The sequence below is a fragment of the Vigna radiata genome, chromosome 3, assembly GCF_000741045.1.
Source record: "Vigna radiata var. radiata cultivar VC1973A chromosome 3, Vradiata_ver6, whole genome shotgun sequence".
Taxonomy (NCBI): domain Eukaryota; kingdom Viridiplantae; phylum Streptophyta; class Magnoliopsida; order Fabales; family Fabaceae; genus Vigna; species Vigna radiata.
In genome coordinates, this window is record NC_028353.1 from 5,964,962 (window position 1) to 6,067,592 (window position 102,631).

Consider the following 102,631-nt stretch of genomic DNA (forward strand, 5'->3'; position numbering starts at 1 on the left):
ATTTTTTATAACTTTTTTAAATAGGTTTAAGATAAGTGTATCTTGAAATGTTTTGGTGGACCTAGACTTCTCCTGCTGCATGGTCACTTTAAAATAGAATTGGGAATAGAACAAGTGGTTAGGAAAGATGCATATGCAATAATGATAACTCTACAAAACGACATAGCAGAAAGTAAAGTTAAAAGTAGCAGAAGAAAAAAATACAAGAATATTATTATATTATTTACAAACTTGGAAACCGTGCACTATCAATAATGTCCAAAGAGACATCGTGTTTCTTGTGACCACTTTTGTGTGATCAGCACAAACAATAAGTAGATGATCTGTAAATGGATTTTGTCCGAAAGACAAAAGTCAAAACAGAGTTTGAAGATCCCTTTAATGATGAAAAAGTGAGAGAGAATCATTAGACTGCTAGTTATCATGATCAGCTCATCAAGAAATCCTTAATTAATGTAAGATACGTTTTATGATCCAAAATGTTTTAGGCTTAATAGGGTAAAATGTGTTTTTGATTGTATAGAATAATACATTATTGAAAAAATTAGTGCAGATCATTTTTTAAGTAGGTCAAATCTTATTTTAATCAAAAATAGTTAAATTTATATATATTTTTCAATCCATTGAATAGACACATTCAATTGATAGTATTACATGAACATAAATGTACTGATATAGTAATAACTAATCTCAGGCACATAATTAGTTGAGTTATTTATTTAATTAATTTTTAAAACATGGTTCTTATTATGTTATTATAAAAGAGTTGTTAATTCATTATATGTGAAAAAATATTTTCTTTTGTAAGTCACATTATAGTTTTGGCTTAGTTAGGAAAAATATTATATCCTAAAATGCTAGGTACAAATAAATATTTGTAACATGTTTGTGTTTGAAATAATAATAATTACTAACATGTTTGGCAATAAATTTGTCTAGAAAAAAAAATTATATAACTTTTATAATTAATATTGATATTTATATATATAATTCGATAAGATAGGTTTAAGGATAAATAGTCAAATTAGTATAATAAATATTGATATATTATTTTAGTATAATTAAAAAGGAATTTACAATTTTACATATTTATACATATTGTTATTCTTTAATGAGAATATCAGTCATTAAATATCATAATCTTTTACAACTTTCTATGTATAATTTTATTTTGACAACCCAAATGTTTGAGATATGATTTTATTTTCATAATCCAAATGTTATGTTTTCAATTTATTTCATCGTAACAAATTCAAAATAACTTAGAAAAAATTGTTTAAATATCCACATCGTATATCACATAAGACAAAATTACTTGCTACGAATTTATTTGTTATATAAAAGATATATCAAGATTTAAAAAAGAAAATAGAAATATAACTTATTTTTAATGACATATTTATATTTAAGTGATTGTTGTGAATTTATATAGAAATAAGATGAATAAATTTTCACAAATCAACAATTAATTAAGATAATTCCTGAAACTTAGATATTCAATAGTGTGATTTCATCTTTATTGGTTATAAAATAGGAAATTTACTATTTTAATTCCCTGAAAATAAGAAAAATCATTTAGATATTGGATGCTTTCATATATCAATCCATTTAAGAAATAAGATAAACTAATATAAATTTTGTATAATATAAGATTTTATTTTATCTTAATTGAGTTTTAGAATGATCTATTGAGGAAAACACATCTTCACGAACATTTTACAAGTATATTTTGACTGTCTACACAATTTTGTACCATAAATGTTTATGAATTTTTTTTTCTATAAATGAAGGATCCATTTAGTAATTAAAATATATAATAGAATAATACTGTAATTAGTAGTTTTTTTAGCTAAGATTTAGCGACGGAATTATTTTATTAGTTATAGTATAGTGTAATAAGGTTATTTTAACATTATAACATCCTTTATTCTATTCTATTCCCCCATCTTAATAAGTATGATACACATTCTTTCTCACTTTTTTTTTTATGTATATAAAACTCAAATAAATTTAAATTACAACAATAAATAATATATAAGAGATATTTTTTATTTAAATATTTTCATAAAAAACAATATTTGAATCAATAATATGATATTTATAAAACTTATATAATTTATTTATTTATAGCTATATATAAAAAAATATTCATTTCAACATATTTTTTTTTTTAATTTCACCTTCAAAATTAAAATACTTTTTCTTAATTTTATTTTTTAAGTGATGGTAAATTTAAATGTATTTTTTTATTTTATATTTTTTAAACTTAATCATTTTTTAATTAAAAAATTACCTATAAAATAAATAAAAATAATTTACAACAAAATTATAGAAGTAATTTATATTTAATAAGTAATTGTTTATCAATTTTATATACAATTTTATTTTTTAAATGACCTTTTTTAAAAATTTAATATCTTTTCTAAAATTCAACCTTTTTTAAATTCAATATTTTTTTTAATATTTAATCATTTTTTAATTAAGATAACTATTTATAATAAAATGTTACCTATAAAATAAACAAAACTATCGACAATAAAATTATAAAAAAATATTTATACTTACTTTTATAATTATAATTTTATTATATTTTGTATCATCAAAAAAAAAAAATAACATACATGTGTTTTCATAATTTTAGTAAAACGTCAACTATAAATAAAACTTGTATAACTGTTGATACCAATTTAAATGCTAATATATATCATAATTTTTTATTTAACATATTTTCTTATGTGTATTTATATTTATAATTAATTCGACATATGAATTTCAATTATATGAATATTATAATATTAAAATGAAATAATAATATTATCTATTTTAAGATATTAAATATAATTTTAAAATATAATATAAAAAATAATTAGATAAATAAAATATTTTTTATATTTGATAAAAAATAATTTAAAATTTAAGTTTAGAAAAAAATATACAATTTTAATACAAAATTAACATTTAACATAATTTCTAATGTATTTTTTTTATTGTCGTGAAATATTATAACTTAACATATTATTATTCTATCATATAATATTATCTTAGTAAGAAGTTACTTAGATTCAAATGACAAATAAATTTTATATCCATAGTATATGAATTTAAATTTAATTTTTATTGTTCAAAAAATTTTATAATTAATTTTATATAATATTTTATAATATCAAGATAAAATAAGTGTATAAATAATTTTTTTAATTGTGATAATGTTAATTTATATAATAGTACATTTCGTAATTATATTAAACACACAATTTTGTATTTCTTTATGTTCATAAATATAAGTTTTGATTATATTATCATTTATTAAAATATTATGATTAAATAAATTTTATTTAAATTGAAATGTTATATAAATTTTTTAATATAAAAATTGGTATATAAATAAATGATAGTTTTTGATAATTCAATAAACAAAAAAATTAAATTCAAAATTTAGTAAATCATATTGTAATTTTGACGAAAAAAAATATCATTTAAATATAGGTTATATTTTATTATGTTTAATTCAATTACTTGTGCTAAATTTGAGATAATTTGTAAATATAATTTATTGTATTATATTATATCATCTTATTATGTCATATTATTGTAAATTTATGTATAACATATTATATATTTTATTAAATGATAAATAAAACTTAAAAAAAAATTTATCTTAGTTAATTAATAAAAATAATATATTTTTAATTTAATATATCAAAATTTATAATAATATATTATAAGAGACAATTTAACTAGAAAAATATTTAAAAACTACTGAGAACTAAATATATAAAAGAATATATTATATAAGATCTTTACACTAATTTTAATTTCTTAATAAAAATAGTTAAATTAATTAAAAATTAAAAATTGATGTTCTAAAATTGTGTTTTACTATTTAACATTAAAGTGTTTAAAGTAACTTTTATCTATAAGTATTTTTAGTAGTAGTGTAAAAATGGTTAGAATCTAGTCAATATATTTGAGTTGAGTTGGATTGGAAAAAAAAGATTGAAATTTTAATATGAGTAAATTTTGAGCCCAACTTAATAAGAACTCAATTTATCTCAATTGAATTCATGGTGGGCCGGATTGGTTAGTCAACTCACTTAAATTTTGTTTTCTATATTTATTTTTGGATGGGTGGTGTTTTCTCCACCACCACCACCCATTCTCCTTCCATCTCCCCAATCCTTTACAAAAAATTTTAATTACAAAAGTGGTCTTTTTTTACTTTTAACACTATTTATTTACTTTATTCTGAAACCCTAAATTCTTACCTATTTTTACTCACTCATTTTCACTCGCACAGCCCCACTCCACTTTTCCAAGTCTCACTTTCTCTCTTTCCAAATTCCCATCACCTCCAACTCTCACCAGATCTGTTTCTTCTCATTTCCCAACTCTTACTTTTCTTCTCCATATGAGTTTGATTCTTCTCCATACTCCTGTCTCCATATCCGTTTGGTTTTGTGGTGCGATGACGTGGCTTTTCGTGGTGCGGCGGTGCGGGGTGTTTGGGTGGTCATTCGACTGTGCAACTTCAAACGATAATTAATATTTTATGACTAACAATAATGAATATTTTATGACTAACATCATAAAATAACAATTTTATTGACATTTATAAAAAAATGAAAAATGTATACATGAATTAATTAAAAAAATTTCAAAAGTTCAAAATTCTTACATTTTAATTTTTTTATTTAAACAATTATATAAAATGTTCCAACCTTTTTATAAAATTAACTATCCTTCACAATATTTTTTCTGACACATTAAGACAGATATTTCTTACTCATGTATCAACATTTTCTTATGTGAGATTGCTTAACTTTTTTGTATGATGGTATGGGTAAGATAAATAATTAGAAAGTTCAAAAGACACAACAATGGAAATAATCATAAAAAAAGAGACATAAGAAAATGAAACATAGAAACAAGGCCATCATTCATGTAGAGGATTGGAGAGGGTAGAAGTTAAAAAATATTAATTCTAAAAATAAAATTGTACTGAAAGGTAAAACAAGAATAGAAAGGTGGAAGGAGGGATAAAACAGGAATGGGGAGGTCGAGGGAGAAGGGGGGTGGTGGTGGAGGAAGCAACATCCTTTTTGGATTATATTTAGGATTTAAGATGATTTTAAATTGTATTTGGATTGTATTATGTAATTTTTATTTTGAATTGTCTTTGAAATTTAACATAATTTTAAATTAAAATTTATTTAGATTTGAATTAGAAAAAAATTATTATTATTTTTTAATTAAAAAAACTTGTGATTAAATGAGTTAATGAACCAACCCGTTTAACCAACCAATCTATGAAGAATTGGGTTCAAAATTTTCCAACTTACTAATAAGTGAGTAGGATTATATTGATTTACTAAGTGACTGACCTATAATGAACTGACTCAAATTGAGTGGAGTGATCTATTTTAATATTACTAAACAAAAATTTAATTCATTTATTTTAAATATTTCTAAAACCTTTTGGTTATAAAATTAAATTAATAAAGAATATATAATTGAATTATAAAAGAATCTTTAATATATACTAATAAAACATCTTAAAATTTTGAAAAAAAAAAGTGATATTATTCATCTAAGTTAGATTTATCTAAGTGACACGTACACTTAACACGTGTATAAAAAAACCTTCAACATAACTACAAGAATAACAGCTCATAAATTCTCTCACAGACGATGTCAAACTCCACCGCATGAGATGAAGTTATTTCTTCCTCATTCGACTGCTACTGTCACGCCGATTCTGAAAGGATCTCATCGATATGCTCAAATGTCTATACACTCATATGTAAACCTATCACATTCATCACCATAATACTCTATACTAATCCACTGCTTTAGAATCATGTATTAAATTTGAATGATTATTTAAAACAAAACAAATTCCAAGATTATTATTTTTATAACTAAACATATTTTAGCATCACTTTTCAATTCATTATCTAAAAACAATTTATATTAACTTTATTATTATTCACTTTTTATTAAAACACAAGAGGAAAACATCAAACAATTTATAATATATAATCTTTTAAGAAGATAATTGTATGTTAATAGGAGAAAATAATTGAAAAACATATATATTTTTGTCATAAAATGGTGCAGAAAAACACCAAATTGTGCAGATTAGGTTAATGATATAGTAAATTAAGAAACAAATTACTTTTGTGTTTTTTTAATTCATTATTTTGTGTTTGTTTTTAAGTCATTATTTTGTTTGAATTGATATTGACATTGTGGTTATACTTTGAAACTCGCTTAATTAGGGTAACAATCATGAGGAATACTGAAGGGCCAACTTTTGCAGTGCGGCAAATTGCCTACGTGGTAAAATTTGGGATACGTGGCGAGACAACATAGCTTGTTGCTTATTATCACAGATGTCCACTTGTGAACTGGCATGACACGTGGCAATCATCTACTATCTGTCTTCTTCGTCTCCTAACCAGTGAGTGATGTGATACCCTCTCTCCCTCTGTTCGGTTCCCACTCTCACCGTTACGTTACATTACAAAAACACTCACTCTTCTCTCATATTCTCTCTCATTCTCTTTCTGCCTGTTGCAACAGGCGTGAACATCCTCACCATGGATGCTGAATCGGAGAAGCGGGCATTCACCTCCACTTCTGTTTCTAGGTCCTCTTCCTTTGAAGGTATGGATCGGCTTGTTGACAAGGAGGAGATGGAAGCGGCCGAGACTCTCGCACAGTTGGCAATGCGTGATTCTCACTCTACTGACAAATGGTGCACTAAACTATGTGCCATTCCTGAAGTTCATCCTTCACCGACTCTTCACTCTGATCCCTCTCTTGGGACTGCGGTTCGTTTTTCACTGTTCTTTCCTAATTTAATTATATAATTTGGGTCCAGCCAATTTCAACTTCGTTCTCACAAATAGTATTAGTATTTCTCACTAATACTGTTGAATTATGTTATGTTTTTATGTAAACACACACGGTAGTCTACAGTTAGGCGGGGTAACAGGATTTATATATTTATTTTATTTAGGTGCGGAAGAAGTGATTCAGATAACTATTTTTAACTTTTAAAATTAGAAAAAAGGGGAATGGAATTGTATAAAATAAGTTTCCTGCAATTGACAGAACAGTAAACAAAATGATAACTATTCTTCAGCAATTTAAATTTCAGCCAGAGGTCGATGGATCCATGTTTTTTCTATTTAAGACTCATCCATGGTCTGAGTTGCATTTTGTATTTTTTTTTAGAAATAGAGAAAGAAAGTCCCACACTGTTAGCACCAAGTATAAGAACTCAGAGTCACTACAAACAATTTTTTGTTTATGAAAGAAAATTATATCCCATGGAAAGTAAGTAATACAATGAGAGGTCTACTGATATTATATAAAAACAATCAGTTACTGTTACATGCATTATAAATTATGAGTTGGAATATTAACAATTGATTTTTTTTTACCATGTGTTGGTATTCAGATTACCTGGTTGGTGATTGAGACTTTGTTAATGTGACATCCATGTCTAAGATTTTTTTTTTCACTTTTTTTTTTCGGTTTTCTCACTTAGCATATCACTGATTAACTTTTACTTCATGAAAGAATTTAAACCTAGTCAGCTTCTTTTTTTTTCTTTTTTTAAGATGAATAAGTCAATTAATTACAGATCACATGCAATAACTACGATACCATCACCCAGTTGTAGCATTTGATACAGGAATTTATAAATGGTTTGCTTTATGGCAGGACCAAGCTATTGCAGATCAGCAGCAAGATGAAAAAGTACACGCTACTGCATCTGTAGAAGCAGAGAGGACTCAGCAGAATAACTGTTCCGAACCCATGGAGGTAGAGCAGGATGCCAATTTAATACCTAACTCAAGTCATACGGAGGTGGAACAGGAAGCCAATTTAATACATAACTCAAGTCATACCGAGGTGGAACAGGATGCCAATTTAATACATAACTCCAGTCATACCGAGGTGGAACAGGATGCCAATTTAATACATAACTCGAGTCATACGGAGGTGGAGGTGGAGCAGGCGCAGGATTCCAATGTAGCACATAAACCAAAGGAGCAGGATTCCAATGTAACACATAAATCAAATAACCTTTTAGGTCGTTATAACAGGTCAAGGAAAAATTTAACTGAGGTATGGGAGTGAATTTGTACAGCAATTTCTGGGTATAATAGAACCTTATAATTTACTGGGCTTTCTGTTCAGGAAGAAAAAGAAGCAAGGAGGATGCGCAGGATATTGGCAAATAGAGAGTCAGCCAGACAGACAATTCGACGTAGGCAGGTATATACACAGGCAAATCAATTCACCATTGTTAGATTTGCTTATGTCTTGTTAAAACTAAACCAAACACACCTTATGAAGCAAGATGCAAGAAAAGTTCTACTTTGTGAGCTTTGGGGGCGATTTCTCCCACTAACTTTTAAGTTTTCTTAATATAAGGTACAATGTAATTATAATTAGTCTTCAAAAATTGAAATACAATGTATAAAATCAATCCTTATTACCATGACAACATAATGAAGCAAGATCCAAGAAATGTTCTACTTTGTGAGCTTTGGGGACAATTTCTCCCACTAACTTTTAAGTTTTCTTAATATAAGGTATAGTGTAGTTATAATTAATCTTCATAAATTGAAACGCAATATAAAACCAATTCATATTATGAGTATTGCTCCCTCAGACTTGTGTGTAAATAAGTATTACTACACAACATAAAATTTTTGGATCTGTAACTACAGGATGCAAGCAGTTTTGTACCAGAAGCTAATATGGTTAACCTTTTTTATATAGTGGCATAATAACTATAACAAACCCTTTTTTGATTGCATTAAGAATTAGGTGTCAGAACAAAATGTTAGTTTTAAATAACTTTGCTCTTCTTCAGTGTTCCAAAATACAGAAGTAGACTAGTATCAATAGTGTGCTATTTCGGTTCAGCATGTTTCTTTTAGTGATAACTTTAATATGCTATATTTTGATTGTGTTAATAATTAGACAGCTAGATCCAAAGTTTAGTTTTAAATGACATGATGCCTCCTCCCCTTTTCCAAAATAGAAAAGTTGACAAGGAGTGCTTAGCAACTATAGTTTGAGGGTGGAGAGGGGAGGCTCTAGGCCACTATAGCCACTATAGGATTGAACCAGTGAAATGTTTTCGATAGCAGTCACGTAGCTGCTTTTCATGTGCTATGGTGGCACTGTCATGATATAGACTTCAATTTTTTATTTTTTTTGTATTATTATGTTTAAAATAACAGGTCTCTTTTTCTCTCTGCTATATCATTTTCAAAATTAGCTGGTATATGTTGCTATTCTAGATTGATAACAATGATCTAAAGCCTCAATTCTTCCATTTGTGACCTAAGTATGGATACCATCTGTATTGATGTGAGCCTTCTTTAGATAAATGCCATGAAGATTATTTTTTATTTAATGTTTTCTGTAATTGACTTCCCTAGCTATCGGTGGTATGCTACTCTAATTTTTCTGTCCCGATCAAAGTAACTACATCAAGATGTCAAATCGATCTTTTCTATTCGAGATCTTTTCAGTATATTGTTCTTTATAACATCATATTTTCTATTAGATCAAAAGACTCCCAAATCTATAATTGAGTTGTGAATGTATATGTAATCGTGTTATTGCAAACTTCAATAATATGATTTTTAAATGAACTATCATGAAAGAAAAACTCTGATTTTTTTTAGTTGTATATTTATTTCTTGTTGATTGATTTGTCACTGAAATATTTACAAATTTCTTCTTTATATGTATGTGTATGTAAAAACGTTTCAGGCTCTGTGTGAGGAATTAACAAAAAAAGCTGCCACTTTGGTGGTGGAGAATGAAAGTCTAAAGAAGGTACGTACTATCCCTTATTTTATATTTTTATCGAGGCACTTTTATTGTCTTCCCTTTCTTTATCCTAATCTTTTTACCCTAGTGGATGTTTTATCTGAAAATTCATATTTCTTCCACACTTTCTGACAAAAAGGAGAAAGATTTGGCTTTGAAAGAGTATCAGTCTTTGGAGACTACAAATAAGTACTTAAAGGCACAAGTAAGTTGGTTTGATGTTATAGAAATCTTTAAGCTTTGTGTAACTCTTGTTTGCGTAGGAAGTATATTAATCCAGGAAAATCAATGTCATCTTCCATTTTGCAGATCGCCAAGTCAACAAACACTGAAGAAGAGAAAACTCCCGTTGAGCCCGAGTCATCTGTGGCTGAGGTAACACCATCGTCTGGTAGTGGTCCATGGTTCCTTTATAACCATTTTCCAGTTCAACATGTATTTTGGCCTTCGCCCCTTCAGCCCACTTATCCAGTTCATTTACCAAATGCATCATTTAATTCCATCATCATTCCATCTATTGCTAATGTTCCTTGTTCTTCCGAGTCTGAATTATATCACAAGCAAAATAACCTTATAAATGATAAGCAAACACCAAATCCATATTACATGTTTCCATGCCCTTGGATATTCCCATGTCCGCAGTTTGGAAATGGACAATCATCACCTTCTTGTAGCCTGAAAGATAAACAAGATAATCTTTCTCTAGGCAAACCCTGTAGTTCTAGTTCATCTTTGAATACACTGGCAAATGTGGATTATCGAGCCTGGACAGAAGCCAGACTCGGTAATGACCCTTCAAGATTTTCATTGGATGGAGGTGAGAAGAAAACAGAATGTCACATCATAGAAAATAATCATGGACCCTCTCTTGGTTGTAATGGTCATGCTTGCGCTTTCGAACAAGAAAACGAGCTTCAATTACATTCTGGTCCAAACAATAAAGCATCTTCAACGGCTTATATTGGAGCATCTTCAGTTGAAAAGAAACAAAAACAGTTCATTTGCCAGGGGAAAAGTCTAGCTGATGCAGTTGCTGCGGCAGAAGCAAGAAAGAGGAGAAAGGAACTAACTAAGCAGAAAAGCATCCATAACCGCCAGTCTCGAATGCAGTGTTGACCGTAGAATATGTTCCAAGGGTGCAAGTTCCTCCACACAGGTCAACTATCTATCGGGGAACTTTGGAGGAAAATAACTGAACCACAAATCATGTGAAGAGCTGTCTTTCTTGAAGGTTTAATTTTTTTTCATTAGTCTTGCTTGTTTATTTTTAATTTACTTATTAGGAGTTTTTCCCCCCACTGAGGAGAAAAGGAGACAGAGAGAAGTTGGTTTCTTAAGCGGAAACTGACCAAAATTTTCATTGGTTGTTATACCGGGATCTTCAACTTTCAACTTCTGACTGTAAACATCAAAAATCAGAAATTTGTTACCGCTTTAATGGACAGAACAAAGAGAAATTTAGACTTTGTACTTTTATATCCTTATTTGAGAACTGAGGTAATCTTTCAACTGAAGTAGTGACATTTAATCATGCCGTGCACAACGGCCTCTATTCTTTGTGTGTGTATCAATTAATTTCGGTGCGGGGATATCTGTTTCCTGTTTATTATTAGGTTCAAAATTTGGCTGGTCCCTCGGGTGAATGACATGAATGCAATAGCTTCTATATTTTTATAAGCATATCATAAGTCTGAACACAGTGCTTTTTCCATGTATGTGAACTAGGTAGACTTTCCGTTGTGTATGGATTTCAATTTCATCTACGTAGTCCACTTTCAACTTCATTTAACATTTTCATTTTAAATCTGCATAGTCGAACATGCAATTTGTTATCCTATGTTATTCAAATGTATTTTCAAATCTATCATTAATCTTCTTTTGATTTTATCAAACAGTTTACATCGTTTGTTCAGTGTTCTGATTTAAAAACAATTTTCCAAGCGTCATCCCCTGCTGTCAATGATAAGTGGCGGCAGTGGTTCTGTGAAGTTTCGTGACATCTTCATGGTTCGATATGCCTATGAACTTCAGAACTATGCTGATTTTGATGCAGCAGTTATAAAGGGTGCTTTTCTTTCATAATTTTGTGGCATAACCTTTCCGTAAAATGGGTATTCCTTGCTCAATATATAAAATATTTTTGTTTTATATTTCATATTTCAAATTCTAAAATGGGTACCCCTTTTCCCCCATATGCTCAAACTCGAAAGATAAGGCATTTGGTGACAGAGTTGAGATAATGTTTAATCCTACCACTATATTATGGAGGGAGTGTGAGTTATTAAGAGGAGAAAAACTGAGAGATTATAAGATGCAGGTGATGAATAAAATAGAGATGTATAAAAATGACTACCACTATAAAAATAGAGATGCAGGTGATAATGTTTAATCCTACCACTATATTATGGAGGTCGCTCGTGCAGTCAAATTTCTTTCCATTCAGCTAAACCAAATAACTAAGATGTATAAAAATGAGGGGAAAAAATAGAGAAGTCCTCAAGTATCTTTTTTTGTTAAATAAATTTCTGATTTTCTTTTTCCTCAAATCCAAAAAACTCACGTAGCCAATTTTCTAGATTATGCTACTGTCCACTACGGTTGAATACATTCAATAGAATGACATTGGTTTATAGACAATTATCGGACTTCTGACAGTGTGTTTAGAGTCGTTCCATTCAAGTGATCCAGATTTTAGATAAGTGTCCAAGGACATTGGGGGGCCCTTCACAACAACCTTAAATGACAGTTTTTGGTGCAATTGGATAAAACGCAATGTATCTGGGATGACCTTCACAGAAAGACCTTTAGGGGCTGTAACTTTAGCCTTGTAAGTTGAATTTCCATATCCTACATTAGTAACAGTCCGATAGAAAACTCCAGAAATTCTATCAAGGGGAGTGGCAAGTTGGATATGTATGCTGGGGTAGTTGATTCCGTCCGTTCCTGGCTCAATCTTAATGCTTGAGCAATTGAAATTTTTCATGCCAAGTAGTATGCCAATGTTGGTTTTGTTGAAGCCTTCCTTACAAAGGAAGGAGACATAGGAATGCACTCCAATGTCGTAGACCAGACCAGGATGTAATGCTCTCACAGGATTAATCTGTCCTGACCCAGATCCCAGTACCGTGAAGTTGTCACCGATCTCGATGGGAGTGGCTAAATAGTAGAGACAAAGATGTTAGATTTGAAAGTGAAAATTTTGTTGTGAAGTCACAATTTTAGCACATTGAATATTCTAATTTTCTCACCAGTGGTCATTAGAGCAGATTTAATTGCAGCAGGACTCCAGTCAGGGTGGAAGGATTTGACATAGGCAGCTGTTGCAGTGACATGAGGACACGACATAGATGTTCCTGATAATATATTAAAAACAGCAAAACGATTGTCTTCACGGTACCCTGTTATTGATTCCAGTTTGGAATAAGCAGCTAGTATGTCCACTCCCGGAGCAGTCAAGTCAGGCTTCATATACAACAAATAGAGATTTAGAAGCAAAGCCAAATGGAACAAAAGGGAGAGATAGAGAGATAGAGAGAGCTATCACCTTGAAGATATTTGGGGTGACTGTTTGAGGACCTCTTGATGAAAAAGAAACAACCATTGGAGCAGGGACTTGTTTAGATGTTGTCTTGTAAATAACGGCTACAGGATTCCTAAATTCCAATGCAATCAAGATATTTTCTTTGGGTTATTTAAGTTGAAAGAGTTATTTGAACAGCAGCATGGCGAAAGAAAAAACTTACTTTGTGGAATTGATGTAGAGATCAATGGTTTCGTCCACAGCACTGGCTTCAACAAAGGTAGCTGGAATAACCGTGGAGAAGGAGGCATCTATTACGTCGTCAACGACTACGATAGTTCCTTCTCCCTCTAGATCTTTGATGGTTAAGTCCTGTGTTCCCGTTCCCCCAACACAGTACACTATCCTGCCCTTCACCTTCTCCTTGCTCATAGTTCCATAGTCACAACCCCTAAAACATAATTCTCAAACCGATCATAATCTTTCTAATGAACAAAGTTTTGGAAGCAAATCAGGATCAATTACGAAGAACAATACCTAGGACTGCCAAAGCCATCTTCGGTACCGTTAGAAGCAAGGAGTCCACTGGTCAATGGATACATCTTTTTCTTGGGCGAAAAGGTATTAATCGACATTCCCTACCATGTACAAATCAAATACCAGAACTTTACACTGTTAACTATTTTATATTGGTTATTAAGAATATTAGCACACAAGTTAAGAGAGTTAAATTATGATTACACATGAAACTACCATACTTACTGTGACGTTCTTTCCATCACCGAAAGCAGCAGCTGTAAAGAACTGTCTATCAGTGGAGGAAGCAGCTACCGTCAAAATCCAGGGCGCGACATTCTCGACGGACATGTAGCGAGGGCCACCGTTCCCGGCGGAGCAAGAAGTGAGAATCCCTTTGCTCATAGCATGGAATGCTCCGATGGCAATTGGGTCCCTGAGGAAGTTATGTGCGGGGCCTCCGATGGAAACGGAGATGAAGTTGACGCCGTCCGCAATGGCCTGATCGAAGCCCGCGAGCATGTCCATGTCGCTGCAGCCTGCAGTCCAGCAAACCTTGTACATAGCCAGACGGGCTGATGGGACGCCACCCCTCGCAGTGCCTGTGCCAACGCCGAACAGACTCGCCCTTTTCACCACTGAGCCCCCCACGATCGACGACGTGTGAGTGCCGTGACCCTGGTCGTCCGCCGGACTCACGCTGTCGTAGCTTGAGTTGCTCTGGGCCAGATTGAAGTAGGTGGCTCCGATCACCTTGCTGCGATTCATTCATTCCACACCAAATCTAATCAACCTTGCATGAACATATGTATGAACATGCGTGACTAACTCACATGCGACAATTGTTTACATTTGTTGTAACATACGATGTTAGATTAACATAATATTATGTTTTTCTTGATTGAGGAAATATAAGTGATGCATAGAACAGTACTTGTTACAGCCGGTAAAGTTTGCTCCAGTTACACATTTGCCTTTCCATCTACGTGGGGGAGGTCCATACCCCGTATCGTCGAAACTGGGGCTATCAATCGAAATGCCTGTTTCGATAGAAAACCAATTTATTATATGTTTTCACTGTTAACATCACACAAAGGTTTTCTTCATACCTGTATCCAACACCCCCACAATAATATGACTTTCTATCATGGAATTTCTCTTCACATTTAAGGGCATTCCTAGGAAATCCCACGACCTTGTCGTGTGTGGATGACGAATTTTATTTGGAAACACAGAAACCACACTCTCCTCCTCTGCAAAAAAAATCAAATACCATTGCATGATTCTTAACAGAACATCTGTGTTTTATTTTAATGCATCACTTTACTGTACCAACCTTGGAGTCTCTCTGCTTCATGTGGCAGAAGTCGTGCAACAAATCCGTTGAAGCTCTTTCCATAACTATGTATTTTGGACGTTCTGGCTAACTGCTCGCTGAAGTAAAACATAAAAAGAGTCATTCATCGTAAAAAAAAATGAAAAAAGTGCAATCAAATGCCTTCCTATTTGACAACAGAGATCCTTACTTTCCCATCGCAGTCTCTAACAAGCTGTGGTGGTGGGCTTTCACTGCATAGTTTGTATCCGCTGGTAGATTTCCCATGTATACAATATATGGCTGTTTTGTTTTTTATTTTACCACAAAATTGATGCAATTGAGAAAAGTGTAATAAAAGAAGCATTGAGAAAGATAGTTCCAAATAAGTTGGGCATACCTTTCTTTCATGTTGATTAAATCCTTGAACGGGCAAAGGACAGAAAAAGGGTAATAGTAGCAGTAGTGACAGTAGCAAATTTTGTAACATGTTTATTGCATTATTCATTTTCCAAGGAACTGTCTAATTTGAAAAAGAAAAAGGTATATGTTGGATTGTATGAGGAAGAAAGGAAGAGTTTATATAGTGATAATTTGATATTGCGTGTATAGCGTAAAGGGTGTAGATTATGCAGGAATGCGAAAAAAGTGTCATTATAAGTGCAGAAGAGCAGGGAGCGAAAGAGTGTGAAGGAATCAGTATTTGGTGGCTTGGATTTTGGATCTTAGTCAAGGAATGCTGCCATGAATGAATCAATCAATGTATTCAACCGTAACAGTTTATTACAAATGTAAGAGAGGGCAGTGTGATTGTTCAGTCCAAGACTCCTTTTGGATAAAAAGACTAAATCAAAGCCCAAAACGTAACTATTATTTCCCAACGCTTCACTTAAATGGCGTGACACCACTCCTTCACACGTTCTAGGACAGTTATTGTTGAATCATTTTTTTATGTTCAATAAAAACAAAACAAAATAGACAATAATATTTTATTGCTTTCGATTACGTGAAATACATTATTTAACTTTAGTAATATATTATTTATATAACTATATACAAATATAAATATTTTACTACATATTATTATCAATCCGTTTAACCCACCAACTCGTGATGGATTAGATTAGATTCAAAAAAAATTTAGCTTACTAATAAGTGAGTTGGGTTGGATTATCTCACTGAGTAACTAATCTGTGGTGGATCGAGTCAGGTTGAGCTGCATAACCCGTTTTAACAGCTCTAACCGAAACATAAAAGATATTTTGCTTTAGTTACTAGCAAAACCAAAGCTAAATACTCTTTATGATTTAAAAATATTACTTAATTTTAAGGGTGTTTGGCTTCAGTTATGATGACATACTCTCTAGTCATGACCAAGCATACATTGGACCTTGTATTTGGGCCTCAGATTGTAGTGTAGGGTTTTAGGCCTAAAAGAGATGGGCTTTAAAGAGACATGTGGATATAGAGTAAAGTCCCTAGCTTGGAGAGCAAACCTTTTAGAAACTTGTGAGTTCTTGGCTAGAGTATTCTCCGCTCTCTTTTGGTGAGACATATACTAATGCTATTGCCATATGGCATGCTCTTAAGGGAGATGATTTCTCCTTAGTAGTGGTCACGTGTCATGCTCTTAATAGAAATGATTTCTTCTTAGTAGTGGTCAAGTGTCATCTTCCTAATGGAGAGGATTTTTACTTTGATCTCCAAGTTAGAGTATTAGGGTTTTGCTTCTATAATTTAGAGACACCTTTAGGGTTATCCAAACTTATAAATAGAGGTATATCTTGTCATGGAAATTCACTTTTGAATTGAGTATTTTTATGTTGCCAAATTTTCTCTAGCCACTCTTTTTCTTAAGTTGATCTAACCTTTCTTGAGAGCACATTAAAAACTACCATCAATCTTCCTTAACCACCAACCCATTTAGAACTCTCTATCTTGCTTGAGTCACGTAGCTTGGAGGAACTTATCCCATCAAGTTGTTATGCAAACTAAATTCGAATCCATATTATTTTATTATTTATTTATATTTTAATGATTTGGTTACGAGACTATTGATTTTTATGCTTCAATTCATACTTGAAACAAAACACTCATCTTTTTTTTTTATCTCGTCTATATATACTTTGATTGTAAAATCAAAATTTAATAATTCAAAATAACTGGTGTCAAAATCTTTAAATACATTAGTAATATTATGACATTTTTTATTTTTAGGATTTTTTGAAGTTATTTGAAGGACTTATGAAGTAAACTGAAGTCTATAATTTAATTTCTTAAAAGTTTTTGAAAATGATGATATAAATATGAAAGAAAAATAAATGTTTCTGAATATTGAAATTTTAAGTTTTTCACCTTTTGTATATTATAATGAAATATTAATTAAAATTATTTGATGTGTAAAAGAGGCATAGTTTAATCTCGATATATAGTTTTTTAAATTGGTCTAATGTTGAAATAATGTGTTTATATATGTTATTGAATTAAGTTGGAATAAGTTGATTAGGAAAATTGTAGTATTTCTGAAATTTTCAAACTTTTATTAGCTTTTATATATATATATATATATATATATATATATATATACATTTTTTACTCAAATCAAACAAAGATGATTAACAAGCACTGTTAAGAAGCTCGTAGTTCAAGCAGCTAACTGACTTTAGAGTAATAAATAATGATCAAACGATAAAATAATATTTTGAACGAGAAAAAAATCATAAATATTTTTTTTATTGACTCTAATTGTTCAAACATATATTAAAATACAATTTTAGGTCATTCAAATATAAGTCTTAGATATAAAAATCTTGAAAATATAATATGGTGATTGTGGAATCAAAAGAACAGTATATAATATTTAGGAATACAAAGTTAGATGATGCTGAAGAGGTTTTTAGCATGATTACAATGAGAGTATATGTGCTTGATGAAGGACAAAATATTCAAAGTGAATTAATAACATTACGTACGTCAATAATTATTTGTAATAATAACAACTATTATAATTATTAATACAACAATGCTTCACGTTTACGATTGAAACTTCTCCCGTATCAATATGTTATATATACTTTAAACTAAACTTTAAAATCAATATAAATCATGTGACTTTTAATAATTTTATATTGTTTAAAAATTAAGATTTAAGATGGTTCAAATATATATTTTTTTAAATTTTTTAATGTGTTTTTTTTAATGACAAAATTATAAGGAAGTTTTACTTTTAAAATAGATAACACTTTATATATAGATAGATTTAGGATCGGAACAATATTTTTATATTTTATTTTATTTCTCAAATGTGGAGAAAGGTTTTTGTATTCTTTATATTGATAATGTCTTGTCGGAATGAAGAAGACGATTTTATCTTTATATTTTCAAAGCCATTTTCATGGACTTTTTTCTCTCTCCATTGTATATCCACTTAAGCTTGTCTCCTCCAAATGTGATATCATCATCCACACAGTACAGCTTCGGATTCGTTTTAACAATTTTGATATGCTCACCATTAAAAAGAAACACATAAAATATGAACAATGTGATTACCAAAATCATATCACTATTTTGTTCCATATTTATTCATACTTTATTTAAAATATATCGGATGTTTTACAAATTAAAATAGTCTCATTTTCTTTTTTATGTATGTCACTTTTTTTTTTTTTTAGCTTCAAACTCCCTCACGATTGTTTGATCTATATTAATTTATATATTATTTAAGAAATATATAAATTAATTGTTTGATCTATATTACTACCTTTATATGCAAGGATATATGTATTTTTATATATTTAATTGATTTATTTATTTTTCGTGTTAGATACACTCAGGTCGATTCAATCGTTTTATCGAATAAGTTTCAAAATTTGAAATCATAGGTCACATTGCATGTTACTATCTCTAGTTTTACTATTTTACGTATAGGTTCTTATAAACTATATAATGCTCTCTAAAAAAATAGTTTTTTTTTTATTACTTTATTTGGAAGAATTACTAATGAAATTTTTTGTTGATTAAAAGGAGAAAGAAAGTTAAAAAACAAGAGTTGAAAAAAAGTTCATTTTCTTTTTAATTTCTCTCTCACTTTTATTTCCTTGAAATAAAGAGAAAGTTGAGTTATTTCCGTAATTAAACGTATTTCATTGGCAATATGTATAGCAATCCTGTGTTAGATATTCAAAGGTTAGTAAACTATAATAGAATTTTGAATTTTAAGAAGACTAAAACACATATTTGAATATTATAGAAACTAAAATTGAAGTCTAAATCTTATATTTTATAGGCACTATAATCAAACTTATTTTCTAAGGTAAGAAAACTTTTTATAGATGTGTCATGTAATCCAAAAAGTTGACGTAAAACTTTTTATAGTATTAGAACATAAATAATTTTTCAATTATTCAAAATTATAATATACAATTTAATTTATAAGAGTGAACATAAATTATAAATAATTTTCTGTTTACATTAAATCAAAATATAGTACTCGATTAAATTACATATTAAAAGTACAATTATTTTAATTTTGAAATTATCTTAATTACATTAAATATTATTAGTAGCTTTATTTATATTATTAAACTAATCATATCAAGGACAAGAAAGAATAGATAGAAAGTGTAAAGATTTAAAAATATTTTTGTTAAAACAAAGATAACTAAAAATATATTTAAATCAGTAAAAGTTATCAAAACGTTATAAGTTGTTTCAAACCTTATTTGAACAAGTTTTTAGTTTTATATATTTTGCTGTTTCCACTTTTCAGAAAGTTATTGTGTAAAGTATCTTTAGCTTCAATAATATTACTTTAATTGCCAATAAATCGAATACCAAAACTTTAAAGAGTAATTAAACAATTAAACAATAATAGGTTTATATAATGTCGGCAGAAATTTCACCTTCAATGACGGATTTGTAAAGTATCAGTAAAAAAAAAAAGTTGTAATTATCTATTTTTATTCAATTTTTTAGCTCTTAATATATGGCCATACAATAAATACACTTCCTCAATTGTTACTGTCAGAAAAATCATACCATTTTTATTTAAAAGGTTTAATTGTTTCTTTGGTTTCCAGTTTGATTTAAGTGTGTCAAATTCGTCCCCCTTTTAGAAAGAAAAATGTCAACTTCGTCCTCATATAGAAAAAATTTGTGTCAATCAAGTCATCTCTGTTAAAAATCATTGTTTTCAAAATTGACTTTATCCACTGCAATATCAGGTATCGGACCCATGAAGTGGTTATTATTCAAAATTCACTTTAAGTTTTTAACACCATTAGTTTGTATTTAACATAGATGACTTGATTGACAAAAATATTTTCTATATAGGGACGAAATTGATATTTTTCTAAAAGGGTACGAATTTGACACACTTCAACAAAATTGAGGACAAAAGAAGCAATTAAACCTATTTAAAATAATTGATCCTAATGTTATTTAAAACCATGATGGGTTAGATATAAACCTATATGTTTTTCCCATATATTTTCTTTACCTCCTCTAAGTTCAACTATAGTTAATATCTATATAGGTAAGCTTTTCCATTAATAATTGAAAATAAATATAAAATAAAATGATTCTTTTATAACAAAATTAGTTTATACATAAATTTTGAAAAAAAAAATATAATTTTAAAAAGTTTAATCAAGAGAATTACTATAAATTAATTTATATATAAACTATTTTTAAGTTATACAGAAATTCATTTTCTTCCTACTTTTTGTAAAATAGTTATAAAATAATTATTGAAACATATGTAAAAATTGTAATGTTTTATTCTCTCATAAAAAAGTTAATATTTTTGCATTGACTTGAATGCCATAACAATGTTCAGGTGAAGGGCACCAGGTGGCCAAAATATGTTACTGAAAGTACCACATTTTGTCATTAGTGGTGAGGTAAATTATAATAAAAGGGAAAGTATATGGTTGGATATCATTTAATACATGGGAAATGATATTTTAATAATAAAAATGTACGATAATGAAATATAATTAGGGAGAAAATGTAATATTTAATTTTCAATTAAAAAAGTACATTTGTAAAATAATTTTGAGTGTGAAAAATAAATATAGAAAATATCATATCATTATGGACTGAGAGATGGTGTTTAATAGAAGACAGAGATAGACATGTGAAACTTTTTGAGTTTTTTTATTATACATTTACAAATAAAAATGTCTTCTGAAAATATTTTTTATGTTTGTTATTTTTATTAAAGTATTTAGGTTTAATTGTTTCTTTTGTCCCCAGTTTGGTTTGAAGTGTGTCAAATTCGTCTCTTTTTTTAAAAAAATGTCAATTTCGTTTTCATATAGAAAAAATTTGTGTCAATCAAGTCATCTCTGTTAAAAATCATTGTTTTCAAAACTCACTTTATCCACTGCAATATACCCATGAAGTGGTTATTATTCAAAACTCTTAAAGTTTTAACACCATTAGTTTGTATTTAATGGAGATGACTTAATTGACACAATTTTTTTTTTCTATATGGAGATAAAATTGACATTTTTCTAAAAGGGGACGAATTTGACACACTTCAACCAAATTTGGGATAGCAATTAAACCAAGTATTTAATATGAAAGTCAAATTTTTGGTTTTTCTTTAATAAAAAGCCTCTTTCCAATTTTATACTGTGTAGTATTTCTTAAATTGCTCTGTTTTTAGCAGCCATTTTGGATTACTCAATTTGTTTGATCCTTTGTTTTTCTGTCATTTTCATCTTAAATGAAATTTTGTTTGGAATGAATACGTTGCAATGCATGGATGAAAAGAAATAACATTGTAGTTGCAGATTGCAGCCAGCCATAGTCGAACAACATTGGAATAAACAAAGCACAACCTATGAAACAATTTAGTTAAGAAAAGGACATATGTATTATTTTCACTCAAACAAAACAACTAAACCTAGCCAACAACATTATGGAGGAGCTAGTAAAGAATCCGTTGAAGATCATTCATGGTTCGCAACTTGTTGTATACTGCATGCCATCCAGCTTGTGTAGGGTGCACAAAATCCCAAAAGAAAGCAGATTTGGGATCATCGCATACCCTATATTTCTTAACATTGTTTTCCACACTCCCGCACGAGTAGTTACTGCTCACACCAACACAACATGGCTTCAACCTGTCCCGAATGTTGTGTGTGGAAGGGTGGTTCAACACCGACATGAAGCTGTCGAAGAGGTTAAGAATTCGGAACGTGGAACTCTCCTTGGTTTGTTGGTTTAACATGGTCACTGCTTCGTTCAAGAGTGTATTGTGGAGAAGCACGAGGGCGTTGGGGGTTTCATTGCAACGTTGGAATGAGGTTGAGGCTGTGATCTGGGGAAGACATCCAATGGGTTGCAGAGCACCCACCACCACTTTCTTCACTCCCAGCTCTCTTATGCGAATCAGATTCATCGTTGTTTGATTAATCACTGAAGCCACGAAAGATGCTATACCCTACACACATTCAATAAAATTTCGAATGCAACAATCCTACAATGATATATTAGCTACCAAAACTTCTATTCTTAAACACTATAAACATATACAATGAAAAGTGTGTGAAATCTATACCCTTAACTAGAAGAAATAGAAAAAGTAATAAATGAAATTGTTTACCTCAGAGCCATTTGTTTGCAAGAAATGACTGTAGTCATTTCCAGCGACAGAAACAAGGGCAACTGAGTTGGTGAGATCCAAGGCAGAGTAGACTTTGTCTTTGATGAGCTGTTGCAAGAAATCGATCTGGTTTGTCATGTTTGGAAGTGGAACCAACGTGTTGAACACACCGGTACCTCCAAACGCAAAGTTCATCCCATATTTTACATGTTGTGGCATCAGTTTTCTATATCTGTAGGGAATTGGTGATTTCACTTTCAAATACTTAGCTGCAAGACAACCAGACCTACTTTTGTTATAATATGTTTGGTTTAGGTTTACACAAATGTTTTTTACAAATTCCAATATAAAGTTATAAAGTTCAATACATAAATAAACTGAAAAGAAAAGGTATGTTATGACGATGGAATCTCAATGCAGTGCATGTTGATGCACATCGATTAATTTAATGTTATTATGTTTTTTCTTTGTAAAATGAACGTTTAAAAGGTTGTAAATCTTTTTTATTAAAACTTATGATAATGTATTGACAACACACTTTTAAACTCAAGATTCTTTTCTTACAACTGCTGATAATTAAATAAATGAAAGATTAATCAGTACTTGAGCAGCAAATACAGTGTAATTCTGGTAAAGTAACACAATGCTTTTACTTTTTTCTTGACAAAGCCGCTGAAGTGTAGATCATAACCACTAGTGATGAAAGGCTTTGATATTTGAAAAAGGAAATGATGATGGAATATGCTACTTACATACACAAAGAGTATCAATATTCCGTTTTATTTCTATGCTTCAAACATGAGGAAAAAAATCCATAAATAAATACATACATGAAATTAGGAAGATGAAGGAGAAACTCAATTGAAAAAGCAATTACCATAAGTGACTATTACTTATAGTGGAGCACTGAATGTTTAAAGCAATGATTACTATCGGTAATGATAAGGACAAAAGTGTCTGCATCGAAAGCATGGTGTCACGCGAGAGAGTAAAGAACATGGCACAAATTATTCTGGGATTAAAAAGCGGGATAAAACGCAGTTCCAACGCGACATACAGATGGCAAAGAGAGTAAAAAAAAGGCATTGATATAAAGTGACAAGTTGCACCATAACATAAGCACAATAAAATGCAACATTTTAATGGCAAAAAAGAAGAGGAAAGGTCAGAATCAAGAGATAGACAATTAGCACGACAAAAGGAAAAGAGAGAAGCCAGCAGAGAAATGAACCCCACCAATTCATCTTCTATAAACAATAGTTTGGTCTGGCATATACTAATGTTATATCATACAATAGTATATAATAATTTCATTTGAAACGAAACAAAGTAGGTCCAAAAGCAGAAACTTTTGTAGAAAAAAGATAAAGATAAAGAAAAGGGTATAGGAGTTGATGAGAGTTGAAAGTGTTGAGTTGCACATACCAATGTAATCGGTGAGGACTCTACCGTCGGAAAATCTTCCGGCGGGCTTGCCGGGAAAGGTGATGCCATAAGGGTCTTTCCATGAGTTTGAAACAGCTCTCTGAATGTTGCCCGTGTCAGCATATGAGTCTCCGAAAACGAACAACTTTGTCGGACCATGATGGTGATGGTGATGGTGATGATGGCCAGCCTCTGCTTGCAACACTCTTTCTCCTGAAATAATGAATTTTGAGTTTCTCATCAATCGGTTAAGAAATAGCCATGAAGAAAAAAGGAGGAGCATTTTTGCTGCGGATATTATGTTGTTATACCAGAGAGAAATAGAACTGAGAAAAGATTGAGAAGAAGAAAGAGTTGCTTGTTGAAGTTCATGACGAACAAGTGTGAGAAAATTTGAAGAGAAAAGCTTAGTCTATGGTATCTAATATAACTATGAAATGCGCCAACAAAGTGAAGAGAAAACAAGACATGCGCTTGTATTTTATAGGAGTGAGCCCAGGCGTAATCAAACTTTTTTTTTCTTCTTCTTTGTCTACAATTAATATTATAATTATTGAGTTATAACATTATTCTTACTTACTTTTACTCTCTTCTATCTTAAAAAAATACAAAAATTTACACTTTTATGACTATTTTACCTTTATATTATGTGTCAAATGAATGTAAAAATGTGTCATGATATCATTACTCTAAAATGTTACCGATAATCAAATAATAATGTGCATTATCGGTAAAAGTTTGAACTTACACATTATATTTTCATACGGGTTAAGGAGTGAATTTTTCACAAAATCAAGATAAAGTTTACATTCACTTATATATATATATATATATATATATATATATATATATATTCTAAATTGGTCTGATGTGAAAAATCAGAGTTGATGGTCATTCATGGACAGTTAACAGGTATTAATGGGTCAGATTATCTTATGCTTTACAAATATAAGATATTAATAATCGATTATTGAGTTTGATTGCTTAAAAATATATTACATTAAAGATTAATCAATTTACTTGGATATCACAAATTCTATAAATATCCTAATAAAATATAAACGTTTTTATAAAACACATTTGACTTGAACGTCGACAGAGTATATTGCATACTCAAAAAAAAAATTTGACAATTGACAAAACAAAGAAAAACGATTAACCCTCGATCAATTCAACCAAAACACTATCGAACTAATAATCATTATAACTTAAGAAATTTTTTAATGTGTTTTGACCATGAGAGCAATTCCCAGATTCTGGAAAAAAGAATGATCACTTTCTATTGTGAGTGAGTGACTAACCTGCAGTGGAGGAAATCTGTTTGAACTACAAATTCTAATGCGGATATTTGATAACAGTTCACATTGAATCCAACTTGTGTCTTGGCTTTTAGTTATGATAATACTTCACATTGAGACTAGCATGTGTCTTGTCTCTTGGTTCTGGAAAGTCAAATGATGTGTACAACGATTGAATTCTTGGACTGGGTTATGAAATTGTGTAAATAAGATATTTTAAATGATGACTTTAACCCATAATGCTTCTATGTCCAACACAAAACAAAGTGGGAGACATTTGATAAAATTCAGAATTATTAAAGGTGTTTTTAATGGCTTGTTTGGGTTAATTCAATGACTTGGATAGCATCCAACATAGACCCATCACCAACCAACATCCAATTTTCGAAAAAGAACAACAACGATCAGAGAGAAGAAGGAATGTAGTTTAAGAACAAAGAGAAATGATTTTTTCATACACATAATCTTTTATATTTATTTAATTTTTTTAAAAAAAATTTAAATACAAAAATTTACTTTTTTTTATAACCATTTTATTCTCATGATATATATTAAATATATTAAATGAATGTAAATATATCTTATCCTACACAAAACATAAATAGAAACTTTTCACTTTAATGATGTGTTAGACATGTTTTGCAAACATTCCTTCGTTGATGTAGATCACATTAATAATATCCATAATACGAATGAATTTTAATTTTATACGTAAGTTCTGAATGATGTAGATCTTATTAGTAACATTATTAATACGAATGAATTGTATACGTAAATTGAACAACTAAAAATATATTTGTAAATTAATACATGATCATTTGTAGTTAAATAATGATATATTTGAGTTAAAACCCTTTGGAAATATTATGTAATGCTTGTTTTTGTTTAAGCACTTTCGGAAACAGGAAAAAAAATGTCATTTATGGAATAAACTTTCATGTTTATCTCTCAAATTGTTTAATAACGAGACTTAAATTAGGAACAAATTTAATTTATTTTATTACATATATCATTTAACTTTAATAAATATTGAAATATAAAATTAAATGTAATACATAGTAAAAAACTAATAAGATGTTAAGATAAGAAAATTAAGATTTTAATTTTCTTTCCTTATTTGTGGAGTTAGTAACATCGAAACACAAATTTATTCTTTCTTCTCAATTTATTACTCGTTCTGTGTCATTTAAAAAGAAATATAAAATACATACATATTATTTTTACTCATTTTCCATCTGCTCTATTTCATTTTCAAAAGAAAGACAGTTCTTTTGTTAATCTATTAGAAAATGAAATATTAGTTTTATATTTTTGATATAATTTTTTACTTATTTTCATGCAATTTAATTTTGTATTTTGTAAAAAAAGAAAAATTAAGTTATATTATATATTATATTTCAAATTCTTAAGTATTTTTATATTTTAAAATGTTTATGTATGAATTTAAATATATATATATATAATAAAAAAATTAATTATTATATGTTTTTATTCAATTTTTAATTATATTTAATCGTCATAAAATTTCCTTTTGATTAGTTATTTCTTTCAAAAATTTAGTTATATTTAAATTATTGAGAAGTTAGAAAATACGAAGAAACTAATATCATAATTTGAAATTAATATGTTTTCTCTGCATTTTTAATTAGACGTATATTAAAATGTATACAAGTAAATTCACTTTTGGATGAAATACTTTAGTTCAATTTAATTATAAGTTCAAAAACTAATGCAGTTATCGGCAGTAATTTTTAAATTAACTAAAACTTTAAGGTGAATTCTACTTTTTAATCAGATTAAGAAAGTGTAAAATATACTAACAAACTATTTAGTGGAAATCAAAAATTAATTTAGATGTCTTAACTAAAATCTAAAAAATATTTTCTATAATAACAAAACTTTATTTTTTTAAATGGTGTCGACCCTTAGAATTAGAAATACTGAAAATTAGGTGTAAGAAATAAATATTTGACTGAATTAAATTTAAAATTTAACCAAAAAGTAATCATGTTCGTAATTTTTTTAAAAATTAAAATTGTTTCAATAAAAAAAAAGTTGACAAGTGAAGAATATAATAGTGTCCTCATGGTTTCCAATATTGCTCTCTGAAAATGTGAATATATTAGTAATTTTACTCTATCAATTAAGAAATAATTAAAAGCTAAGTGCATAAACTTCTTTTTTTTTTCCAATAAAGAGAATATATACATAATTAAGTTTATTTACGAAATTCGCTCGTTTGTGGCATATAAAATAAAAGCACACGTGCCGTCTGAACTGGTCCATTTGTAATCATTTATCTTGACTAAAGATAACAAAAATTATTGTACCAGCAGATATTTATGGCAAAGTATATGAATTAAGTTAAATTTAATTTATATTGTATTATATTTTTTAATTATAATTTTATTTATATTTTATTTTAAAATTTTACAAAACATATTTTTTAAAATATTTATAAAGATTTACAAGTAGCTAAATGTTCTTGAAATATTGTTATTACTTTTTATTTTTCATTTAACTTTAAAATACACAGATTAATTGTACTAACAAGTCTTTTGGAAAATATTTAAGACTGGGGGTTTGAAAGGAAATTTCAATATAAAAGCAGTTAAAGTTGGGTTTTAATAATTCAACTCGAGAAAAAAAATTAAAATAATTAACTATTTTAATGTTTAAAAAGTATAATGGTCAAAAGCCATATAAGAAGACAGGTTTTCAAAGATAAACTTAGACTTTAATATACAGGTGAATAATTAATATTCTCATTTATATATAAATATTATTATTAATTTAAACGTAAAAAAAAAATTAAACACAATTCGATTCTGAGGAAAATTCCAAAAATGTCATGCCAAATTAAATAAATACAGATTTAAATCCAATGAATTTAATAGAATTTGGATTGATTTTTTTTTTTTAAAAGATCGGACCCACGTGAGCTCCCTTAACAGTGACATTCGATGTTGGGCTTCGCCATAAAGATTACGAAGTTACTTCTTGCACCCCTGCAGTTTCTACCTGCACATCACAAGATTTGGAATCCGGTTTTCAGAAGTGTCTATGATAGTGCTTATGCAGCAACAGAAAAACAAGAAAAGGAATAGATGAAAAAGAAAGGACAAAAGGAAGACTATTCCAAGAATGGAAAGGAAGAGGAAGAACAAAATAGATAGAGTTTAATTAAAAATTATAAGTACGATTTGAACATTTATTCACCTTATACCAATTAAAAATAAATTTATTTATTTACTCTTTCTATAAAAGTGATTAAATCTTTATAAAAATCACTTATTCCTTTACTTTTTGCACAGGACCAAATAAGTAATTCATCTATTATAATTAACGATATTATGAAAATTAAACTCATTTTATTTATCACTATACATGTAAATTTTAAAAATAAAATAAAGAAAAAACAAACATTCTTTCTTGAGTTTAATAAATATTATTTTACGAACAAGTAAAAATAATCATTTTTATACATATTTTATTCTAGTTTTTTTTTATATATTTTAGTAATATTTTTTGTTTGATAACACTTCTATAAAAAAATTTAATTAGATTAATTATATTTCATTATCATAAAAAAAATTTGACCTACAACGGTACTGCGCATGTTTCATTAGTTATAATTAAAAGAAAATAGCTAGGTTGGTTATAGTATTAAATTATATATTAACATTGCTTCAAGAGACATATTCTTAATATTTTTTAAAATAAATAGTATCAATTATTCCAATTTCACTCGCCATTATTATATTTGTTATTTTTGTTTTTAAAATAAATATAAATAATTGAATTAAAGTTTAAAAAATAAGTTAAATTTTAAAACAGTCTAAATTTTATTATTCTATATATAACTCTGAAAAATAATTTCCAATCAAACATATTTTAAAACAAAACAAAAGATATTTATAAAACAATTGTAATAAGCTGTAAAAGACTCTGTTAGTGTCTTAAACATTATCGATGCACTACCTATCACTTGGGTTCATCGGCGGCCCCCATAAGCCGTGAGGAGATTAGTTAGGGAAGACGGAAAATTAAGAAATTGAAAATCACTAATACTTAAGGTTAACTAACTAACTTGAGGAAAATTTAGGTAAAAGAATTATCTTAAATTGGAATTCTAGGACAGGAAATTTTATATCATCAAACAACTTGTATTCTTCTTTTTCTTTTTGTTTCTTAACGCTGTGTTCCTTTGCACTGATTTTACTGTTTACACCAATTTGCAAGCGAAGAAAGTTTTAAATTTTGCGTTCGTTTGAACTGATTGCAAGCGATGGATTTGCGATGATTCTGAGTTGAATGCACTGTCTTCACCATCTCGCAAAAAGGAGAGGATTTGCGATGATTTAGTGGCAAAAGACTCATCTACCCTCTGTAACTGTGAAAATTCCAAGTGAATAAAACCTGATTTTAACGTAAATTTGGTGCAGGTATCCGGATACACTGTTGTTGTATCCGGATACAGTTTTCTTCACAAATTGGAAAAGAAGAGTATCCGGATAGATGGATTGTTGTATCCGGATACAGTTTTCTTCTGCAACCAACTCTCCCTCCCCTCTGTTCTTAAACAGTAAATATTATTTACATTTAATTAAAAAATAAACATTACTTACATTTAATTAAAAAACATTATTTATATTTGGTAAGAAATTATATTACAAACAAATACTAAATTTTTAAAAATATTTATTTTACTTAAAAATATTTTTTTAATATTTTAAAAATTAATTTGACTTATTATAAATTAATTTCCTTACTTTATTAACAATTATAAATTTAAATATAACATTAAAAAAAACATTTTATATTACTAAAATAACTAAGGGCATTTTGGTAATATTTCATTTCTACCAATTAAACAAATTTTTTAATTCTATTACATCAATCAAATCCTACACTAATTCTCACAAACTTTACTCTCAAATTCACTCTCAATTATCCACAAATCTACTCAAAAAAACAACAAAATTACCCTCAAATCCACTCAAATCATCTCTCCCAAAATCCATTCATAAGAACAGAGGCTAAAAGAGGGATATTCGAATATTTTAGCTTCATAGACAAGCGTAAAATTCGTCAAATTCTAAAGAATCTTGCATAGCCATACGAAAATGATGGTATGCGCATAGCCGAAGTTACATGTTTCGTGTTCTTTTATCAGAATTCAGAACTAAGATAGTAATGAATTACGAAATTTTCTTGCCACACGAGCGAAGTCGTCTTTCGAGCGATATTCAAACCGAAATTCTATAATACCACAGTAAGAAGCAGCACGTGAGTTCAGAAGTAGGAAAAGTAAAGACTGAGTGTTTTCATTCAAACACAAATAAATTCATGCGAAGAGAATTTCATTGGTACATTATGAATGGGTTTAGAATTTATCATCTTGAATGTGGAAATTGGAAACATTATGAATTCTAATATTCAGTCTTGATTGACATAGAATGAAATAAAGAAAATGACCTTGTACATAATTTTTTGCAATTAAGAAGCTATCCTGTTATAAGTTTCCAAAGCTTTGAAAGCTGTGAGATGGGTACTAGTACAAATGCCTATACTTCATGTTTTCATCAGCAGCTCCTTGATATAATCAACAACTCCCTCGACATTCACGGTCCAAGCAACTGAAACAGGAGAATAACCTGTCCATGGGTTGCTCGTATTCCAACTGCATAAATGAATCCAATTACGGTGAGCACAATATTAATATTGGGAAAAGAAAATATTGAAAAATAATAGATTTAAATTCGGACAAACATTTTCAATCCTTGGTCCAGAAGTGTATGCCCAACACAGATGCCTTGTGTCTCTACCCTCACAACCCCTTTCTGGTATGTAAAAAGATCTGGACGCACAAGTGCCACAAAACTGACGGGATCGTGGAGGAAAATTCCTGAAAGAAGCCAAATCATCATTCCCAAGGCAACTTCAATAATTGACTATATATGTAGCGATCATAACTTGCGGCATCGAAGTGGAATGAAAAATTACCATGGACACCATCAGATTTTACATGCCAGTCCCGGTAGAATTTGCATATCTCACTCAAGAAGGGAGCATACTTTCCTTGAGATTCTTTCAGTTGAAGGAGATCAGCATCTGAAATCAGAACACAGCGTTCAACTTATGGTGTATGACCTAGAACAAAAGAAAATGACTCAAGATAGCCCGGAAATTGAAACAATATTGGATTACAATCCCACCTGTGAATTGGACTTGGGTTGTAATGTTTATTCCGACAACAACAATATTTGCACCAGAGGTAAACACAACGTCTGCGGCTTCTGGGTCTCCATAGATCTGCAAGTAGAATAGTCACAATTTATTGAGATGAAATCCATATTCGTATTAGAATAAATTGGAATCCATTTATTGGCTGTTATGTCCATTAATTGCAAGCAATGTTATTTTAATTAGAACAGTGGCAAACTATTTTACTGTGTTATGTTAACTGTAAAGAAAATAATGGAAAATAAGGAAAAGTAGAATTTCAGGAAAAGATTACAAAGAAATTAAGGCTCAGTTTTAAACCGATAACTTGATGATACTATTATTTAGATACATAATTGCATTAATAATGGATTCATAAGATTTCTGCTCCGTAATTTTTCAAACATACGAAGCTTTCAAAATTAAAAATTAAAAAAAAAATGCCCGTAGCAAATTAGTCCTTTTTCTTTCTTATTCGAAGAAGCATAACAAACAGAAATCGCCACTTACATTTGCTTCTGCTGCAGGGTTCACATTGCCCAAGGCAAAGAATGAACCACCGAGTATGACTATTCTCTTCACTTTGCTTGCAAACGATGAATCACTTTTGATTGCCTAATAATGGAAGTGACACTAGCAAATGAACAAATATAGACAACAACAAAATTTGAAATCATTAAAGGACGCAACCATAGAGTACAAGACATTAGTGTAGAACTTACCAAAGCCAAATTTGTTAGTGGTCCAAGTGCTAGCACAGATACTTCGCCGGGATATTCAGAGACTTTCTCTACCAAAAACTCACAAGCGCTCTTCTCAATTTTCTTACCTTTAGGTGAAGGTAGTTGTGTGTTCCCTAGACCGTCTTTACCATGAACAAAATCAGCTACACGAGGCGTTCCACCCTTTTACAGAAAATAAATCATAATTGATACCAGCAAAAGGAGAAGCTCAAAAAAGGGATGTAGCACAAAATAAACCCAAATCAATTAAAACAGAATCTGACCGAATCCACATTAGAAGAGAAGCTCAAAAGTAAATATTAAAATACCTTCAATGGCCCAGAGCTGCCCTCTGCAACTGGAACATCTTCACGGCCAGCGATCTCACACTATCCTTTTTGCATATTAAAACAACAATCAAAAACACCTTTCCACAAACACTAAAGAAATGAAAAGCTTCTACAAACAACTGCATAAACACCTATACAGGAAAAATAAATAAATCAAACGATAAAACAAATTGAGGTTCTCTAACAAGCTAAATCATTGTAAGCATGTAGCATCAATATAAATTATTTTTCATTTATCTTCTCCAAAAATTAAAAGCACAAATTGATTTTAGCTCGGAAATGTTCCCAAAAAGTTGATCCGAACAAGGCAGTAAAAAAACAAAATTGACAATGAACACGTACCAACAGCAAAGCATTGCGTGTGGAAAGCTCCGTAGTTGTATTGCCAAAGACACTTGTCAAACCCAGAACGTCAACCTCGGGACTTTGAAAAGCCATCAAAATGGCCATGCTATCATCTGCAGAATCACAAAAATGCCAGTCCTATTTCAATAAAAAAACAAGTAAATAAAAAAACCACCTTTCAAAAATAAATGAAAATCCACCATCAAGATACCAACACAAGGAATTTTTTTACACCAATTCCCATCAAAACTCTCTCAAATCCAAAACACAACAAATTAAAACTCAAATTTCACACAGCTTTTTACGTGTTACAAGGAAGGAAACAGTGCAGAAACATTAGGCTGGTATTTTCTCCAGCGGTGACAGAGTTTTCTTCAGGGAAGCAAATTAATAAACAAGGAAATTATTAAAAGCAGTGGCAGGTGAAAAGCGAAAAACTAACCGATCCCAGGGTCGGTATCGATAATAAGCTTCTCGGCGTTTCCGAGGGCGCCGTTGACGGCACCGTTTGCGTCGTTATCCTGCGAGGCCATGATCTGATCGGAGAAGAGCTAGGGATTGAGCGAATTACCGGCGACGAAGAGGAATAGGAAAAATGGAGAGACTTAGGAATCTATGTACGTATAGTATGAGAATACACGTATGTATGTATGTATGTGGGTAGTGGAAGGAGCATACACACATACACACGCGGGGAAAATGCAGGAAGAGGATTAGGAAGATGAAGAAGCTGGAGCGAAGTTTTGAAGGATGAAATAAAAGATAGATTCAGGATTATAATATATAATGTCTTGGCTAGCCTCGAGTGCAACCAAACTTTTCACGTCTATGCAATTCTATCCAATCAAATCCTGCCACGTATCGCATCCAAATCGCATTTTTTAGAATCCGCATCCTCAGACACAATTCCCAACGCTTTCAGCTACAAATCATACAAAATTAAATACTCATAATAATATATTTTCCTTAAAAACAAATAAACTTTTTTTTTCTCATTTATTATTACGTTATTTATTTATTTTTTTATTAGAACCTAAAAAAAAACAGACAAGAAAATAAATCTTCCATTCAACAGAGACAAAGTTCAATGAACCTTTTCCTTACAGTTATTTTGCTTCGCATTAATGAGTTATGATTATATTAACAGATTAATCCTTTTTTAATGTTTGTTTATTGGGGAGACTATTGCATTTAAATGGAGTAGCTTATGAATATACCATAATGCATTTATTTATATGATCTTAAAATTGATGTTATGAAAAAAGTTGTGACCTTTACGGGTCCTTTTTGTTCTCTTGATATGTTTATTCTCCTTAGAGTAGAGTGTACTTGGAATAATTCGAAAGGTAGATTTGCATGTGCTGTACTCATAATGAGATGATTCTATTCTCAACCTTTTCTTTAAATAAATAATGTAAATTAATTTATTATTTCCCGAATAATAAATAATATAAGTGCATGATTGTGTAGCAAAGTAACACCTTTTAAACCACTTATACATGTAAAAAAACATGGTATTCAATTAAAATTAAAATTTGTGAATAAATGCTTATATCCAATTTTATTTTAAAAAATCAAATTAATTTTGTGAAAATTTTAGGGTGTTGTTATATAATTAAAGTAGTCGATCATTTTTTTATTTGTAAAATAATATAATTTTAGTGAAAAAATAAAGTAGTTTCTAATTAATAAATGTAATATTAAAATAATGGTTATAAATTTTAAATAATAGTAATGATAACCAATTTGAATTTATAAATTTACGAATTTGAAATAGTTTATAAGTTATTCTTGAGAAATTAAGTGTTAAGATAAGTTAAAAAATTTTTGAAATGATTAAATAAGTGTTAAATTAATTATGAAATAAAATAAAATTTACAACAAGTTTAACAATTTATTTATTAAATATATTGTATTTAATATAAGTTAGATCAGTAACAAATTGTGTAGATATACTTTATTTTTTATTATTAAGCGTGAAATAATTTTCAATTGTTAACTTTTTTTTTCATTGAAAAATGTAAATATATTATGGTAAATGTTAACATTTATAATTAGAGGAATCTTGTTAACTATAATAGTTCATAAATTAATTTTCGAACAGATGATATAAGAATTTGAAGATAAATTTGATGTCGTTGAATTCAAATTTAGAGGTATAAAATTGGAAAAACTAAACCAAATGAAAAGAAATTATTGAATTATTTTATATTTCGATACTTTTGAGAGAGAGAGAAAAAAAAAAAAAAAACAAACTTACGTTTCTTCCAGTCAATGTTCTTTCGTTCCATTTTTTTGACTTAGTGTTTTGTCCGATAGAAGGGCATTATCTTTAATAAATTATCGTATTAATGTAGTTGGGAAGAATAAATAATGTTTAATACAAATATTTACAGTGTTGTGTTTTGTTATATTGAGATAATATTTTATTAACAAATGAAATGAAGCTCTTTAGAGAAAATTGTAACTTAGATTAATTTATATTATTTAAAAAAAAAAAGAGTCATGATCGGCCTGTAAAATTAGGAAAGAAGAATAAGTTTTATTATTGAAATTGACTTTACATTTTATTTAAAAATGTACCGTAATTAATTTTAACATTTTTAAAAAGACACCCAATAAAATAGTTCTTTCTATTGTCCAGATTTAATAAATTTTGTATTTTTTTTATTTAGTTTCTTATTTTTATACTCTAACTTTTTTTGTTTGTGTTTAAAATTTTGGCAATACAAATGAACGACAAGGATTAGAAATTAAATTTCTAAAATATAGAAAATAAAAATAAAAATTAGAACAAATTATGGATGTAAAAAAATGTTGTACTTTATTTTCCTTTAATAGAAATGTCCAAGAAAACCATCATTTATATTATTTTATTATATTTTATTAAGTTGAAGTTTAACTTCTTCCGAAAAAGTTTGTAACAAAATTTGAACTCACCTGTATGAAAATTCCAATATTGAAATTAAAATCTGTTTTGTAACTTTATAAAGACCAATCTCTGTCAGAAAAATCAACTTTTTAGTTTAATGTTTTCGAACACAAATAATTATTTTACTTTACATGTTCGTCATTTTCAACCTTTCTTTTCTTTTAAAAGATAATCAAATTTTCTACAGAGAATGTTTTGTTGTCAAATGCAACCGAACAAGAACAACACGAAAGCAACAGAAAGCGAGGTTTATGGTTAATTAATTTCTTAATCACAATTATTCACTAATTTAAACAACAAATAAAATATTGCCACGTTCCATTTTTAAAGTGAACTCCTGCATTACATTCTATAATATGTTTTTTAAATAATATGTATTTAAATTCCCTAAATTGTTTATAGAAAAAAGAATTTGATAATTTTATATACAATAAAAGTTAGGAAAGAAGTTGTTTTTGTTTGAGTTGTTGGTAGTAAACAGAAAATTGAAAGACAAGGTTTGAATTAAAAATTACAGAAAAGAATTACTTAGTTATCATGAGAAAAGAATAAAAATGTTAAGCCATCCCATTACCAGTGTAAGGAGTCAATAAATTTTTAACTTTTGCTAATTAAAATTTAATTGATTTTTTTTTCCTCCCATTACCAGCTAAGAATGACATGGAGGATAAGAATAAGAACCAATGTGTGATCAGTTCCGTGTTATGAAAATGAAGATATATTATTTTAAATGAGTAAAATATATTAATAGGTTCTCATGCGACCACGTTTATGTTACAATATTACAATATAATATAATGGTTAAATCATGCTCCTACTACAATATATAAGATTATATCTGCTTTAATTATAATTTTTTTATGTGTGGTAATAATAATATATACCAAAGTTAATTACTAAAAGCCTCACGTGACCAACGTGTGACCTTACTGATCTGATGCAATTTTTCGTAGTTAAATTACTATAAGAATTACTTATTATTTTTCATAAATTACACTAATATGGTGGGGAAAAAAACTTAAACACCTCTATAAATATTCAAAACAACAAATTTTAAGATAAACATAACCCAGTTATCAGATAATCAATTATCAATCTTTCCAAAGAGATTATAAACTCTCCTAATTAATAAAAAAGGGTTATCAACTCATGATATAGTTTCATAATTTACACAACAATTGTTGCGGCTGCATAATTCCACATGCTGCAAGGCACTATGTCCAAAATGCCACCTTTGTTGCATAATTTTAAATTAATTAATGTATATTTTCGATATTATTGTAGGTACGCACTCACCTTTTAGTTATTGTTCATCAGCGATACATTCACCCTATGAGTATCATATCAATTTTGTACTAACCAAGTGTAAATTATTGTAATAACTTAGTGAAAACAAAAATAAGATAAGTTTTATAATAGATGAATAATAATTATTTTTAAGAATTTATTTGTTTGTTATGTATTATATAATTGAAGAAAAGAAATATATAAAGAAGGGAGTCTTACTTTTCAAAAAGAAAAATTTGTAGTAGTAATTTTTTAAAGATTTCTGTTATATATTATGTTTATATACATCTAATAAAACCAACAATTGTAACAATATAAGACATACGTATAAAATATGTCATAATTTAAGAAAAAATTTAATATAACTTTCTCTCTAAAATTGATGTGACATAGTCATCATAAATTTCTCTCTCAAAATGTTGAATTTGTAAAAGGTTTGGTTAAGCAATTTGAAATTTGATCTATGGACACATAAGGTGTCGTAACTTGATTTAGGAGCACTTGATCATGTATGCAATGTATATTTATCTCAATATATTTGGACCAAACATGCATTATTGGATTGGATGTTAGTGCCTTGGCCCATTTAGAAATAACATGATCCAAGATACTTTTGTTGCTTGGTACTTACTCTACATTTTGTTTTTTTAGCCCACGAGATTAATGTCTCTTTAAGAAACACATATTTTCTTGCCATAGATTTCCTATCATCTATGCCAGTGGCCCAATCTGCATCAGAGAATCCAACAATATAAAGAACAATTGAGGATTTATTATGAAGACATAAATTTGTTACACCATGAAGATATCAATATTCTTTTTATCATGTGCCAATGATCTATGGCTATGGAACTCATATATTGGTTGATTTTATTGACGAAAAATGCTATGTTTGGCTAAGTGTTGGTTAAATATTGTAATGCCCCCATAACCTGTTTGTATAAAGTAGGGTTAACAACATGTTATCTTTTAGCAGTGAATTGTTTCCTTGTTACCATTGGTGTGGGACATGATGAGTCTTTTTCCATATCAAACTTCTCGAGCAGGTCTCTAATGTACTTTGTTTGCTTAAGGTACATCCCATCAATATCTTTATGTACTTTAATTGCTAAGAAGTGGTGTAGAGGACCTAAGTCCTCAAGAGAGAAAGAAATGTCTAGTTGAGTAACGAAAGCTCCAAGAGACTTGTTGTTGCTCCATGTTACTATTCTGTCATTAACTTATATGAGAAGAAGAATGATATGGCCAGTTCCCTTAAGGACAGACAATGATGAATCACTTTTGGTGTGGCTTCTATTGGACCTTCTACAACTGATGCTTCATTTCCATGTAAGGTTGCCTCAACTACGATGTTATCAATGGGTGTTGGTTGATCTTCATTAACAGCTAAGTCACCTTCTTGATGATTCACCTCACTATTAGTAAATGTGTGGCTTATAGTGGTACATGTGGGACATAATGAAGAATAATAGGAACTATTCTAGTTAGATTTTGTAAAGTATTTCTTGTGTCAAGAAAGCCATCATGAAAGATCACATGTCTTGAGACAAAAATTCTTCCATAAGAGTTAATGTACTTATATCCCTTGTGAGATTTGTTGTATCCCAAGAACACACATTGTTTATTGTGGAATTGAAGTTTGTGTTGATTTTACGGTTTAAGGCTAGAAGGATAGGCACAACCAAATGGTTTTAAGACCTCATAATCAAGTTCCTTTCCAAATAATAATGAATATGAACTTTTATTTAGATTAACTAATTTAGTGAGATAGATTGAGGTAGAGAAGGCTTCCCATTAGTAAAGGCATTTTAGCATGTGTTAATAGTGTGAACCCTAGTTCAGTCACATGTCTATGTTTTTTTTTTCTACTATGCCATTTTGTTTTGATGTATATGAGAAAGACATTCTAAATTGGATTCAGGACTCAATGAATATTTTCTAGACATGTTTATACTCATCTCTACCATCACATTGAAGAGATTTTATTTTCTTGTTAAAATGGTTTTCAACCATGCTTTTGAATTGAGTGAAAGCATGCATTGTTTCAAGGAAAAAAAATCTAAGTAAACTTGCTCAAATCACCAATGAAAAGAACATAGTACTTAAAATTAGATGGAGATAAGATAGGTGTTGGTCCTCATACATCATTGCGAATTAATTACAAGGGTTCCTTAGCATGAGAGGAAGAGGATTTAAATGGTAACAAATGGAGTTTTTCAAATTGGCAAGCTTTACATAATGAAACTTGTTCACTTGATGAAGTATTTACATTACAATTCTTCAACACCTTTTCCATGACTTTATTGTTGGGGTGTCCGAGCATTCTATGCCAAATCTCCTTGACTAGCATGTAGATGCATGAATCTTTATTGAATTGAGAGTTGACACATGAAAATTGGTATAATCCATTTCTAAGTTCTCCTTTTTACAGTGTCTTCCATGCGAGTTTGTCCTTCACATAATAGCAATTTGGTTAAAATTCAACAACGTTATTGTTGATTAATAGTTTAGATACACTAAACAAGTTTTTGGTTATTTATGGAATATATAGGACATTATGCAAATTGAAGTTATTTAATTTTGTTGAGTCTAGGATTAATATTTTTTTATCTTTCACCATTGCTAACTAAAAGAAAATTCTTACCATTACTTTCATTGAGATCTTAGAGTTTCTCATTTTGATGAGTCACATGAGTGCTAGCTCCAATACTAAAGTACCATTCATAACTATAACCACTCATAGTGCAATAATTGTGTTTCAATGTTAATGACCGTTGAATTTCTTAGCCACCCTTGGACCCTTGGAGAGCTCAGTCTTATGCAATTCATTATTCATAGTTAGGATTGTTTTTCGTAGTTTTGTTACTTGTGGTGATAAACTGTCATGGACATTCTTTGGTGCCTAATATATATTTACGAAGTTTGCACCCTCTAATTAATGGAAGAACGAGTGACTTCCATAGGAGATAATTATCTCTACAAGCTCGATAGAGATGATTATGAATATGTAATTTTTCTTATTTGTGTAGACTATGAAAGACACATTTAGATCAAGAATCTTGAAACTATATACTCTGATACTAAAAAGAAAAACTTGTAGTAGTAATTTTCTTAAGGATTGATATTACATATTATATTTATATACACATAATAAAATTAAAAATCATTACAATATGCAAATATAAGACATGGCATAAGACAAACATGAAGACATGACATAAAATATGTCATAATTTAAGGAAAATTCTAATATAAATTTTTCTAACTCACAGTCATAATTTTCGTGATCCCAACTGTACAGACGAAGGAAAAGAAGGAAATCCTTAAGACGTTACCTTTCTCCGAGACATTTCAATAACTTTTTATAATATTACAAGTTAAGTGATTTTGTAAAGTTAAATTAAAATTAAAATTTATTTTTTAAGATGATATCAAAGTTATCCAAAATCTATTATAATGATATTGATTATTTATTGAACCTATTATGTCACTCTCTATTAAACCACTATCAAAACATTCATTAATATTTGATTTCACAAAATGTGTATAATTTATATTGTTAAATAAAGTTTAAAGTTTACATTTTAATACAATATGAATAAAGATATCAAAAATATAAATCTTAAAATTGATTCATAAACATCACTTATCAAATTCGATATATTATTAGTTTGCTAATTATTTAACCTTTTGCATAGTATTGGTTAAGCTTTTCTTAATCATCATTGATCATGTTTTGAGTTTGCGAGTGTTTAATCATATATATGGTTATTAAGTAGTTCAACATTTATCCGTCTCTCTTTTTTTTATGATGTTGATTGCTTTTACTAATTAGTTGGGCACTGAATTAGACACTTGGCATGTAAGTGTTTTGTCCAAAACCTATACAACAACACTCTCAACATGTGCAAACATATCAGATACTTATCTTATTTGTACTTCCCATTCTTTTATACATCAAAGCATCAATTTTTAATTTTTAGTTAATGTACCTTATTATCTTTGGCTTCTTGTTCCTTGAGAAAAAATTATTTTATGTGGTTTTATTTTTAATTTTCAATCTCTCAAATATGATGTGTGCGAGACACGGTTGATATTTAGACACACATATAGATACACTAAATTTCTACATGAAAGACAATTTAAAACGGTCTTTTATTTCTTTTTAAATGTTTTTTTTAATCTACATATTTGGATGTTTGATTTTGAGGGGGTACGAATAACTTAAGGAATGAGGTTGAAAATAAAACCATGCGGGTTTAGACTTGTTTCGGCTTCTGCTTTGGGTTTAATACGGAAATACATATAATAGGGAGTTAACTTGCTAAACACAGGGGTGTAAATAGAATTTAGAAACCCCAAAGAAAACACTCAGTCTTTCATTATAATAGAATTTTAATTTTTTAAGTTAAGTAAATGTTTTTTCTTTTTTAGAATTTGAAGTGTTTTTATAAAAGTTGTAGTTCATCTTTTTACTCATTTTATAATTTTTATTTGATTATGATTGAATGAATAAAAATCGGTATAAATTGTTATACTTAATTATTGTCGCATAATATTTATGTTTTATAATTTTTTTTTTAATTTTGAGGCAATATATTAAAGTAAGAGAATATAATATATGATGTAAAAACTATCTTACATTAGATCATTGTGAGAGTTGACTAACGTTTTGAATTTATAATTGATATAAAGAGATTCAGGGTGTGTGTTTACCAAGAAGGAAATAGAAAGATCCTATTTGAAGTTATAATAATTTTTAGGTTCAATCAGACTTTATTTTGACCAACAAATGACATCTTGCCGGGTTTTAAAAATTTATAAATCTGAAAATAAAATAAAAAATTAATTCACATCAATTAAGTTAATTGTATTTGTTACCGTTAACATATGAATTCTAAAATATGTTAAAATTTTAATAAAATAATACTATTTTCAATTTTTAGAAAATATAACTGTTTTGTACTAAAAGGAGTCGACAAAAAAAAAATCTATGAATTAGGGCATATTTTGTTGGAATCAATTTTTGTGAAACTTTTTAATATAGTCTGGACCAACTTCTTTTCTTGACACCTTTAGTAAAACAGGTCATCGGACCAAACCTTTAATAAAAGTTGATATAGATATTTTTAATAAAAAAATTATATAAATAGTTTTAAGAGAGAAAACATGTGAAGAGATAATTCTCCCCTAATTTAAAAAAAAAAATAGAAAATTAGTTAAGACAGGTTTCCTTTATCTGTATAATATTTATATAAGAAAGTAAATTAAGACTCGTGTTACATTACAGCCACGTTGCTTAATATCTTTATTTTTGTTCAAAAATGAATTCGGCACGTTGGTTAAGTTATGGGATGAGCATATTCTTTTTTTTCATTATTATTTATTATTACTTATTTTAAAATAAATCGGGGTGGGTCTAATATGAGTCTAGAGCATTCTCACCAAACACGCTTCAACTTAATCACCCTATTTTTTATTTTATTTTTATCTTTCTACCGCGTTTTCAATTAAACGCATTTTTCTTTCAATTAATGCATTTCCGCGTCCATAAATAATTATTTGACTCGTAATTAGCGACCTAATTATTATTTATAATCTGAAAGTTGTGACGTAGTTTTAAGTATTTGTCTCTAAATATATGGCGAGGTTCGTTGAACTTTATCTGCCGGTTGCCTTCTTCTCCACCACAACACTGCCGTCAAAGCCAGCCTGTCTCTTTTTCGTTCTCACGTTAGTTAAAAGTAATTAATCACAAATCTAATTAACCATAATGCATAATTTTCTCCTCCCAAATCTCCACGATATAACTTTCTTCCGTTCCATTAATTAATTAATTAATGAGTAATATCATTTTAGAAGGAGCATTTGAAAATGATTAACACTAATTTGTCTCCTTTCGCGGTGGCTTCCTCTTTTCCTTTCTTTAATATCCTTTCACAGTTCCGACTCTGTTAATCATTCTCCGTTAAGATTCTTTGGTGTTTCCTCTCTCCTCTACCCACTTTCGTTCTTATCTTCTTCTTCTTGTTCCACTTCTTCTTCCCCAACCCACAATCACTCCTTATAAATCAGGTACTAACTCTCTCTCCTTCTTCTTCCATATCAACAACCCTTATTTTTCTATCTTCTTTTCAACAATTTAAATTAAAAGAATTGTTTTCTTGTAACTTTCGTTGTACAAAACTAAAATCCCCTATTTTCGGCACTCCTTTCTTCAATTTCCAATCTGTGATTTCTCTATTTATACGTAATAATTCCAAACGCCAGATTCATCACTTTTTCAATTATTCCTCCAATTTTCGCCCAATCTAAAATCCCATCATTCAAATATTGTTCATCCTTGTAGATTTTTTTCTCACAGATCCAGACATGGCCGAAGAACACCCATGCCAAGCTCCCGAGGGTCACAGACTCTGCGCCAACAACTGCGGCTTCTTCGGCAGCCCCGCCACCATGAATCTCTGTTCTAAATGCTACAGAGACATCCGACTCAAGGAAGAAGAACAGGCCAAAACTAAATCCACCATCGAAACTGCTCTGTCTTCATCCTCCGCCGCAGCAACAGCAACCGTCGCCTCCGCCACCGCTGTGGTTTCCTCGCCTGCTGCGCCGGTTGAATCCCTCCCTCAACCGGCGGTGGTGTCCGCGCCGGACGCGTGCGCGCCGCTTCAAGCGAACCGGTGTGGCGCGTGTCGTAAGCGCGTGGGGTTGACCGGGTTTAAGTGCCGGTGTGGAACCACGTTCTGTGGGACCCACAGGTACCCCGAGAAACACGCCTGTGGCTTCGATTTCAAGGCGGTTGGGAGAGAGGAGATAGCTCGGGCGAATCCGGTGATCAAAGGGGAGAAGCTACGGAGGATTTAATCTGCGCCGTTGATTGGATGATGTGATTTGATTGAGTTGATCAGGACCGTCCGTGGTGGACCGCTGATGATAGGAATTGATGAGCGTGTGTAAAAAATATATCTATTATTATGACGACATTGGAAGGGTTGAATAAGTCATGTTTGGTGGCTTTGCTTTTGTGTTCATTAAAAATGAAAATTGCTAGGTCCACCCACGTTCGGAATTTGAGGTCCCTTTTGAAATTGAAATGTAAAAAACTAGTAGCACTGTAGTTTAATATTTTTTCTGCGCCAAATTATCTTCTGCATTGTATTTCATTTTCTGCCGTTGCACTATGGACTTTTTCTTCCAAGACCAAAATTGTTCAAAATAAAAATCCCCGATGAATAATTTTCTAACTTTTTCATACAAGGTTATCAAAATAGAGGGTATATTTGAATCGTGCATTGAGCTCAAACATAATATTACAAGGGAAAAAAATTTTTTAGCAACATTTTTTTAATAATTTTTTGATAACAGATACCAATAAAATGATGACACGGATTTTGTTATAAAAAAAATGTCAAAAAAAAATTATAAAAATATCATTGTCCTATTATAACTGAATTCACCTTTATAGCTCTTCGTTGGGAGCATCTTGTTGTATCGAACATGCTTGGGAGCTGCTTAAACTCTCTATCCAAACGCCATCAGCTACGACTGCATCAGTGTCGTTGTTTCGGTGCCACGACCAGTGTGCGTGTGTTTCATTTACTATTCTCAACCTTCCATGTCCAAAGCTTGGTTCTCGATACAACGAGAGCGGGCTTGGAGGGTTCTTAAACCTGTTATCAACAATACATATACAACAATATAAACCTAAGAAAGAAAAAAAAAACGAAAATTGAAAATTAAAACATAAGAACATCTCACGTTAACGCAAGCCCCTCTCGATTTCCTCCGTCTCCAATGGTGACGTACATGGGTCCACACGAGTCAACTTTGTTATCGTAAATTCGAGTCTGCAATGAATTTAACTAGTTACTGAAAACAAAACAACCGAGGATTAAGTTGAAAAAAAAAGAAATGGAAGTGTGACGTACGAAGCGTTCATAGGCATGAACATGGCCAGCAAAAACCAAGTCAACACGGGCATTATAAAGCAATTGTTCCATGGCTTGTCTCATGGATTCACCTTCACCTTGGTGTGCCTCATTAGTGTTATACCAAGGTGCATGCAACAACACAATGAGCCAAGGTGTCTTGGCCCTGTCAATATTGGCGAGATCAGACTGGAGCCAGTTGTATTGTTGTGACTGGGCGTGAAAGTCAGTGTAGGAACCTAGCATGATGACATGGGTGGCAACAAGCTGGAAGGAGTAATAGAGGTTTGAGGTGGAAGCACTTTGTTGGAAGGGCATAGGCCAACGAGCATTGTAGGCTTGGAAGGGTTGTGGGTAAATAATGGGGAAAATCTCGATCTCGTGGTTGCCTTCAGTAACCATCCATGGCCTTTTACTGGCATAGGGTTCCACCAAACGACCAAAGGAGTCCCACAAAGGTTGTTGGGAGTCTGCGTATGATAGATCTCCTGGTAACAACGCAACGTCGTACTCCCTGCTTTCGACATGTTTCAAGGTTGATGCAGTCCATTCTGTTTGTCCCAAGTCCCCTGCATTCAATCACATATCTTTATGGAAAACATTATTCATACATACAAATGGTAAAACGACAAATATAAGTGATTCATTGATCTTTTTCTAGGCAAGTTAGGGAACTGCCAAACAAATGGTGTACACTTACGCCACTCTTCAATCCTTAAAAGATACCTTATCCTTATATTGGTGTCCCACCCCATCTTTGCGTTGCTTCAACAACACATTAACTTGAAAATTAACCCAACTATAAAACCATAATGGTTTATATGCCAAAGTAGAACCCAGACAGAAGCAAACCAAACGGTGAAGCAAAAGACTGATATCAAATCCCAACGACAATGACTTACCAACGACGACAAATTCAAGAGGGAAGTTGTGTGGAGGTGTCTTGAGAGAAAACTCTGGGCCCGACCCTCCACACCTGTAGAAGTAAGTGGTGCCTGGTTTCAAAGGACCAATAACAACGTTGTGAATCTTGCCGGAATTGTACAAAAAATATCGGTACGAGGTATGCTCCCCCGTTGATTTTGCGTTATATTCCCCTGACTCTGTTCCGTACTCCACCACAGATTCTGCACGCTTCTCTTCCGTTATCCACGACACCCTCATCTTCTCTTTCCCCACCAATGAAATGTGCACCTACAGTAACCAAATTGCGAACGTAAGTAAACATTAACATAATTGATCTATGCATGCATCATAAGTCGTCATGAACCTGTTGCGGATCAGAATGGGAGCGTTGATGTGGTGTGATGATGAGTTGACCAGCTGGCTGACGAACGAAATTGTTGTGCTCGGAGAGTAGAGGCAGTGGGAACAAAAGGAGGAATAGGGTGTGTATGAGGGGGATTGGGAACTCCATAAGAGACCTTCTGCTGCATTTTCTTCCCATCATCTTCTTGTTGATTCATGAAGTATATTAGTAAAGGGAACTCTTTTGAGTTATTTATATAATGGGGTTGCGGAAAAAACACTGCATGAGATGGAAAGAGCATTTAAGATATATTTTTCTTCAAAACTCCTTGCTTTGTAGTTCTGTTTCTCTCTGCCTTCTTGTACACGCGTGCCTCCTTCCACTGAGTAAGAAAATAGAATTGTATGGAAAACAATACGCAGTTTGGCACTTACATCAAATAATAGAAGCCGACTTACATAAAAATGGCGCATCTGAACATCACGTATGGCTCAGATTTGAAGGCAATACAAACACGCTATTTCTCTCTATTTGTTCCAAGTTTGCAAAACTTTCGGTACAGTGAACATGACTGCTGAGAAATATTAATTATATTGACCTTAAACGGTTTTTTCAAGCAACAAAAGAACATAAGAACCCTCCAAGCTCGCTCTCGTTGTATCCATTTTAGTACACAGCAGTATTCATTTTCCAATATATTATTAATATTATTTATTACACTATTAATATATTATTTATTCTCCATGCACCCTGTAGTGTAGTGTAAGGGGGTTGCCGGTCGGGTAAAGATGAATAAAAACGATAAGTGGATGAAAGGTATATTAAGGGTGTAGCAGGAGAATTGGGAGTCAATCGGGGACACGGGTAGGCCGGCCGGTTGAATGAAGAGGAAGGACGAGTATAGTATAACAACATTATTAGATTGGTGGGGCGAATCTTGCGGGCAAGTGAGTAACAGTTATAATTAATGGACAAATCTGTCGGAACATGAATCAACAGTTACAGGTAGTTAATGTCCATTAACTGAGTTGAATACCTATAAATATAGGAAATGTTAATCAGGTATAGAACTTTTTGATCAAATTACATTTGCTTATTTTATATTGACTATACTGATTTGAGCGTCAGAGTAATGTGCAGGTGACAACCGATCAACGATAGACGTAAGTAGATTTTCCAAAGTACAGTGATAGACGTAAGTAGATTTTTCAAAGTACACCGCCTGGATAGCTGGGATTGTGTTCGGTGTTGAGCCCTACGTCCGAAACACACCCCAAGTTCTTCATTGCTTCGTTTTTATGTGCAAGTAATCTTCCTTGAAACTGACATAGAACAAGAGGAACACCTTCTACCTGTGTTTTGTGAAGCAGTTCAAGAGATCTTCCATCCTCTACAAACCTATAAATATGAATAAATCCTGCAGTTACAGTCCTTTTGGGCAAAAATTTACAAGAGACTTTAGTAATACAAGTATGAGCCTTGAAATCAACACGGGTCATTATCATGAATTGATCCATAAGGGCTCAAGACAGATTATCAGTGTCAAAGTATGAAATTTCATACAAAGAATGCTTTTCAACTATGCTATTCTTACATCAACTATATCATCAGAAATTTTTAACACATTATGTTGGGTAATTACATTTTCATACCTTCTAATCCATATAATTACGAAATTATTACTTATATTCTGTATTTCGTTAGTCCAATAGTAAGACATTTAGGTTAGATGTAAAAGGACAAATCAAGTTATCTGTTCTAATATGAGGAGGAACAACTTGTTTTGACTTTTTAACACTTAATTAGCATTTATATATGTCCTTCACATAGATCCAATCATAAACTTTATACTCTTCGCCCAGACAAAGGAAAAGTAAATCGCAACTCCAATAAAAGCAAAACATATCTTTATCGTTGTGATAAAATTTCTTCCTCACAGAATGCTTTCTTGTAAGTTTTCATGGAGAATTCGTGCAAACTCTTAATTCAGCCACTTTTAATCATTAGTAATTTGCATTTTTGGTTTTTACAAGAAATGTCATTTAAAAAGTGATATTTTTTAATAACAAATCATTTTTATATTTTGTGGTTCTTTGTTATGTTATGACCGCTTCATTTTTTCAAAAAAGATAAAACGCCACATTTATTGTGAAATAACGTATATATTTTTCAAATTTATGCAATTAGACAAGAAAATATTTAGTGAATGTGTCAGGTTTAATACATTTTTTAAAGTATAAATATTAGTTTCTTAAACTATTATTATTATTGAAATTAATTTTCCTTTAACCTTTCGAAGTTGTTCCATTTATATTTTTTCCTTTTCCAATTTTTTGAATTGTTTCCTGTCCTTTTATCGTAAAACTCACTAAAAAAAGACATAACTCAGGCTAAAACAAACAAAAGGTTTAATACATTTGTCTTAGTATAAATATTAATTTCTTTAACTATTATTATTATTGAAATTAATTTTCCTTTGTATACATTAACCTTTTGAAGTTGTACCATTTATATATCTTTTTTCCTTTTCCAATTTTTTGAATTTTTTCCTTTCCTTTTATCGTAAAACTCACCAAAAAAAGGCATAACTCTGGCTAAAACAAACAAACAGTTATTTTAAATTTTTTCAATAAAAAATAATATTTTATCTCTTCTCATCGTTGATTCTGTTCCGTAACTGCAAGTAGGTTAAATATTTTTTAGAAAGGGAATATCAGAATATCCCATAATCGAAATTAAACTATGAACACATTTATATCTTATGCGTACAATAGCTGGAGTTCCAAGACATGTCGACACATGGGTTGGGTTACATATTGTGAAGTGTGAACGCTATATAAAGAACTCAATACACAAGGAAACTTGTGGGTCGTAGAATATTCAAATCACGCAATAAATATATACACACATTCACTGATTTTCATCAACCACCTTCTCCTCTTTCTTCATTTTCAATCTCAAATTTCTTTGATTTTAGTGACAACATTTTTAGCACCGAAATTTCAAAACGATGTTGGTGCAAAGAATGTGCATGCTAGGGTTCTTGCTAATCGTCGGAATCTTCGAAATCGACGCCGTTTATGGTTACAATCGACCACCACCTCGTCAAAACCTCTTTATTCCAAACGCGGATCACTCCGACTTGCCACAACAGGTAACAACAAATTACTACGCTTACGCAAATTTGACTTTTAATTTTCTGCATCGACGCTTTATTTGCATTTCCAGTTAGCGAAGTGAGAAAGAAAAACTGTTCGAGAAACTCAAGTTTTCTCATTGATTTTGTGGATATTCAATAGAGTAACTGCTTGAATTTTGAAATTCACATTCATGGCGCATTTAATGTTCCTGAGCACTGGAGCCAGCCAACACATATACATCAACATCTTATTGACAACATATGTTTGAGGTTCAGATTTTTCATCGGATAAATCGAGTGTGCGATTGTTTTCATTGTGGTCTTATATATATTTTTAACTGAAAAATTATTATTTTACCGTAATCTTTATCAATTTTTAAGTATTTATGTTTTTCAATTCATGTTCTGTGCTGGTGAATAGTTGGGTGTAGAAGACAACATGTTTGATTACCAGAAGGAGAGAATTGGCTTAATCTGGTACCAAACTGCGAAATGGTTAAACCAAACGCTTTGTCGTTGGCTGTGTCTTCTCATCTTTTGGCATTTTGTATCAATCAAAGAAAAAAAAATAACGATCTCAATTTTGTTTAACATGCCTGCAATTTTTATTTTTTTTTAACAAATCTTTGTACGAAAATTAAATTATCACGATTGTTTTCTTGAAATAGTGTTCTGAATTTAAAACTAATTTAAATATTAATATATAGACTGTTCTTCCTTTTTTTTTTCTTTTTATCTTTGCACATTTCTCTTATTTTTTATCCCCTCCTCTTCGCGAATTGACTAAAAGGGATTAATTTGCTATTTTTTATTTTATTTCTTTCAAATATTTAATAAAAAAATTGTTATCTATAATCTATGAAAACACACTTTTTATTTGTCTTTTTTTCTTCAATTTTACTCTCTTAATTACTATTTTTTAAATTTAGATAATTATTTATAATAAAAAACTATTTTTCAATTTTATCATTTTAATAATTAGTTTTTTTTTTAATTCAAATAATTACTCCTTTTAAAAAATTATTTATTTTTTATCATTTTAATAACTATTTTTTAAATTTAAAATTACTCATTTTTAATATTTTAGTAACATAATATTACTTATAATATAATTTATTTTAATAACTAGAATTTATTTTATCTATAATTATATTTATAACTATATATCTATAACTGTATATGCATTTTGTTTTTTAATTTTATGCTTTTAATTACTATTTTTAAAATTTAAATAATTTATAAATATTTAAAAAATATGCCCACAAGTGTTGTAATAAATCCTTTATTTACGCTAGTCTCTATAAAAAAAAAATAAGCTATTTGATTTCTTTCTCTTTGTAATTCTGACTTTTTACATTAAGCTATTTATTTTAATCATTGTATTACATATAATAATAATTATTAATTTAATATTATACTTCAAGAAATTTAATAATGATAGATTTATTTCTTTTCTAGTACTTTTTATAATAACTTTATGTTTGACTATTTAATTATTATAACAAAATAATAACATTTGCGTCTTTTTTACTATATTATAAACATTTGAAGTTATAATATAAAATTAATTATAAAGTATGTAACAAGAAAAGAATATAATACTTGAAAATAAAAGATTGCAATTAAATAGAATTTTGAATAGTTTTGTTTTTAATAACTATTTTATTAATTTAATATTAACATAGATGTATATAAAAAGTAATTTTAAAAATTGAAATAATAAACAATTCCATCAGTTAAAGAGATTTTTATTTTCTGTAGTGTTGTTTTTTCTTAACTTTGGAGACTAAAAAAATAATTTTTGAATTCGAGGATTAAAACATTATTTTTATATTCAAGTACGAAAAGTGTTTACAATTCAGGACAAGAATATTTTTAAATCTTGACAACTAAGAACACTGTTTGACTTAAATATTTGAATGATTTAATTTATATACATTTATTGTAATTTTAGTAACATATAGATAGTCATGTAATTTTATGCAAGTGGTTACACTACATAGGTCTGATCGAAACACTAAATTATTAGTTTATCTAAGAGAAAGTTCTTAAACTAAAGTGTTGGCATAGGTTATATTCTCTCATGAATTATTCTAGACAAGTTTCCTAAGACAAAGTCTTAATGAATGTGTTGGCAATGGGTGGATCTTTCTGTCTCAGGTACACATATCTCAAGTGGGAGAAAACAAGATGAGGATATCGTGGATCACAGACAGCCCAACTTCACCAAAGGTTTCGTACGGTCCATCTCCTTCAGCAAATGCATTATCTGCCACAGGGACAACCTCTTCCTACCGTTATCTCATTTACAAGTCCGGTCAAATTCATGACGTTGTAATTGGTCCCCTCAACCCCAACACTGTCTACTATTACCGTTTGGGTGACCCACCCTCTTCCGAAACATACAGTTTCAAGACTCCACCTTCTCAACCTCCCATCAAGTTTGCAGTAGTTGGTATCCCCTCCTATATATATATATATATATATATATATATATATATATATATATATATATATATATCGACAGTGAATTAAGAATGTTAATTACACGGTGTTCTCCTTACTTACAACATGTGTATATGTTTTCGAATGATGTTGCAGGAGATCTTGGACAAACGGATTGGACGACTTCGACCTTGCAGCATGTAGCTAAATCAAACTACGACATGTTGATTCTACCAGGTGACCTATCCTACGCAGACTTTATTCAACCTCTATGGGACTCCTTTGGTCGGTTGGTAGAACCTTTAGCTAGCCAGCGTCCTTGGATGGTCACCCAAGGCAACCACGAAGTGGAGAAGATTCCTATCGTTCACTCAGAGCCATTCACGGCATACAACGCCAGATGGCGCATGCCCTTCGAAGAAAGTGGATCAGACTCTAACCTCTACTATTCTTTCGATGTCGCTGGCGTTCATGTCATCATGCTTGGCTCCTATGCCAAATTTCATCCATCTTCTCCGCAATACAATTGGCTTAAATCTGACCTGCAAAAGGTTAACAGGGGAAAAACTCCCTGGGTTTTGGCGCTCATTCACGCTCCTTGGTACAACTCCAACACTGCTCATCAGGGTGAGCCTGAATCCCTTGAAATGAAAGCTTCCATGGAAGACTTGCTCTTCAAAGCCCGTGTCGATGTTGTTTTTGCAGGCCATGTTCATGCTTATGAACGCTTCGTGAGTATCATATATTACTCATACTGTTGTTACTCTTCGATCTGTTTGTTTGTCTTGCTTTATTTATAGGAAAATAAAATTTTAACACCATTTTTTTTGACATCATTTTGACACTGCACACGTGTCAAAATATGGTTGGAAGATTTCAAATTAAAAAATAAACTTTGGTTTTTCTCTTCTAAATATATCCCTACCTCAACTTTTTTAATTTGAAATCGTCCAATCACATCTTCACAGTGTGCAGTTTCAAAATAGTGTCAAAAAATAGTATTAAAATATCATTGTCCTTATTTATAACCTATTTGTTTGTTTTGTCAGACACGGGTTTATAAAGACAAAGCTAACAATTGTGGTCCAGTGCATATCACAATCGGGGACGGGGGTAACCGTGAAGGCCTTGCTAATAAGTAATTTCATGTTTCACCATAATTAAGTTGTGGAAATTCATGATGTTAGATTTGCATTGAATGAATTCACTGTCTTTTTTGCTTGAACAGGTACATAGATCCTAAGCCAGCGATATCAATGTTCAGGGAGGCTAGCTTTGGACATGGTACATTCGAAGTCTTTAATGCATCTCACGCACGTTGGACATGGCATCAGAACGATAACGATGAAGCTGTTGTTAGTGATAGTATCTGGCTTACGAGTTTCTTCTCCAATCCTTCTTGTAAACAGTGATCAAACAATCATGCTAATAGGATTTCCAGCTATTTAATCCTGGAAAACTAAATATAAGATTCAAATATCAACAACAACAAAATTAGAATTTATTCATCTTATAGAATAGTGAAATACTTACCTAATAAAAGGAAAATATCTAAATTTTAATAAATAATTGTTAAATTAATATAAATAAAAAGTTAGAGATAGAAGATATATCTCTTGATTGAGTATTCTAGTTGATAAGATCATTATATCTCTTGGTTTGAACGTATTAATGTTCGATAAAACTTTTTTCCTGATGTCTTTTTTACAAAAGAAAATTCGGTAAGCTTAACAAAGAGAGGGAATGATTGTTGAGATTTCAATTTCTATTACTCTTTAGTTGATATTTCATATTTCAATTAAAATTTATCGCCATAGTATTGCTTAATCATTGCTCTTTTAGAGGCTGGTTTGTATTTCTATTGTTTTTTATTTATTTATATACATTTATTCTACATATTTTATATTTTTATAAAGTATTGTACACATCATGTTAATTTTTCTCCAAATTAAATAATTAAATAAATCTAACTTTTGGTTTACATATTTCCTCATCATTATTCTTCTTTTTTTCACACTTATAATACTAGTCTTACTATAGTTGTAGAATTCAACGATATATCACTTGGTGCTATATTCAAATAATTATTATTCCAATAAAAAAAAAAATTATGGAAAGAGTTTTATTTTCAAATTAATTGTTTGTCCTCTTAGTTATTTATGTTTGGTTTCTTCACTTAATAATTAATCTTTTTTAACGTAGACATTCATCGTTCTTTAGCAACATGTACGGTCATCGTTCTTATTTAATTTCAATAAATAATATTTAAATGAATTTATAAGGTCAATTTACTGTTTTTCAGCATATTGTTTCACTTGTTATCGGACTGTTATCAGATTATTCATTAATGTCTAGTCTCACGTTCAGAATGTATATACATCAGTGTGAGAGGTGAAAACATTAAAAATTCATCGACAATATTTTTTTTATAAACTTCCGATAGACCAAAATCTATTAATAATAATGTGGTAGATAATATTTAATGAATGAATTTTATATCTAACCGTAATTATCAACAAAAAAAGTTGTTAATAATTATAAAAGAAATTATTGATAATTATAAAAAAAGAGTTGGTAATTATATAAAAAAATTTGTCGATAATTACATGAAAAATTCATTAGTAATTATCGAAGAAATTTTTTTTTGATAATTATTAAAAGAAATTCGTTAGTAAATTATGTAAGTAAAGGTGTTGCTCCCTCCACCTTCCCATTTTCTCCCTCTACCTCTCCAACTTTCTTCAATTTTTTTCTATTACAAAAATAACTTTTTTTATCCTTTTTAACTTTTTTTTTATATTTTGTTTTAATGTTAGTAATCATCAATCCTACTTCATCCTTACCTTTTTACAGTTTCACCTCTCCCACCTCCTCCAAACTTTTGAATATTTGAATATAGATATAAAAGGTTAATAAATTATTTATCTTCTCTCCCACATTATTCTTGTATTCACTCATCATCTTCAACATATGCACAACTTGAGTTTCTCCAGAATTTTCTTTTCATGTATATCAGAAATATCGCTTTTATAGAATTCAAATACTAGTTTCTCAAAATATTGAAATCTATCTAACTATTTAAGTAAACTCTCATCTTTCTTCACAAATTTTCTGATAAACACGGGATTGAGATTGAAACCTTAACCACGTTCTACAAAATAAAATTATCTATCAACCCGTGTCATAATATTTATTTTACATGATCGAAAAGGAGGAAGAAAAGTTAAAATGGATAAAATTATTTATTAATATAGTTTTATGTAGTAGAAAGTAAAAATTGATTTGATGTTTCGAATATACTAAAAACTAAGAAATGAAAGTAATTTATACTGGCATAGATATTAATGTTGGGTAGCATAAAACGTAGCGCATCCCAATCAGTGTTGGGTTCCATGGCGCTTTTTCAATCATCCAAAAGGTTCGTCATCTCCAATCTCCTCCTTCCCTTCTCGAAATCTTCTTCAACAGCCCTTAATCCCCTTCGTCAAGTTCAAATATTCACCACATTATCCCAAACCCACAATCCAATTTTCTTATGAGCCTCCAAAACACACCACATTGGCCTTCCACGCGGTCCAATCTAGGTTCACATCCAATGCCTTCTACAGAATCTTATCCAACTCTTGTGACTCCACCGTTACCGTCTCTCTTGCTGATGTTGTGGTGAATCCCTTGCCGGAGCTGATGTCTTTTATCTTAAACGGATATTGAGATCCGTGAACGGATCCTCGTATATCCGTTTAAAGGAGATTTCAAAGGTTATTGAAAGGATAAAATAAGAATAAAGTAAAAGGTAATAAAGGAATGAAAAGGTGGAGGGAACAAATAGGGAGGTGTAGGGAGTAACTCCCTGTACTTCACTTTTTTTTTTTCTTTTTAAGAATTCTAATTGTTGTAGAAATTGGGAAAAATCCCTAATCTATTTTTCAAAATGCCTCCCTTTCTTCATCACACACTGCAGGTACGGTCATGCCAATCAAGAGAATTCCAGCCGTGGGTTTCTTTTTTCGTTGCAAGTTTTGAAATCATGATCATGACAAAATGCTACAAAATGATTGGGAAAATCCTAATTTCTGAAAAATCCCTAACGTCGCAATTCAAGATTTCTGCTGCTCCTTTGTCATTCCCAAGCAGATCCTTGTGGTGTTCTCCCTTTATCACATGTGGTGATTCTATGTACTTGAAGGAAGAGATGGCGGCGTGCAACACTATTTCGATTAGTTCTCTAGCGCTTTCGCGTGATGTAAAGGCTAATCTGACGCTTGTGGTGGTCACGGCGGGAGTTGTGGTGGTGAGGAGTGGTGGTCTGCATTTTTGGCAGTGAAGACACGCTGCTGCTTCTTCTCCACTGGTAGATGTATTTTTTTTGGCACATCCATCTTTCTTCGTTTTGTTCTATTGGAGTTGCGGTGGAGACATGCAAGACGCTCCTTCTTTTTCTTGCCATGTTTTTTGATAATGTGATAGCTTGTGATTAGTTCGTTTTAAATATTTTTTAAACATAAATTCAAATAGACCAATAAAATGATGATACGTGTTCCGTTATAAAAAAAGTTGTCAAAATATCATTGTCCTTAAAGTTTATACACTTTCAATATTTAACAACAAAATTGTCACTTTTTTTATTAATAAATTTATTGACGAATTTTTTTAGTAAATTACAAATTATCGATGAATTTATTTATGAATTTTTTACGAATGGATTTACTTATAGACTTTTTACTGGTAAATAAAATATAAATTATCAACATTTAAATATAAATTTTGTAATCAATAAATTAAATATATATTACAAACAGAATTATCAGCAAAAAATCTGTCATCAGTAGATTTATTTGTAAGATTTATCTTAACTCATATTTACTAACAAATTTATTTATATCTGTAAAATTTTATCGATAATTCTATGAATTTTGTAATGTTTAGGATTTCTAATGTGACAATAAAGACTATTATAAACTTACAACTAACACACAAGTGTAGACACTCAAAATAAAATTGAATATAAGTCCCATACAGATGAGAAAAAAATATTTACAAGTCCTCCAGTTATCTTAGATATTCTATAAGTCTTTTATACTAAGGAAAACAGTTCATGAGTGTTTTTATGTTATTATCTCAAGACTAAACAAGTCTTTCACACACAAGAAAAAGATCCACAAGTTCTCTAGGGATTTTACCTAAGGAATTAAATAACACAAAAGAAAAATGGTCATGAATGATGTAGAAATTCTTATCCCAAGATTGAGCAAGTTCCCTAAACATGAGGAAAAAAAACATGAGTGCTCTAAAGATACTTGTTACAAATAGTAAATAAGTCTCTTAGGCATGAGTGCTCTAATGCTTTAAGAATTCTACACACAAAGAAAATGACCCTGATGAGTGTCTTAGGCTTCTTATCCCAAAGATTGAATAAATCCTCTTTACATGTAAAAAAGTATAAGAAACTACCAAAATTCCCGTCTCCACGGTTAAAGTATCCTAATTCAGATACTTGGAGGAAGATATAAAGGTGTCCATTTTTTAAATACAAAGAGATTACACTTTGATTGAAGGTAACAAGTAAAACAACTTAATGAACTAATTAATGATTTCTTATAAGGGTTAAATATGTTTTTGGTCACTTAATTTTTTAGTGAAAATTGGAATTAGTCCATTTTTGAAACTTTGGACTAATTTAGTCCCTTATCTTTAAAACTGCATGAATTTAGTTCCTTTAACCAAATTTTGTTAAGTTTATTTGAGGTTTCAAATGCATTTCTCAATTAACATTGAAAAAGAAATGTTTTAAACAGTGTAAAGAACTCAAATGCTATCATGAAATACGTTTAAAATGTCAAATACACTTAACAAAATTTAGTTAAAAAAACTAAATCTACATATTTCTAAAGTTGAGGAACTAAATTAGGTCAAAGTTTCAAAAAGAGACTAATTCTAATTTTCACTGAAAATTAAGTAACCAAAAACATATTTAACCTTCTCACAAAGATAACCCCTCTGTAAAAAAAAAAATTAACACATGAAAAAGATTATAGTCTTCTTCTATTCAATAAATAAACCATCAAACATGAAAAATATGCAAAACAATAACTCAACTTCATAAAAGAATAAGATGTAAAAAAAAAATCATAAATCTACGGAAGTCATAGGATATGTCTAAAGTCACCATCATACTAAAAATTACTTTATAAAAGTCACCATCCCTATTATTTATCCATGATTTTTTCATCTTCAACAATTGTGATGAAATATAGATAAGATTTCAACCTAACTTAAGCAAGTCTTATCATTAAGTCCAAAGAATTATGTATTGATAGATAAGATTTTGATTTATTTTAAGCAAGTCTTATCATTTAAGACTAATAAGATACAAATATCACCTGATAAATTACAATATATTCATATTGTAAGATTTTATTACAATTAAGCTGGGATAAATACATAATATATACGACTCAAATTTGAAGAACAATCTAATATATCTTATTATAAATAATCAAGATCAAATAATTGTTAAATCAAGATAATAATAATAAAAAAATAAAACGAAAATCACATATACAAACCTTAACATTAAGAAAAGAATTATAAGAAAAAAAAATACTTATATATAAATAAGATTGATAAAAATAAAACAAAATACTTTAATATAGATCATTATATCAAATTATCTCCACAAAAGACATCATGGTAGTTGAAAGAATTATTGTTCTTAATCATTTTGAAGAAGAAATATTATCATAGATATAATTGGGTTCAAATTCAGTTATCATAACTAGATAAATAAAACTAGTAATATCTTCTTTGATAAAGTAGTGAGAATTTAAAAAATAAATAAATAACCTTTAAATATTATATTTTTTGTTTTAAAACTTACACTTGCACTTAAGTATTATAATATAAACTTAAATATCATCTTAGTTCGTTATTGTTAAAGGATTGAGTTTTTATTTTGCTTATTGTAGAAGGATTTATCGTCATTGATTTATTTATTTAATAAGTGTTATTAGGCTTAGAAAATATGAGTTGACTTTTTATTTTGTTAAGAATTGAAGTAAAAATCCATTTATAAAATGTTTGTTGATAATTTATGGATGAATCAAAAAATTTGTCAGTATTTAATAACAATAAATATTTGTCAGTGATTATTGATGTCCCAAAATTTGTTGATAATATTTATCAGTAACTACTAATAAATTTTGATTGTTTTTAATTGTCATTAGGTCTTTTTCTTTATTGTCTTTTTTTATTCTTCCTTGTAGCTCTTGAAAGATCATGTCTATGGAAAGAGTGACTTTTGTGTGAGATTGTGTGTATTATGATGAGCAACCAAGAAAAAGTAAGAAGACTTATATAGTAGAGAGTCCACAAGTGACAAAAGTAAAACTAGAAAAAACAGATAAGCGCGAGATAGAAAAAGAGAACTTTCAACACAATTGTATTATGAATATAAAATGTGTATAGGAAAATGATATTTTAACATCATTTTTTGATACCATTTTGACACTGTACACGTGTACAGTGTCAAAATGTGATTGGACGATTTCAAATTAAAAAAATTGAGGTAGGGATATATTTGGAAGAAAAAAACCAAAGTTTGTTTTTTTAATTTGAAATCATCTAACCACATTTTGACACGTGTAATGTCAAAATGGTGTTAAAATATTATTTTCCAAATACAAATTAGTAAAAGGAAAATAAAATTTTAACAGCATTTTTTGACACCATTTTGACACTGCACACGTGTCAAAATGTGGTTGGACGATTTCAAATTAAAAAACAACCTTTGGTTTTTTTCTTCCAAACATACCCCTGTCTCAATTTTTTTAATTTAAAATTGTCCAATCACATTTTGACACGTGTGCAGTGTCAAAATAGTAATGGTGTCAAAATATCATCTTCCTTCCCTGTGACACGATCATTGTGTCACTGGACATATATATGTCACACTATAAAAAACTTTGACTTCTTCTCCTCTTTTTTTTTTTTTCTCTTATTTATTTATTTCCTTTTCACTTATCTCACTTAACTTATAAAAGAACTCATCACATTTTCTAAAAATTTTGTTGTTTTTTTACTAATAGGTAATAAGAATTTTATCAATAGATTTGGTCAAAACAAAAAATGAGCAGTGTGTCACTCTTTCTAATAACATTTATCGATAAAAAAAAATCTGTTAGTAATAATTACTAATAAAAAATATTCATCAAAAATACAAATTTAATTTACTGACATATATTATTGACGATTTTTATGGATGAATTCGTTACTAACAAACAAATATTTGTGTTGATAACTAAAATTTTAAAATTCTGTTGGTAAATTTAATTTTACCAACATATTTATTTATTTCGATAAAATTTGGTCGGTAATTATAAATTCTTTTTGAGAAATAAAAAAATTAGTAATAGATATGAAAAATAAGATTCATAAACATTAATTATTAGGGTTTTATATTTAAACGTTAATATATTGAAGATATATGTGTTACTATTGAAACAACCTTTTATATATGTTATTGTTGAAACAATTATGAAAGATAATTCACTCATTCATTTATTCATATTTTCCTTCTCTGATGTACATTTATATAAGCAATATTAACCGCTTATACTTAAAAACAACTTAAAGCAAGAAAAACTTTAAATATTTAAAACTGCAACAATAATTTAAATTCAAATTCTATCTTCAACACTCCCCTCATATTGGCTCATGAATATCACTCATGTTAATGACTTCGGCAAACACCCGTCTAACACCATAGCCAAGAATCACCGTGGTCTGAACGTCCTAGGATACCTTCATACACAACATGGGGAGAGTCCGATACGAGAGGGGAGAGTCCAATACGAGAGGGGAAGTCCGATACGAGAGGGGAGAGTCCGATATGAGAAGGGAGAAAGATCGTTGGTTCAGTTCGAAGAGAAAAGTTTCATCAAATCCATCCTAGAATGTGCAAAGAATTTAAGGATTGAAAACAGTAAGAAAGTGTGTTCCCAAAATTAAATACACAGGTTAAAGAAGAGATTTTTAGAGACTCCTGGTGACCATGGCGGTCCCCGGCAAACAGCAAAAACAAAGTAACAAAGGATCAGACAACCTGATATCATATTGAAATAATTATGGGAGATAATTCACTCATTCATTCAGACATATTTATACTTAAAAATAGGAAATAATTTCAAACAAAAAAACAACTTTAAATATTTAAAACTTATTCTATAATTACTGTAAGATTTTTATTTTTTTTTATGTTTATTTTATGCCCGACGTTAATGGAATACATTAATTTACATCGAATTAAATATATCTGACGTAAATTTAAATCGAATTATCCTAGTTTTGATGTAAAAGCCACAATTTGCGTTAAATTATATTAGGTCCAACATAAAAAAATTTGTCATCGCTAAGTTTCAATGAAATAAATAATTATAAACTTGTTTCAGTGCGTATTATGTATCATATGAAAAATTTTAATAAATTTGAAAAAAAAGTTTGTAAATAGAGAAATCATAAATTAGATATAAAAGACAAAAAATAAGATGTACAAATACTAAAGTCGAAAAATGACTAAAATATCTAATTTTCAGTTCATCTCTGGCTTCAATATCTTTAAACATGTAGAATTCAACCTTGTCTATGAATAACTCATCTCTTTTTTAGTTATCCAACTTTTATCTTAAATTTGATTTTTATACTCACTTTTTTTCAATTTTATAAAAAATATTTCATTTGATAATTAACTCATAAAAGTGAACAATTTGTTCATATATGAATTTTTCTTAAACAATTGAACCGTATTACAATGAAAAAGGAACCTCCGGTGGAATTAAAGTGAAAAAAGGAATTCTCATTTTCACAAAGAAATTAAATTTTAAAATCAGATAATATGTGTTAATTAATTATTGCAACATTTTTCTTGTAAATTAAGTTAAACATTAACTTTTTCAATCCGTGGAAGCCATCAAGTAAACTTGACGAAGCAAGCCACGAAAAAGGTTCCAATATGGCCTTAGTTGCTTCTACACTCACAGAATAGAACAACGACAAACCCCAAATTCATAGATCGAACCTTCTCAAAACCCTAATTCCACCGCGAAATTATTTTCCTTTAACCAGATCTCAATCCCATGGCCAATAAAGAGTTCAAAGTCCCGCCGGTGGCTTTCCCCTCCGCCGGAAATCCCGGCGGCGCGGCACCAAACCTCCAGCAGCGTCGCATGCCTGCTCCGCCGTTCCAACCGAACTCTGGCATTCCATTCATGTCCTTCGATATAGGTTCCGCCACGGCGTCGACCTCCTCGGGACCAATCTACGCTGGCCCCTCCATTGGGGGCGGTGGCTCCGCCAACTTCGACGATGAGGAACCCCTTCTCGACGAGCTCGGGATCCACCCAGACCAAATCTGGAGCAAAATCAGATCTGTTCTGAACCCGTTTCGCGTCAACCACACGGTTCACAAAGACTCGGATCTATCAGGTCCAATCCTCCTCTACATGTCATTTTGCCTCTTCCAATTGCTCGCGGGAAAGATCCAATTTGGCGTGATCCTGGGCTGGATCGTGGTCTCTTCCATTTTCCTTTATTTCGTTTTCAATATGCTAGCCGGTCGAACAGGTAATCTCGACCTGCACACCTGCACCAGTGTCGTCGGTTACTGTATGTTGCCGGTGGTTATTTTCTCCGCGCTCTCGCTCTTCTTGCCAGTGGATGGGGTCATTCGCCTTTCGGTCGCTGCGATTTTCGTGCTGTGGGCCACGAGGGCTTCCACGGGTCTCGTCGTTTCGCTCGCTGATGGAGGTGATGAACATCGAGGATTGATTGCGTACGCGTCTTTCTTGATTTACACTTTGTTTTCGTTGCTTGTCATATTCTAGGGATGTCGATGGCACTGAGATTTTTGGATCCCTGTTCCTATGGTTTTAGTTCTTCCTGCATTGTGAACGTTGTAGTTTTTTTTGGTACAGTCTTATTATGGTATAGAAAATGGAGTTATTAGTTTGATTGATTGTCTGTGTTTGAAAAGTTTTTCCTAGGTTACATGCGTGCGTGTTGTGGAGCCATATATATAAATATATATTTAATTTACCTTTTTGTTCTGATTTTGCGAGGTTATTGGTAAATCTTCTTGCAATCACGGTGTTTGTATGTGACTGAGTGGTGCTAGAACGAAGGTCACAAGTTATTAGCTAGCGAATTGTGTGCTTATCTAAATTAGAGGTGGGTGTGCTTAGGTAAATGATAAACTCAGATACAATATTACTAGTATTATTCTCCAATTAGAATTAGAGTTGGAGTTTCGCTTAAGTAATCCACGTAATAAAGGATTCTGTACCGAGGTGATACTCCAAATTTAACTAGATAAAGATACTATCCATACTATAGTACTACATCTAAGTTTTGTCCTTTAGGTAAATAGCTCAATCAAGCAGTTGTTTAGCTGTTTGGTGTAAACAACTTGTACTTGTGTATAAGTTAATTTATGTAAAGAGGAAATAGGGTCAAATTGTTTTCATTCAGGTTGTAGGCTGTTTCATACGTTAAAGTTGAAGAACTTATTGCAGTAAGTTGAAAAAATAGCTTATAAACATGTTATGATCTGATTTTGTATTTCACATACTTGTACAACTACTTATGTTATTATAATATAAATCTAGATAAGCTGTAAATGAACTCTTACAAATGCATCTTAGTCAAACAGTTTGGGCTCTTCAATTTACCTTAATGAGAGATTCAGTATGAATGCTTAGTGACCGTAGCTTCTAGCAATGCCGCTGGGCTAAGGGGATTTCAACTCATAAGTAACATGATTTTGTGTGCTGGAGTTATGACTATTTGTTTGGGAGCAGGAAGAGGCTTTTATAAATGTATACACTAGAAGGAACAAGATAGCTATTAGTTGATTGGAAGTTGAGTATAAATCCGAGGGAGATATTGGACAAAGGGACAATTGTATTGTAATAGAAAACCGTATTGAGTTTTAAGGGGCATTTTCCTTGGAAGGGTGTTTATTGTGAAGTGATACCCTTTATTTCATTCTCTACTAAGACTCACCTTCTTTGGTTATCACCTATGAAATATCAGCTTTGACAAACACAACAGGACATGGCTAATGTTCAAAATAGAGGATACGCGAACACATCTATGTATACATACATATAATCAACTCGGCAAAAACCTTAATTAAGAATTAAGATTTATATTTATATTCATATAACTCACATTCTAAAAGCAAATTTATTAAGCTTTATAATTTTCATATAATGATGACTCTCTCAGATAAAGTACCAAGAAAAACATATCTCTTGATAGTTACTAGAAGTAATTAAGTTCTATGAAAATGAGCTTGACTATAAAATGCTTTGATTCTTGCTATGTTTGTCTTTTGGGCTTATCAGCTATGAAACATCAACTTTGACACAGACAACAGGACATTACTAATGTCCAAAATATAGGATACGCAACATCTCTATGTATACATACATATAATTAACATGAAAAAAAAATCCTGATTAAGATTAGGAGTTATATTTATATAATTCATATTCTAAAAACAGTTGTTAAGCTTTATAATTTTCATATAATGACGACTCTCTGATAAAATACCAAAAAGCATATTTCTTAATAGTTACAAGAGGTAATTAAGTTCCGTGAAACGAGCTTGACTATAAAATGCTTTGAGTCCTGCAATATTTATAATGGAAGTTGATATTTTTATGATAGGAGTGTCTCGAAAGTCTTTAGCCCCCAACAATAAGTATTAGTTTCACTGTTAGAAATGTGTCCGTGTTGTATTGAGTGTTTGGGTCTAAAAGAATAATTTTAAACGTGACAATGTTTATGGGTGTCAGGCGTCTGTCAAAGACATGTCTAACAACATGCCAGACACGCTGACACACTGCTCTATAGGGTATTGGTGGGTGTTTATTATCTCTATTTAACTGGGGTATATGGTTCTTTCCTTTGATGATGGTATTGGCTTGTTACGTTGATAGATTGTTTTGACAACATTAATATTTATGATAACATACCTTCAAATTCACCATGATTATGATGGATGGAATATACTTCGTAAGTAGCATCTGGAAAAGCTGTAGAGTGTTGGCTTTGTGTTGAAGGAGCTTTAAGTATGGTAATGCAGCTTGAGACTTGGATTGTCATAAATCTTTCACTATCAAAGTTTTCCATGTGCAAAGCAACCTTTAGGTGCAAATTCCATTTTGATGTTCATTTGCCAGCTTGCAGAAACATACTGAAATCTTGTTCTCAATGTTTTGTAATCCGGTAGCAAATTTGATTGGGATATTATCTATGAAACTTAATAGTTTGCAGCATGGATATCACATTTTTAGCTCCTAGAATTTAGTTTAAGAAATAGTTCAATTTTATAAAGCTAACTTGTAGCATGAGGACTACCTAAACTTTCCAACACCTTCCTCATGTTTAGGGCTATTGGTATGTAGCATGCCAATTGTAAGTTTGTTTATTAATATCATGTTAGAATTTAGGTTTAAAGTTTAATTCAGTATCGTAAAATTGACTTTTGAGAGTTAAGACGAGGACTCTCCAAACTTTGAGTTTTAATTAAGTTATATATCTAATCAATACACACCGCCCTTGAGGATGCAATTAAGACACCTCCCCAAAGGAGGTCACAAGTAACGTGGTGGAGGGGTAACTGCAATCGAGGTGGATTTCCATACTTTCCCCCTTATTTAGTAGCACATATTTGATCTAGAATATGGATTCCGTGCTTTGAATTGAAATTCCTAAGGACTAATAATACAGACTGAGAGATTAATTTTATGGATGTAATTAATAATCAGAGTTATTACCGAGTAGAATGATGATTTTGCTGGTTTAGTTGTAAACTGAATTTAGTCATTACGTATTAGTCTGCTTATTAGATATGCAGACTGAATTTTTATATGAAATATTGATTTTGTAATTACAATGAATATTTGATTATTACTTAATTCCAGTTTTACCAAGTTTTGGTAATTCTTATAAACCTCTTGTAGTCGTTATCTTCATTATCATGTTGAGACGCTGCAACTTTTTCTATTCTGTTGAAGTTGATGGTTTTCGCGTTAACTGTGTCACGATATTGGTTAATCTGATTGAACTGTTACTCCTTCAGAATCGGGCCTATTGAGTGTTTGGTTTTGCCTACAGATTGTAGGATTAATCCTCCTACACACCCTTAAAATCTATGGGTACCTCCATCCATTCCTGAGCATGCTTTCCCGAATGTATTTTACATTTCAGGAAAGTACATTTTGAAATAAATAACAAGTGTTTCAAGAATTTTATAGGGTGTAGGAAAAAGTATCCCAGACTGTAATGCTCTTAGGCTATTTTTCGTTATAGTTTAATACCAATAAAAAAATTCAGGGAATTGATAAAATATGTTTTTATTCTCTAGAATAAATTAATTAAAACACTCATTTTTTGGTATTGTGTACGGCCTCCCTCTGGGAGCATAAAAGGTTCATAGAATCAGAACGCAAAGGAGGTAAGCGATCTATATGACTAATGTGCTGCGATATATCATATAGGGCTTGAACTGTCTCTTGTTTGGACCTATGGTGGATTAACATCATGGGTGTTGATAGATAGAGTTGAGTTTAATTAAAACCACCTTAGAAAGATATGTAATTCAGACTTTAGAAGGATGTTCAATTATCTCGGAGTCATTCTTGATCTAAACAAGAGGCAATTTAGGATTTGAACCTTCGACGTATTACGGACCATGTGGGATGTTCAATTATGTTGTTGTATCTAAAGAGAAAGGAGGAGGAAGAGTGGAGGGGACAAGAAATCATAACAAAATACGAATGTCAAGACCGAAACGAAGTTTGGTGGAACGCTTCATCATCTGGGTAGGTTTACAAAATATGCATTCAGCTTTTCTTTTACGAGGCCTCAAAACTACAAGGTTATGGTATATGGGAGATGATGACCTGGTTCCCATTTTAAACAAATACTGGCACAAATGGGGAAGTTGATTCTGATATACGAAGCAACATCAAACTTTGATAGGTTGGAATTGGCAAAAATATTGGTGAATAAGAATCTGAGACAATTGTAGCATATAACGGGATGCCTGAAAGTTAAGAGCAAGACACAAGTGACAGGAAAGATATGCAATGACATTGAAAGGGATAAACATAGCATTGTTTTAGAAAAGAGTACGAGGGAATTGGGGCCTAATGCAATGATCCGTAGAAGTGTGGTGTGTGGGCCAAAGAGAGAGGTAAGACATTAAACAGATCGAACTACCCGGTGTTGTCCTTTCACCTCTCCAAGTGCTCCTCTACCTCCTCATTATTTTCATTTATTTAAAAATTCTACACATCGTCACTATTTTTTTTTATTCCAAAAATATTCTACACTTCCTCACTATCCTCAACAATCTTTCTCTTTCTCTCTACATTAATGGAGCATTCACATGGTTCATATTTGAATTTGTGATATATTACAAAATATAAAATTAATATTAATACTTTCACCATTTTTATTTTATAAAATTAAAAGTTAGATGTAAATACAAAATAATAAATATAATAATATTAATAGTAAATAATGATATATTATTATTATATACTAACTTTATAATGACGAAAGAACTAAATAAATTCTAAGTCTTTAACAAATAACTTTTTTTTTATATTTTAAGTGTTTAATAATATTTTTATATTATTTATTTAATAAATTAAATATTTTATTCAAGTTATTTGAGTCAAACATGTCAGTGAAACATAATATAATCTTAAAAATTATAGATATTATATGTAGAAAAATACACACATATATATATATATGTATATAAACATTTTTTCTAGAAATTTATAACAAAATTTTGACAAGAAAAAAAATATATTCAACAGCGGAAAAAAAGAAAGATTGTTAAGGATAGTGGGGAGGTGTAGGGTATTTTTAAAATAAAAAAAATAGTGGAGAAATTTAAAATATTTTTGAAATAAATTAAAATAGTGAGAAGGTAAAAGACCCGTTTGGAGACGTGGAAGGAGTAACACCTTAAGAATTATTAAGAATTATGGGTTAATTTCATTGACTCTTCACCTGCAATTCTATGAGCTAGTATGCATGAACAAAATTTTAAAATAATAATTTATAATTTTGTTTTAATGTTTCACTTTTTTGTTGCATTCCATGAGTGCATCGTTGACATTAAAATTCAAATAAACTAAGTAAATATAAAATTAAAATCTATATCAAATAAATATGTTAAAGTCAAATATTTTATGAATAAAGAAGTATAAAAATAAATTATTAAATATAAAAAACCTATATCAATTAATCAACGTTAAATACAAACAAAAAAGAGAACAGGAATTCAAACATAAAGTGAAGAAATAACAAAATAAAATAAAAGTTTTATTTGACTTACAAATTAAAATAGAATATATATATTTTTGTGGGTGATACACGGTAGTTCATCCTATCTTGTTGGTCGACATATTCTACAGGTCATAAAAGATGACAAGTAAACATACTAAATTACTGTTCCTTATTTTTTTTCTTGTAAGCTTGCGTACCGAACCACGTAACTCGTATTTTTTCTTGGTCGACATATACTAAATGTTACTCCCTCCGTCATCCCATCTGCATCTCTTTATTGTTTTTCTTATTTCAAAAATATTCTACATTTTTTCATTATTTTATTCTATTATAAAAATATCCTAAATCCTCAACAATCTTTTTCTTTATCTCTCTAGATTAATAAAACATTCATATGACTCACATTTGAACTTGTGATAGATTGTAAAACATAAAATTCAGATTTTGTTCTAAATTTCTAAAAAAACATTTATATATATATATATATATATATATATATATATATATATATATATGTGTGTGTGTGTGTGTGTGTGTGTGTGTGTGTTTTTACATCTAATATCTATAATTTTTAACATTATATATTATTTTAACTTACCAACATGTTTGACTCAAATAACTTGAATAAAATATATAATTTATTGGATAAATGACATAAAAATATTATTAAATACTTAAAATATAAAAGAAAGGTTAAGAATTTATTTAGTTCTTTTGTCATTATAGAGTTAGTATATAATAATAATATATTATTATTATTTATTATTAATATTATTATGTTTATTATTTTGTATTTGCATTTAACTTTTAAGTTTATAAAATTAAAGTGGTAGAAGCACTATATTGAGTTTTTCTCTAAAGTTTATATTTTGTAATAAAATACAAATTCAAATTTAAGCATGCTCCATTAATGCAGAGAGAAAGAGAAAGAAAGATTATTGAGGATAATGGAGAGATGTAGAGTATTTTTGAAATAAAAGAAAATAATAAAGATGTGTAGAGTATTTTTGAAATAAAAAACAATAGTGTAAGGTATAGGAACACTTAAGGTGATGCATAGAACAATACCCGATATATAATTATAGATTTCAAAATAAGTTTTAAATTAACAATAGTCTAATTATAATACAAATATTGATAATCTTATTTTGCTTTAAGTTAATTAATATCAGTAAAATGATGATCGTATGATCTATCATGTAGATGTAACCATACGACCAGGTAATAATAAAATCTCAGTAATATTATACTTTTAGTTTAAGACCGTGCAATCTATTTTTTTTAAACAATCTTTCAGTGGGTAATAATAGAATCTATCTTCAATTAAAACATTAATGATTATAGGGTAAAAACATGAGACACGATGCATTTTATATCATATTTATTAACTTATACTTAAATAAATTAAATAATATGTGATAATTTCGAGAACATAACACGAAGAATAAACAGTGACTGCAATTTTATAAATATATATTGTACGAATATGTATAATATTCCAATTCCGTAAATAAGATTACATTATTCATATAAATTCATTTTCTGGATTATATTGTTTCTAAAATCATATAAAAAAATATAATTAAGTCCAATCGAAAAATTCAAGTTACAATGTTCTTAACAGTTCGAATATTGCTTTTGGTTCAATTTTATGATTTGTATTATTTGATCAGTATAGTTATAATATGTTTTCCTTTAGAATCAGCTTAAGTGTAATCACGGCATCCCTTCTCACATATTAAAATATGATTTTTATGTCAAAAATTGTTGACACAGTTCACCACTTGTTTCTCTAAAGTAAGTATTAGAGTCGGACTTTTTTACTTGAAAATAGGGCCACCATTAGAAATAACTTTTATTCATCACAAATAAACTGATTCAAGTAAATTTTTATATTTAAAAAAATAAAAAGTAAAAATAATATTAAATGAATATAAAAAATTTATGTATGTAAGATTATCAGTGTTTATTATTATGTATGGATAACTCTGTGTATACATGAGTGTGTTGACAGATGTATTTTAAAGTATCATAACCTAATGCATATATGAGTGTGTTTACAAATGTATTTTTTTTGTGTGTAAAATGTTAATTTATTTCAAAATAACGTCATTTAATCCTTCATAGCTTGAAGCCCTTCTTTGATTTTTTGTCTTGGAATCCTTCAAACTAAACTTAAAAAAGACAGGTCTAGTTTATATATATATATATATATATATATATATATATATATATTATTAGTGCAGAAAGAGCTTTAGACGTAAGTTATTGTGGGCTTTTAACGTCACTATCAGAATTGATGTCTATATGGTGATGTTAATAGGACGTCGGTTTTTTGTAAAGACAAGATCGATATAGACGTCTGTTTAGTTACAAGCCCGACGGCTACAAAGACATCTGACAATGCGCTAACTGACGTCTAATCTTACTTTAGACGTCGGGCTGTAGAACTTGGGACGTCTATAAAGCCGTCGAACTTTGCATTAACCGACGTCTTTGGGACATCATAGACGTCAGTTTGTACATTAACCGACGTCTATGAAGTGATCGTTGTGTTTTGGTGCGGTTTTTGTCGTGTCTTGGGGTAGCGTAGTAGCATCTCCTTCCTTTGCTAGTTTCTTCGTAAGAAAAAGTTGTCTTTTGGACTTCTCATGGTATTTCAACCCAAAGACAAACTTGGATCGTTGCCATTCCGACCGCCACTAAAAAAGAATACGGTGAGAATACACCGTAAACTTTTTCGTTGACGGTTGGAATGGACATAGGCAACAACCCAAATTCGTCCTTGGATTGAAATGCCGTGAGAAATCCAAAAAACACAAGTTTTCCTTATGAGGAAACTAGAAAAAGGAGAAGGTGCATTATGCTACACAAAGACACAACAAAAAAACTGCATCAAAACACAACGAAAACTCATTTTAATCAGTTCAAATGAGAGATAATACATTAAAGATTACTTTAATCAGAGTAAAAAAAACTTTGAATAGTTAAAAGGAGAGGAAACTTACTTGGAAATGCAGAGCAGCTGAGAGAAAACACAAAGACGATCAAAGTGTTGGTTTGCAAACCATTGGTTCGCAGTGTTATATAACAAGAAATTAGACGTCTGTTGTGAACAAAACCGAAATCTACAATGGCAAATACGTCGGACGCCTGACTAATTTGACATCCATTCGATTTAAAAATTAATATTTATTTTGTATATAGACGTCGGCTTTGAGGCATGAGACGTTTCGTGGGCGGAAACGAATGACTTTTCACATACCTGGTAGGATTATAGAGTTCGGCACCTGAGGCAACGAACGTCTATATGTCTGACAGGTTGGTGAGTAGCATAATTTCCGCCATATAGACGTCGGACCCCATCAATGTGGCGGGATCCGACGTCTATAAAACTGAAATTAATGCTACTCACCAACCTGTTAGACATCAGTTAGCAGCAGCCCGACGTCTATATGTCTGACAGGTTGGTGAGCAACATTAATTTCCGTTATATAGACGTCGGAGTCCCGACTAACTGACGTCTATAACGCTGAAAGAAATGACTTTCCATATTATATTCAGAAATATAAACGTCAGGTTGGAAGGACCGACGTCTAAAATACTACATACATCAGAGATTGATCTAAAAAATGCCTATATTATCAATTTATTTACGAAAATGTCATCAGTTATCAATATACATCGAACTTACTTTTAACCGACGTCTATAAGGTGATTCATCAGCGTTTTTGTCCTGGTGTATATTAATGTTATGTGAGAAATAAGACTTGAGTTATCTTTTATAGAACTGAAAGTGAATTCAAATTTATATGTTTTAAGTTTAATCGAAACCTGCACTGTGTTCAGTAGACTGGAAGGTTTAATCAGGCATTTAAAAGAGTACAGACGCGAAGGGTCAATCGATCAAGTTAGGAAAAAGCAGATGTGAAAGAGGAGGAAAGTGAGAATAGGATGAAAGTTTTGGCATCTGAGTGGTGGCATATAATATATTAATTTTATTGGGTTGAAAAGGTTGTTGTGAAAGAGAAAGTGAAAAGGAAGGAAGAAGAGAAACCCTAAACTAATAAAGGAAAGGAAAGGAGATGGCGCACCAAACCTCTTATTGGTTTATATAAGATGACCTCATAGGATTATCCAGGAGGTAATAATAATACACGTAGTACACTATAATACAGAAGGTACACATTGGATGTGAAAGTAAAAGCATAGCATACACACTAGTCAAACTAGATAATGATTAACTTGGTTCAGCGAGTTATTTGAGGCACATGTGAAGCGAGTTACTGAAACTCCTTTGTACTTATCGCTTTATTCAATACTACACTACTACTTGTTGCAGTGGTAAATAAGACCAAGCAGAGCTAAGAGGTATAGCTAGGAAGCTAGCTAGCGTCTTCTTGCAGCCGTTTCCCTCTGTGCATTGAAGTAGACAGCAGCCACTGGGAGCCCAAGCTCGTTCTGTGCTGCGAAACTGCGTGTGTTGAACTGATCCCTTGAAGTTGGTGGAGTAACACACTGCCTACGCTTTTGCTTGAACAGGACAAACACAAACCTATGGATCCCAATATTAGGTTTCGGGATCTCATAGCTCACCAACTCTTTCCCTACAAAAAAAACATCATATTTCGTTTGTCAGTCTCTCTCATCATCCGATCAGCACACACAGCAAGTAAGTTTCCACATATATATATATATACACACACACACATTTTTCCTAGTAGATCAATCATTTACATGAACCTACCAAATGTAGCATCTGTTGTGCCTGGAATGTCTGTCACTATCCTGCAAAAAGAATATTTACAACAAAATTATTGACTGTTAGATAACTAAGAATACTTTACCTTATGTGTGTGTGTGTGTGGATGCAGTTCTGTTATGTTTGTTGTTGAGACATCGAGATTTATTCACCCTTTAAGACTGTTTTTTGTTTTAGGGTGGGTGGACGAAGATGGTAGCTAGAATAGCCAACTTCTTACAACTTTTACAGAATACAAAGGTATGTATACAGTATACTTATATGTTTATTACCTCTATAGTTTGATGTTATGAATGTCGGGTGTTAAACCGGTTCCTTACTTTCAAAGTGTTAAATGTCATAAAATTTTCATTTGGGTAGTCTAAGTATATTTAAACGAAGTTTATCCTTATGTTAAGTACCAGTGCAAGTGTTCTCTCAGATAAGGGTCACTAGGGCCTGGAACATCAGGGTCTGTCATGATCTGCGCCAAAAAAGAGACATTTTAGTTTAATGATTCAGTGTTTTGTAAAGGGCAGACTTTCATTAAAAGAGACATAATGCGTGAGCATGATTGAAGATATATGTATATATATATATATATATATATAACAACAAATAAGAAATAACAGCTGAAGCATTTAAATTATTGAAGTTATAATTTGTTGTTTAAAGAAAAAGAGGAAGAGAAATAGATACCAGTGTGAAAAAGGATCTCATATCATCACCCTCAATCTCAACCTTGGGTTTGATGTTGATAGATGAAGGGAAAAACTCATGGCCATTGTAGACTTGCTTTTTGTTATAAGTCACAGTCATTTTTGTGGTTGTGGTAAAAGAGTCAAGAACCTCTCCTATGACTCTCCCCACTATAAGAGGTTCCAAAGGCATTCTTGCCATTACAAATAAGGTTTAGAGAACAAAGTTTAGAGAGTGAAACTGAGGAATACAAGTTGATAGACCTGCTTAGAAAGCATGTCTTAGCTCCATATTTATAATGTCTTCCAAGCTACAGTGTTTCCCCTTCCTTTAAATAATGCTGCAAAAATTCAAAAAGCTAAAATAAACAAGATTATTAATAAATCAGGTGCATCCGTGCAGGTTCTGCCATCACTCTTAACATATATTAATTTGGCACATTTCATAATTGCCTTTGGCTCTAGGATGTTTGTGCTGAAATATCACATTACTCATCAACGTGACAAATTAGCCTTGCCCTTCTCTCTCTCTCTCTCTACTCTGCTCCTAAACACAGAAGATGGGTCCCTTCGAATAGGTTCTTAATTGATTGGCTGTACAAAGATGCATGGATTTCTCACTCAATAAAGCATTTTTCTTCTCTTTCTTGTCTATACCGCAGTTGTAAAAAATACGAAAGAAAGAAAATTCCTGTTATTTTTTTTTCCTTTCTAATTCGATCAAGTCAGAAAAAGCATCATGTGAAATCCTGTGTGTGGGTCCTTTCCCTTGCAAGTTGACAAGCTTCTCCCCTTTTATTAAACTAAAAGCATAAAAAGGAAAAATTCTGAGAAACGGTGGCTGGCTAGGCCTCTTGAACAACACCCACATTTTTAGCATTAGTTCCATGGACTTGCAGAAGTTTTTGGTGTATGCCTTGCGTAGAGAACCTTCCTTAATAGCATGCATACAAAATAGAAATTTGTTTTTGTGGGTTCTTTCTTTTAATATTGTTGGAAGATATTCTTGAGGAAGAGAGCATAATTAAAGGAGGTCCACCATAAATGCTGGAGGCTACACATGGCTATGGGACTATCATGTGTGAGTGCCTATGAGGTCTTTTCAGAATAAAATTTAACTCTCACTAAGATTCATTCCAAGTTCCAAGAATGGTAAAAGAGAAGGTCGACCTTCTTCTTGTAGAAACCATTTTCCTCGTGTTATTCAAATCCTGTTTGAATTCTTTTGCTGGTGAAATGGGTTTGATCACATATTCTAAGAAAATAAACCCATTGGTTCGTACGTATAATTAATTTAGCAGACTTTGGTTTTATATTATCATGATTTGAAAGAAAGTCGAATATATAGACCGCTTATTGCATAAACTAATTGCAGGTATCGTTTCACTGTGAAAACATACATTATTTAAATTTCATGGAGCTTATGATATTCTAACATTTGTTCGTCTGAAACTCTTTGTTGCCTCTTTTGGTTTTGAGTTCATATTCATGTTTCCAAATTTGGATAGTTTAAGTTTTCTTTCATAAAGTTTCAATACCATTATACTAATTAAGTTGCTTATGTTTATCTTTTAGTCACTATTTTCTTCGTTTAACTTTAGCAGAACTTATTGTGTCGATTAAGCACAGAATATTCCTTAGTCATATTGGTATTATATACAACAGAATTTCTTTTTTTTTTTTTGCATTTTATATTTAGCTTTATATACTTTTGGTATAAATTTTATAGTATAAGCTAATTAAACATTACATAAACTAACATTTTTTTTAACTATGTCATAGTTCACGATTTGATTAAAATGTAAACTTTGTGTACACTATCATTGTATTCCAATTAATTTCAAATAATATAGAAAATATGAATACACAAAAAAATAGACAATTTTGAAGAGGTTAAATTGATTATTTCATCGTGTAATTGTTTTTTTTTTTTTAATTTTGATAATGTATAATACAATCTAAATTTGTTATACAATGTTGTTCACTGTAAAATTACTTTCTCACGATATACATCTTGTTCGTGTGTGGACGAGATGATAAGAAATCATACCAGAAAAACAATTTTTTTTTATTCTTTTGGTTCAGCTTTATTATTTAAAATAAAAAAGGTCTGAAAAATCTTATCATAAATTTTGTTTTTTTGAGTTTCCACCCCTCTAATTTGATGACATGAAACAATTCTAATAATAAAAAAAAATAGATTCTTATTTATATAACAAATGAATTTTTAAACTTTTAAAAATTAACTTATTTTCAAAATTAACAAAAAAAATATATATATAAATGTAGGTACAGTGTGAAAAAAGTTGTATGAACTTAAGAAATTTATTTTTGAAATGAAAAATTGTTATAATTCTTAAATTTAAACCAACGGTTTATTGTTCACTGAAAGTAAATTAAAAGCTTATGAATAGATTTTCCATGGAAGATGTTTTGAAGAATTGCGGTGGGCAGCACGCATAAGAAAAGTATAAATTGTGTAGTTATTAATAAATGTCTAAACCCTGTGGCAATTTTTATTTTTAAATAAGAACATTATCAAATTCTAATGAAACAAATCATTTTAGTTTTAGTAAATAGTTTAATACCTTAACACCACGACACATTTTTCTTTGCATTTTTTCAAGACTAAGAATTTATCTAATAAACACGTCTGTTGGATCACGTTTTCTTTTTAAATTTTATTTTTCTAAACTTTAGAAAATTAGTTCTATTTATGTTATATATATAAGATAAAGTGGTAATTTGAATGTATTTTAAAAATTATACATTTTTTTATTATTTTAAATAAAATTCTGTTGAAAAATACCATATAGCTTAGCAGTCAATTCTATTAAAATTTGAAGGCATAATAGACCTTTTTTTAATTAATTTTTTGTCATAAGCTATAGAATAAAACTATTTTTCTTTGGGAAACCAAGCACAAATTTTCTAGAAATGATGTGTTTTTACTTCAATTGGTTTAGATAATTTATTTATTGATTAAAAATATTTTTGTTTTAGCTCTCTTTTTTTGAAAGGTAATGAAAAGTATTAATTTGTTTAAATGATAATAATTTTGTTACAATTTATTAAAAATTACTAAATTTATTTACATTTTTTTATGTAAAATTAAATCTATTAAAAGGAATTATTAATTGTATATAAGTTAGTAATCATGTTAGAAAAGAAATGCTTACTAAAACTGACATATTGATTCAACTTATCACGAAACTAGCCAATCGTTTGATGACTCAACTAGACGAATTGATATTAATTAACATAATAATTAAAAACAATACCAAAAATATATACAACTAAATGCATGATTAAGATTTTTATTATTTTGGTATCTTTATATATATATATATATATATATATATATATATATATATATATATATATATAGATAATCTGTGTACACTGTTATTTGCACGTAAATTAATAGTTTATAAGCTTGTAATAGGTTTGTTGAATTGGATAGTGATGAGTTGGATGTCTTTGTGAAAACCCTATATAGATTCACGTCTAAATTTTTGATGAATGGGGATGTTTTGTTGCATGTCTTATAGTACGTACTTGACTGCTGCTATACATGATTATTTGTTCATTGAACTTTTTAGGTTACTTGTCTACTTAGTGTTGGCACAAATTAAGAGAATAATCTGTACTTCACAACGGTGGTGGCTGCAACCCTAGTAAGCTTCTTTTTTTTTCTTCATAGAGCTAATACGATCTTTAGCCAATGTAACAACTATCATGTTTTTTAAACCTATTTTCGAATTAGATCGAGCCACCTTCTAATAACCCTAGCTAATTCTGACACACAAGCTGTAAACCTAACGTGTTTCTTTTAGTGACTATAGTTCTTTCCTAAATTATGATCCATGACCCCACATATGCATATGCAATCAAAACAAATTAAATTCAGTTGAATTAATATTAGAATAAATACATATTCATGCTCATTAATTGATTTTAGTTAAACTTGTTAAGAAAAATGTTAACTTTCTTTAGTTTCTCTGCTTGAATCTTTACTGTTGAAAACTTACATTTATATTTTTTGTTTCAAAAAATAATAAAATCTAATATTTGATCAAGTATCATCCCATAGTTCTTTATAGCCTAACTGTGACCATTGTTGCAAATAATCATTAATTTTCAATGACAAATTTAACATATTTTTTATTTATCTATGTAAAATAAAATATTCTACATATATATAAACACAGTAATTCACAACGTAATTAAAACTAAAAACTAAAAAATTATATATATATATATATATATATATATATATATATAATATGTATGTATGTATATAATTAATAATTAAAATTTAAATAAATAATTATTGTGCCTAAGATAATTATAGTAAAATTATAACATAAAATTTTCTCTAACATTATTATATATCTAAATTCTTTGAATAATAAATTAGTGGAAAGAAGTTTTACTATTTCAAGTTAAGTTGTTTAACCACCTGAGAATAACAAGTTAAGTAAATCATATCTTACCAATTCTCATTTATTGGCAGTATAATTATTGCACGTCTCTTGTTGTGTTGTTGCTCTTTTAAATGATTTTGTTAAATCAAAACTGTAACTGTAAAGGAAAAACATTCAAATTAGACATTAAAAAATTTATGTAAAGCAATCCAAGACTTAGTAAGCATGAAATATTAGTATTTGTGCTTTATTTACTTTTGGTAGTTATTTAGGAAGTTGATGATCAAAATAATTAAAGTTTATGTATTTTGGTTCCTTTCTTCTTGTCACACCATGACCTACACTTCTCTCAAAAGAAACAACATGATCATTCTCTGTTGTTTATCAATGACCACAATTTCACTCATCATCCTATTCTCCATCACCGTTTTGATTTACTCGACGTTGAAATTCCTCATTAGGTTATGTTGATCATCCATCTCAACATTGCTTGGTGTTACTCACGAAGAAAGTGAGTACCTAAGTGGAGGTTAGAGTTTGTGTTCTTCATATCAGAGTACATGTCCTTGCCAGGTGTAGCTTATGCCAACAAAAGTTCTCCATGGAAATATCTTTACATGGAGCTTCTGATCCTGATATTTCTTACTCGTTCATTGCTTACCTTTTTGTCACTAAGTCTCCAAGGTGGCTTCTCATGCAAGGTTGATCCAAATAAAAAAAAAATGGTTTCATTTTCTCAACTCTACTCATCGATAACAATGTTTTTAAGAACAAGTTGGGCTATAAAACGGATGGTGGAAGTTATGAAACTAGGTCTTGACATTGGAATGATGTATTTTGGGATGCACTACAAAAAAAAACTAACACCATAAAATATGTTTGCTATAGTTTGAAAATAAATGTTTTGAGATAGGAATTAACCGAGGCTTTTCAAAAGAGTATGTTAATGCAAGAATATATATATATATATATATATATATATATATATATATATATATATATATATATATGATATTGAGTCATTCAATCATTATTTATTAAGAATGTACTCAGATTCATTAACTAGAAAAAATAATCATGTACAAAACTTTGGTTAGATCTGAAATCACAACATATGTTTCTCTAATCATTTTGAAAAGTTTATCAACATCTTTGTACACCTCCTGTGAGATTTTCTTCCAAACTTGGTCATTGTCTCTAACTTCACTTTTTGTCAATAAATAACCAGTCTAGATTTAAACTCAAAATAGATAAAATAAATTACAAACGTTTTAAAAGCTAAAAAAGTGGTCAACTCTTTTTTACTCAAAAGCATATGAAATGAAAACTGTTATACAAAGACAACTATATAATTGTTTTCATTTGCTTTTGAATAAAAAAGAGTTAACCATCCTTTTAGCTTTTAAAACTTTTGTACTTAAAATTTATTTTATTTATTTTGAGTTTGAATCTGTACTGGTTATTTGTTGGCAAGAAGTGAAGTTGGAGACAATACTCAAGTTTGGAAGGAAATCTCACAAGAGGTGTACAAGGATGCTGATAAGCTTTTCAAATTAATTGGAGAAGTATATGTTGTGCTTTCAGACCTAGTCAAAGTTTTGTGTATGATTATTTTTTCTAGTGAATAAATCTAAATGCATTCTTAACAAATAATGATTGAATAACTTATTGTATTATATTCTTGGATTAACACACTCTTATGAAAAGCCTAAGTTAATTCATGTCTTAAAACATTTATTTTCAAGTTGGAGCAAACTTATGGTGTTAGCTTTTGTTGCCGTGCATTCCAAAATACACCATTCCAATGTGAAATTAAACTTGGAGCAAACATGTTTCTTTTTCATTTTACATAAATTTTCTAAGGTCTAATTTGAATGTTTTGTTTTACAGTTACAGTTTTGATTTAACAAAATCATTTAAAACAACAATAACACAACAAGACACGTACAATCATTATACTACTAACAAATAGGGTTCGTTAAGAGTTGATTTACTTGACTTGTTATAGTTAAATGGTTATAGGGCAACTTAAAATGAAATAAGTAGACTTTTTTCCACAAATTTATTATTGAAAGAATTTGGGTATATAATATTAGAGAAATTTTTTATTAATTTTATTATAATTATCTTAGACACATAAGTTACTTGTTTGAATTTTAATTATTAGTGATTGCTAAAGTTATATATATGTTAAATCCAAATATTAATGATTATTTGCAACAACGATCACAGTTAGACAATAGAAAGGATTAAAGAAGGACACTTGATCAAATATAATACCATCATTATTTTTTGAAACAAAAAATATAATTGTGACTTTTGAATAGTAAAGATTCAAGTTGAGAAATAAAAAGAAATTAGAGAAAGTTAACATATTTTCATACAAGTTTAACTAAGATCAATTAATTAGAATAAATATGTATTTACTCTAATATTAATTTAACTGGACTTAATTTTTATTGATTTGCAGATGTATTTGTGAAAAAACATTTACAGTGAAAGGTGACTGAAGAACTCATGAGAAGAACTATGACAATATGTGATACTGCACTTGTGGCTCAGACTTCAAACACAAACGATCTAATTAACATTTTACAATTATCTTCGTTTACTAAACATAAGAGTGTCAGTATTGTGAGATGGATGCACTTATGGTTTTAAAACCTTGAGTAATGGTAATTTTAGGAGGAAGAGTTTAGTTAGTTGAACTTTTATATTATTACGATGACATTGAGAATAAAATGTTTTAATAATATATATTTGAACATTTTGATAAAAGAAATTTCTCATGTTTTTTTTCTCAATTAGAATATTTGAATCTTGTTATAAATAAACATTATTAACAAAAGTATTAGCACTTAAAATAGTGATAAATTAAATAATAATGAAATAGATTAAAATATTTACATTATAATTGTCAAATTAAAAAAGATATTAATCCAAAAAATATAAAAAACAAAGTAATATTTATATTAAAATAATAAAAAATAAAAGAGTTTTCAAATCTCCACAAAATATTAGTCATAAAACTCTCTAAAAAAACCTCCACAGTATATATATATATATATATATATATATATATATATATATATATATATATATATATATATATATATANTATATATATATATATATATATATATATATATATATATATATATATATATATATATATATATAATATGAGGAGTCACAGAAAATCTTCCCAAATCGGCATTGACGACTCTAAATGTGGAAGTTTGAAAACCCAAGCAAATTTATTTGTAAAGAGTAAAAACTTCCACAAATTAAAAAAAAAAAAACATCAACTAAACAATAGTTTTTTAGTTAGTAGTGAAATGGTTTTAAGGGAAAAACCACCGTAGAATTTAGATGGGAGATAATAAAAAATAGAGCATAAAGAAATATAGAGGATGAATGGATACGGAATGCGGATAAGATGCAAAGATACGCAACAAAATATAAAAAAGTAATGAATAGTTGTAGAGGAGAAAAGACTGAAATTTATTATACAATTAGGTTATTTTTATTAGAACTGTACAAACAATGTTAAAAATAATATATTGAGTTAATTGATGGTTTTTATGAATTTTTTAGATTTGTGACATTTCAAAGTTGTGATATGTGATATTGTTAGTGTGACTTGACAGACAGAGTTTCAATTTAGTTCTTAGTTTTTTTTTTTATTTATTTAATTTAGTCTTAAATTTGGTTAAAATGGATTTTTATCCTTCAATTGAAACAAAATTTACTTTTTTTACAAATTTATATTAAAATTTATATTTTTATTAAATATTTTTGGAATTATATTTAAACTAATCCTAATATTTTTATAGATATTTTTATTGATTAAAATAATTTTTTATTTATCTAAACTTTTTAAATTAATATATATGTAAATTTTTATGTATATTAATAAATTTAATAGCTTTTATATACTTGATCTATTTTGATTAAAATTGGGATGAAATGATTAATTTCACTTTAACAAAGATTTGTTTAAATGTAATTTATTTAAATGGAATCTACTTGTATAGTTAAAGTTAGTTTAAAAATAGGATCATAAAACTTATAAGAAAATAAATTTTGTCACATATTCTTTTGTTTTAAGAAAAATTAAGACTAAGTCCTAGAAAAAAAATTCCAACGAAATATAAAAATAGTAAAAAAATTCAAAATACAACAAATTGACATGTTATACTATTTTTAACGTTGTTATACTGTAATAATAAAAATAACCTAATTACATCAATTTTTCATAAATTAAAACTAAAAAATACTATAGGCCTAGCTTGATATATTTTTACGAAAACTAGGACAAAAAGTTAACAATAATGAAAATACACTGATAATAAGAATATTTTGTTGATAAAAAAAATCAGCATAAAATCAACTATAAAAAATTTGTCTATAAATTTTACTGGCAAATAGTTGAAATTCTTTGGTAATTATCAACGTGATAATTTTTAATGACCATAAATATGTGAGAAATTTTTTGTCGATTAATATATTCAATATTCATAGTCAAATCAAACCTGAAATAATATTTTTAATTCATTGACAAAAATTTTCAAGCATACTACATAAGAACCGCTGTTATGAACATAAAATAAAATTGGAAAAAGCCGTCAAAAGAAAGTGTAACTTCAGTTTAAGATTAAAATAGCTAAATGGAACAATTGAAAAAAATAGACATTGTATCTAATTTAGTAACTAAATCAAAATGTGTTAATCAGAAATCTTAAACTATGACACTTCCAACCCACGGTATAATTATATCAATTTGTATAATTTAGTTTTAAATAAGAAAAAAATTATATAATTTTATATAATTAATGTAATCTTAATATTAATATTAAAAAATCATTGATTTGTTTCAAAATATTTAATAAAAAAGACAAAATTATATCAAAATTTCATAAATTACGACCAAATTATATTAATTTTTTACACATCAATACCAAATTCTATCAATTTTCACAAATCAATATACAAAAAAGCATCAAAATAATGAAATCGAATTTTACAACGTACAAAAAATCTGCATCGCCTTAGTTTTTTTAATCTTAATTTGAAATTCGTGAAAATTTATATAATTTAGTTTTAGATAGGAAAACAAAATTTCTTTTAATTTCTTGAAATAGATTAAGAGTTTTTCATCTAAATTAAAGTTGTCAATACAAGTAGTTTATTTTGTTGGTGTAATTAATGTAATCTTAGTATCAATATTAAAAAATCATTGATCCGTTTCAAAAAATTTAATGAAAAAGACAAAATTACATCAATTTTTCATAAATCAAAATCAAATTACATTAATTTTTACCTATTAAAACCAAATTCTTTTAATTTTCATCAGTATAAATTAAGACTTAAAAAAACTGGAGGACCAACTTAGTATTTTTTAACGAAAATATAGATTAAACTTTAAAATTATTATAAAAATTGTGTTTTAAGTATCATTAAATTCTCCTTTGATAGTTATACATGTTATTTGATTAAATATAATGATGAAAGTTGGAATAGAAAAGTTTAATGTGGGTAATGATATTCTTGACAACTTATTTTTATAACATTTTAATACCATCTACGTATCATTTTGTGATTGGTTTATGATGGTGTTTATGATTATTATTATTAATTGTAGAGTAATTTTGAACTAATAAAAAATAACAGGTAAATAATATTAAAATGTTATTAAATATGATTATTTTTTTTTAAATGTACTTTATTTAGGCACGGTAAGCATGCAAAGTTCATTTTAAGTTGATTAGGCTTAGGTAAGCACATAATTTAATGAATTAACTCAGAAAATTATGTAATTTACTTACATGTAGTATATTTCCTCCCTTTGCCTTTTAAGTTAACTATTTATTACATTACAGTCCTTAGTTCTGAAAGAGTGAGGGATTAAGATGTTGTAAAATTTCTACCTACTATTGATGGGATAACTCATAATCATATAGAGCTTGACATTTTTTATTGCTTAATGCACTTTTCTTCTACTGCTAATTAATATATAATCTTAAAAAAATGTATGAATGCCTCCTTACAATAAATAGTTCAATAATATTTATTTAAAAAACTTGTTATTTTTCAGAGAAATGAAAAATGGAATCTTAGTGAAATGATGGATCGTGAAATAAAAAGGAGAAATTAGACAGTCAAGGTTTGTCACCTACCAGTTTTTATCAGATGAAAACGATGAAGAGGGTTTTGTCCCCAAATAGATTCTAATCAGTCTATCTTTACGCAAGGAATCATTACAATGCTAGAATGATTTTACATCACTCACTAGAATTATTTCTTTTAGAAAAAAAAAACGGAAAATCATTTATGTACTTTCTAAACTTCAATTCCTTCGTGTCTAGTACAATTTCATCATCAAATTTATAAAATAATAGACGTAATTTTCTTAATATAAGAGTGATTTAATATTTTTTATTTTAACATTTATTTAAATTAATGTAAGTTTGGTCGACATTATATATGATGAATTAAAAAAAAAAAAAGTTTATTCCATATTTCTTTCACTGTAATACTTGTGTCTAATATTTTAGAATTATGTTAGAAAGATATAAAAAAATTATTGAACAAATTCTTTAAATGATACATTAATACTCATTTATATAATTATATAATATAAAGAAAACATATTAGGTTTTCGACACTACCACTTTTTAATTAAGGTGAACTTGAGTTAATTTTTGAGTTATACATAGACGAAAACAGATGAACTTAGTTGAATAATAACTAAAATCCTTGAGAATACGTTATAATTGGGTTGTTGAAGAACGAAAGAAAGTCCAAATTGCAGAATATTCTCTCTTACACATTCGAATGAGAGTAAAAGAAGTTATAATAACAATGATATAAGATAATTAAGTGAATAGTTCATTTTTATATTGATAAATATTTATAGGTTTTCGAACCATATGTAAGAAAACATATTGACTACCTACTTTTTATTTTAAATCCATTATTTAATCATTATATCATCAAGAAACGGAAATCTCTGTTCAATTTCAATTTTAGTATGCATCTCAAATTTAAATATAACACAGGCAAATTGATAAAATAATTAACAATATTGCATTATATTTTTTTAATTTTCATCTATTCAAATTGTTTTTTTATCCCTGTAAAAATAAATACGTGGTTTCGTTCCTCCAAAATTAGAAATAATTATTATTGTCCTTAAACTTTATATTAGAAAAGTAATTTATTTCATTCATTCCATAATAATTTTTTATATATTTTTTTTTTGTTTTTTTCTAAAGCAATATAGTCCATTTTGTTTTTTTTTAAGTTTTTTTATTTTTACAATTGAAAGTAATTTATGCATAATCAGTTATATTGAAAATATATACACAAGAAGTTGAAAAGTTAAGGATAAATGTGACTAAAATTATACCCATTAAATATTTCTTCATCTGAGTATCGTGCCTTAAAATATTATTGCTCTTAAATGTTTAGTAAATATCATTAAAAATGATGACTTGATTTATTTTTAGACACATATGCTCTTGATAGTTTAACAATTGGGACGCAAAGATACAGAAATGAAAACTAAAAAAACATATTTATAGGAATTAAAAAGCTAAAGGTAACTCTTCCAATAAATATGTTATTAACATGTATATTAAATATTATGCTTTTAAAATATTAAAATTATTTTCATTTAAATAAAATATTAAATGCTTTTTTATAGGAAAATATAAAATATATATATTTTAAATTGTTGTTACAATTATTACTACAAACACTCTTCAAATTATTGAGGAAATATTATCAACAAAAATAAAAATAAATCGTCAGTAAAAAATTCTTCACAGCTACCACAAACCGCTACAATAGATTTCTTTGATCCCTTTATTTGGGTGTTATTCTCTCCACCTTTCCAACTTTTTTGCCTTTCCAATATTTTTATTTATTTCAAAAATATTTTATATTTTATCACTGTTTTTCTTTTATTTCAAATTACACTTCTTTATTATCTTTAACAATCTTTTTTTTTTCTCTCTCCATTAATAGAGAGGATTTACATGACTCATTAATGTAACATTTACATAATTTAAGTTTAAATTTCTGATATATTTCCTTAAGTTTGATTCAAGGGTTAAATATGTTTTTAGTCCTGTACTTTGGGACGATTTTGGTTTTAGTCCCTCTTTCAGACTAAGGTACAATTTAGTCCTTCAACTTTAGAAAACTCTGGTATTAGTCATTTTTGTCAATTTTTTTTTAACTTTATTGGTTGTTTCAAACGCGTTTCTCAGTTAACATTGAAACAAAAATGTGCCAAACAATGTACACAATCCAAATGCTATAATGAAACGTGTTTGAAACGCAAATAAAATTAAAAAAATTGATAAAAATGAGTTTTCTAAAGTTGAAAGACTAAATTGTACCTTAGTTTGAAAAAGGGACTAAAACCAAAATCGCCCCAAAGTATAGGGACTAAAAACATATTTAACCAATTGATTCAATCTTATTTTTGTTATTCAATATTTTTTTTTTCAAATTACTTAATAAATGGTAAAATTTTATTCTAAATTTTTAGAAAAATGTTTATATATGTGTGATTATTTACATTTAATATCTATAATTTTTAACATTATATTATGTTTTAACTTACAAACATCGACTCAAATAACTTGAATAAAGTATTTAATTTATTAGATAAATAATATAAAAATATTATTTAATACTTAAAATATAAAAGAAAAGTTATTTATTAAAGATTTGAAATTTATTTAGTTTTTTTGTCAATATAAAGTTAGTATATAATAATAATAATGTATTATTATTTATTATTAATATAAAATAGTAGTAATAGAAGCACTAATATTGTGAATTTTATATTTTACAGTATATCACAAATTTAAATATGAATAATGTGAACGTAATGTACAGAGAAAAAAAAAATGATTGAGGATAATAAGTTGTAAGATATTTTTAGAATAAAAAAAATTAGAAAATATAAAATATTTTTAAAATAAATAAAATAGTGAAAAAATGGAGGAGCAATTGGGAATGTATCGGGGGAGGTGGAGGGACACCCCTTTCTTTACAACCACCATAGACCATAGTAAGGAGTTTCGATTTCCTTCTTCACAACCACCGCAAACCACTGCAAGGGGTTTCAGTATTCTTCTAAATTTTTAAGTAACTACTATACTAGTATTTTATTATGTGTAGATAAATACTAGCTAGTTTATCATTGAATGCCAGTAAAAGTATTATTTGAAGACGGTGAATATTATGAGTATTGAGGATTTGATTCCGTAGTTTGGAGATGTTAAATTAGCACCAAACGTTTCCCTTATCCTCTGTGTCTGTCTGAAATTGAAAAGTTGTGTCGGTGTTGTCGTTGTCTGAGAAAGAGGAAGAAATGGGGAGTGGAGTGAACAGAAAACTTTCTGCAGCATCAACCCGTGCTCATTCCTCGAACCAAAACAAAACCACTTCAGTTCACTTCCCTTCAGGTCCCACTTTTCTTTTTCATCTTGTTGAATAAAATGAGCATCATCATGTGCATTCTTCGACTCAACTGCATTTGGCATATTCTTCTGCCATCCATCCCCTTCTTCTTTCTCATTTATTATCATATCATATTCATTTGATGGGACTTTCTCACTTTTTTTATCGTCCTCTCAGTCCTTTGCTACCGTCACAGTACTGAATTCATATTCTTATCCTTATTTTCAAAGATTTTTTTTTTAAAAAAAAAGCAATTTTGCATTATCCCAGGAATTTTGAGAACAGTGTTCGCTGTACTGTTCATCGTGCTCGTAGCATGGGGTTATCAGGCAATTCAACCTCCTCCATCAAAGTTGTGTGGTTCTCCTAGTGGCCCCCCTATAACAGCACCCAGAATCAAGCTAAGAGATGGACGGAATTTAGCATACAAAGAGCATGGTGTTCCAAAAGATGTAGCCAATCACAAAATCATCTTTGTTCATGGTTTTGATGCTTGCAGGCATGATGCCTATGTTGCAAAAACCTTATCACCTGTAATTATTTGTTTTTTTTTTTGTTTGTTTGTTTGGTTTCATTAAATTCTATGCTATGTTTGTCGATGTATTATCTGAATTTGTGATGGGTATATTCAGGATGTTGCTGAGGATTTAGGGGTCTACATTGTATCTTTTGACAGACCAGGGTATGGAGAGAGTGATCCTCATCCAAGCCAAACAGTGAAGAGCTTGGCATTAGATATAGAAGAACTTGCTGATAAATTGGGACTAGGATCCAAATTCTACATAATAGGTTTCTCTCTTGGGGGTCAGGTTGTTTGGAGGTGCCTTAAGTACATCCCTCACAGGTATGATGCTTTCAGGTTTGAGGTAACTCTGTTGGCCTCAAACAGAACATTCTTTGGTTGTTTTTTCTTTTCTTGGCATGTAAATGTTTATGTCCCTTTGGTTGAACTTGCATTTTAGTTCTTTCAGTGATACAAGATCTTTGTTCCTCTGCACTTATTATGCAGAATCTGTTGGTCCAGGCGGTCCAAACAAACTTTGAATGAATATTAATGTTAATTTCACAAGTGTAAAATGCTCAGGTTTGGGAAATTGGTGGGGTGATTATGCTTGTCTATGACATCAAAATGAGTGGGGTAATTGTGCTTGTCATACCAAATTACGCAATACTTAAGACTCTCATTTCTGTGTAAGTGTGCAGTACTTAAAAAATTGTCTGCAGAAACTAGACGGGAACATCAAATTTCTTGAAATAAGTTATATGAATCTACGAGCCACTTTCTTCATCTGTATTCTTTGTCACAGTGAAACAAAATTGCAATGGTGACAGGTTGGCAGGTGCGGTGCTGATAGCCCCAGTGTTGAACTACTGGTGGACTGGTCTTCCTAGAAACTTAACAAATGAAGTCTTTTACCGACAAAAACTACAAGACCAGTGGACACTTGGTGTTGCTCACTATATACCTTGGCTAACTTACTGGTGGAACACTCAAACATGGTTTCCATCTTCTTCTTTAATTGCTGACAGTTTAGATCTTCTTTCCCTTCAAGACAAAGAACTTTTGCCTAAGAGGAAAGATCGAAAGAATCATGTGGTATCTTGCTTATGCACTGAAACTCATTCATTCCAATAGATTTTGATGTTTTTGGATGAACATTATGCGTAAAGTTAGAACTTGATCATCTTAATAATTTGCTTATGTGGGTTGCACTTTCAGGGTGAGGTAAGACAGCAGGGAGAACATGAAAGTGTACACAGAGATCTAATTGTTGCATTTGGTAGCTGGGAATTTAGTCCTTTGGATCTGGAAAATCCATTTCCAAATAAAGAGGGTTTGGTTCATATTTGGCAAGGAGATCAAGATTTGATAGTGCCTGTTAAAGTGCAAAGATACATTGCACAAAAGCTTCCATGGATTCAATATCACGAGCTTCAAGGTGCTGGCCATTTGTTCCCTCATCTTGATGGTATCAGTGATACCATTGTTAAGTCACTTTTAAATGCCCAGTAGTGTTGTTTGTTTGCATAATTTATAAAAGAAAATCATATTTTGAGAGCAATTTTTGATACTATTTTGACACTACACACTTATAAAAAAAACGTGGTTGGACAATTTCAAATTAAAAAAAGCTGAGATAAGAGTACATTTGAAAGAAAAAAATGAAAGTATTTTTAAAATTTGAAATCGTTCAATTACATTTTGACACGTGTACAATGTCAAAAAATTGGTGTAAAAATATCATTTTCCATTTATAAAGGACCAATGTATCATACCATATTTTTACATTCATTTATTAAAATTGATAATAAAAGAATAAAGTTTTGTATTTTAAAGAAAAAAAATAAAATATAAAAAATGAATGTAGAAAAGTTAAGTAAAAATATTTTTATAAAATTTCAATTCTAACCCAAAATTGTTTTTGAGAGAATGTATTCATTGTATAACTTTTGCTGTGTCATTCAACTACACCTATGTGTTAACTTTTATATAACAATTACTTCACTTAACTGCACCGTTTTTAGTTATAATAATTTAGTTATAAACTTTTTCTTTTTATTTATATAAAATATAAATCTTAAAATAAATTTTAAGTCCTAGATACTCTAATATACACTCAATCATGTGGTGGTGTTGATAAATATACAATGTACAAAATCTGAGTAGATAACAAAAGAACTATTAGATTTTTTTTTTTTAAGAATGATATAATATTAAAGATGAAATTTGACTCTTTGATGCTTTTTTTCTTACGAATTGGTGGAATGATTCCATTGATCAAAAGATTATTATAGACTTGTTTAGTTAAATTTAAATTATTCAACAAATAAATTTAGAAGAGATTGTAGAATTTAACTAATAAGTAATTAAATACACCTTTAAGTCTGATTTAATTTTTAAAATCAAGCTCAAAGTATAGCTATATTAAGTTTCAACTTTTATGAAATAGGAATAGAAAATAATTCAGTTAAGCTACTCTTTTCTGAGACTAAAATAAAAGTGACAACATGAATCGATACTTACCAAAAATATTTCCTCTGTTGAGACAGAGAAATTATACACACAAATATCATTTTTTGTTTTTCATTCATAATGTCACACATTCATAATCATATAGAAAAAGAATAATATTTTGGTAAGTTAGTTTTATTAATGTGTGAATGTCAAACATTTTAATTATGTTATGCATTTGAAGATTTTGTGCAGCAAATTGATTTTTTTTAATTTAATGTTTTCCTTGATTTTTTTTAGTGACAAATAGGAGTAGGAATTTATTAAGCAAAATTCATGAAAAATATTCTTAAAAAGATATTTTTCTACAAAATAAATTCGTGAGAAATTATCTACTGATACGTTATCTTTCTCAAAAAAAAAATATTTATCAAAAATTACCCACAGAAATGGAAATTCTTGGAAAACTTTCCTCACGAGTATATTAATTAAAAAATTATCGTGAAAAGTTCATGGGAAAAAACATTATTACCCGCGAATTTAGAGGGCTTCCACGAATTTTGGTCATAGAAATTTTCAATTCAATTGATTTGCAATGTGGTTATTGAGAAGAAAGAATATTTAGTACATAAGTATATAATATAAGCATGAAAATATGTATGTATTTAATGTTTTATATTATTAACTAATAAACAGGTTCAATAATTGAATTAGTAAATAATCTTTTATTTATATAGTTGTTATAAATTTTTGTGTTTATTTTAGTTACCTTAAATTAATTAAATTGAAAGTTTGTTAACTTTATAGTAAATGTATAAAATCGTTTAAATAGTAATTGAAAGTTTAAGAATATTTTTTTAGGAATTTGTGTGTTATTAGTTGACTGTGTATATTTATTTATTTATACTATGAATATTAATTGATTCAAATTAGTAATAGATGAAATTAGAAATATGACATATAAAACTACTAAATTAAAGTTACGTTACTCGATCAAAGCAAAGGTTAATTCGGGTTGAATTTCATGTATTGAACTTAATGTAATCATCCTAAATAATATAGTTAATGTTTATTCGGGTTGGATTTCATGTATTCAACTTAATGCAATGACCCTAAACAATATAATTGTAGCATGACTTAAGCATTTATATTATAAGTTTACAAGTTTTAATTTTTTAGAAATAAGTTCTAAATTTTTATATGAAAATACTAATTTTTTAGTTATTTTAACACAAGATTTACATTATCAATAACTATTTAAAATAATTACTAGGTTATAGTCTATGTCTAAAATCAAACATTGGTTCGATGCTTTTTTAAGTTCCAAAAACATTTTTCAATGTTTAGATACACAAAATAACATAATACACATAAAGCATAAAGAAAGAACACAAGGAACATAAAAAAAAAATGTATATTGCATAAGAGAAAACTACATAAAATTAAGGTACATTACATTGAATCTCAATAAATAGTAGAGTTAGTTACTCTTACATATTTGAATACACGAAAGATGAAATGAATGAAGGAAAATGATTTTCTTGAGCTATGAATGCACATATTCTCTAGTCTCTCATTGCATTCTCACACCCAAAACTCTTTCATCTTGTCTAATTTTCAATATCTCTAAAAGGCCATCTTCTTACTAGATAACTATAACCTTTCCGAGGACGAGAAGGTGCTTTTTGTGTCAAAGTTAATTGTTTTATTTTTGGTTTAAATCTTTTTTTGTCCCTAAGTTATAAGCGGATGTTCAGTTTAGTCCCCGTTTTTAAAAATGTAAATCTTTGGTCCCTAAGTTATAAAAAATGTAAATCTTTGGTCCCTAAGTTATAAAAAATGTATCAAATGAGTCATTTTTTGACTTGAAATAGTGTTTTTGGTTGTTTCTTAACAACTACTACATCTTTAGATTGCTCTGATTTGTTTCTTAATAATAATAGCACTTTAGATTGCTCTTTGTACTTTGACCATGAACATCAAAAAAGGACTCATTAAATACATTTTTTATAACTTAGGAATCAAAGGTTTACATTTTTAAAAGTGGGGACTAAACTGAACATCCCTCATAACTTAGGACCAAAAAAAGATTTAAACCTTTATTTTTTGAGGAAAAATGATTCTTTCACACATGTAAACTTTTTACATTTACTTAACACTATCTTTCCTTACTTTTTACTCTATTATTTATTAAAAAAATACAAAAGTTTATACTTTTATGATTATTTTATCCTTATACTATGTGTTAAATGAATGTAAAAGTATGTAATAATGATACCGTTATTTTTTTAGCAAATGACTTACTTGTTGAGGGAATAAACTTCATAATTTTCCTCCAATTTTCTTCGATCTTCAACTTTTCCACAAAAATAATCCAAAAGGAAAAATTAATTACATTTGTATTAAAAAAATGTTTAGATCTTAAACTTTTCATAAAAAAAATACAAAAATACAAAAATATAATATTGATAAAAAATATAAAAATAATTTTAATTTGCTCTTATAATAATTATTGCTGGATTTATTTGTTTGTATTATTCTAAACAAGGAGAGACATACTGGTTGCAAGAACATATTATTAATGTTGCTAGAGTTTAAATCAAAAAGGTTTCTTTTTAAAAGGTATATTAAAGTAGGTTAACTCTCTAACTATACTCAAAATAAGGGTTATTTTTTTATTTATATTATTATAAAACTGGAAAAGTCCTATTTGACTACGAATATTATTTAAGACAATGTTAAAATGAAAATCATCCAACCTACTAAACTATCCACACATTTTTTCTTTGCTCTTCAAAAAAATTATTCAGTTTTTATTTTAAATATAAATTAAGTAATAAATGACTAAGATTTATTAAACAAATCTTGCATTTCAACAGGCAACAAAAAAGATTCAAAAGTCCTCAAACTATATGTATGTTTTGGTTAAGAAAAAAACGTCTCTTATAGCTATACATATATTGTTGCATATAATTTTTAATCCTAAAAAAAAGAATGAATTTTAAAGTTTTTCTCCTTCATGAATTAGTAAGCTGGGGATAAAATATGGAACACAAATATGAGAAAGAATAATTAATGTGAAAATAGTATTATAATATTATTAAAAGGTGAATAAATAATATTGCAAAACAAAAAAATCGAAAAGAATACGTGTTGAGCTGAAAAGGTTTGCTGTACTAACACAAGTCCAGACGTGCGACACCTGTCCTATACGTGTCGAGTAATGTAACCTATTGGGAAAAATATTTGTATCTATTGCGGCATTTGACATTTATCTTTTTCATTAATTTTGAATCCCTTGTTTTGTGGGGTACCCCTGAGCTGGAGTTAACCATATAGACGAAGATCTATCCCTTAAGTTGCAGGGTAGTGTGCCTTTTATGAAGCTATTGCTACTTTCAGTCTTTCTTCTAAATAAATTTGAACACAATCTCAAAGTTTTGGCACTCCTACAAAAGGAACTTCTTCAATACTAATATCAGTCTCAAATTGAAATTTCAATTTCCAGGTATCTATGTCCCTATATGCAATTTTGCAAGATTATTTGTTTGTTTTCCATCACAGCAAACGTTTTTTTTTTCTTGATTCACCATGGATTGTTATGGTTTATGTTTTTTCATCCTTTTTTCAGTAACCATTCTCTGTGTATTGATTTTCTTACCACCATTTTCACCAAAGGAGGAAAATATTCCAAACATTGAAAGTATCCTACTCAATAACATTATAGGTGTTTTCATCCAAAAATTTATATTTATTATCAAGGAAATAAAGAATGAATTTTTTTTTTCCTTTAGCGGTGAGCTCAAGTTATTCTAAAATGGAGCTTAGAAAATTAATTTGGAGAAAAAAAAAATGCTTCTTTGAACCAAACCTAAAACAATATTGTTTTGAAGTTATATGAACTCTTGAGTATGAAGTTTTCATGACTACTGTAAGCTGTGTGTAGCTAATAAAAGCAATCTTATGATTGTTTGATTTTTGTAGAGAGATATTGATGGTGCAGATAAAATACTGTATATTTTTTAAGTGAATTTATGTGGAATCAGAATTGGTATTTATTTATCTTGATCATCTAGTTTTGGATAATATTAAATAATGGAAGTATGTGAAAAGCATCTGGTTCCACCAAAAAGTGATAAAAATTACCATGGTCCCACTTGAAATAATTTACTTGTATTAATTCAACGTATTAGTTCTAAGTACAAATATTAAAACTTAGTTATGTTCTTCTCTTGTGAATATTAATATTAATCCATTGAATTTTAGAAAATTCTAATTAAATGTCTAAATTTATATGAATGAATGGTAGTATGGATTTCTTTGATATATATGTATATATCAATTCAAATTATTTAAGATTATGGAGTATTTAAATTTTCAGATCAGATTAATTAACTGTTATATAAAATATTGTAAACTTTGTAATAATAATAATAATACTTTGTAAAAAGGTATTCAAATTCATTTGCTAATTTAAAATAATAATACTTTAATCACATTTATTATATTTAAAATGGCATAATTTTTTTGAATGAGTACATCATTGTTTATTGTATTATATTTTCTGAATCTTACTTTAGATTTTGTCTTGTATGTTACTTTGTTATCATGTGGTCTCTTGAAAGAAGAAGGAAAGGAGATGGTGGTTGAAGAGAGTGAGATGAATTCCCAACAAGATGGCAACAAGAACCACCATTCTCAGTTCCCACCATCGTCCATTGGAAGACAGACATCCATATATTCTCTTACACTCGACGAGTTCCAGCACAGTCTATGCGAGACTGGCAAAAACTTCGGTTCCATGAACATGGACGAGTTTATCAGTAGCGTCTGGAACGCTGAAGAGAATCAAGCCATAATAACCTCTTCCAATGTCCCTCTCTCCCAACCCTTCACTGACAAAGATCCAACAACGCTAAGGAAACAACCAAGCCTACCTCGCCAACCCTCACTCTCTCTCCCTCCACCTCTATCCAGGAAAACCGTCGATGAAGTTTGGTCCCAGATTCAGAAAGAACAACACGACAGCACTAACAACAACGATGTTCTGAATAATACCGAGTCTGCCCCTCGCCAGCCCACTTTCGGTGAGATGACTTTGGAGGACTTTTTGGTCAAGGCTGGGGTGGTTCGGGAACAACCATCTGCACCACCACAGTTGTCTCATCACTCTCACCACCTCCAACACCAGCAGCAGCCGCAGCCGCAGCCGCAGCAGCAGCAGCATTACCCGAGTAACAACGGTGCAATGCCGGGAATGGGTTCTCCTTTTGTTGGTAGGAATGTTATTGGTGCAGTGAGTAACGTGGTTGCACCGGGTTACCAAGTGGGTGAGGCTTCTGGTGGGTATGCTGTAAACGGTAAGAGGGACGGTGGTGCGGTGTTTCATCAGCAAGGTGTTTCCTTTGGAGGAAGTGGGTATGGGATGGGTCCCACGATGGGAATGGGTGGGCCTGTGAGTCCTGCTAATTCTTCTGACGGAATAGGGAATGATTGTGGGCAGTTTGGGCTTGAGATGGGTGGTTTGAGAGGTAGAAAGAGGATAGGGGATGGTCCTGTGGAAAAGGTGGTGGAGAGGAGGCAAAGGAGAATGATCAAGAATAGAGAGTCAGCTGCCAGATCTAGAGCCAGAAAACAGGTGCATGTCTCTCGTTTTATCATTTCAATGCAGTGTCTATGCATCATCTCAGGTTGATTTGTTATAATTCTGATATTGAATTAATGGCCGAAAGAAATGTGATGGAAAAGTAGGTTATGCTATTGTAGTAACCTGAAATTGTCTTACTGCATAATGTCTGGTAGAAACATGGAAAGGAAGTAGATCAAGAATACACTAGTTTATTTTAGTAGAGACTCACTTTCAATGACATTAGAATATTATGTTCTTTGAGAACTTGCTCAGAATTCAGACTAAAATGGCACTGAAAGTAGGAGTTTTTCTGGAAATTTTTGGTGGATATTTGAGGAAGGATAGTGTTATAAGCTTCATTTGCAGAATCTTATAGGGTTTTTTCCTTGGCAGGCATACACTGTTGAATTAGAAGCGGAACTAAACCAACTAAAAGAAGAGAACGCCCAACTGAGACAGGCGTTGGTACTGCCAAATTACGTTATAGCTTATGCAGAATGTTGAAAATTTTCATCCGTAGTTGAGGTATTGGTAATTCAATTATACTGATAAGGATCTTACTTGCATATTTCAGGCTGAGCTCGAGAGAAGAAGAAAGCAACAGGTAATCACTTACTAATGATCTGATTAACTTCTAGTTAGAATTTAATTACATCATGGGTACAAAAGCTTTGGTTTAGCATGGTCCTTTCCTATTCCATGACCATTATGAGACAGTAAATCAATTGCTAATACTGTCCAATTTAATATGATTTTTTATTTCCCATGACAAGGCTCGTAGAAATCTGTGATATATAGGATCTGGGCTAATGGAGACACCGCCCTTTATGTGAAGCAAATAGCTTATAACCTCATCTAAATGTGCCTTTTTGTGATCATTTGCTGCAGATTTTTGAAGAATTAAGCAATATTAGCGTTCAAGCAAACGCTCAGAAAGTAAAAGAGAAAGATAAACTGAGAGCTTTGAGAAGGTACATGAGTTATCCTTAGTGAAAAAACGGCATGGTAACCAGTGAAGTTTTGTACGCACCAGAGTTTCTTGTGACTAGTATGGCTAAATGAAAAAGAAAGTCAACTGAAGTTATAGCTGGTTGAAGAAACAGAGAAACTGAAGGGCGGGGAAGCTGCAAGAGTTCTCAAATTAAGATCAACGAAGAATGGGATCATCCAATTTGGATGACTCTCCTTATCAAATTTCTCAGACGTACAATATATATAGTTTTTGTAATATTCATGTCATTTCATCGTTGACTTGTGTGTGTACGTTCTCGTTTACGCCTATCACACCATCGCTTTTTAGTTTACTTTATATATATTTTCAGTATAAAAGTATATCGACAATCAATCAAAATTTATTGTTCATTATGTTTTATGATAATTAACTATTATAAAACTTAGCATCTTATCCTGCCATTTATGATTGGATAACTTTTGCTCTATTGTCTTCTTTTTATACCTTTATTACTATGAAGGGGTGAAATTATGCTTAAACGTGTTTTTATACAAGTGGTAACAACTAATTATTATAACCCAGTGGATGTCCAAGGGGTGAAATGCTTCGTTAGTTCACAAAATGACATTACTCAGTGTGTAAATATACTTAGTTTTAATGTTTTGCACACAGGAAGAGAAGAAATCTTCATGCTTTAGACTAATGATTCATTTTAATTTTTTCAACAGAAGCTAAAGATGCGCTGATAACTAGTAACGACTACTATGAATAATTTGCCAACTTCCATTTTTAGGAAACAAGAACGTCGAGTACGATTCAGAAGAAACAGCAAACATTTACAATGCAGTAATGTTCAAGTGCATAAAAATAACCACAAATAGGCTCCGTCTGTCTACTTCCACAAGCAAAAAATGTAATAAACAATAGAAAGAAAGGGGTTGTGATGGAAACCGAAATTCACTCATATACACAGAATCTATAACTTTACAATTGAAGAATTCTTGTGATTCAAGACAGAGAAATGGACAAAAGAAACTCATGGGGCATGCTTCTATCTTCTTTTATTTGGATGGGTTACATGAGTGCAACCCAACCCACTACTCGTATTCAAACTCAAATTTTACATGCCCATATTTTCTTCCTAGTTGAAGAATGAATTCAGAGAATCTGGAAAGAATTTGGCACTCTTCATGTGTTTTTACCTCTGAAACATGACCATGCACAACCAGTTTTTTCAAATTGGGACATCCTTCCAAAAGTCCAGCCACCCAAACTGAGAAAAGATCACTGATTACAGTCCATCCAAGTTCTAACACCACCACATTCATCAAACAAGACAAACCCTGCAAGCCATAATGAAGCACTCCATCTCTTAAATCATAACTTAACGACAAATGCGTCAATAGAGGAAAGCAAACAGAAATTGTCTCTATATCAACAACCTCATCCTCATCATCAAAAACAACACCCCACAGCCGAAGCTTATATAACTTTGAGGCTTTTGAGATCATGTGATAAAACTTTGGCCACATGATTGTGAAGTTACAAACATCTATAATCTCAAGGTTCTCCGTACTATCCACAATATCGAGATGGATGACATTCACGTCATCAATTTTCAACGCTTTCAGTGTCCCCTTTCCAACCAGCTCAAAAATCTCAAAGGTACATTCTTTCAAATGAATTTTCTCGAGCAAATCCACCTCCAATATAAACTTATCCGAGCTAAACAATTCAAGGTGGAAATCCTTCAAAGAAAGACTGGTAAGCTCCAAAGAAGCCTGAGAATCTGATATTGCAATATCTGGACTAACCATAGCCAATGTTTCAAGCTTTGGACAAGACGACATCAGAAGGCTCAAATCCAACGCCGAGATGCTAACAAAACTCAACGAAAGCGACTTCAAGCAAGGAAACTTCAAATAACCTGGCTCAACCCCAATGATGGAATTGCGAGCCAATGCCAGCACCTCCAGCCTGTGCCTGCTGCATTTCTCGATGATGTTGAAACTAGGGGTAGTCCTTACATTGTAATGCAATTGGCGCAAGGAATCCCTAGTATACATAAGCCAAGCAATGACGGGGGCGGCAGAGAACTCACGCTCATCATCCATGAAAATGGTCAAAAACTGCAGTGCCTTGGTTTGAAAAATGGTCTGAGTGATGAGTATTTCCAACCTGGCAGAGGAATAGTCATTATAGGGAGGCCAATCACTAAAATTGAAAGAAAGACTGTGGAGATGACTGCGCCATGCTTCTTTCCATTTCTTGCAAGTTGCAGAAGCAACCACTACATCCCGAGCAGAGCCGAGAAGAGACAATATGTTACCGATCACTTCCACAGGAATGTGGTCCATAGTAGCAGGATTAAATAAATTATCAGAATTAACAATTACTGAACCACACCCTCAATTTCAAAAGAATTCAATCCAATAAATCAGAACCTGTGCAGTATACGAAAGTTCAACAAATTAAATTCAACTAAACAATAACAACAATAATAAAAATAATTTCTCGATAAACAAAAATCAGAGACAAAGGGGATCCTATACAGTGAGTGATGGGAGTTATTAAGATCAGAAAATGGAGTTAGGAAGTTTGCATTGAATTAAATGGGCAAATAGGAAAAAGTTAAAGATAAAGGATTAAACGAACCCCGAAGAGACTCACTTGGAGAACGAAACGATCGTGTTCTTAGCGCAGAGAATTTGGAAATCCAAGAATCATAACATTCAAATTTCGCTGAAATAAGAGAGAGAGAGAGAGAGACAGAGAGGACCTACTTCTCTCACTAGACGAAGGAAAGGAAAATCTTTATGTTACGGCGAGGCAAAACGGGAGTGAGTCTTCAAAATCGTGTGCAGGGTCCTTCGCACGTGTTAGCAACTAACCCTTCGTACGTGTTAAAAACTTTTTTTTCCTTCCCAGATACGAGCTATCAAAATGGATAATCTGATTCTATGGTCACTTACACTGTGTTCACTTGAGGGTGATTGGGAAGAGTAATTGAGTGGATTTGAGGGTAATTTCTTTTGTTGTTTATTTGAGTGAATTTGGAGGTAAACGAGAGTGAACTTTGAAATAAAGTTTGTGAGAATTGGTGTAGGATTTAGTTTTTATGACAAATTACAAAAATTTATTTCAAAATTCATTCTCGTTTATCTCCAAATTCACTCAAATAAATAACAAAAAATATTATCTTCAAATCCACTAAATCACTCTCCCCCAATCACCTCCTATCACCCCCAAGTGAACACACCCTTAGTGAGTCAATCCAATCCGACTTATTTATTAGTGAGTTAGAAAAATTTGAATCTGGTTCGACCCATCACGGAATAGTGGGTAAACGAATTGACTCACTAATCCATTTAATTACAATTTTTTTAAATAAAAAAATTTATAAATTTTCTATATTCAAATTTAAACAAATTTCACTCTCAGAAAATGATATTAAATTGAAGACAATTCAAAATAATAGTAAAAATTACAATATAATACAAATGTCATCTAAAAACAAACACAAAAAACCTCCTTGAAGAATTTCAATAAAGGAATGAGAGTGATAACACCGTATTCTGTGAGAGAGATTTATGAGAGGAGAGGTTTATAGACAGTGAGTGTAGAGAGTATTTTATTTTTTAAAGTTTCATAAATAAAATAATAAATTAAAAAAAAATTAGGTAGGTAGATTGACGGGCCAACCCGGCCCACCACGGGTTCAACCCGGTCCACCACGGGTTCAACCCGCATGAGTCGGGTTTAAATGAGCCGAGTTGAAATCTGACCCACATAAAAAAAATTAATTTTTTCAAACCCAACCCAACCTGAACCCGTGGTGAGCCGAGTTGACTCGCGGATTGTGATCCATTTTAACAGTTCTACTTTCAAACAATGAGTTTGTTTTAATTTTAACTTAATTATGTATTTTAATTAAAATTAATTAATAGTTGTTAGTAATTATTTTATTGCACGTTCGCCCACTCTAGACAAAAGAACTCATTAAGAATTTCCCTTTTTTCTGCTTTTCTTTCATGATGACACCGACACTTCACGTGTATCATTCATCAATAATGAGTAAGTGTTGAGTGAAGAGTAAGGAATAGTGCAAATGTGGATTCAACTTTATTTTAATTGTTAATTTAATACAATTAAGTTTGACGGGATTAAGTTAACAATTTTACTAATTTAATCTATCTCAATAAATTATAATTGAGTTAAAATGGGTAAGGCCAGTAAATACAATAATTAAAATCACATAGTAATATTTTTTTAAAATCTAAAATAATTTAAGTATATTTTTCATCTTAAAAATATTAATTAAAATTATATTTTATTCTCGTTTTAAATTTCTATCATTTAAGAGAGAAAGAGAGTTGCAGTGAAGAGAGAAAGACACTTAATTCAACAAAAAAATTTGATTATATATAATCATGTGACCGTTTAATTTGTCATACCAAAAAATTTTTAATCCAAAACATTTTACATTCTTTTATGAAGATCAAGGACAAATTTAGTACATACTTTAAAATATGGACAAAATACAAATTTTTGAAAAATAAAATACATTTAACTCATTAAAAATTATTTTTAATACTTATAAATTATTGTTAATATTTATACGATACAGATAAACAATCATTTTTAAAATAGTAAGGTTATAGTAGGTACAGAGAAAACAATTAAAGAAAAAGAAAATAGATGAAATATGTAAAAAAATAAAGTAAAAATAAAAATGGTTTGATTTAAGACAAATAAAATGAGATATGTGGGTATTGAAAGAGAAAAGTATAAAGTAAACTTTTATTATAGAAAATGTTATACCAAAAAGGGCCATTCTCTCCATTTGAATGATAACATGCAAATATGTTTTACAATATCAGATAAAGTATTTTTTTTTCAAGATTTAATATAAAAAATAGTCTGTGTTATATTAAATGATACATAATTTAAGTTTGGGACACCTTACATCAACTAGATTTAGATAAAATAGATATTGAATAAAAGTTAAGTATGTTTATGATTGGTTTAACACTTGATAACATAATTCATAGCTACCTCCGTTTTTCTTTGCTAAATAATCGTATCTCAATAAATACAATAAACTCATGATTCATCTTTAAATGTTTACATATTTTCTTTAAATTATTTTACTCTAACGACCATTTTTATTTGTCCAGCCATAAATGTGTTAAAAGAAATTGTCAACACCCA

General features: G+C 29.8%; 12 protein-coding genes across 17 annotated transcripts; 6 read left to right on the top strand and 6 right to left on the bottom strand.

Moving 5' to 3' along the window:
• Positions 1-6,484: 6,484 nt before the first annotated feature.
• Positions 6,485-11,334, top strand: LOC106757437. The gene is made up of 6 exons (XM_014640107.2): positions 6,485-6,833; positions 7,732-8,139; positions 8,212-8,289; positions 9,805-9,870; positions 10,004-10,069; positions 10,174-11,334. Exons 1-6 carry the CDS (start codon positions 6,600-6,602, stop codon positions 10,978-10,980), a joined length of 1,659 nt encoding a protein of 552 aa, XP_014495593.1. The 5' UTR covers positions 6,485-6,599; the 3' UTR covers positions 10,981-11,334.
• A 478-nt stretch (positions 11,335-11,812) lies between these two features.
• LOC106756936 (subtilisin-like protease SBT4.15) lies at positions 11,813-15,759 on the bottom strand. The gene is made up of 11 exons (XM_014639533.2): positions 15,616-15,759; positions 15,427-15,518; positions 15,237-15,334; positions 15,010-15,153; positions 14,835-14,940; positions 14,147-14,657; positions 13,922-14,022; positions 13,608-13,835; positions 13,409-13,517; positions 13,113-13,326; positions 11,813-13,020 (listed from the first exon to the last, which is right to left on the bottom strand). Exons 1-11 carry the CDS (start codon positions 15,721-15,723, stop codon positions 12,473-12,475), a joined length of 2,259 nt encoding a protein of 752 aa, XP_014495019.2. The 5' UTR covers positions 15,724-15,759; the 3' UTR covers positions 11,813-12,472.
• Positions 15,760-21,985: 6,226 nt separating this feature from the next.
• Positions 21,986-24,719, bottom strand: LOC106757104 (GDSL esterase/lipase At5g03610). Its single transcript, XM_014639691.2, has 4 exons — positions 24,564-24,719; positions 24,253-24,465; positions 22,828-23,096; positions 21,986-22,665 (listed from the first exon to the last, which is right to left on the bottom strand). Exons 1-4 carry the CDS (start codon positions 24,622-24,624, stop codon positions 22,150-22,152), a joined length of 1,059 nt encoding a protein of 352 aa, XP_014495177.1. The 5' UTR covers positions 24,625-24,719; the 3' UTR covers positions 21,986-22,149.
• A 6,155-nt stretch (positions 24,720-30,874) lies between these two features.
• Positions 30,875-33,948, bottom strand: LOC106756744 (uridine nucleosidase 1). 2 transcript variants are annotated; one of them, XM_014639299.2, is made up of 9 exons: positions 33,635-33,948; positions 33,190-33,305; positions 32,827-32,886; positions 32,498-32,680; positions 32,286-32,390; positions 31,769-31,865; positions 31,557-31,664; positions 31,323-31,458; positions 30,875-31,233 (listed from the first exon to the last, which is right to left on the bottom strand). In XM_014639299.2, exons 1-9 carry the CDS (start codon positions 33,723-33,725, stop codon positions 31,125-31,127), a joined length of 1,005 nt encoding a protein of 334 aa, XP_014494785.1. In that variant the 5' UTR covers positions 33,726-33,948; the 3' UTR covers positions 30,875-31,124. The 2 variants fall into 2 exon arrangements, with proteins under 2 accessions (XP_014494785.1, XP_014494786.1); XM_014639300.2 differs by having other exon boundaries at positions 33,190-33,330.
• Positions 33,949-43,299: 9,351 nt separating this feature from the next.
• LOC106757753 (zinc finger A20 and AN1 domain-containing stress-associated protein 4) lies at positions 43,300-44,577 on the top strand. The gene is given in 3 exon segments (XM_022779267.1): positions 43,300-43,486; positions 43,776-44,156; positions 44,159-44,577. Coding segments are annotated over 2 exon segments (519 nt in total). The 5' UTR covers positions 43,300-43,486; positions 43,776-43,783; the 3' UTR covers positions 44,305-44,577.
• A 96-nt stretch (positions 44,578-44,673) lies between these two features.
• LOC106757752 (purple acid phosphatase 22) lies at positions 44,674-46,928 on the bottom strand. The gene is made up of 5 exons (XM_014640533.2): positions 46,613-46,928; positions 46,245-46,536; positions 45,343-45,911; positions 45,173-45,261; positions 44,674-45,084 (listed from the first exon to the last, which is right to left on the bottom strand). The coding sequence occupies exons 1-5, from the start codon at positions 46,790-46,792 to the stop codon at positions 44,874-44,876; spliced, it is 1,341 nt and encodes a 446-aa protein (XP_014496019.1). The 5' UTR covers positions 46,793-46,928; the 3' UTR covers positions 44,674-44,873.
• Positions 46,929-49,471: 2,543 nt separating this feature from the next.
• On the top strand, positions 49,472-53,653 carry LOC106756937 (probable purple acid phosphatase 20). The gene is made up of 5 exons (XM_014639534.2): positions 49,472-49,745; positions 51,891-52,185; positions 52,332-52,906; positions 53,225-53,313; positions 53,404-53,653. The coding sequence occupies exons 1-5, from the start codon at positions 49,602-49,604 to the stop codon at positions 53,585-53,587; spliced, it is 1,287 nt and encodes a 428-aa protein (XP_014495020.1). The 5' UTR covers positions 49,472-49,601; the 3' UTR covers positions 53,588-53,653.
• An 8,469-nt stretch (positions 53,654-62,122) lies between these two features.
• LOC106757240 (protein YIPF5 homolog) lies at positions 62,123-63,274 on the top strand. The gene has a single exon (XM_014639865.2). The coding sequence runs from the start codon at positions 62,306-62,308 to the stop codon at positions 63,050-63,052; it is 747 nt and encodes a 248-aa protein (XP_014495351.1). The 5' UTR covers positions 62,123-62,305; the 3' UTR covers positions 63,053-63,274.
• A 9,161-nt stretch (positions 63,275-72,435) lies between these two features.
• LOC106757288 (protein TERMINAL FLOWER 1) lies at positions 72,436-74,228 on the bottom strand. Its single transcript, XM_014639925.2, has 4 exons — positions 73,981-74,228; positions 73,704-73,765; positions 73,288-73,328; positions 72,436-73,147 (listed from the first exon to the last, which is right to left on the bottom strand). The coding sequence occupies exons 1-4, from the start codon at positions 74,179-74,181 to the stop codon at positions 72,930-72,932; spliced, it is 522 nt and encodes a 173-aa protein (XP_014495411.1). The 5' UTR covers positions 74,182-74,228; the 3' UTR covers positions 72,436-72,929.
• A 13,309-nt stretch (positions 74,229-87,537) lies between these two features.
• Positions 87,538-90,184, top strand: LOC106756833. 3 transcript variants are annotated; one of them, XM_022779268.1, is made up of 6 exons: positions 87,538-87,891; positions 88,157-88,419; positions 88,519-88,730; positions 89,219-89,483; positions 89,607-89,927; positions 90,148-90,184. In XM_022779268.1, the coding sequence occupies exons 1-5, from the start codon at positions 87,798-87,800 to the stop codon at positions 89,898-89,900; spliced, it is 1,128 nt and encodes a 375-aa protein (XP_022634989.1). In that variant the 5' UTR covers positions 87,538-87,797; the 3' UTR covers positions 89,901-89,927; positions 90,148-90,184. The 3 variants fall into 3 exon arrangements, with proteins under 3 accessions (XP_022634989.1, XP_014494919.1, XP_014494920.1); XM_014639433.2 differs by lacking the exon at positions 90,148-90,184 and having other exon boundaries at positions 89,607-89,963; XM_014639434.2 differs by lacking the exon at positions 90,148-90,184 and having other exon boundaries at positions 87,539-87,891; positions 88,172-88,419; positions 89,607-89,963.
• A 3,954-nt stretch (positions 90,185-94,138) lies between these two features.
• LOC106757375 (protein ABSCISIC ACID-INSENSITIVE 5) lies at positions 94,139-97,861 on the top strand. Of its 2 annotated transcripts, none has more exons than XM_014640035.2 (5): positions 94,139-94,347; positions 95,465-96,477; positions 96,862-96,933; positions 97,043-97,072; positions 97,357-97,861. In XM_014640035.2, exons 2-5 carry the CDS (start codon positions 95,479-95,481, stop codon positions 97,456-97,458), a joined length of 1,203 nt encoding a protein of 400 aa, XP_014495521.1. In that variant the 5' UTR covers positions 94,139-94,347; positions 95,465-95,478; the 3' UTR covers positions 97,459-97,861. The 2 variants fall into 2 exon arrangements, with proteins under 2 accessions (XP_014495521.1, XP_022634990.1); XM_022779269.1 differs by having other exon boundaries at positions 95,468-96,477.
• Positions 97,862-98,358: 497 nt separating this feature from the next.
• On the bottom strand, positions 98,359-100,248 carry LOC106757167 (F-box/LRR-repeat protein At1g67190). 2 transcript variants are annotated; one of them, XM_014639778.2, is made up of 2 exons: positions 100,091-100,248; positions 98,359-99,864 (listed from the first exon to the last, which is right to left on the bottom strand). In XM_014639778.2, the coding sequence occupies exon 2, from the start codon at positions 99,775-99,777 to the stop codon at positions 98,518-98,520; it is 1,260 nt and encodes a 419-aa protein (XP_014495264.1). In that variant the 5' UTR covers positions 99,778-99,864; positions 100,091-100,248; the 3' UTR covers positions 98,359-98,517. The 2 variants fall into 2 exon arrangements, with proteins under 2 accessions (XP_014495264.1, XP_014495265.1); XM_014639779.2 differs by having other exon boundaries at positions 100,076-100,248.
• Between the last annotated feature and the right edge of the window lie 2,383 nt (positions 100,249-102,631).

Excerpts from the sequence above, each read along its gene's own strand:
- LOC106757437 (XM_014640107.2), top strand. The coding sequence starts at position 6,600 with ATGGATGCTGAATCGGAGAAGCGGGCATTCACCTCCACTTCTGTTTCT. Across the intron at positions 8,140-8,211 it reads CAAGGAAAAATTTAACTGAG|GAAGAAAAAGAAGCAAGGAG; the intron begins GTATGGGAGTGA and ends CTTTCTGTTCAG. Across the intron at positions 10,070-10,173 it reads ATAAGTACTTAAAGGCACAA|ATCGCCAAGTCAACAAACAC; the intron begins GTAAGTTGGTTT and ends TCCATTTTGCAG.
- LOC106757104 (XM_014639691.2), bottom strand. The coding sequence starts at position 24,624 with ATGAACTTCAACAAGCAACTCTTTCTTCTTCTCAATCTTTTCTCAGTT. Across the intron at positions 24,466-24,563 it reads CTCAGTTCTATTTCTCTCTG|GAGAAAGAGTGTTGCAAGCA; the intron begins GTATAACAACAT and ends TCATTATTTCAG. Across the intron at positions 23,097-24,252 it reads AGTCCTCACCGATTACATTG|CTAAGTATTTGAAAGTGAAA; the intron begins GTATGTGCAACT and ends GTTGTCTTGCAG.
- LOC106756833 (XM_022779268.1), top strand. The coding sequence starts at position 87,798 with ATGGGGAGTGGAGTGAACAGAAAACTTTCTGCAGCATCAACCCGTGCT. Across the intron at positions 88,420-88,518 it reads TTGCAAAAACCTTATCACCT|GATGTTGCTGAGGATTTAGG; the intron begins GTAATTATTTGT and ends GGGTATATTCAG. Across the intron at positions 89,484-89,606 it reads AAGATCGAAAGAATCATGTG|GGTGAGGTAAGACAGCAGGG; the intron begins GTATCTTGCTTA and ends TTGCACTTTCAG.
- LOC106757375 (XM_014640035.2), top strand. The coding sequence starts at position 95,479 with ATGGTGGTTGAAGAGAGTGAGATGAATTCCCAACAAGATGGCAACAAG. Across the intron at positions 96,478-96,861 it reads GATCTAGAGCCAGAAAACAG|GCATACACTGTTGAATTAGA; the intron begins GTGCATGTCTCT and ends TTTCCTTGGCAG. Across the intron at positions 96,934-97,042 it reads CCCAACTGAGACAGGCGTTG|GCTGAGCTCGAGAGAAGAAG; the intron begins GTACTGCCAAAT and ends TGCATATTTCAG.
- LOC106757752 (XM_014640533.2), bottom strand. The coding sequence starts at position 46,792 with ATGATGGGAAGAAAATGCAGCAGAAGGTCTCTTATGGAGTTCCCAATC. Across the intron at positions 46,537-46,612 it reads CCCATTCTGATCCGCAACAG|GTGCACATTTCATTGGTGGG; the intron begins GTTCATGACGAC and ends TGGTTACTGTAG. Across the intron at positions 45,262-45,342 it reads TTCATGCCTATGAACGCTTC|ACTCGAATTTACGATAACAA; the intron begins GTACGTCACACT and ends AATTCATTGCAG.
- LOC106756744 (XM_014639299.2), bottom strand. The coding sequence starts at position 33,725 with ATGGCCTCGCAGGATAACGACGCAAACGGTGCCGTCAACGGCGCCCTC. Across the intron at positions 31,459-31,556 it reads AAAATCTGATGGTGTCCATG|GAATTTTCCTCCACGATCCC; the intron begins GTAATTTTTCAT and ends GGCTTCTTTCAG. Across the intron at positions 31,234-31,322 it reads CTGGACCAAGGATTGAAAAT|TTGGAATACGAGCAACCCAT; the intron begins GTTTGTCCGAAT and ends TCATTTATGCAG.
- LOC106756936 (XM_014639533.2), bottom strand. The coding sequence starts at position 15,723 with ATGAATAATGCAATAAACATGTTACAAAATTTGCTACTGTCACTACTG. Across the intron at positions 15,154-15,236 it reads TGAAGCAGAGAGACTCCAAG|AGGAGGAGAGTGTGGTTTCT; the intron begins GTTGGTACAGTA and ends TTTTTTTTGCAG. Across the intron at positions 13,518-13,607 it reads CTCTACATCAATTCCACAAA|GAATCCTGTAGCCGTTATTT; the intron begins GTAAGTTTTTTC and ends ATTGGAATTTAG.
- LOC106757288 (XM_014639925.2), bottom strand. The coding sequence starts at position 74,181 with ATGGCAAGAATGCCTTTGGAACCTCTTATAGTGGGGAGAGTCATAGGA. Across the intron at positions 73,766-73,980 it reads TGAGATCCTTTTTCACACTG|ATCATGACAGACCCTGATGT; the intron begins GTATCTATTTCT and ends TTTTTGGCGCAG. Across the intron at positions 73,329-73,703 it reads CTGAGAGAACACTTGCACTG|GATAGTGACAGACATTCCAG; the intron begins GTACTTAACATA and ends TTCTTTTTGCAG.
- LOC106756937 (XM_014639534.2), top strand. The coding sequence starts at position 49,602 with ATGTTGGTGCAAAGAATGTGCATGCTAGGGTTCTTGCTAATCGTCGGA. Across the intron at positions 52,186-52,331 it reads CATCAAGTTTGCAGTAGTTG|GAGATCTTGGACAAACGGAT; the intron begins GTATCCCCTCCT and ends ATGATGTTGCAG. Across the intron at positions 53,314-53,403 it reads CGTGAAGGCCTTGCTAATAA|GTACATAGATCCTAAGCCAG; the intron begins GTAATTTCATGT and ends TTGCTTGAACAG.
- LOC106757240 (XM_014639865.2), top strand. The coding sequence starts at position 62,306 with ATGGCCAATAAAGAGTTCAAAGTCCCGCCGGTGGCTTTCCCCTCCGCC.
- LOC106757167 (XM_014639778.2), bottom strand. The coding sequence starts at position 99,777 with ATGGACCACATTCCTGTGGAAGTGATCGGTAACATATTGTCTCTTCTC.